The 131066-nt window shown below is 40.7% G+C and overlaps 1 protein-coding gene across 2 annotated transcripts; it reads left to right on the top strand.

Moving 5' to 3' along the window:
• The first annotated feature begins 14707 nt into the window (after positions 1-14707).
• sema6a (sema domain, transmembrane domain (TM), and cytoplasmic domain, (semaphorin) 6A) lies at positions 14708-112715 on the top strand. Of its 2 annotated transcripts, XM_063897542.1 has the most exons (19): positions 14708-15071; positions 54904-55078; positions 55885-56002; positions 66802-66862; positions 68156-68218; positions 68643-68744; positions 75514-75604; positions 76907-77026; positions 77527-77615; positions 79695-79912; positions 81530-81661; positions 83674-83829; positions 86097-86270; positions 87936-88076; positions 88196-88273; positions 93169-93227; positions 94039-94059; positions 97828-98007; positions 108391-112715. In XM_063897542.1, the coding sequence occupies exons 2-19, from the start codon at positions 54979-54981 to the stop codon at positions 109545-109547; spliced, it is 3060 nt and encodes a 1019-aa protein (XP_063753612.1). In that variant the 5' UTR covers positions 14708-15071; positions 54904-54978; the 3' UTR covers positions 109548-112715. The 2 variants fall into 2 exon arrangements, with proteins under 2 accessions (XP_063753612.1, XP_063753613.1); XM_063897543.1 differs by lacking the exon at positions 97828-98007.
• Positions 112716-131066: the final 18351 nt, after the last annotated feature.

The following is a 131066-nucleotide window of genomic DNA, read 5'->3' as shown; positions in this document are numbered from 1 at the left end:
ATAAGTTAACATGTCTATATTTGGGAAATAGTTCTTCTTAACAAATGACCTTGTTAAACTTGACACAAAGTCTGTGATAAACATCACAATTTGTTTTATCCGAGCATTAGCTTAAATTAAAGTAATCCATAGATTATGATTTTTGTCTATTTAAGAGTTGTAGAAACTCAGGTCAATGATGACAACAGGCCAGCAATTCCAAAACTTGTAATGTTCATGGGAATTTATATCCAACACGACATGAGGACAAAATAAAGGAACAAAACTGATTCATTACCAACGATAATAAAAACGTTATTTTGGACTTTGGAGTTGGGACACATTCTGTGTCAATTCTTGACGAGAAAGAAACAAACGCAACCTATTCACAGTTGTCAAGATGAGCGACCGCCAAACTCAGATCTGTGGACAAGCATACATTTATTTACAAATAGATTGAAACCAATATTTCACCGTAAACTAAGCAAACAACATCAATCCTATATACGAAATCATGGTAACACACAGGTTGTAGAATATCTGGTTTATTGCATAGACTGTTTTTATAAATGTTTATTGTCATGGTCTGAGATGAAGGACAGAGGTCTGTGAACTTCTTGCAGTGTGCTGAATGACCACAGGGTGTCCCTCTTGCTCAATACACTGTAACCCTGTTCACATTGACGCAATGAAAGAAATTGACTAGCATTCCTGCTGTCATTATCTGATGTTCTTTGTTAAATGTATTTGTTTGTAGTACTGTATATCTAAACACATTTTTTCTTTACTTCTCAAATGCAAGTATGTTTAAATATTTCACATTATTACCATTTTGGTCGAAAAATAACACGATGGATGACTATTATTAGGTTGACTAAAAGAGGTAAGACCTGCAAATATGGCAACATTCTTTAAAATATGACATTTATTAAACACAGAATAAACACAGCACCAGCTATAATCTTTTATATTTTTCACAACATTTAGCTTGCAGCATGATTTTTAATTTCTTCTTTTCTGCATATTCCACCCAAGCCTTACTGTACAACCAATGGGCAAAACACTGTTGAATGTGGAAATGAATGAGGATGGGGGAAGGGGGGTTAGAGGCTTCAAACTCAATTAAAGTATGTGGAGATAAAAGGGACTGGCGGTCTTCATGAATAAATAAAATGGCTGACATGATGGTGACACTAGGGAAGGTAGGCGACATTTAATGTCATGTCAGTTGGATAGTGGTGATGATAAAACTGTTGTTTTCATAGTCAAGAAGTAGGTCACAGCATTAAAGATTTATTATAAATTGTTAATGCTTTTCAGATTTTACACACATATACAGCACATGACCACTGGATTACCACAGGTCTATTTGGGCTGGATGTAAATACTGACCATTGACTATATAATTTTTTTTTTAACACTGGATTGTACAGTACACACATACACACACATACAGACAATGTCCATATATAACCATCTCAGTGTTCCACCAGTCGATTTGACTTTGAGCACATTCAACCAGAAAATAAAAGATAATTATTTCATAGACAAACTCTTGTCCACTGTGTAAAGGATATTGCTGTTCAGTGTGATGTGGAATTTTCAGAGTATCTGTAAGAGTCCTTTGCCAGCAACATATTCTTTTTGCAGAGATCCAACAACAAAGAATACAACTATATTATGGTATCTGAAACTGGAATATTAAAATTGTAGGTTTAGTTTAGAACCCCCTTTTGTCAAAAACTATAAATGAAACACAGGCTGATACTGAAATACTGACTTCCGTATAGTGTTGTGTTGATAAAGAGTTGTCAGTTGTGTGAATGCATTCTCAGCCTCAGCTTATTTTTAAAGTCTGGGGCAGAAAGAAAGCTAAAAGTTAGAAGAGGCCCTACAAATATATTCTCTGCACATTTCCCAAAATACATTTGGCAGCATCCCTACAAGAGCCTACAATCCCACCATACTGTTAAAATTCCGGTGTATACAATTACCACAGTCCATGTTATGGTTGTTAAAACACTTATCTTCTACCTCCAATAATTTAGCAACTAACATAGATACATATTTATGCTATCTGCTCTCAACTAACAATAACATCAATGATCTTTCACATGCTTCACTTTATTCTTACTACTACAAGTATTGTATTTGATGACACTCACTCGGAAAATATGCTATCCCAATTCAATCCTCTCAAATGCAATCTGGCCTTAATTTCTTTAAATTGCTATTATCTTTATACAATCGATGTCTATCTATTGTTGTCCATGCATCTGTTATTTTCTTTTATCTCTTTAAATGGGGGGGGGGGGGGGGGGGGGAGAGAACAGTAAACTACTTGCTCTTTATATTCACAAGCTTCCAGATTTTGTTGTGCAAAATGGTTGTATTTTTAACTAATAAGGGGGGGATAAAAAATAGTTAAGGCTTAAAATAGAAAGGGCATTTTTTTTGCATCATGTCTAAAATGTAAACATGAGACACAAGAGGGCAGTATTGATACATATTTAAATGAAATAAGCTTGGGCGTGATGTTCTCACTGTCAAGGTGATGTAATTTAACCTTAAGACAAAACACACACATGACTGCTGCACATTCGTTTGTTATATTTGAAATAGGCCTATTGCTAGTACTGAACACAATCTGGTTAAAATAACCAAAACCACTGGCCTCAGTTTTAACAATGATGTTACACTTATTTTCAAATTACACATAAATCTTGATGGTAAAGTTTGTGTCTCGCTCCAGATAATATGAACCGAGGCCCAGCTACTTTGGAAGGTTGATTCAGTCCTTTCTAATGCATAATCCATGAGCTTTTATTTTTCCCTTGAAATGTGAGTTGTGTCTTTGAAGTGTTTTGTGGTATTATTATACAGTGGTTTGACGAATAATAATGTTGATGTCTTGTATGAGCTGTAATTACTGGATCTAGAGGTAGGAGGGCAATGCCAAAATGGGCTTGAAGTTACAGTGTGGCCTTGCTTTGAAGTTTGGTGGGTGGGAGGGTGGGGGGGAACAGAGTGAAGCTGCCTAGCTTCACTCTGACCACGGGAGGGACGTGAGTAACTAACCATAATGAAGCATAATGGCAAATAAAACAAATGTTCTTTTGAAGGGACTCCCCATTTAACATTTGGCTTTTGTAATCACAAAATGAAAATAAATCTCAGGGTAATTACGAGTATCCTTTAAACACTCATCAAATGATAAGCTTTCATTGTGGTATTTTTGTGTGCAAAAGTGAACTTGGGATAGAGGGATAATGGGCTTTGTTTGCACTCAGTAAACCAAACCAGCTGCACTGCACTGCGTAGTAGTGTTTCTGAGAGTACACTCTGGCAGATTTTCTGTTTTTGGGATCTACCTGCTTCTCCTCATCTGCACTATGATTTCAACACTGGCCTACATTTCTGCGTAATACAGTGACCTGAGTAAATGTCTCCTTGGCTGTGAATGTTTTTGAACCAACTGGACGTGTGTTTCCGTCTGTGTGTTTTTGAATGTCAGCATGTGTGAAGGCCTGCGTATACTGGCACCTGAATCCATCCAAACTGAATATTTGTGCGTCACTACACAAGGTCTGTATGAGTGTATCTTCTGTGTGTTTGTGTTGCTCTTGAGCCTCATCCTGCAGAGGTGACTGTGAAATGATGGGAACAGACATTACGGTCGGAGGAAGAGGGGTGAACAGGCACGCAGGCGGCAGGATATCCCATCACATTAGGGTTGCTGCTGCGCCCACTTCCTTCATCTCTTCCCAGGAAGAGGTCAGCAGAGGTCAAGCAGGCTCCTCCCTCTGTCATTATCCTTCCATCACCTGCTGTCCTCTCTCTGTGCTGACAACAGAACTTTCTCCAGTCTCTTCAACCTTTACTCCTGGAAGCAGCTTTTGCTCTTTATGATCACCCACCCCTTTTCTTTTTCCTCTTGTCTGCCTTTATGATTTTCACATCTTTTTTTCTCCATCTGTTCACCAGTTCTCTTTCCTTTCATAGCCTTTTATTTGTCTCTTTTTGCTCTTTTGATAGCCCTACATCACTCTAAATTTCCCTCTGTCATTTTCTGTTACATATTCAGAAACTCTGGGGTCCCTCTTTCTGTTCAGATTTCTTTTGTTGAGTCTGCAGCTGATCTCTAAAATGCAACAGGGATACTGAACACCCGCTGCTGCTTTCACAGACAGACTGGAAACTGAACCAAATTTTGTCAGGGGAGGATCTCTGGTGAGTTTTTAGTAAGGGGAAAGGGGACTAGCTGTGTGTTGGGAGCCTAGGAGGCCAGCCTAATGTGTGTCAGAAATACAGCTCAAATCTGGGGCAAGTGGCAATGCAATATAGATGTTATGTCATCATGAATATTACATGATAGACAACAATGTGCTGTGTTGGAATAACGTATGGTATTGACTGAACTCAGTCTGATCATTTGATGTTTCTATATTCTCTGTCAAGCAAATTTTAAGTTAAATCTTTAAGCCATCATAGCAAAACACGACCGCTGCTTTGAAATAGAGCAAACTTCATTCAGTTCATGTATTAAACAAAAGTTCAATATTCTAGCATCATTTTTTATACTTTAAGCAAAAGCTGTATCAGTAAGTATCTCACTCAAAATAGGAAATTAGTGAGTTGTTTTTTCAGATTTAAAATGAACAATGTTGTTTTATACGGCAGATCTCTCCTTGTTCTGAGCAAGATATATGGTTCACTCATATTTTTCAAGATATATTTTGACTTTGTTTGAGCTAAGGTCTCTTCATCATCAGATGCTTTGGCATCATTCTTTGTCTGGCTGCTTCCATCTATCTGTGGGAGCTAGCTTAATGAGGAGACAGGAATATTTTTCCTTGTTTTAAGCATAGATCACAAAGAAGAAGTCCAGAAGCCATGTCTCTCAAACAACACACATCTGAAAACAAATCGGATCAGTGTACAGACACTAGATAAAAAAAACTATTAATGCAGAAATAGTTTCTGTCTGTTCTAAACTAGACTCAGATATAAGTGCTGTCCAAATTCAGAACAAGTGAAAGGGTTTAAAGTTTTTGATTAAGTTACTTTCACCTTCACTTAAATCATCCATTATTTAGGTGTCATATTTCAAAACAAATTTTCAGGCATTGAGCTAAAATGAAGAATCACGTGGGGATTTGTGTGGAAACACCAAACTGTCCATGTTTTTAACCTCATTAAATGATCTGTTAGTAGTAAAAATGCAATCTTGTGTTTAATGTCTACGACAGATTGTTGAGCTATGGCTGTTGCATATACCTGTAATGGGTCTGCTTGGGCCATTATCCTCGATGATATCTGGTTATTATGCCTGTCTGATTTATATTGCCTCTGTCGACCCTCACCCTCAGTGACCTACATTCACTTTCATTTCACCCATTAATCATTTAGCAATTCAAAGCAAAGGTCTGTGTGTAGAGGAATGCAGAGGGCTTGATCATGATGGCATTAATTATCCAATGACAGCAGAAAAAAACTGCCCAATATTATTTACGTACAGGTGCTGTCATTGATGTGCTGTGGATTAAAGAAATTATTAGAGATATAAGAGATTCATTCACGATCGCCTTCGACAAGTTTAGTAAGCTAGCTGTCTACAATAGTTGCATGCAACACTGTGGTTTTTAAGGTTAAAGGTCAATTTGTGAAAAGGATTAAACCTCCTGTAAAATGGACTCTCATCCATTCAACCCCAATCATCCAAAGAAAACCAGTATGTAGAGATGATGCAACAAAAACAACCACTGAACACTCCAAAGAAAGAAATATTGTGTAGAAATTAGGTGATGAAAAATAAGGCAGAGATGTATGAGATGTACACATGTGGACACGCAGATTGCAAGAGTGGAGGAAATACAAAGAAATGTCCTGGACTGAAAAATAGATGAGCACTACGGGTGTGTAAGAAGAGGCTGGATTACTTATTCAGTAGGAAGTGTGTGTAGTGTACAAGTCATTAAATCAACTACTTATGTAGCCCGCCCAGGTGAACTTCAGGCTGGAGCTCAGGGAGAGAATTGAAATGCCTGGGTCAAATCTGGATCTGGATTTGGATCTGGATCAACCAGCTGAGAGGAAGATGGGAATAATAATATGCAATGTCAGGGGAACATCTGCTTCCACTTTGTATGCCATTGTAGGTTTCTCGAGCTATGCCGTGCTCCGCAGCATCATTTCCTCATAAAATCAATTCCACTCAACACCTGATATGCATTCGCAGATGCAACAAGGTAAGGAAGGTACACTGTGTTTCATTGGTGTGTACACAAATATTTTGCTTTCTCATGCAGCCAGAGTAAGGAGATATGGGCCAGCATAATGGCCTCTGCAAAAATGTGTTATAGAATTACGGACTGGGCATCCGCCCCACCATACATCAAAAATACACATGTTGTTGCATTGGCTTATTCCTAATAGTTCCTAACTTGGATTTGCATTTTGGCAGAGATCAGATTTATGTGAATATATGGATGAAGCTGAACTCAGGAGTACGTTGGAGCAAGGACTGGTCTGCCCTGTAGTCTCCGCAGTTGGTCTGTCTCGGGACTGTGACTGGGCTGCTTGAATGTGAGAACCGTGCCTTCAGGATCAGGGCCAAGAACAAATCATGAACAGTACCAAACAATTTTAAATGATATATGACATCAACATGCCAACTTTCCAAGTTTCTTTAAAAAGAGGCCTTTTTCAACAGGTTGTTAATGTTATTGTGGTGCATTAACTACTGCATGTAATTCAAAGATATTTCATCATGTACACAATGCACACATACCATTTACATCAAGGGATCCACTGGTGTTCAGTTGATTCTGTATTGTCAGCATCCAACTGGGAAGCAAACAACAACCCATCATGATTTTACATCCTTAAATCTTTATTGTTATTATTATAAATATTCTTCTCTCTTTATGCACTATTTTATTTATCTTATTTGCACCATGTATGTTGAGTTGTTGGAGGAGCATGGGCTATAAGATTTTCATTGCCAACATATACGTTGTATATGCTGTGCATATGACCAATAACACCTTGAAACCTTGATTGTTAAGGTTCAAGCTAGCAGGAGTCATGAGTGGGTTCTTAAAAAGAGGGTATTATTTACCTACAATTGAAACAAGTGATTTAAAAACAATGAAAGGTGTTTTGGGTCGGATTAAAGAGGTCAACTAAACTGAAAGGGGATACTTAAAGTGAAACAGTAACAGGTTTTTCGCAAAAATAAAAACAAATCTGATAAAACGTCTATTAGTGTAAATATCATAACAACTACGTAAAATCAATGCACCAACAAACAATATAGTCTTAAGAAATGAACCCAACTTTAAAGTAGCAATCCCCCCTATGATTTGGGGCACTTTGTACATTCTGATAAGCCACCCACTTCCTGTACATAAGTGCTCTGATTTCAGTGGCACAACTTTTGCACCAGCATGACAAGATGTCCATCCAGCAACACCATTGGCGAGCAGCAGGACCATCAGCATAGGTAACTCAAAGTAATATAAATTAGAACTACTTCAAACTAATTTATGTAAAGGCAATCTGAAGTGTGACTGTAAATAGTGATGGCCAGATTGGGCTTCATAAACACTTTGAAGCTTTTTGGCTAATTGTTAGCTTAGTTTTAAAGTGCCCACAAAAGCACCTGTTGGTCAAAGCCTGTATAACAGACAGACATATCACAGATAATCTCATCTTCAACAATGAGATCTTTGATAGAGGCTGCTGTGTTCTGTGCCAGTAAAGACTTGGGAGTAATGACTGTCAACAATGACTCAACATCTATACTGTACAGAAGTTGACTAATTATGTGCATTACAACTAAGACCCATGCTCTTCTCTGAGTACTGTATAATGGATGACAAATCAATTATATTGTTTATCTGTTATAGTATAGATATGTACTGTATCTGCTGTGCATAAGGGGAACAGGTCAGACTCAATGACAAGAAAATCTACTATTGTGTTAAAACTATTGAGAAAAAAAAAGGTGTGTGGCAGGACGGCTTCTGACATTTACATCAGCTGTGTGTGACGGCATGTGCAGCCATTACAAGATGGATTCAGACGTTCATATTGTATATGACCTACATATGAGGTGCAATCAGAAGAATATATGAATCATTTTTAGTCAAAACATTCAAAAACAAACCAAAATCAGACAGAGACACTTCACACATTAAATTTGAATTATTTTTCATTAGAACAATAAAGATGAATCCAGAAATGCTGCCAGTTGTCTGACCCAGTTTTATCAAGCCAAACCCTCAGTGGTTTCCCATCTTCACATCTCTATGTGAAATTGATGCAAACAACCCCTCTCTTTAGACTTAATCAGCACCATGATGTCCATGTGAGGTAGATGAGTGAAGGGAGATGACACCGGTTCACTTGCACAAGCACTCAGCCCCCCACACACACATATACACTTACACACACACTTAAAAACAGACTTGCACACATTGAGTCCCATCTGAGATTCTATAGACTATGCTCTCTAACTGTCACTCTTAGTTACAGACCTATCATGCAGAAGTGCTGACTTATTCATGGCTTTCATGCAAACCTGGGTGCACAGTGGAAACTGAAGCTGGCTGGGGCGAGGCCCAGCAGGCGTGTGCGTTTGCGTGTGTGTTTGTGTGTGTGTGTGTGTGTGTGTGTGTGTGTGTGTGTGTGTGTGTGTGTGTGTGTGTGTGTGTGTGTGTGTGTGTGTGTGTGTGTGTGTGTGTGTGTGTGTGTGTGTGTGTGTGTGTGTGTGTGCGCTCTGCTCTGCTTACTGTACTTTACTCAGCCATGCTTAATTTCATTTTGCCATTACAGGCCAAACACACACTCAGTATATACTGTGTATGCCTTGGGCTTACTCTGAGTCAATTTCTAATAAGGCAATTAATATATTTGGCAACACATTAATGATACGATAGAAATACTGCTTTTGCAGGGAGTAAGTAAAGATGCATTTTATCTCATTATGTTCTCATATAACAGCACATCCACTGATAGATGCAGAGAACATGGCCTCCGGATAATGGCACCTCAGTCGGTTTGGAAATGCCTAGATAGTCAAATTAAGCATGACACTGTTGGTGGCCAACATGCAGCAGTATATAGCAGCATTCACTTAATGCCAGCAGGATAATTATAGTTAATAAAGATAAAAAATCATTAAAATGTTAAATGAACAATAAAACATGCACAAACACCAAGGGTTGCATATATGTTGCAATCATTTGTGGTGAAAAAAAGTGAAAAGCTGATGTTTTGGCTGTATGAAAGTTAGCAGCAATCAATAATCTCTGAACACAAATCAGTTATCAAAAACCCATTTGCCTCCAGCAGCAGTACAGTAGAACTTGTAGAGTGTATGAAGTAAAACAAAATCATTCTAATAGAATTTTCCTGGAGACCAATTAAAATGGTGTGAAAATGATGTTCGCTAGTTTGATGGTGCTAAAAAGTCTCTTCCTGTGACACTGGGTGATTCTTATTTCCTGTGATTCTTACTATTGTCTATTAATCATCATAATATATAACCACCAAAACTGCGTACTTGTACTGGATATGCGTGTGTGGGTGAAGGATCTTTACAACACTGAATTCATAACTAGGGCATCTGACTGTCACTCTCTACAGGGTTCTCTTGTGATATATTCCAAGCTCCACAACTGCTATTACTGTAAACTGTGTATACATACATGCATGTGTGTGTTAATGTGAGTGACATCTCCGTCCCCTGAGATAACTAATGATCAGTTTTCAACAGTCCAGGGGGAAACAGGATCTCGGTTTCTTTTTCATCTTTATTTTTTGGTGTTTGTAGATTTATGTCGGAACTGTAATGCATGTTCTGTTGAACATTGCTCTTCACTTATCCACGAAAATCTACAGATATATACATAGCATAACTTGGTTGGTGCATTTTGTATTGGGTCTGTCATCAGCTGCTATATCTTTTACCCTGTGTTGTGGTTTTGGCTTTGGTTGCTGTAATACAGTAGTTATTTCCAAATTGTTGCCCATGTGCTAATTGTGTGTACACACCAGTGAAAACTATCTTAAATTCTTCTTTTCTGTTTTAACACTGTTTGAACTTCTAATGCAGACTGTAAGATTTTTGGACTGAATAGAGTTCCCTTTTATAAGTTGCTAAAGCACAGCTCGGACACCTGTGTACACCGTTTAGAAAAATGTCAAACAGTGGACGGCTGTGGCAAGCACTTTTCGAAGAGTTTTAAACTTTAAGACTGCAATGCTAATACATTATGTACGGTTAATGTTTTCATTTTACTCTCTTATAGTAAATCACATTGACTTGGTAATATACCTCAAACAGCATATTTGCGTAGTAATTTCTCTAAAATATCTATAAAACACTTTTTAAACCAGACTACATTTGCATCCTGGGAAAACTTCCCCATAAGAAGAAAACAAATAAACTAAACTACTAACGATACGTACTTCAATGATTCCCATATGGCAAATATCAGCTCATTCTTCATAACAGAAGTTTTGTAACCTTGTGATTGTACACTACTAAATTTGGTTCTTCGATTATTAGCTGACTAGCTTAACTATATATTTGTGTGGTTTTACCTCCCAAGAAGTCAGATATTGTCTACTTAGTGTCATTTTGCATCTCAACAGTTGGGTTGTTGTAACTGTGCAGCTGTGTTTTTATCACAGGCTTTTCTTTTGGTTAATTAGGGTAGTGATATTCACAGTACAGACATTTTTTCTAGGTCATAACGTAGATTGTATGTATAAAAATATACAAAAGTTTACAAAAAACATTTCTGTTATGTAAGAAAAAACAAGTTTACTTAAAATCTGAGTGCACTTTCAACAAGCTATATATTTTTTTACTGAATTTGGGCTTCACTCTACTTTACCTGTTCCAAAATAACCACCTGGCATGATAACAGTGCTTCTGATACTTTAATATAACAACTTCATCCCTCTTATAGTCCTAGGAGGTGCTCAGGACTCACAGTGTTCAAGCCTGGTCAATGTTTTAAAAAATCACAGTATCACTTTCAAGCTTGTGGCTTTACCACAGTTCCACTTCATACTTGTAATCCCCATGTTCCTGTCTGTTTTCAGCACAATCCACAAGATCAATTATGCAATGACAGAAACAGCAGAATACAGTCTATACTGCTGTCGTGCTCCCAGAAGTCACATATGGAAGAATTTAGCAATCAGCAGTATCTTAGCCGCAATTTCTAGACGTAACCACATGTTTACTCTTCTCCACTTTACACCCTTTGAGAACAGTAAACAGGCTGATGTGCCCATTTAAGTACCAAGAGGAAAGGTAGCAGACAGATTCAGTGATTGGCCTGCAAGGCAGTTACTACTGTAAATGGTCTCTGTTCCCCTCAGCTGTCTGTATGATCCACAGGTGAGCAGCAGCCATAAGGACTCTGGCAGCATTACTGGGGGCAGTTTTAACAAATGATGCTCCTCCTGTGAGTCAGCTGTATTTCCCAAAGCTCAGCCAATACATGTCATCGTGAGAAAGATACTGTAGACTGACTGTGGGTGTGTTATTTCTAGTATATTGTGAACTAGTGTGTCTATATGTGTTTGACTGTCTCCTAAGTATGCACATACATGTTCAATATTAGGAAAAAAACTGTTTGTACTCTACTACCTTTCCACATGTCAGCATGTGTATGTATGAAACAGCATGGACTGTGAGTCTCTTTTGTATCACAACAGCATTGTCATAACCAATGTGGTGAAGGTGGAAAGTAATTATTTATATTTACGCTGTACCTTACTATCTTTTTCGACATACCTCTACTTTATCTCAGTACTTCATTTAATGATACTGAATACTTTCACTTAAGGAAAAAATAATCTAATCGATGTTTGAGCCCCAAATAAATAAATTAGCCAACATTTCACATAAAATCAAAGCATAGAGAAAATGTGTACTTTCTTATTATTTTAAGAAAATTCCACTGAATGTACAATACTATTTCATTCAGTATGCATTTACTTACTGTAAGGCTTCTGATACTTTCACTTATGTAAAGGAAATCTGGATTCTTCTATAACTGGTGTGGTGTGACAGCTTTCCATGGACAGGGAGAGGAGGTGTGAAGTGTCAGAGACACAGGAAATTGATGCATGCTGTTACAAAGTTTTAAAAGCCGTGCGTTTAAAGGCGGGCACAGTTCCTTTAGTAGCTTCCCAGGCCAACATAAGGCTGTAAATAGGAAATTATTTTGGCCAGTAAAATGAAAGAAACATTTCTGTGATGCTGAAAAGTAATGTTTAGATCAAGTTTCAGGGAGCTGGAGGGAAAAGGAGGTCTAAGTATGGAGTTTGGCAGCAGGTACCTGCAGAACTGCCTCTGTGTGCCTAATGTCTCTCCTGGTCGTGGTGGCGATGGTTTCTGTATTTCTCTATTGAAACCGCTGCCTCTCCTCCACACACAGAGACCTAATGCGCCTGGGACAACTTTAGCAAGATAAGCAGGATAAGCTCTGACACGAGCATATTTCCAGAGTTCAAACTAACTGGTGTGTATCTTGACATTATTGAGCTCGAATTATATCCTGCCCGCCTCCTACACTTAGCAACACTTCCACTTCAAAGTGTGTGTGAGAGTGCGAGAGAGCGAGTGAAATATAGAGAGAGGCAGATTAAAGAGTTGGTGTGTGAAATACACAAGGTTTGTTCTGTATGTAACCTGCTTTTGTTTGTAACATTTGCATTGATGTTAGCAGATCAAAAAACTTTTTTCAAATTTGGTTTAGTGTATAGTATCTATAATGATTCACCTGCATGTGTCATCAGTGCACAGTAAACATGCACTCAAACACATCTCTAAAACAGAATTTGAATGAACTCCAACAAGCCTGCTTTACATTATAGTGTCAAATGAGATGTATTATATATGAATGCACTGTGCAGGCACTTCATTATGGTTCAATTGCATCATTGTAAATAAGTTTTGCTTTAAAAGCAAATTAAATGATATCAGATGAGGAAAGGATTGGCAGGCATGAGCGCATTAGTTTACATCAAAGAACAACCGTATAGTGTTTGGCATTGGGCCTGTGGAGGCAGCACTGTACGGTGCTGGTACAGTAACAAGATGGCAATAGTGCCTGACAGGCCACTATTCAGGACTATTCAGTAACACAATTACACAATTACACAATTACACACACACACAGACACACACACACAGACACACACACACAGACACACACACACACACACACACATACACACACACACATACACACACACACACACACACAGACACACACACACACACACACACACACACACACACACACACACACACACACACACACACACACACACACACACACTCTATCTTTGTCCTCCTGGAACTTGTTTGTATGTATATATATATATATACACTGTATGTCTAGATGTCCACACAATTATGTTTGTGCTGTAATATAATGTGGGTTGGCGTGTTTAAGGACATTTGCAAGTAGGATTGTTTGTGGTTAGTTGCAGGCTTGAACTTTTCAATCTAACAAATTGAGGTTGATTTTTTCTTGGTTTAAGGCTAAAGAAGAGGCGTGTGTGTGCGTGTGTCTGTGTGTGGGAGAGCGATTGTGAGAGAGGGTGAAACATTTTGACTATACTCTATGTCAGGGGTGTCCAAACTACGGCCCGGGGGCCAAATGCGGCCCGCAGGCCATTTTGAATCGTCCCTCTGCAAATTCTAAAAGTATAATGAAATATGGCCCACAAATTAAACTTTTGCTTGTCTTATATTGTACTACTCAAGTATATATGTTAACATATATTACACAGTATTCAGGTGTTAATGAGCCCAATTTTCAAATAAATTTAGTCATTTAAAATGTAAAACATTTTCTAACAAATCTGAGTTGATAAAAAAACCAGTAACTTATTTCTATAATAAGCTTGAAATTTAACCTTCATATTTACTCTTATTATCAGCAATCTGAGGCTTCTGTTTTAAGGAATGAGCTACCAACAAAATAAATGAAACCCTAAAGAGAGATGGGATATGGGCTGTTTTTTCCTTAAAGCAAGTAGCCTATTGCGCATTATTCACCTACATTTGATTTGTTTTGCTAACTTATAACTTAACTTATGAGGCGATATTCACCTCTATAAGTGGCCCAGCGCTCCGTATATCTTTCTGTATGTGGCCCTCGCTGAAGAAAGTTTGGACACCCCTGCTCTATGTGGAGCCTCCATCCCTAACATCAGATTGTAGCCTAAATGTACCAGGAGTCTAAGCAAAATAAGTTTCCATCAAGAAATAAAGAGCAGCCCAGAGAGCAGAAAGCTTTGGCTTTGAACCTGATCACATTCCGATTTGCATCACCTGTCACTGTATCATTATTGTGTCTTTAAAATCATCATTGACAGTTTGCATGACACAGACCAACTGACCCAGCCTGCATGTCTTCTAAACAGCACTTAATCTTATTTGGATTTCAAATGTACCTCTACACATTTGGCTTTTTTTCATTCCGTGTCGAAACTATAATTAGCTCCCAGGCTTTCTCCTTCTCAAACGCACATTCTTATGAAATGCCGCTGCTTAAAAATAGAAATACAGTTGTCCATTACTGGCACCCATTGACACAATACCTCCCGTTCCAGAGACGTAGCTCCTCCCTGTGTATGTGTGAGTGTGTATGTGTGTGTATGTAGCGGGTGGGTGACAGCTGGGCTCGCAGCGCTCCGCTCCAGTCTGGTAAGAAGCTTCATCTCCAAATAGGATGACCGTCGGCTTTTGTGGAGGGGACTGCTTTCAGCGCCGTAGATAGTTCTGGGACACCCGTTTTGTTCAGTTTACGAGCGAGGAGTTTGAAATCCGAAACGTTGTTTTTTCTCTCTAGTGTGGATTTCCGATGGATATTCCGATTTGAAGAGGTGTGATTTGAGAGCGGCATGTAACAAAAAGAAGCGCATGAGAAAAGTAGCGCTCGTATTGTTATTCTGACCGAGCACCGTCTGAACCGCGTTGAGAGCCATAACTCATGGATTACTAAAATATATACATATAAAAACTCCGAGGCATATACATTCATGAGCTGAAGGTAAGATTTCTTTGTTTATTTCAAACTTTTGGTGCGCTTATGCCCGTACCAGTGCTTCTCCAGCCCCGGAGGCTTGGTTTCTGAGCAGCCAGGCTGCCGTGCGACAAGTGCACACGCTTCACATGGTTACTTATTTATTAATTTAGGGTGGTTTTGCGTATTTATATAGGTTTGTTAAAGTTCTGAGAAAAATACAAAGTGCCTTATTTTCAAATTAAATGAGAACTGCGATGATTTTCTTCAAGGTAAATCCCTCTGCCGATACAAACAGACCACATGTTCGTGCGTAATCCCTTTTATGCTGTTTAGCCATACGGAATAAAGAAGTGCCAGCCTCAAAAAGAGCTATTGCGGATCACATTGTGTCAAAACCTTTAAACTATCATTCCGGCAAATAAGAAATGTGCTTGTGGGAACTTGCAGGACTGGGACCGACTGTTTTTACTCTTGCCTCCGTCTGACATGCTGTTTTTCATCTTCGTTGAGTCCAAAGATTTCAGCCACAAAACTTCCATCTGTAGATAAAATGGAAAATAAAAACTCTAGTATTTATATGTGCCTAAAACATACCCATGTTTTGTTGTGAAAACGCTCAAACACTAAAGCGATTTGTCCGTTATTACAATGCTTGATGGGCTTTTCATTTGCCATTTCTTTCACATTAATCGAAATGACAATTTGAGCAGCAATTTACATGTACAGTACACTCATTTGCAATCATACTTTCTGTTTTCATTCTTTCTGTAAAACTAATCAGAGATTTCATGTGAATTAATAAGTCATTTCCAAAGCACATTTTATTTGTTGTGAATTGATTCGAGTTTTTCTGTCTGTGCTTCTCATACACAAACAAGCAAACGTTCACACATAGTGGCTAGGGTGTATTCATTGAATTCAAGCTACCAGGAGGTTGAGTGGACAGTGTTACTCTGGTCCAAAAGATCAATCAAATGTTTGTAATTCTGAGGAGGAGACAAAAATTACACTGGTCTCAGAAGTGGATTTGCCATTAAATGAAGTGCTGCCTGCTGCAAATTATTTTTTTAACAAGCCGAGAGAGGAGATAGAGGCCTCACAAACCACATCCAGCAGCCTGACTGCCAACACCCAGTCACCCCCAGTGGTTCTCCTCTCCTCTCCTCTCCTCTCCTCTCTCTCCTCTCCTCTCCTCTCCCAGTATGAAAGATCCCCCAAGTCACAGGGAAAAGATGGAAAAAGGATTCAGCAAATCTAAATGTAGGTTATAGATTATCAAGTGTGTAAGGGCATGATATTAATGGGGGAATCTAAGGAGTATTGAATGCTCACAGCAAAATATGCCTTTTGTCAGAAGATTGTTCGCTCCTAGTGTTTTGATTTTAGTATTGGCCTATAAAAAAAGGAAAAAATGGAAAGATTTCATGCCATCACTGAGAAGAAAGGGTCTTGTTTTTTTAATCTTTTTTTCCCCCTGAAATCATTGAAAATATTTGGTACTTGTGTGTGGAATGTTTTTTTTAATCTGCGACCTTATGTTTTTTCCAACTCATGCTGAGTATCACACATTGATATTGAATGTGAAATAGCAGAATGTTTCTATAACATTCGCCTCAAGGCATTCAAATGTCCTGAAGGCATTTTGCCTGAGATGTTGCGCAGGCTGTATATCCTCCCATACTGTTTCGTAAAGGCTACAACGCCACACAATAGTGCTAATCCTGCTATAAACACAGTATACATTGACATGTTATGGTGCTGATACATGAGTTACAGCATGATTACCTTTGTCACAGCAGCTTGCCTGTTCTCCTCCTGGAGAAGCAGAATAGAGCTGAGCGACCAGAGTTGTTGCTTGTATTTGGAGCAATGCTCCGTGGAGCATTTGATCCGCAGATCCCCTAACAATAGCAATGGGGATGGCATTGTGTGTGACTGATTTTGGATTTGTCACACTGTATGTGTGGGAGAGAGAGAGCATGAGAGGGAGAGTTAGTATTTACCTTTGCCAGTTAAGGGCAGATGCAGTCTGAAAACATTAGGTTTGAATAATTGATAAATGGCTTTCCTCCTGTTCGAATGAATTGCCCCTCCATTATATGAGACCGGTCAGCTGCTGTTAACCATTGATCTTCATTCAGACAGTGTCAATAGCCAGCGTTCAATAGTGCGTCTATTTATGCATATTTTATATATCCATGTTTTATTGATGCACATCCTTGGTGTGTCTGCTGGTGTTTTAAAAAAACAAAAACATTAGAGGGAGAGAAAGCATCAAACCCCACTACCTCATCTTGATGTGATTTATTGATGTTTAACTTATTTCCAGATCCTATACATTTTTTAGTTGCAGAGGCAACAGTTACACTATACGCTAATCAAACCAAGTCATAGAGTATTTAAAAAAAAAGGTAAATCATGATTGCGTGTTTATAGTTTTTAGCACATTTTGTGTGTTTATTTTTGATGACGCTGTCCATCAGAGACGTTACATGCTCACTTTTAGCTGCGCTCCTTTGCCTATCTTTTTAGATTTAATCTGGTTGGTCAGAAGGTAAAAAAATAAATACGAATATATTTTAACAAGCCATAACAAAATCCACAACTCCCACTCTGTATAAATATTCACTTAAGCTTTTGCTGCTCCACCTCTCTTTTTTTCGAATTGCCCTGACCTACTGAAGTTGAACTCATTATTCAATAAATGCCTTTCATTTTAATCAAAAAAATACACTGAATTATATTTTAAAGGATGAGAGGAGATGGCACACCTCCATCTATATTTCCATGCATCTTCTTTGTTTGTGCATTTGAGACAGCAGATATTCGCTCACTACCTGCCATCCTTTCTAGTTAAGTTGGAACATATCGCCCCTGGTTTATGTGAGATGATTAATGGTATTCACTATACTATAGAGACCTAACACATCTCCCTGTGCAGTATGGTCCAGTGTGCTCTATTCACGGCATGGCGCATTGAAAATGTAATCACTCGCTAATCACTTGCTTCAGCATGTTGCTCTAGCTCCAGTCAGTTTTTCACACACACATGCAAGGATACATGGCCTTCCACTTTCTAAGTTTCATTGTGTTGTTTGAACTGTTTGCTTTCCATACTTAGGCTTAACCCTTTCCTCTCCCTATAAATGGCTCTGCAATGCATCCATTGAAATAACCATCTATGTGTAAAACACTCATCATACTCAATACATTAGCATAATTGATTGAGCGGATTGTATATGCCAAAAAAGCCAGCAGCATGAAGGACCAGGCCAAGGCTTTTTTCGGCCGGGTGTTGCAAGTCAGTGGTAGAATTGGCAGTGTCTTTAGTGTTTTTGGCTGTTAGTCCTTGGCAAAGCTTTGTTGTTGGAAATTAAGTGAATTAGAAAGTTATGGCTAGCCCATCTAGGAGAAAATTGCTAAGGAGCCAAACTTGACCACACACATGCCAAATGAAAACAAAACCAACATTTAAAATCTGCATATAACACCAGGTTTCTCTTCATGGAAATGTTTTATCTGAAATGCTCAGAACATGCGACATTAACACGCACTAATACCTTTGTCAGAGCTGAGTTTGATCGCCTGTCATTACTCAAATGGGATGGAGATGAAATGCATTTGCAGGGATAATCCAAAAGCAGCAGGGCTTTGTGTGATTGCCTGGGAGATGGATGAATGACTGTAGTACAAGACTTGGCCTTGAAAAGAGCCAAGTCTTGTATTACAGACCAGATGATGCATATTATGGTACACAGCATTAAAATATGATGTCGTAGTTCCTGTCCTGCTGTTGTGCCTTTACAGGTGAGAGCAGCCAGCTGTGAGTCACAAAGGGAGCCACAGTATTTAAAGTCTCATTAGGGCCACATCCGCTGCTGAGGCTGTGATTATTTCTGTGGTTAGTTTGCTTGTTGGAAGCCAATAAGGAGGTGTGTGTAATGAGTGTGTTAAGAATCAGATAAAAACCATCTTATTTTGCTTTTTTAGTGTTAACTCTGCCGATGTGCCTCTGTGCGGTGTGTAAGTCAGACCCTCACCCGTTTTCTGTGTGTATATTACCACTAAGCACAGAGGGTGGTGAGTGTGTGTACTGTATTTGTGTACTCTCTGTGACTCTGCGTGCATGTTTGCGTGGCGTTGTTGGAGTGCATCTGTCCCTCCTCCCCAGGCCCCAGCGATTGGCACTGCATCTCTCATCTATTAATCATAGAGAGCGCTTGCTATCTCATTCCGTTGCCATAGTTTCAGGACCTGAGACAGTGTTGGGGTGCATGGCTGCCTGGAGAGTGGAGAAGTGAGAGGAAGAGGACAGAAGAGGAAGGAAGAGAGAAAGGAAAGGAAATAAGTGGGGATGCAGAGTGAAGGAGGAAACGATATACGGTGTAACAAGAAAAAAGCAAAAATAATTGAAATGGAGAAAATGAGGAAGAAAAGTGACTGAAAGAGCAATAACAGGCTAACACACCAAGCAGGTCCTCACACTGGAAATGAGTGTGCTTGAAGAACCAAAATGGATTCCATTTTTATCCCAGCAGTGAACCCTCTGTCTCCTTCTGTGCGTGCTTCTTTTTAGTCTCTCTCTCTCTCACACACACACACACGCTCACACACACACACACACACACACACACACACACACACACACACACACACACACACACACACACACACACACACACACACACACACACACACACTCGCTCTCTCTCTGTGCTCCCTCCTAAAGAGAGTAGAAGAATATTTTTCACAGTATGCATCATCTTGTGAATAACTGCATGCTCGTAGGGCTGGTGCATCTCCAGTGTGTTACAGTACATTGAGCGGCTGTTATTTCACCTTGCTGTACAATGGAAAAGCCTTCCACTGAGCTGAGATGGAAGATGGGCCAGAGCCCCCTGTTTCATGCTCAGTTGGATGTGTTGATGGTAAATCATGCTGAATTCATGTGTTATTCAATGACTGATAGAGACGGATATAAACCACTATGGAAATTTCCAAGGCAGGGAATACCTCTTGCTATCAAGCCTGGTCTCTCTGTATTTATCTGCCTGTCTCTCTCTCTCTCTCTTTTTTCCTTGTCCTGTCCTGTCTTCTATCTCTCTACTTTCCTCCACATAAGGATTGTTCCCACCCTCCGTGCTGGCGGAATACTCAACATGAGCTGTTACTTTCAGAGAAGTGCTTGTTGTTTTGGCTGTAGGCTTTGTACCTCCCGTATGACCTCATAATCTCATTTGGGTCTTTTAATGGCTAACCATGCACTAATGTGGTGGTTGTACAATCGCGTTGTCTCATCACATCATAGCTTGCTTGTGAGCATTTACAATGGGAGCTTTTTAAGATCGGTCTGAACTGTAATCATGGGATTTTCCTCACACAACATAATTTCTCTTAAATGCAGCTACACAATCACACATTAACTCATTCACATACATACAAAAGACACATGTAAGTAAACACAGATTTAGACACCAGGTCAGATTCTTTGTTGTCAGAGGAATAAAATAAACAAAGCCTGTCATTGTTGCAGTGGTGCACAGTGAGTGCCAATGGGCCGTAACCAAATGTACCTGATTGTACACTTTTTAATTCCCCCTTTGCTATGTATGAACTTTCTGCAGGGGAATTACCATTATTGGACAGAGAGATAAAGGAGGAAGTGATCGGCTGCCATTGCTTTCTGTGCTGATGGCGGTGGGGTGCTTTCTGTGCCTTTGAAGTGATGGGATTGCAGGTGACATTATAGCGGTCGCATTCTCAGGTGTAGCAGGTGAATTAATCCAGGTGGGGGATGAGGTAAAGGTGTGTGTGTGTGTCTGTGTGTGCAGATCCGGCGTGTTAATGCTCCTGAGTATCTGTGGAAGCAGGCATGCATGGCTATGTGTGTGGACGTGCCTTTGTGTGTGTGTGCATCAGTCATCAAAGCAGAGGAAAGCCAGTGTGTAAGGTGATCTGTATGCTCATGGCAGAGCAGCAGTCATACTCTCCCAGAGGCTATAAGCCTTGCTGAATGTGGAACAAGCAGCTTCTTCTTCCACAGATACAATGCTGGTTTCCATGCGCTGGCCAAAAATGGCTAGACAGATTAAGCTTATTATCCATGTTTCTTTTTTTAAAATTAAAATCTAAGATCTTTTAACAGTGATATAGATTCACATAGACTGATATTGCTTTCTATGTTGTGATGCAAACCTTTCTCTGCTGGCTATAAAATCTGGCAGAACGAGCTCAGCTCAAACAAGCATTGAGTAATATCCTAGACAGCAAGTTATTTGTAACAACCATCCCTGACTCATCTGACACACTGATGATGATGATTGATTGCGTGTAATGGGCCCTGGGTGATTATTAATTATTTCCAGGTGACTGCTAAATCTACAATGACATGTAGTTATTCTGACAAATAAACATGAAAAGTAATATGGGAAACTTTCATAGTCATGTGAGGGCAATCAAAACAACTTAGACAGCAAGTTGTGGATATTATATCTGAAACGTCTCACAATCAACATTATTTTAGTTTATATTTGCAGTGTTTCTTACAGCAAAAATACAGACTACATGCGTTTCTTCCAGGTATGCCTCAAACCTTGTTAAGAAATCAGTCTTCTCCTGGTCACAGTGGCTGGCAGACTACAAGTAATTCCCCTGAGGGTCCTCTATTTCACAATCCAATCAGCCCCAACTCGGAACAATATTACCTCTGTGTGTGTGTACATTTATTACATAGCTAATGAACAAATTGCAGCCATGTGGCACAGGCTGGTGGCGTGGCTAGTGAAAAAAAGAAACACACGTAGTCTCATGCACACTCTCTAGTCCCCTACCCCGTTCCCTCTTTTACCACAATACACACACATGCACACACACACGCCCGACCACAAGGCCCCCAGTGTTCTTGGCCTGTCTGTCCATCGGCTCATGCGGAGCACTGGGCTGGGAGTACTTATCATCACTCTGCTGAGTGGAGGCCTCACAAAGGCCCACTCAGACTGCACACACACACACACACACACACACACACACACACACACACACACACACACACACACACACACACACACACACACACACACACACACACACACACACACACACACACACACACACACACAGTAGAGGGAGACTTCTCAGTATAGCCAGGGCTGCAAGATTGATTAAATGTATAAAAAAAAGTCATAATCTGTTAAACAATAAAATGTAATGCAAAAGTGTAAAAATCTCATTATATAGTTTTTCAAGATTATTGGCTAAATTGTTTTGCTGGCACGAGTAACTTCCTGGAGCAGTCTTTGGGAAGTTACTGTTTCCTTGAACGAACAGCTCATAAAACCACAAGGTGTTTTTTACAGGTTAAACAAATAAGCTATAAAGTGGTCCTTTGGGGGTGCTGCTAGGCAGATTTTGTTACTTATGCACTGAGCCAGACTCGCAATTTCCCTTGTTTCGAGTCTTGGTGCTAAGTTAACCGGCGACTGACTGTAATGTTATATCTGCAATACTGAAATGAGAGTGGTATCCATCTTATAAACAATCTCCAAACAAGAAATCCAATATGTATGTTAACAAAATAATGACAAACGATTTATTTTTTGCCATTTTGGGAGAAGGACGGGCTAAAAAAACAGCATACAGTGATGTTAAAATCCAAGCAGACAAAGCAGACAGATATCCAGGGGTCACAGGGAATGGAGGAAAGCACAAACTCACAGAGGTAACTGGGATATTTAAGTTGACAGGTAGACAGGAAGCCAACCTGTCAGAGAGAGTAATAGGAAGAGGCTGGATGGTTAGCGAAGAAAGGAGGCAGTGAGATTTTAGTGCAAAGGAACTCAACACATTTCCTTTTCAAAATGTATTCTTGTGAAATAAATAATATTTCACCTCACCCCCATCTATGCCCCTTTAATCTGGACAAAAGGTGCTCTGTATGTGGGCAGGTAATCAGGCAAGCAGGTTGATAGGCAGGAAGACCGACAAGCTGTGAAGCCAGAAAAGGGAAGTTGTGCCTTGCATGATAATGTATTCATTCATCCCCCACTCTGATAATGTTCACAGCATGCTTGGCTTGATTCATTCATCTCAGTCTACTGGGGGCCTTTTTACGTTATTTGTTAAAGAACCTCTTTGCTTTTCTAAACCTGTTAAGGCTTGATTTGTGCGCTGACTGGATTATTCAGGAGGTGATTGCTTCTGGGTTTGTTAAGGTGTGTGCATGTTTTTGAGCCGGTGTCTTATTTGTGTATGTATACACTCTTGATGCATAAATTGGCGTGTGTGGAGACTGAGAATTCTGCAATGAGGCCTATTTTGATCTCTGAGTAGTTTGGTTTGATTGGGCAGTGCAGCAGCTGCAGACTGAAACGTTGTCTTTTGATCTACATCCTCAACTAATCTGGGACTGTCTCATCTGTTTCACTGAAAAGTTATCCTTATTTGTTTCTTGCGGGATCTGCTTAATTTCCTCCAAAGAACCATCAAATCCTCCAATTATTGATTGCGGAATTATACAGCAATTGAACCCTTGATTATTTAATTTGGTTTATAGTCTGAGTTAGGAGACATGGCTATGCGCCCAGCTCCTCTGAGGAGAGTTTGATGAGTCAAAACTGGCCTGACATCATCAAAGAGAATTTTTCAGTTTTTGGAAGTAATTATTAGATTGTGTGTTTAAGTCCTATTTGTATAAAGGCTTTCAACTGCTGCTCTCATCTGTTAGAAAGGTAGGAAAAACAGAAGAAAGCCAATTCATTAGTCAGCCCCTCTTCAGTTTCGTTCCTCTTACTTTAGTGCGTGTTTGTGTCAGAGAACATGTGAGCTAACACTGGGTGCATGACATCTAGTAATGCTAGCTAGTATAGTAATGCTAGCCTGGTAACTAGATAGGAACACATGACGGCAGGTGAGGCTATCTAGAACCACTTTCCACTAATGATTTAGGTGTAGATGCCTCAAAGGGAATAGCTTCTCTTTAACTTCGCACAAGCATTTTTCTGCCTTAAAGTAACATTTCTTATTTATTTTAACATTTGCATTCATATCAGAAGATTGGAGTGCTTAAAAAAACCTTTTTTAATTCCGCCTCAGTTCTTAGAGTGTTGCTTTTGCCTTGTTTTTGTCACATGGCTCCAATACCTGGTCTCCATCTTGAGTTTAAACTGCAAAGTTACAGTATGTTACATCACTTCAAATAACAAAAAAAGAAACCAGACAGCAAGGGAAGGAGGTGGGATGAGTCTTTGGAGGTGTAGCTCTGACCTAGATAAGACTGGGAGTTTGGAGTGCTGAGTTAAACCTGGGGTGTACGACTATCGTTGTCATTCAGACTGTATCTGAATTTTATCACCATCCCTCCCTTTTGTGGTGGATTGCATGTCTGTTGGGTCCTGTGAGGTTCACTCATCCAGTGTCAGCTGAATTCCCCCAAGCTGACTGTTTGATTGTTGCAGACTCTATCTAGAACAAACAGTTTTCATGCAGCCAGCTGATAAGATGGGACAGAGTGGTGTGTTCTCACTGGCGCCGCTGCAGCACTCTTTTGTATCACACTTTAACAGGTGAAGGACTTAGCAATGGATGACCCAGACTTTGTAAATGAACAGTCATAGATAGCACTCCTCAGACAAAAATATTTGCTGTCTTTAAACACTGTGAAGAATGACAATTTGGTTACAAATAATTAGATAACTTGTGTACATTTCGAATGACATTCACACATGTCTACACAGTTGTGTAGACTCATACGCACACAAGCATGCACAAAACCACATTAACACATAAACTCAATAAAGCAGGACCTACATCCAATAACCCTGTGACAGCTGAGCAATTAACTGACATGTTTGAAATATATCCCATAGTAGAATTTAGTACATAGCTGGGATTCAACCTTTTTACCGCTACTGTGGTTTTATACGCTTCTAGTTGTACATAACAACTATATTGCATACACTTTTTGTGGCACTTGTAGCCTCGACAAAGAATGAAAAAAGCTGATTTTAAAAATAATGTAGGAGCCATTTTAGCATCACATACAGTACAAGCATGTTATTACAATTTCAGTCATAATTCCCCATGTTTTAATATTTGTGATATGCTGATTAGAGGGCAGAAAACGGTAGGGTTTCAGCTATTTTCATTTCCACTTTACACCAGCGCCTCCTGTTCAGGGTAATTGTCTGTACGAAGCAGCTTACATGGCCTCAATTACCTTGGGAGGCTGTATTCCTTACCTCCACCACTTGCATAATAAGGCGTGACTTTCTATGTGAGTGCTCTCATTGCCTGTCCCACCCCGGAGGCAGTCACTTAGTTATTCCTTCATCACGGTGATTTCCATGCTTGTAACACTGGGGTAATTATTATAGTAAATACTGCCTTAGCTGTGACTACAGCACCAACTGAATGGCTAGGGTGAGCATGGAGGAGAAGGCATTTAATTGATTGATTATTAGTTGCATTCCTCTGCAAATGATTGGAGTCTGTCTCACATGACAAAGGAAGAGTGGCACTATTTTTATCCAAAGCACCTTACTGGATAGCAGCAGAGTGGATTTTTAAGTTGTATCAGTGTGAACTAGTTAACATATTGTTGTAGTGTGCAAACTTTAAAATGTAGTGGAATGAAGTGCCAGTGCTTCAGTCAATTTAGGATAATAGGAACAAAGTCTCCCATTTTGTTCTGACCAAGCAATTTCTCAACCTCTTTTCATCTTTAATTCTTTGTGTCACTATATTGAGATTAAATAAAGATTGTGGTCAGGGGAGGTATCGATTTTAGTGGCTAGAAGGGTAGCTGATTCTCAGGAGCTTTTTATAGCAATTAGCAATAGTTATTCATTCCTTGAGATGCATTGCTTTACAGCTAAGGAGGGTGTAGGACCTCATACTGGTATTGTAATCAATGGTAGAATGTATAACGTATTTTTGTAAGTGTCTTTCCTCTTCTCACGAATGACCTCTGTCTTCCTCTTTTACACCAAAGGGCTTCCATCATGAGTTCAGCCCATGGCTCACATGAGCTTTAATATGGTCATCATATGATGTGTAGCAATAAAACCATTGCAGGAAGGTTAGTCACAGGAACAGCTCGCCTACTACAGTAGGTCTGCCATATGCCTCACGTAAACAAAGCTAAAAGGAGATATTATTCACAGCGGGATGTAATGAGTAGCTGAATGCAGAGGAAAGGGGGAGTCCTAACAAGTGAGTAGGCTTTGGTTACCCTTTTAACTGATAGCTATCTCTCAAACGGACAGACAGAGGAGTGCACCTGCACTGCAGCCATTTGTATAAGAGGACAAACAGTGTATTTTATTACCTGGCGGATGATGAAACTTTATCCACCTTTGAGGAGGTTTTATGTTGAAGATTAATGAACAAATATGTGTGAGAGATAAGAAGCTTTAGTCAGGGGTTTATGGCATTGTGACGGTTAGCTGGACATTCTAGATGATGTGCACCCATACATACATGAATAGGCGTACACACTCACCCAGGCATGCAGGCATGTGCACACAAGCAATGTATATATCATAGATATAGCTTCTCAATGTCACACATACATCCAGAGCTGTACAGCAGAACACTTAGCCTCAGGGTGGAGACATGCCATACTATGGGCTGTGCTGCGTATGTCCCTCTTTGGTATCTACTATCAGGGTTTTGGGCTGGGTTCTTTGTATCAAGTGTCCGTGGGTCGGACATGTGCTCGGAGTCGGATGTCTTTGTGGTCAGATGAAGATCTGATCCGTGAGAAGACTGATCTCTGACTCAGGTTTTCTTTGTTTTGTTGGCGTCAGGTTCCTGCTGGAGAACACAATTAAATAATGGAAGGTGGTCAAATTTGTGGATTAATCCTTTATGCAGTTAAATTGAATTAGTTTTAGAAATATGTAGATAAATTGAAAAATGTTAAATTGATTAATCAAGAAAAAAAAAGGTAGATCACACTAGCCAAAGTTGTGTTTATGACCATCAGCCAAACAACTTAGAGATTGTTCTGGCTGATGGTTTTTGGTACTAAAACTCCCAACAACTTACAGTAGCTTGAAGCACTAAAACAACTTATGGCACATAATATATGCTTCATGAAATAACACTTTGTCACACCATCTGTTGTTTTCCAATTTCTTTCAATTAGAATATATTTGGGAATTTGAGCATCAAAGTGCGGCCAAACTAAGAACACTGAGTCATGGTTTCTTACAGCATGACTCTTTCCTCAATTACACATTTTGGCCGTGCGGTGAAATGGCGTTTATCCCGCATTGTGATGTGATGAAAAGCCATGTCAAAGTGAGCGTAGGTAGATCTGATTGCAGGGTGTGTTTGAAACATAATATAGATCTGATTTTTTTTATGTTCAAAACGTGAAGAACATGATTCCCTGAAGTGGTGAATTGAGTGTTCAATCAAACCTATCTGATTGTGTCTCTGCCCAACCACCCTGCAGGCCGAGGATGTAAGCTATAGTGGTCGATCACAAAGAGTCATTCAACTAAACTTCCTCCCCTAAACAGATCAAATGTATAGATAAGACGAACAAACATGATATTTCCCCCATCTTTCTTTCAGTCGATAAAGATGTTCTTTTGATAAAAACAGACCCATTCTCCTAGCCTTTAAGGTATAGACAGGTGGAGGATGGTATCAGGTTGCAAGAAAAACGGATCTACCCGACTGCCGGGTGTTATTTCCAGATTAGTCACCTCAGGAAATATCTCTCACATTTACAATATGCCCTTGTGCACATGTAGATATTTTTACCAAGTAAGACAAGACAGGAACATTTAGAGATATTTCTGATGTGCTGTATTCATGAAAAATCTAAATTGGTCTTGTTCTTGTCTGTTAAACAAACACCTTGGCTCAGGCTACTTTCCCCAATTCTTATTTGTTTTATTCTATACAAAGCTTTTATCAGAACCACATCAATTCCTGTGCATACGAGGAGGATTCCTAGAAGAGGCCTGACCTCCACAGGGGCTTTCAGACAAGCAACATGAAAAGCTTTACTGAACAGAGTGCATTCTGTTGTAGTGATCAGCATGAATAACAAACATTTATTCCATAAACATGTTTGCAACAACTATTAAATAGAAGAAAGAGCAATGAGTGCCTGTTCTCTTTCTTAAAGATTTCAGTTGTTGACATAGTTTAAGATTTGAGTGTTTCTGTAAGGATGAGGCAGATGAGGAGGAGAAGAGAAATAGATCTGCTTTGTTGTAGGTTGGCCTCTCAAGTGCACAGTATGGTGCTCTTGTAGTTGAAAGTGTGTGCATGTATTTGTGAACATGTGTGCGAGTGTGTGTACATAAAAGTTTTTTTCTTTTCATGTATTTTCTCTGTGCTCATGCCCACCCCGCTGTGAGCTTGTGTGTACTTAGGTGTAGACCCCCTGTGAAGTAAATATTGCAGCGCTGGGAAAGCAGGGCCAGGCGCACCGGGCCAGAGCAGCAGAGGCAAACAGGGCACACAACCTGCACACAGACCCTTCTTTATACCCCATCAATAACACAGTTCCACGAAGGACAGCCTGAGGCCAAAGAAGGTCTGTCAAGGTAGTTCATTGTGCAGTAGGAAGTGGGTTGTTCATATGGTAATAGGTGCTGGAGCGGGTTCCTTCAAAGCTCGTTTGTTTTAGTGAAAGTTGTAGTCACTCATTGAGGGGGACTGGATGGAATGTGACAGGGTGCACTGCTGTTTAGTTACTGTAGCTTAATTGACCCTGAGAAAGACGAGTGAAGGCGGGTGAAGGAGGAGGAGGAGGAGAAGGGTTATAGCTAAAAGAAGTGGATGAAGAAGAGGTGGGAGGGAGCGGGATAAATGGACAGAACAGTGGGGGGGGCAAAAACCGAAAGAAGAAATTGAGAGAGACAGAAGGAAAGAAAGAGTAGAGGACGCTTCATTATGGTAGAAGCAGCTCTTCGCTGGAATCTGTTTATCTGTTCAGTCGACAGGAAAAGTCCTAGTGGTGAGCGCACAGCACAGAGAGATGGATTCCTCTGAAGTCTTTTCTGCTAATGAGCCAACTTGTCCAGAATCATCATCTTTCTAATTATTTACTTCATTTTTATTTATGGCTCCATTTATGCCTTTTCTATTTATTGCAATGCTGATCCGCTGTTTTCTTTTCTGGGTCAGGAAAAAGCTGAGTCTTGTCTTTTTTCATTAAGCTACATTATGATAACAGTCACAGGAGCATTGTGGATCAGCAGGGAAACATTTTGAAGGGTTTTATTTGAAATAGAAACTTCTACACCCTTGATGATTTTTTATGGCAATCACTCTGATACTTGTTGAAATATAACTCCAAACTTAAAATAGTAAACTAAAAAAATCTGAGGATCACCAAATGATAAGGACTATTCCTCTGGGAAACATGCAATAGGTCTTTTGGTAATGCATCAGTCTGGTAAAAGATGGATGGATGAAACAGATTGACATTGCCACCTTTTACAAATATTTTTAACTATCCAACTTGGTAACCAAGCCCAGTTTTACTGAACAAAATTTCTATGTATTGGTCTTAAGTTTTCCTATTCAATATCAAGTAAACTGTGTGTGTGTGTGTGTGTGTGTGTGTGTGTGTGTGTGTGTGTGTGTGTGTGTGTGTGTGTGTGTGGGTTGGCGTCTGCTCAAGCCATAACTAGGCAAGTCTAATCTGATAGATGTGATGGATGATGACAAAAAAGACACATACTCGCATACACACACCTTCACCTTGATCTTTTACACAAATGTTGCGCAAATCACCAGTCCAAAAGATCGCCATGGCTATATAAAGAGACAAAACAAGTTAAAAAGTCAGTCCCATTTTTGTATTTTCTCTATGAAATCTGTCTTTTGACTTTAGCCTTAGCCTGAGGTCACGATTTAATCAAAAATGTAGCGACCTCCACAGACCTTGGTCAGCCTCCCCATTATTTGGGTTAAAGCTAGCTGCAGTCGGTGGGGCTATTTTAAGGCTCCGGCTGCTGCTTGCCCTGTACTTTCTATATCTCTCAGTGGGAACAGGGAGTCATTGATCTATTGCCTAGCAGCCCACCTGCACTCCCCCCCTCCCCCTTTCAGCAGGAACCCACAAAGCATCTCTTCCCTGCAGCTTTCAACTTCATATGGCATACCAGTATAGAAAATCAGTTGAAATCGCTCCTCTTAAAAATAACTTTCAGTGTTCAGTAATATTCCACAGGTATGTGAACTGAAACAAATATAAAATGCTGCCAGACTCTCTACCCAAGCATTTAACACCCTGGCAATGCAGCACTACTACCGCTGATGCTAAAAAAAAAGAGCAAATGCACTTTTCTTTCAGAGGAGATTTTGTTCAGTTTCACTTTTACTGTACTGCTGCTGCTCAGAGGGGACCTTGTGGCTGTTTTTTAATGTAGTGATTTTTGGAGTGGATCTTTATACTGAAGAATGAATGAACATCTTATTTGGCTAAGCCTTTACAGAGGATATAAAGTTTCCATGGAAAATACATAGTGGAATTACTGCTGACTTCATACGTTGTAGGATAGATTTGGGATAATATCAGGTGTCAATCTAAATCTAATGCAGATGTTAACCAAATATATGTTAATACACAAACAAATGGTGCATTTTTATGCGTTTCCATCTACTACCTTTTGTGGGAATATTAGCTGTCAAGTTGGGTACCATAAACCGCTGCAGAAGATGATATTGTTAAAGAACTCAAGCCAAACCTCACAATGATGATTGAAAGGTTTAAAAAGTGATGTGAATATGGCATTTTTGGTTGTTCATTTAATAATTTGAGGAGTATTGCTACACAACATTACACTGTAATTGTTTGTGTCTTCAGTAGAAGGAAACTGATGCACCTATGATTTATTTGCTAATTTCCATTTATAACTTTGAATGTGTATTTGACCAAGTGTGAGGTCATTTTTCAGGCTTCGCCTGTTGGCTTTGCAGCAGGAGAAAGGATTGCTGCAAAAAACGTCCTCAAATATCCCACATCCATCTTCCTCTCTCTCGCTGTCCGGTTTTCTTTCTCACTTCATATCCCCTAAGCTCTCTGCTGATGGTCAGCCTAGGAGAGAGGTGAGATGAGAGAATGACATCCTGGAGTGTGTGTATATGTGTGTATTTGTATACAGTGAAGGTTAGTGCTGAATGTACATCTGATGAAGCTTCTTATATTTCTTATGAAAAGTTAATAAAATTTAACTAAAAAGAGACAAGGAGACATAATGTACGGGGGAGGGATTTGCTGCTGTAATAATGCAACTTTTGAGACATCTCGTCACTGTGACATGTGTTTTGGTTCACCAGCAAGCGATTGTTCATTCCCAAGTCCCTCCTGTGCCCACTCAATCACCACTCTAGTTTACATAGCCCGTCGTTCCGTCTGAGGTTCTGGCTGGGGACCCTCCTGCTATGTCTTTGTTTGTTTTGGTAATGGATTCCAAGTTGCTATTGTTATTTATGTCACTTGATGATTGATGGGAAAAACTCAGCTTCTCTTAGACCGCCCCCCCCTTCCCCTCCCAAAGCCGTCCTTGTATGCCTCTCAGGATGAACACACAGTGACCAGAACAAGTTCCATCCTTTTCTACTGACAAAGTAACTCACTGGCATCCGGATGCTCGCTTTTTTGGACCAGCGGGCCGTGCCTTTAAATCAAGAGGGAGACCTTTCTGAAAACAAGGTTGATTCTGTGTGGCTATGACAGTGCAGCCTCCAAAGGGAAGGTTGAGATTATATGCGTGGACAGTTTGGGGGTCCCTCTATTCATCGGCCATGTCACCCCATGGGGGAGGACTAATTGGTGGCCCCTAAGAGCCCCCTGTTTTGTCCCCTGTTCTCACAAAGGCGTCGGGGCGCGGTCGCGTAGAAGATGGGGGTGTAGGGAGGCAGCAGCGAGGACAGAGAGGAGCAGGTTTCCCATAGAATAGTTGGCCGGGATGAACTGGAGAGGGGCCTCGCCACTGGGTTGCAAGGGGACACGACACACTCATTCACTCACTCATTGACACACACACACACACACACACACACACACACACACACACACACACACACACACACACACACACACACACACAAACACACACACACACACAAACACACACACACACACACACACACACACACACACACACACACACACACACACACACACACACACATATACCCTCTCAGTGGGAGACTCTGGTGCCAGTTGCTGGCCTCTTCCTCTACAAATGATCCAAGGCTGACCCACATAGTCAGCCATGTGTGAGGCTTCCCTTTATCCCCAAGTCCAGTTGAAACATTGAGTTATGGGTGTTCTCTGGTGCTCCCTGCTTTCTCGGCTGGGACTGCACTGGGGCCCCATGTGGGCCGACATTGTTCACCCCGACCCAAGGACAATGAAGCTGTTGGCTTGGCAGAGAGAGAGAGAGAGACAGGGAAGGTGGGGTGGGGGGTAGGGGGTAGGGGTAGGGAGACAGAGAGAAAGAGATTGAGAAGGACAGGGTGAATAATTGAGAGAGGATGGGAATGGTACAGATAGAGAGATAACGAGGCATAGAAAGTGTTTGGGGTAAAAGACACGGAGAGAGATTACATCTTTGGTAACGGAGGTGGAAGAGATAAGAAACTTAGACGACAGAGGTGAAGGGAGAGTGGAAGATAGGCATGAGAGATAGAAAGAGTGAGGCACTAGGACATATGGTGAGACAGACAGGGAGCAAAGCGACTGGGCCACTATGACTAAGTATTGATCGCAGTGTGTGGTGGGTGTCTTCAGCTGTCAGAGCTGGATCCAGAGCGAGGTCGTTAGTGTCTGCGTGCATGAAGGCCTAAGCATTAGTGGCTCTTTAACAAACTCTGTATTGATTGGGACTTAGAGGAAGACCTACATGTATACGATGGGATAGTGTCCTGTATGTAATTAGCACCATTGCTCTGATAGCGACATTTTGCAGGATTTAAGGGCTGGAGGAAATAGGGAAACCATTACTTCCAATATGAAAGATTCTTTAAAGTAAAACCTTCATTTCATAATTTCTCCCCCAGCAGGTTTTATGAGGCTTTTAACCTATCTGCTCCCACCAATATTTAATATAGATTCAGGCATTTTATGCGGTTAAAAGCAGTTGATGAAGCTGATACTAATAGTTTATCTTAAAGGCATAAAGAGGATAAATCAGGGAATGGGACCTACAGTAAGACTGTATCATGGGTCATTTAACACATTCTCATTCTCTCCCCACTTCCATCGTTTCTCCCGTCTTTTTCTACCATGATTAGTGACTCGCCCCGCTCTCAAAGACAGCAATATAATTGACAAATTACTTTAGCAAGTGATTGTAGTGATGATGATTACTGAGAAAAAGCAGCTAGCTGAAGTACATATGCAATTAAAAAGTGCATTTGTTCAGACTTATATGTTGCAGGAATTGTTGTTGTTACACAGCTTCTGACAGGATATTACACTATTGCTCCTGTGATTTGAAAATAATCATGTAAAAATCATGCAGGGAGGGAGTTGTCTATTGCATGTTAAGGGCCCTTACACACATATCCAATCAATAACTGAATAAGAGGTTTACATTACCCTATGCAAACAAAATCATCAGTCAGTCTTTTCCTTGAAGTCCCTCTGAGCTATTTTTTTTTGACGTTTTGCAGCATTTGTGTCCACAGTTAAAGATGAAAGATGGTGCAGAATGATATGATAAAAGCTTCCTGGCTACCACAACAATCTAACAGGCAGCTGATGCATGTCAGCTGTCATGTTTTAGGTATATCTGCAAAGATCAAACTCTTGTTCATGTGGGACAACAAAGACTTTGTGGAAGTGTTTGGTGGCATCTTTAGAATGTGTTTCCTATCAAAGGCTTTGTTGCAGTTAATTGTTTCTAGCAATGTGAAATGTATAGATCTTATTATATTCTCAGCTCACACTCCTACTTACACTTACTTGACTTTTTCTTTTTAAAACAAAGGATTGCTTGGTTCTGGCTCAGTGTGTTGGTGTGTGGGTCGCCATTGATGAACATATGCATTATCCAGCACACACCACACCAAACCAGTAGCATGTCATCAAAAGCTTAGACTGAAGCGCTGTGTGCACGCAGCACGTTCGCTTCTGGAACCCATTTTAGTGTGGGGTAAAACCACATGAAAAGTCTGGCCCTATCCTTCCGCACAGACCCCCATCCCTCCATTTTATTTGTATCCCTGCCTGCTTCCCTCCATTGCTGTTGGAAGATTAGACAACTTTACTGGATCTGATAATCAGAGATGTCAACCACAGATGAAAATGCCCAGGCAAATTAATTTTGATAGCTCCCAAGAAGAGGGGGACATGTGCAGGCCATTATTCCTTTTCCTCAAAGACAGCTGCTGCCTCTGGATCTCAGGACTCCCTGAAAGTCTGTGGCATAAATGGAAGGTAATTACCATATCAGAGATCAAGACTCTAGGCTCTGACACCACTTTTTCAATTACTCAGAGAAGGTTGTTAAGATGCAAATTCAACAAAATGGCTGAAACCCCCAGAGAGGGATATAGTTTCACACCCAAAGCTGCTTCTTGGGTTTCTTAGCTCATCACATTTTGACAGACAAAGAGAGAGAAGGGATGGGTGGGGTGCATACTACCTATGTACAATTCATTTGCTTTGTTAGTGTGGCAACCAAACATTTCATTTGAGCATAAACATCCTCAATTCAAGATTTCTTGCAGTGTACCTTAATTTTTAAGCACACAAAATCCCCTCATTCAACCTTCATTCACTTCAAATTTTGTGATGATATTGAGCATAGAATTTGAAATCGTAAATCAGCTCTTTTTTTTTATTGACCTTTAATCGTTGTTCACGACAAAGGCATGTTCATCAAATATAAGTCACATTTTAATTCCATTTTCTTAATAAATCTAATATTTGGCCAGTGAGTGTTTAATGGCCACTGGGTATGAAATCACCTCATTCAAATTTAATCTGTAGGTTTGTTTTCAAAGTTCTAATATTTAGTTTCCTTAGATGATACCCAGTCATGCAGATGAATTATGCAGGAGCAATGTACTAAACATTACTTAGCTGGCCATAGTTATGCAAATGTGGGATTCTGCCTTCAGCACAACCTCAGAGGAAATATTTAGAGGGTATGTAAGGGAAGCTGTTCAAGAAATTATACACACAATACATGTATTCATGGTTACCATGCGCAAGAGTGAAAAAAAAATGTGTGCATTAGCGGACACAAGATAACAAGACAGATACTCTTGCTACCATCATTGCCATCCTAAAAAGCCCAGCGCTCATGCTTCTGTGAAACTTAAAAGATATGAATAGTATGAACAATGAAACTGGCATTACTTGTGTTTCTGCCCTTAAGTGATTTTACATTTCCCAAGAGTTAAATAAGAGAAAGAAATCACAGCTATTTATGAAGTGTCAAACATATCTTCATAAAATATGACTTGACATATGTTGTTTATTATGACTCTCTGTGGAATTAATGGGACTAGATGTAATGGGAGTAAAAAGACAAGGACAGACCCAGAGGGAACCAGTAGAAACAGCCTCTGAAAGATGTGGAAGAGCGGTCCTGTCGGAGTGGCGCTGCCAGGAACGCTGGGAACACAGTGTATGTGCATGTGTGTGTATATGCGTGAGTTTGTGTGTGTGAGTGAGTGAGTGAGTGAGTGAGTGTGTGTGTGTGTGTGTGTGTGTGTGTGTGTGTGTGTGTGTGTGTGTGTGTGTGTGTGTGTGTGTGTGTGTGTGTGTGTGTGTGTGTGTGTGTGTGTGTGTGTGTGTGTGTGTGTGTGTGTGTGATTGTGTGAGTGCGTGTGTTGAGTGAGTTTGCCAGGGCCTGGAGGAGGAAAGTCTCTCGCTGAGGTCATGCCATCTAGGCCTCCACACTGGGGCCCACCCTGCCTGGCAGCCACACGCAAATGAACGCACACACACACACACACACACACACACACACACACACACACACACACACACACACACACACACACACACACACACACACACACACACACACACACACACACACACACACACACACACAGATATAAAGACTTAAGGAGATTCTGCTCCTCTGTGGTATGAATGGATGTCTGTTAACTCTGTGTTGCCCTCATCATGATGGCCTCATTATGATGGAGCTGAATTGTGTGGGTATGTGTTTGTATAGTTGGCGAGTGAGAAACAGTAAGGGAGAGGTAGACGGTGACAACGAAATAAAGGCCTTCATGTCCGTTCATGTGTTGAATGCTCATTTAGTGTGTGTGTGTGTGTGTGTGTGTGTGTGTGTGTGTGTTTCAGTGTGTGTTTGAGTTTGTGTGTGTGTTTAATGGTGTGGCCATGGTCCTGGGGTGTTCCTATGTATTGGAGTGCTGGAGTGTATCAACAGGATGTTTCTTGTCAGTGAACACTTAATGTGGGATGTCTTCATACCAGGATGGAAGAGGACTCCTACAGTTTTTAGTCAAGCACTGAGGGGCTTATGTAATAATTCATCAGGAGTACATATTATGCACATATACATAAAGTTTGCCGACTTTCCATTGTTAGTGCTGTTCCCAATATTTCCCTTGACAATCTATACACAGAACTCATGCATAATGCAGTTTGCACAAGAGGACTAGTTTGCTGTGTGAGGAGGAGAGCAAGAGACGAAAGTACGAGACTCCATAGTGAATTATTAGAGCATTCGATGTTGTTTACACATTCGTACACATTCAGAAAGAAAAGGCAAGAGAAATGATTTGGATATTACTTTTTGACTTCTCCCTTGCCGCTCTCCGGCTTTCATGCTGCTTCTTAGAGTTAATAAAAACACTTTGGTTGTAAGGGGAGGGGGTTTATTTGCATTTCCATGTCATGCTTTTCCGTGCCAGTCTTTGTTTTGCGTTAAGAAAACATGAGTGTATCCTGTGTGTAGCGCCCTCTCTTGCCTCACCACTGCTTCTCCCCACACTGGTCTAACACTTATCTCATTACTCCCTTGTGTAGATTATTTGTGGCGCCTCCTTACCTCACCCCTTTTTATTCCCCACAGATTCACAAGAAACCCTCATACTTACACCCCATTCAGTGCTTCCTAAGGCCCTACTTTCTCCTCTCTCAAGTAGTGTCACCCCCTCGCTCCCCTGTATCCCATGTGTACACTCCCTTTTTTTTCCATCACCAAATTGGTGCCTCTCCTCATGGATGGAGCCCCCACAGCTCTTTTTCACTCATCGGTAACATCGCGGCAGCATAATAACTGTGAACCGGCAGTCCTCCCTGTGCACTCAGTGTTTCATCATGGCCTTGGCTCGGCTCCATGCACAGGCCATTCTGATTGTTGCCGGAGTCGCTCTCAGTGAGCTTATGTCGGCCTCCTACTTGATTAGAAGAAAAGAAAGAATGAGCACATGAGAAGGGAGAGTGAGTAGAGAAAGATAAAGCTAGAGCAACAGACTTGTTTGCTCAGGGAAGAGTGCACTAGAGAGAGAGAGAGACACAGAGAGAGAGAGAGAGAGATAGAGAGAGAGACAATTAGAAAAAGTTTGAGAGCGCTGGCTGGTCTGCACAGCTAGCTGGCAATAGACGTCACCTTTGCTTTAAAATAGTTAATCTGCTCCTGGAGGGACAATGACTGCTTTAAGTCCCTCTCCCTCTCTCTCTTTTAAGTCCCTCCCATGAGCTAAACCCCTTTGAGGCACATTGCTCGGATTAGCTTGTGTTGTTGTTGCATCTTCTCAGCTCTATAGCACCAGCTTTAGATGCAAATGCAGCAGTTATATACTGGGAAATCAGTGCATATAAGGGTAAAATGATTATCTGTGTGTCGAGAGTGGTGATAATCTTATGGTTTATACAGTGTTCACACAAAGAATACAAATAAATTGGGTGATGGTAAAGCTACTGGCAAAAAATGCATTTATAATGCATATATGTGGATGTGCAGAACCAGAGCTCTTCAAACAATTTGTATTCGGTGTTGAAAATAAAAGTATTTGCTACTTGCTCAGTAAAGTTCTCTCTTTACAATTTTCAGGTTCTTTCCCTCAGACTGTATCCAGGGTCTCAGGGTCATTGTACCCTGATCCATCTAAAAATGTGAGATCTTACAGTAGTTCCTCAGCACTGTGGAGTTCACTTTACTGCTTGTGCTGTTGTTATATCATCGAAAGACAAGGAAATTAACTAAATCTTGTACAGTGCTTTTAGATTACCCTGTCCATTTGAATTAATGTAATGCACTGTTTGCATTAAATTGATATGGTCACACACTTAGAATCAGAAGTAAATATGCTGTATAGGTACTGTTCAAATCATCTAGTACACAACTTTGAGGTTATATGTATATACTACTAATATATTTTCCAATTGTTGTTTTTTAACAGCAAGGTCATTGCTGGCTGGATTATGTTTCCCTGGCAACCAAAATGCAACTGATAGGGTGGCGTTCAGGGTAGGTTTTGTAAGCAGTTTTACATGAGGGCAGTGAATCCGATTAAAGTCAGTATGGACCTTTTGTTAATGTGAGAATAAACAAAGTTAGCTCGTTTTGTTAACAGAAAACCGATTTTAAAACAAATGTGCTGTAAGTATTTAAACATAACTCTAGAAGACAGGGTTGGGGCCATCACACCAAACCATATAAATCAAAATTGTACTAAAGCACAATACTGAAGTAAATGTGTGAACACCACTGTATAGTTGGCCCATTTAATATTAAACTGTGGTTCTCTAGTGCGACTAAACGTCAGAAAAAAAATAATTCCACAATGACGCACAGTTTTTCCATGTTCATGTGATAAAGGTCTCTCCTTTTACCTTGTATTTTATTGTTCCCACCTCCATTGAGTTAGCTGTGTATCCCTGTGGCTTGCTCTGCGGCTATATGGCACGAGGGGATTAGCTGCTGCCTGATGGTGTTTTGTCTTGTCCACCAGCCGAACCCCTCAGCAGGCCAACAGACCCAAAGGAGGGAACGGTGAAGCTATAGTCCAGCAGTCCTGAAGGGCCATTTGACTTCACAGAGACAGTTTTGACAACACTTCAATTGTCAGCTTCAGTCTTTTGACAGATGTAGAAATGGTGTCAAAGGGCAAAACAGATGTCCATTTGCAGGCATTCCTGTGTGTTCTGGACTGTTTCCGCACAAATGGTTGGGAATTACCATGACATAAAAAAATGCGCCTTTGTATGTTGCTCTACCCCCAAAACTGAAAGTACTTTGAACAATATTTAAGGGTTAATTCAACTACTTATGACTGCCGAATAGCTATAAAAAAACATACTATTCTGGGCCACTTACAAATATTTAGATGTGCAGTGTCTGAGGTTGATATTATTTTCTGTTTATTATACTTTCTATGTTCTGGACTAGTGGGGATATATTAAGGGCTTATTGATTTAGAAATGAATGAAATACTTGAGATGAGACAACAACCTCTTAGTTATATTGCCAATTAACCCATAGTTGTATTATCTCTCTTTTACAGACTTAGTTACTACAGAGATTTAATGTAAGCTAGTAATCCGCAAAACCTCCTTTCACAGTGAGACTAGATGCTGCGGAAGATCTGCACTGCTGCACTTCAGCTCATAAGTATATTACACATAGGCAGTGTTTGCTTTTACAGTTATGCTCTTGAGTTTTGGTTCCATAGAAAAGCAGCAGCTTCAGAAGTACTTAAAACAAAATTGACACATTTTTTTTTATGATTCCTTAGTTTGTTAAAGCCCATTTCACATAGGCAGTCTAATAGATTCGGCAGGAGTATTTTCTGTAAGCCAGCTTGATCAGGGTATTGAGCCTTAGCATTGTCTGACAAGATAGCTCCTTTGCATTGTTTTCCGTTTAAAAATTGCATGTCAGAGGAATTAAATCCACAAACGGTTAAATGGTTTAGGTTACCGGATGAGCAATTTGATCCTCTTATGTCTTTAGGAACCTAACTCTGTCAGTAAAGCACAGATTCCAATGTTGTACAATGCTGCCGTTCAGGCTTTCACTGTGATTGTGTGCAGATGCGTGTGTATTTGTGCCATTGCTTCGGGCCCTGTCCTTGGATTAAAGATGGTGGTGTTGCTGGTGCTAATGGTCTGGATGGAATAATAACTGGATGAAAGAAGGGTGGGGGGGTTGGATGGAAGGGAGGGGCATATTACCCCAGGGACTTCAAAAGAAGGAAAAGGACGACATTACCTATCGGCCCTTTTTCTCTCCAAGGCCGGTGTGACAGCAGCTGAGGCCTACTTAAGGTTGCTGCCTTTTAGCTGAGTGGATATTTGAACCCAGAACAACCCTCTCTCTCTTCTACTCCCTTTTCCTCCCTTCTGTTCCTTCTCCTCCTCCCTCCTTCATTTAGTGTCTTCAATTCCATTAAGTTGATTTACATTATTCAGACAAACTCATTAATCACATTTCACCCTGGATATAATGTGCTTGTCAATCTGAACCCTGGCGAAGGTGAGTGGAACGAAGTGGAAAGTAAAGAAAAAGACCGATTGTGGTAAAAAAGGAAGAAGTCAGATGGATCAGATTGCCAGTTCACCCTGATTACCAGATTACATAGGAAAGCCAGACCTGTGTTTATCTCAAGAACCAGATGGACATGAGAGAGATAGAGAAACACAGAGATAGGAGGCGAGAGGTAAAGACAGAGATGGTTCAGAAATGAGAATAGAGAGAGAAACTAGAAACCAACAGTGGAAGAGGAAGAGAGAGATGTAGAGTCTGTGAAGGCTCCAGCCACAGTCTTTCACTTGATGATGATGAATTACTTTGACAGAGACAATCAGGATGAAATGTTAATGCAAGTGTGCCAGAGGATGCAGTCACAGCCAGACTAAGTCGTCCTATGGGGAAATGAGAAGGTTAGTTAGAGCTCTCTCTCTCTCTCTCCCTCCCTCTCCCTCACTCTCTCTCTCACACACACACACACACACACACACACACACACACACACACACACACACACACACACACACACACACACACACACACACACACACACACACACATCCACACTCAAGTGCACACATGCTTGCCAAGATATAGAGTCATGCAACAAATCACTGAGGAAATGGAAGTTATATTTCCTGGCTGTTTGTTCATGTATATACATTGCCGCAGTGAGGGATGAAATGTATAAAATGCCACTGCTCCTCTGACCTTTGTACACAGAGTAAGTGTGTGTATGTCTGAACAGTGTTTGCTTCTTGTATTCACACTGTGTACCACAGGCTGCGTGGGCTGCTGGGCTCGCCAACAAATCCATACTTCACAATCCCAGGATACTGTCGCAAAACAATTGAGAACTTTTGGACACTCACATCTTTTGTGCACTGCTTTCTTTTATTCTATCTTTTTCTAATGATGGTAGTCTGTGGGCGGTAGCCAAGTGTACAAAGAAATGATTACTACATGCCTGCTTCATCTTCCACAAACCAATCAATAGTGGAGATGGGTGGAAATATCTAACTATTAGATGAATTGCTATAAAATTAGGTACAAACACTCATGTTCCATCCTGTGACTGGTTGTGTGTTTGAGCGCAATGGCTCAATAAGCCATGAAGTTCAGTACATATATACAATAAAACAAGCAATCATCAGTCATCTATGCAAGAATGTACTGAACAATAAAGGTGTACTGATTCTGCTTGGGTTCATGAATCAATATTTTGTGGCTTTCAGTCATTTGGGTTTGAGAAAAAGTAGATTTTCTTTTATCCCTTTTGAAATACCAATCACCACTTCATCACTGAATTACCAGATATGGTAGATGTGGCTGCTCAACCAAAAAAAGCTATGTTTTCTTCTCTCTCTTAAATGAAACCGTTCTCTTGCACATTTCAGCAACCTTTCCCCAACTTCTCTTTAAACTCCCCCTTCAGATCTTTCCATAAACTGTGCGAGCGTATAATTAAGAGAAGCCGGCTTAAATCATTTTAATACCTGATGTACTGTAGTTTTGTTGACTGGCAGCCAGACAGGCAGAGAGAGCCTGAGACAGACTAAGATAAAGAGGCAGGCAGACAGGGAAATAGATTATTTTTCTTCGTGGTTATGATTGAAAGGAAGCAGTAATCTTGGCATTAGCTTAACATTACAGCGAGTGGGCTTGACAGGCTCCGGTTTCCCTCTGTGTATCTGCTGTGGGAGCTGCAGGTAAGCACACGCCCACCATCTGACCGGCCGACTGTAACACAACACCTGCAAGGGCAAGCACATAGCCACATGCTGGATCTCACAACAGCCCGTCACTGCGGTCGCTTTCCTTAGTCTCTTCACACTCCATCCTTCATTATCACTCAGACTGCAAACAATAGGTCAGGGCTGAGGTTCTCGCCACACTCCGTCTGGCTCTCTTTGCTTTTTATTTTCCCCTCCTCCGCCCTTATTCTGACAGGAAGTCGTAACTGCAGATCTTTAGATGTGGCCTGAGTGGGGTAACGGAAGCGATTAGAGGGTTACAAGGTTAAAGATGAAAGCCAGAGGAATTTAGTTTTTTTAGCAGAAGCCTTGTCTGTGTGTGGTATATTCTTTCGCTATGTCTGCTGGCAAGTGGCTGAAAAAGAGACGTTTTTTCCCCCAAAAATAAAAAAATTATCAGGATTTGTTAGCGTGAAATGGGAGGCTGTTAAAGCTTTTATCACTTGAGAGGAACAACACTTAGTGAGTTATGGTGTGAAATTTTTGTTAAGATAAGAAAGAATAATTGTATCCTTTACCTTCCATATAGCAAGTTTTCAGCAATTATGCAAAATTATTATAAACAGTTAACGGTATTTTTTCTTGCAGTTTACTTCACATTTGCACTCTACTGATTATTAAAATGCAACATGTTATTTAGTTTATGCTTTGAATGTATTATAATGTATCTGTTGTTTATTCTTTACTGAACATACTTTACTGTTGTCAAATTCTTAGATTGTGTAACCTAACCTGATTTTATCATAACAAGGTTGATTTAAATGTAACCATATGGTTAAAATGTGTTATCCAATGACTGATGATTACAGTTAGTCTGCATTAAGCAGTAATCTTTGTTTTTCAGGACCCAGAAACATCAAGTATAGTGGGCAATTTAGGTTTTCTTCCTTTGTGTAGCAGTGAAAGTTATAAGCATTAACCACAACAAATGGAGCCCTTTCATTTGTGACCTCTTCCTCGAAAGTTAACCTGGTTGTGCCTGGTCTGGTCCAGCTCAACTCATATTTGAGACCCCCACAAGGGAAATTTACAGTCATGATGTATAGCCCTATTACTGAATTAATGCTACATTTCCATTAGAAAAATCGCATGACACAGTTAATATAAGAAGTCAGCAATCACAAAGATGCTGTGACACAGCATGGAAAAGAACTTATCGGGGAACCGTCATCTGCTCTTTGCTGAAAATTGTGACGAGAGGAAGAGACCGAGACTGCAAGTGTACATGTGGCTGTGGAGTGGAAGAACTAAGCTAGAGAAATGCTGAGAACAATCTTGTAGCTTGTAAAAGTCCCACTTGATATACATTTCAACTCAAATGTCAATTAGGTTGTACATATTATAACGTTTATGAAATTCAAAGGAGGTGATTTGGATGTAATTTCATACTGTTCTCCACCAGAATGTGATTTTGAAGTCTCTGAAGTAGAACCAGTGTTCATTGAAACCGTACACTGTAATTACAGCATAATTGCATATGAGAAACATGAGAGTCTCAACAGCTGTTAAACAAAGACAAGGTCAGGTCCTCTTGGTTTTCACCTCATATTTTGCTTTAAATCATATATCTGTCGCTCTTTATTTTTTCTCTTTTAAAAGCGATTCTTATGTCAAGTCTAGGAACCCAACATTTTTCAGTTTTAAAATGACCTCCCTTAGGAAAACAACATGTAGTTTTACTTGTCACACACTGTTACATTTACAATTAGCATGTGTACTATTCACCCATGCTCCCAAACCAACCAAGCGTTTAAAGTGCTATGGGTACTTGCATTACCATTACATCACTTACAGTAGGCAACAACTAGGCAAACATCAGGAGGATTATAGTTATTTTCCCTATGCCGATAACATGAAGTTTTTCTTGATTCACTTTTATCCTGAGGCTTTCTTTCACACTGCTGTATAATATGAACTGTTGGTGCTGCAGAGCGGCTTCTCTGTATTGATTTTGTGGTCTCATTATAAAGAATACACCTCTCTTGTGGCACCAGTATTCGTACAGCTTATTACATAAACCAGCGTCAGAGTTTATTAACGCATGCTCTAGTACCAGTCATGCAAATTACTTCTTTGACATTTAAAAAAAACCCATCATGTCCTATTTATAACTTGTTGCAATATTAATTGTTGTCAAACAAGCTTGCATGTGACCCATAGTGCTGTATGCACAGCAGCCCTAAACACATCTTGAGTTAACTGAGGTTAACTAATAATCCAGCCCCATGTACGTACACACCTAAAAGGATTTTGTTTGAAGGATCATAGTTAAGTGATATTGGATAATTAGCCTACACCACTAAGTAGGCTTTGTAGTTAATTCCTTCAACATATTGCGTATATATTTCATTTATTATTTAGGGCTGTTCCTTGGAAATGGCGTGATTGTTATACAAATCACAGCAAAGTAAAGGATATACATGGTTTTACTTTTAATAGATGCACAGATTAATGAAGTATAAAATATCATTTTTCTGCAACCTAGGGAAATACATTTTACTCATTGTGTTATTTAACACAGATAGCAAGAAAGGATTTAAATTAGTATTTTTACCATTAAAGCTGGCCTCAGGTTGTCAATGAGATGGGACTTGACTCTTCTTTTTTGTTGTTGCCGTCAGACGTCTCTTACAGCGAGCTAGCAACAGACATGCTTGTCAACATCATTGTGGGTTAGGTGACACAACTGGTCTAATTGCCCTGATTGGCTTGGCTTTAATCAGGTTTAGAGACAGAGACTTCGGTTTCCTGGAAGATTACATGCTTATATGTCTTTGAAAGCATCCTTTTCAAAATGTCTTACTTCTACTTCTACTTGTATTTCTTACTTCTTCTCATTTATCCACATGGTTTCTCCTGCAGTGTAATTTATTGGCAGTTAAACCAGTCTTCAAATCATATTTTCCATGTTGATCACTGTGGTTCCTGCATTGCCTCAGATTGTGACATAACAGTAATGGTAATGACAGTCAACACTCTGATGCAGGCTTTACAACATTGTGTAATACTTATTTATTCCATACATTTTGTTTTGCACATTACCAGGGTGTCTCAATGATCTGCCTGTCTGAGCATTGTCATCTCGTTCATTAGTTTAGAGCTGGATGCTACATCTCTCCTACAATATGGTCCGTGGAGATAACAACATTCAGAGAAATTCATTCCGTACATTGGCAATACAACGGCTACTGTGGAGCAATGTGTTGTCAGTCAGTCACTGTGGCCTCGTGCAGCAGCAAGATTGAATGTCCTGATTCATAATGCTATTGGATATGATGCACTAACAGAAAACAAGATACTCTGTTATCAGTATCACAACATCAAGAGCCAACACAGAATGTAATTGTGTTAAGTTTATTCTGTCCTCCATTATAAATATATATTTTCTGTCATAGAGGGAAGTGACGAGAAACAGAGTCGGTGGGATGAGTTTTTATTCCATTGAAAAGATGTATGTGGTATTTAGTTGCAGGGAGGGCAGTGGGGCAAAGAGAAGGAGGGAAAAAATGTAATGAACAGAGAAGGGTATAAGGAGCAGAGACAGACAATACGAGAGAGAGAGAGAGAGAGAGAGAGAGAGAGAGAGAGAGAGAGAGAGAGAGAGCATAAGAGAGAGCATAAGAGATTGTGTGCTACTGGCGGGCTCTGCTCTCCCTAACCGGGGGCCAGCACCTAAATAGAGATCAGCATCATGCTTAGTCAGATCTGATAGGACGGTTGCTGTGGAACCGAAGGCCACCATCCAGTTATCAGCGATGACGCAGGCTAAGTCACTTAGCATAATGGAACCTGCATCAAATGAAAAGCAAAATGCCATTAACAGAACTGAAATTATTTCTGTAATTGTGAAACAGCAAATGAAAAGATGCTACAGTTGCAGACTTTATGAATGAAACAGATGCATGTCTTGTGTTAACGAGCATCATTATTTATGAGGTTGTATGGCATTTCTATGGCTGACTTTTACTTTTTTGTTTGGTCTCAAGGACATTTAACTAATGACAAGCTGATGTTCTCAGTTTGCTCCTTGCTTTCACTGCTAATCGTGCAGTCCCCGAAAATTCACGATTGATGGATTGTTAAAAAGTGTCACAGTTCAACAGTGTGAAGCTTTCTGAACAGCAACAGAACGAGAATTGCAATAGGAAGACATTGAGGCAGAGATACAGATTGAATCACACCTTGTAGAACTCTGAAGCATGCCTGTTATGAAGAAGCAGGAGGCTGTGAGATGTGAAATCTGCACTAGATGGATACCACGACATAAAGGCATCACACCTCTTCTTTGGTTCCCTGCAGGCCACCCAGTCACATCCTGTGTCTGCTTTTCCAGTTAAGTTGCAAAGAGAGGGAAAGAACACAACAAAAACAGCTGTATAAGAAATGCAGTGAACATACAGTATATAGTCTTGCCATTGCAAACTACGTACTTGGAGGGAATTTAGACTTCTTTCCCAGATGTCTTGACATTTCTCTCAGTGAGTCGTACCGCAGCACAAGGTTAAACACAGGCGCTATTTTTCCATCAAGGTCTCTTTCAAAGAACAGAATAAATGTAGTTTACACAGACTGATGCACATGATTTCCATGTATTCATAAAAAGGCCTAAATGCCATATTGATTATAAATTTATAGCTACTTAGTCAAGGTCCAGCAAGGATAAAAAAATTGCCTTCGAATCTCCTTGAGCATGTTATATCCATATAATAAAAACCACTTAGTGAGCCGCTGTTGAATATTGACTTTGAGACTTTTCTCATTTACAGTCGGGGTCTGTCAAGTAAAAGGTTTTGTAACTATTACTACCTCTTGAGCCAGACAGCTATTGTTTTATTGATTGCGCAATCTCTTTAATATATGGGAAAACTACCCCAGGAACACAGTTTCCCTCAGCTATTTCTGCTATACTCCTCTAAATACCCAATCTAATTTCTGCTATGACTCAAAGTACTTACTGTATGCATGAATTGCTGCAAGTCTATCAAGCTTTTCCCTCTTCCTGTTAGCGAGGCAGTTTTTTCCCTTTCTAGAAATGACATAAAAAATCATTTTAGGTCTCATGCATTTTGGATTTGGAAATACTTAACCAGAGACTCACAAAAATGAATCCCCTGTTATTTTTCTCTCAGCTGATGGCTTAGCTGATGTTTACTGAGGACAAGAGCCTGAGGGAGGATGTGTTTAACCCCCTTCAAGACTTATCCGCCCCTGCATTTAGTTCCTCCTGTATTGGACACACGTTTTTAACAATATTTTCATTTATTTTTAACCCCAGGCAGCCTAATTTAAAGCAATACTTGACACACAAACATTACAGGCTGGGAGTCCTAGGTTTGTATCATGACTAAGCTTAGAAGGCATGACGCAGTATTGCCTGCAGGAGCCCTGCAGTTGGCCTCCGTAAAGTGAGTTTCCAAGTAAAATGTGCATTACGCCGTTTGACAGTTTCAACACCCCCATCGCTGCTCCACAGGGCGCTGAGCTTCAGTCATTCCACCATTTCTCTCTCTGTGGAGTTAATGTGGCATTTAGCTCAGTGACATTCTGCCATTTTTCACTGCTATTTCTTCTCTGCTGCACCTCAGGAAAAACACAGAGTCTCAGTTTGTCTCCTCCAGCACCCCCTGCTCTTTTGACCAGAGTCAAACTCAACACTAGAGGATGATCTTTAAGCATCAGGACCAGCTCCTCAAGGGATTGACAAAAGTGTGGCCTTATGTTAGGAGGTATATTAAGAGAAAAAGGAGTACACAGGGCGATGTCAAAAAGAGGCAGGCAGAGTACGCATCAGACCAAAGGGATAATTGGATCAAAAGAGAGACAGAGGCCATGTGCTACCAAGCATATCGTTATCAGCAGCAATTTTCTCTGCCTTGCCCACACTGCTCTGTATCAGCTGCGTCCAGGTTGATTAAGTTGCCCCGCTTATATCATCGCCAACGATGATTGACAGGCCTGAAAAGGTTCTGATATTTAAATGAGTAACCTCGTTTTTTGGGGTCAATCTCTTAAGCACCAGTTGTGTGTGTGTGTGTGTGTGTGTGTGTATGACGTTGTTAGGCTTTGTGTTGTGTGTATGTGTGGTTGAATGTGTGTCACAGAGTGTGGGCTTGTTTTGATTCATAAATGCTTTTTTCAGACAAAGCAAATGAGCACCTTTATTTCTTTGCTGCCAACCTCGAGGAGATAAAGAGAAGGGAAAATAGACTAAGGAGGATGAAAAGAATAAAGAACAGGAGTGACGATGATAATACCATAACAAATGTTTTTATTCGTCTTAAGAGGTAGTGACGGAACATTGTGCACAAATGGCTATGTGGGCCAGATAGTCTATTGCCGTGCTAGCAGCTCTGTAAGGCTGTACTTAGACATAGCATTGCTTTCAGCTAAATGCTAACATCAGCATGCTAATATGCTCACGGTAATAATCCATATGCTGGTATTTGACCTCATCAATGCACTAGATAAACCAATATGTTTTTGACAAATATAACTCCATGAAACATCATTTTTGTCAGGTTCTAAACCTCTAAAGAGATTTACCCGAGTCATTTTGGGAGCTCATCACAGCCTAAAAAGTGCATGACCTACTTTTAAAAACAATTTAGTTAGTTGTAAGTAGTTATCTCATCTCATCTTTCTCCTCGGTTGACTTCTGCTAGTGGCAGGGTTGTTGTGATGTCAGTTTACGTTGGATCATTCCCAGAAAGCGAAAACCCATGAACCTCCCCTCCTCTTCCCGTCTCTGCTATCTTTTCCTTTCCTTTTAGGTTTTTTTTATGCTGCTCTTGTTTTATTTCCTGTGCTTTTTTTTGTTTTTAATTTCCTTTCCTTTACTCTATCGAACACTTATACCTCTTTTTTGTATATTGTAATTTGCTACAAACTGTGTCCTCAATACACTCTTAAAAGGATATCCATTGCTTTGCAACAGATAATAGTTTTTAATGATTAAAAGGCGCAGATGCATGTCCAGCCCTAATAGCTTTTAGATCAGAGGCAGAATTATAAAGATAGCAGCTTATCTCCAGTCACTGAATCTCTTTGTTAGGTTGCTGTTCTTCCTATTTGGCGCTTTTCCGCTGTTCTCTCGCTGTTCTTCTGTCCCTCATTCCCTCTTTTCTTTTTGAGTCGTCTTTGGCCTGCCTCCAGAATCAATCCGTCACCTCTTTAAAAGGAGACGTTTTTGCATTTGGGCTTCTGTTTCAAAAAAGGGCCTACAGCGACAGGGTGCCTCATTCATGTCCACCTCATTGTCTTTTAATAATCAAACCATGATGGATCACCTCCATACAGATATCAATTTAAAAGCATAATCTAAGGGATGAAAAATAAAGGAGGAAAAGGAAAACACCAGCATGCTTTTTGAAAGTTCAAGGACTAATTGTGGGAGTCTGAATGCCAAAGTCTGTGTCTGTATTTGTGTGCTTATATTGGATGCTAGTTGGCTGTTGTTTTAAAAAAGAATGGCTGGTTCCTCCCTCTGGCTCCTCTCCTCTTATCATGGCCTCCTGGGTTCAGGCAGACAGCTCCTCCTGTCTTTTCTGTCTGATTTATCAGGCCAGGGCTGACAAGTGTAAACACCTGCCAGTGTATCCACCCTATTTGGGAGCCCTAGATGGTTGGATGTGTTCCATTTTTTGTGCACCCCATACTTTGGATCAATGTATTTTTCATACCTGGCTGTCTTTCTTACCTACCCAATCTACTCATACTTTTTCACCTCATTCAAAACCCCATTTCCTCTAGCCTGCCTGTGAACAGGGGATTCTATGGGCAGTGGTCTAAAGCTCTGTTACGTTAGGCAATATGGTATTTATGTGTGAATTGTAAAAGAAGTGTTCACTTTAAGTGTGGTCTGGTATTCTGGGTGTCGTGTTCACACTTATGTGTAAGGTCTGTTTCTGCTCTGTAACACCGGGAAATTGTCACACAGCAGAAACCTCTAAAGTCCCTGGAAATCCCCTGCTGTCATTTATCCACCTGTAAAATCATATATTTATTTTTGAAAAAACTATTTATTAATTGTCCAAAGAAACTAGTTCTACTGCAAAATACTTTTTACCAAATAAATAAGAGTTTTGACTTTGATGTCTATTAATTATCAGGGTTAATTATCAGAGGAACAGGGACCAACATGGTTAAACCAAACATGATATTACTACACACAATTCTTGAATGGATGCAAAACCACAATCACACTTTATGGTACTCCACTTGCATCACCGATTACAAAATTCCAATTAAAAATACAAATCCTTCTTTCATGTGGGACTGGCCACAACTACAGACACATAGCAGCGTGTTGCCCGTAAGCTACCCCTTCTCTCTCGGCATTCCTGTCATCTGTAAACCCTTCAGCACCAATCTGCGGACATTACCCAGACTGCCAAATATAAACACAAGCCTGCTGCGCTCGTATGAAAGCTGTCAGACAGCCTTTATGAGAGTCTGCTACTACCTTCATATTGAACACTTCCTCCAGACTTCATTATAATCAAAAACCCATGTGACAAAAGACAAGTCTCTTTTAATCTCAGTAATCAAAATGACATGCTCTTAAAACATCATGTTCACTGATGCACATTTTGATAATGTGACATGCAACACAGCAACAACCTACATTCTGTCCTTAACCAACAGGTCAGCTATCCCATACATGTAAAGCCACTTATACATGGCAGATATTCCGAATATGTGATAAGTACTTAAAGTACAGACTGATGGACATGAAGCAAGCAGTGAGAAATACAAACAGTAAACACAAATTAGATCGTACAATTTGTTTGTAATCACCCTCCAGAATAACACAAAAAGTATATTCAGCATTATCAGTTTCTCCGGTTTTACTATGTATATATGTCTTTGAGTTAAATGTTTATTTTTTATTGTATTCTATAAACTACAAACAACATTTCTCTGTGTTGGAATTCAACACTATGGCTGCCATACAAACAATTGGAGTGGTCTCTTAATATTTTCTGGAGCTTTATGTATTAAAATTAAGTTGCAGATAATACTGGCTCTACGATAATGTGAAAGGCGGCCTAAATGACCATGTATAAACATACTTTTTTATGCCGCAAACAATACTAAGCTATTTAAATGATAATTCGCAGCCAGTTTGCCATAATTAATAGGTGCCGCACAGTGATTTGACACATTCAGTAGGCTGCTCTGAAGTCCATCATCAACAGGTCTGCTCTGATGTAATTAAATGGTGGTCTCTCACTTCATTGCGCTCTCTGATGTTTTGCACAGTGGGGGCCTTTAGGAAATGAATGGCTGGGACTTTCTCAAGATGAACTAGTTCTGTGAATGTGTGTGTATGTTGGGAAAATCTTCCCAACTAAGCTTGATTATTTGTGTTTTCTGTTAGTTTGTGCACTTAACTAGACTGCCACACTGAATGTGGGTAACATTTCCTTCCTTTTCCTCACCTGAAGCTCAGTAGGGCTGACCTTGTGATTCTAATATACGTGTGTTATTGTGTGTATGTTTAAGTTCCACGCACCCGTAGCTAACATGTTGATGCCACAGCAAAAAATAACATCATTAGGCCTGATAATGTGTTTATTGTTCAAGTTAATGCTGTTCTAGGCAATTGCCCCCATGGGGGTGCTCTGTCTGGGTAGAGAAAGTCTGTGTCAGTCTGTGTGTGTCTTTGATTATTTTGCTGATTTGAGTTGTATGAATTAAATTTGCTAATATAGCTATAGTTTATTTGTTTTTATTTATTTATTATTTTCATGGTCTTAGCTGAGTGCACAAGGATACGAAGTGACTGGGGAGTGTGTTTGAGTCTAAATGTGTGCATGTGTGTAGTAATTCATAAGATGGCGTGGGTATGTAGAGAGATTCTGGGGGGTCCTTGTGTTTTTATTACCTGCTGGTGGCCTCCTGCCAGCAACCGGGTTGATTAACACTCCTTTCTCTGCTTAACACACATGCAAAAACACACTAATGCACAAATACACACACAAGCTTCTATTATTGAAAGAGTGCAGGAAGTGTAAGGGAATGGCATCTAAGGCTCTTAAAATGTTATCTATTAAAATCCCGAGGAGGAGGCACAGTACTCTTTATGTCGTTTCTTTGGTTGCTTTTCAATGAGAGCTTACTAGAGAGGAAATCCAGAAACCTCCACACACACTTCCACCTGCGCAACTGTGGTTCAGTGGTTGTAGGTAATTCATTATTGCAGTTTTGACGCATGATCTGGATCTGAAGCCTCCATTTCTGGATCCTAATGTTCTCAGATTGTCTGTTTGTCTACAGTGTTGAGCAAAAAACGTATTTTTTTAATGAAGATTTAAAACACACAAACCGTCACACTAACACAAGGAAGCTATTTGCTCTCCCACAAAAAGAGCGTAGTTCGGTAAAGACAGACTGCGTTTCGCTCCCTCCTGTTACCCATGTGGGGCAGCTGGTAACAAAAGAGCAACTGGAAGGCTTCTAAGTTTCCCTTAAGTCTTTTTGGGCTACATTTATTTAGTATTTCACAGGAGGCAGCATGAGATGGTTTGGCTAACAGCTTTTAGCCTTGTATTACACCCCATTGACATAGATGGAGGATGTGCCTTGCCTTCAGCAGCCAACAATTCTCCGCACAAGATCAATGTCTGGAGTATGATGAATCCCATGAGATTCATTAGAATGATACTACAGCATCTACAATCACATTAATAAGCAACTATTATAGCTTCACATTTGATTGTGACATAATATTAAAAATATATTTACTGAATTATTTCCATTTATTGGGCTCTGGTACAGATCACATCTTGTGTTCTTGCTCATTGAAACCACCATCCATCATTCACTGTGTTAGCTCCGTGAGAGGTAACCTCTCTGCCTCCTGCCACTTCCTGGTCATCAATCAGTCAATTACTGGAGACTTCCGGATTAAGGTTCAGGAGAAAAACTAATTTCAGTCCAGAGGTTTACTGTACCGTGAAGAGAGAAGACAAAGACAGCTTTTTGTTTACGATTTGTAGAAAAATTGAATGCACTGCGCAAGTGTAGCTCTGTCAAACTTCACTTTATGATAAAGGTGAGGGTGAGGGGAAATCCATTTTTGTATTTTTCTCTTCATTAAATATAGAGTGTGGTACAGAAAAAACAGGGTAAGGATAAGAGGAGTAGGCCATTGAATGAGAAAGGAGGGAGGAGAACGGATTGTGAGATCAAGGTCGTACCCAGGCTTTAGTATTGGTATTCTCCTCAGTGTTAAAGTGATTCTCCCTGTGAATAGTGTTTTCATTCCTCCCCTGAATGAGATTCACAGGAGCATAGAAAGAGCGAGAGAGAGAGAGTGTGAGAGAGAGAGAGAGAGAGAGAGGGTTTTTCGGTCGACAAGGCCCCCCCTTAGTCCCCCCCCTCGGACATACATAGCGAATGAAAATACAGAGTGGGATAAACAACTTTTATCAGACAGAATCAAATAAAATCGACTATTTTATTCAATTCTTCATCCCTGATGCATCCCTTACTCTATCTTCCCGGCAAAATCTCACCCCTGCAGCTTCAACTGTGGAAAAAACCAAGGGCTTTATGTAAATTAAATGCTTTATTCTTGATTAGATTACAGACGCAATAATTGTCTTGGATGATTTATGGGTGTAATTTGTTGCCACAAACTGCAGGAGAGAAAAACTCAGTTGCCATGGTTTGTGCAATAAAGACATTACATCAACAGAATTTAATGCATCTGTTATACAATTCACTTCAGCTGGTTTACATACATAACATAAGGAAATTTGATTGTTGAGGACATTCCGTTTTCTTGGAATTCAACGGTACATACTCTTCCTGGTGTTTTTCCCTGGAAACAGGCAGTCATCATGCTTACTGAGTGACAATAGGGAGTCAACACTTGGCATGTTGGCCTAAGTGCAACGAAAAATGATTTGAAGAGGAGAGTAAGGAAAGTAAAAGCATGCAGGTGGTTCTTTAACCAAACCTGTGGTGAATTGAGGAGCTTAATAGCTATTCCGATGTGATGGTAGTCATCGGACTCTAGGAGTTATGATGTTGGATCACTACCCTTGTAGGTGACATTTGTGAAATGAGGTACTTGCCAAACCAGCCAACCCATCTCCAGGTACTGCCGATACTTTTACAGTTGGCTAATCTCAAAAAGAGCTCACCCACTTCACTAAGACCCTGTCACACACAGAGATAGAGAGAGAGGGAGAGAGAGAGAGAGAGAGAGAGAGAGAGAGGCACAGAGATTTTCTCTGCCTGACATCGATCTATGACGCATATTACCACCATAATCCAATTAATTCTGTTTCGCTTGCAACACGGCTCACTTGAGTCATCAAAAATGCATATATAAATATATCTCTGACAGATTGCAATGGGTTGTGCAAAATGCACAAACAGCTTATTCAGGTGAACTTGAAATTGTTTGGCTAACTACTTTCTTTTTCTGCCTCCTCTCGCTTTCCCTCCTCGTGCTTCTGTGTTTCTTTGTTTCATACAAAGAATGCAGAAACCGCAGAGGAAAAGTAATTGAGGAGGCAGTCAGGTGAAAACAGATTTGTTTGAAAAAGTTTGTTTTTTCTGTCTATTTTTTCCTCCTGTCTTCCCCCCATATATTTCCTTCATCCCTCTCTATCTCCTCCCTCATCACTTCTTACTCTCTTTTTGCAGGCTGAGGTAAATCTTTAGCACCAGCAGAGGACCAGCAGCAGCAACAGCAGCAGCAGCAGCAGTGTTGGTGCGACCATGAGGTCAGAGGCCTTGTTACTCTACTTCACGCTACTGCAAATAGCCGGGGCGGGCTTCCCTGAAGACAGCGAGCCTATTAGCATCTCACACGGCAACTGTAAGTATATACACCTTCCTTTCTTTCTTGCACACTGTCCCTCCTCTCATTATGAGTCCTCCCTTAATCTCTCCCTGCACTCTGTTCCCTATCCTCTTTGTCTTCCCCTTTGCAAATCCCCCTTCTCAGTGTCTCTCTCTCGTTTTATCCGTTTGCTCTGCCACATCCCTCTCAACCCTTGCTTCCTCTGCAACCCCCACCTCCCTCTTTACTGAATGCACTTTGGAGGCATGGAGTGTAATTTGGCGCCCAAGGATAGGCCCTCTACACACTCTAAAATGAAGGACTTAAAGCAGCATTTGAAACGGAGCCCACCCTACATCAAAGGATAATCCGTTATTTTTCTGTTGGGCTTCTAATGCTGTGTGTGATAATGTAAATACTGTTGCAGGCTACAAAGACATGGTCATTGTTCCTCTCTGGTTGTATATTTGTGTCATCCTCCATCCTGCCCCGTCCTGCTCTCTTTGGACCTAAAGCTGCACCTTACACTGCTGGCCAGGAGAACAGAAAGAGAGGCCAGCCAGCCTCACATAGACCCGCTCCTCTATCAGAGTGTTTTTTTCAAACCAAGTGCTTTCATCTAGAGCCACTAGCAATAGCAAAATTGTATGGTACAGTGCAGCACAGTTTTAGTCTACAATTTATGGTCACAAGAGGAGCTCAAACAACAACTGTGGCGGCGTTTCAAGACACATGGGTTGACATTTGACCTAAAGTAATTGATAAAAAAAAATGCTTTATTACTACAATTACTGTTATAAATGTTACACCCACAGAGATTAATTTATGTCATCTCCTTTCAGACACAAAACAGTATCCGGCGTTTGTTGGCCACAAACCTGGCAGGAACAACACGCAGCGGCACAAACTGGATATCCAGCTCATCATGATCATGAACAGGACGTTATACATTGCTGCCAGGTACGTGATAAGAGCTTTTTGTTCAGATTTTTGTGTTTATCAAATAGAAAATTATGTTTCTATTTCACACATAGAAACAGAAAGTAAGAGAAGACAAATTTGACTACTTTTCTTTATGAAATATAAATGCCGGCTACTGTATATTAGGATGAATGAATGATGGATCATTTTTCATCTACTGTTGCCATTTTTAACTTGTTTTAACTTCATAATGGTTGAGTGCTATGAGATGCACAGCAATTAGGTTAGCATACTTAACTTTGGAGCCCTGTGGTGCTGTTCTCTTTCAAAGTTCTGGTCTCATGAGGGACTAATTCAGAGCAAAATGCTGAGACTTTAAAGCACTTTGCAGTCTGGACTTTTTCTTTCATTACCTCTTTGTAGTTTTCTATTTTGGGCCTGCCTTCTGCCAAAACCCCTTTTACCTTGTACTATGTCCCTGCAGACCTGTGGCGTGTTTTTTTTTTAACACCTAGGCAGACGTACACACTCACACAAACACAAACACACACACTTATACGGATAAAAACAACATCTGCAGAAAAGACGACTTCATGTTATCCATATTTATGCTCTAAATACAGCATTTAGACAACGTTATTGCTCATTTTATGTTGTCGATAAACAGTAATACAGGAATAATACTGGCATTTTTCCTCTTCATTTGTTGGCAGCCAAGTTGCCCTCGCAAATCGATTCTAAAAAAACAGTTTGGTCCTCTGCCTGTCTGTCTCTTTACCCACTTGTTTGTCATCTACCTTTATTGGTTTATGTCTATCCGTCAATGTGTTTTTCACCTGCATGTCTTTAATTTTGTGTGACTCATCTTTCAAAGACAATAAAGCTCAATCACACATTCAGGAGACATGGAGCAAACCAATATTGATTTTGTGTTCTCTCTTGTCATTATTATTTTATGTTCATGTTGCTTCACCTTATGCAGAGTGAGCAATCTGTTAACAAAGGTTCATGTCCAAAGTTTCAACAGGCAAGTTTACCTTCAATGTTCCAGCAGCATTGAAACTCCCTTAATAAAATGGATCCTTATGTGGTTATTCTGTGTAGTTCATGGCTAATTGAGTGGCAAGCTTGATTGGATACTGTTAAAAGCCACAATAGGGGTCTTCCTTTGTTTTCCTCCAAAGCATGTAAAATTAAGTGGCTGAGGGAGGTGGCTGCTTTAAGTGGCAGAGCTATTTAACATATCTGTGGTCATTAAGAGGAGGTGTGTGGAAAAGGAAACAGGCCGAAAGAGAGAGTGTGTGTGTGTGTGTGTGTGTGTGTGTGTGTGTGTGTGTGTGTGTGTGTGTGTGTGTGTGTGTGTTTGTGTGTGTTTGTCGAGGCGCCAAAGACTTTGGTCTGCCTGTCGCCCATGGGGTTTCAGGGGCCTGAGGGAAATGAGGCAGAGGGTTTATTGGACTTCTGTGTGAGTGTGTAAGTGTGAGTGAGGAGGAGGGTGTGTATAGCCCAGTTGAGTATGCTGACCAGTTGTTGCAGGGATTTCAAAGTAATTTCTAGTGTGTGATATGTGGCTGTAAGTGTGCATATGGTGGTAGTTTTGGGATAACATGTGTCAGTGTGCTTGTTGGCCTGGGCACTACAGCCTGTGATTGTGCCTGCAGTGAGTTGTGTGCGTATGTGCGTGTGTGTGCATGTGTGAGGTCACCTGGAGCATTAGTCCCACATATTTTCTTAAAGCGGACTGGAATTCTGACACATGGCCCGAGGTATTTGACCCCCTGAATAACTGGAATGGCTTCCTCAGATTAGACCGGGCCGGATGACCGCCATTGATCCTGACATAGAGAAGAATGTTTGAGTCGATAACATGGCCACACAAATGACGGCCAGTGCATAAAGATCCATGGTCACTAACAGGATATCAATAAAGACATGTTAAAAATGAATGACAATCAGTTCAAGGCAAAGAGCAGAGACTATCACCACTACAGAAATCAATGTGAAAGTGAGCCAATAGTCAACACAGCAAGTCATGAGTCATGAAACAACTAACAATGCGGCAGGCAAAAAAACTAGGCAACATCAATAGCTGCTTTCACGATGGTTGTCAAGTTAAATGACTTTTTTATTCTGAGGCCAGCATCAAACAGCCTTGCCATCATGCCTCTAGACCAGTGAGCCTCTCTTTTTGGTGTGCAGCAGCTTGCAGATGGCTACTGTGAACACAGTCCAAAGCTCAACACTGTTTCAGGCTGTTTTTTGAATGGCTGCTCAGTGTATTAAATCTCTTTGGCTCCTGTGTTGGTGCTGGCAATAGAATCAGAAGATTTTAAAGCTGTGAGATGCATACAAACATAGCAACTGAGGAAATTGTAAATAGCCAAAAGTGGCTTAATCCATAGAGGGAAAGAGGCATGTCATTAGCAACAGAGAAACTCAGCAACAGATGAAGTGATTGATAAATCATCCTCGAGTTTGAGCCTTGAATAAAATGCATTGGTTTAGCCGAATCAGACGCTCTTTTTGCTGTCCTTTTCAGGCATTATATGTGGGCAGTTATTGAAGAAAATGGTTAATAAGGTCAGGGCTTTTCCAATGTGTGTAAATTATTATTAGCCCTCAAACTCATAAACATTGAACGGTTATTATGAATTTAGTTCATGACTTTTTTGTCCCTTAATATTCTGAATCTTATTCCATGACTCAGTTTCCATCACGTGCGTTATCTAGAAGGGCAGTACACACTGATACAATACCAGACAGATGTCTCTTCATATGCAGGCCATCAAAAACCAAGTTTTGTTTTTCAATTTCAAGAAGACAGCCATTGGACTGAGTATAGTGTTCATTTCTTTAACTTTCATCAAATAGCTGCTCTTAAAAAATGAGGGACGCATAATAAGTCCCTCTTAAAGTCACTCTCTGTAATGATGCAGTTGCACACTGAGAAAATAGATGTGAATTACAGCAAGAGGGTTTTGTTTGTGAAGTTGTTGATGAGCGTGTGATTCAACCTTGTACCAAGTTGGCCTATGTGCAGCTGCAGTTTCACACATTTTTATGGTAGCAAGCAATCAGCTGTATATTATCAAGGATAAACTGAGACATGATGTATTAAAGAATGGGTAATGAACATAAAAAAACATCCCAGCCCATGGCTTTATGTGTCTGCTGTCATGTTTTGGTCTTTAGCAGCAGAGTCACGTTCAGTAAAAGCAATAAACAGTTTTTGATTCGGCTGTGAGAGATGGACACAGGAGGATTCCTATCGCAGCAGTCTATATTTCATGGTCAGGATACACTATGTACAGCATAACTCATCACAGGGTAGTGGGAGATTTATCCTTTTGATCACTAAAAATATCTGTGCCAGGGTGTGAACATGAATATGGGTGTGCAGGTGTACAGCTGTAGCCAGAGCAGGCCATGTCATGTAACGCTGTGTGTGTGTGTGTTTAATCAATAGATTGATTGATGCCACAAGCCATGTAGCTGTATTTCAGACTTTAACCCAACTTTAATCTTCATTCTAACATATGAAGCTCATAGCTGTCAGTACTAAAGATGCCAGCACTAACCCGTGTGTGTGTTCTTCTACCTTTGTGGAAACTATTTCTAGTTTCAGAGCAAGGCATTTTTTTTGTAAGAATTCCTTCATCTGAAAAGGTCAACATTTCAGCAGCATTTGTAATATAAAGAAAAACTAACTATATTGTGAGATCCATGTGTTCCAGCTTATGGCCTTTATCATGCTATCTAAACATAGCATTGTGAAGAACGGTTAAATAAGATGGGATTTGATGTTCTTTAACTAAAGTGTGTCTACTTATATAGTTTGAGACACTGTCTCTACCAGTTAGCCGAGCATGGCAGTTATCAAAGTTAATGTTGAAAAAGTGTTGAGTAGTCAGATGATGCGACAGGATCAAACAAGCCTACATCTTTGTCTGATTATCTAAACCATTAAATTTGGAAGTGAAGCCAAAAGTGAGCAATATCAAAATGTTGTAATACTGTCCTGTCATCTAAAAGAATAGTGTATGTGCACCTGGATTGCAACAGTTTAAAAGTGAGCAAGGAAGTAAGTAGGTTTGTAATCTATGATGGATGTTCAACGGTTTCAAACATAATTATTTGACTGCCTGACTTCTTTATCACCAAAGTCAATAAGTTCCAAGATTGCAGCAACCTAATGTTAAGTCATGGATAGAAATTATGAAAACTGCAGAAACCCAACTTTTTCTTTGTGAGGGTTAGGACATGAGGTGAAGAGAATAGAATAAGACAGACACTCCATACATAGTTATGTGTGTGTGTGTGTGTGTGTGTGTGTGTGTGTGTGTGTGTGTGTGTGTGTGTGTGTGTGTGTGTGTGTGTGTGTGTGTGTATGTGTGTGTGTGTGTGTGTGTGTGTGTGTGTGTGTGTGTGTGTGTGTGTGTGTGTGTGTGTGTGTGTGTGTGCGCGCACGTGTGTGAGTGTCTGTGCGTGTGAGAGAATTTGTCACTGTATAGCGAGCATGCCACTGGTCTCTCCACATGCAGGGCATAGTCACCATTCCTGGTCCTCAGTAGGCTTTCACCATGGTAACACCAACCATACTCTGTTTACACCCTCTGTGAGGCTGGGAAGCATGGGAACCAGAGAGGGTGTGTATGTGTGTGTGGGGGGGGGGCAGTGAGAAATGGAGGGCAGGGAAGCTGTTTTAGAGTGTACGGAACCCAAATTTGAGGTTGGCGTTAACACTCACACAGAGACACAAACAATAAACAAAGGCACACACATGCACACTCAAACATCGAGATTACGTTCTCTCGGGCGAGTCCTCTGCAACAGTCGTGCCTCTGTGGCCGCAGCTCTTCCCTGTCGGGTCTCTTTGGGTCTCGCAGGCGGAGGCCACTAGAGTCTCCATTATTGTAGCTGCACCAAATCCTGTTAAAACCCACTAATGACTGGGATTACACGGTTGCCTCCTCTCCCTCTCTGCGCAGCACCAGCGGCATCCAGCCACGTCCACACTCTGAAATAAAGTTTGTTGCTCCAGCTGTCATAATAACCTGAATTACAAATTGGAAGAAGTTTCCATTCAAAATGTGACTCTGAAGATTTGTAAAATACTACATTTTTCTGAAAATGTTCACATAATGGTTATCCACCTAAAATACACAGTGCCTGCCAATAGTAATGTATGTTCTCCCAGTTCATTCATTTATTTCATTTTTTCCCGTAATTTATACACTGGAGAGTAATTTTATACAGCTGTTATTCTACTTTATATATTGTTTACGCAATACAGGTGCACATATAACGCTTTGTAGCCCAATGTCAAAGCAATGCAAATTAAAATGTTAAGTTGTCAGTCAATTGAAAATCTGTTCTAAATATCGAGATATTTGGATATAGTGAGGGTACGGTGGGAATCTATCACTTCTGGTTACTATGTATTAAAATGTAGAAATATTACTTAAGGGCATGCTCTCTTAGTTTGTGTGCACGTCATTCATTTATTGGCACAATTTAAGTTATTGGAAAGTACATTACTAACATTAGAGTGAAAATTACTTATCCCCTTACTTACTGGGATCTTTTGCAAAAAGCTAAAAGATTTAAAGCATATTTTGAGACTACTGGATATATTTCAATCAATAAATGTAAAATTAACCACATCTTTATGCCGTTAGTTTGCATGGCTGCCTAACTGCGTTAAGTGTGCAGGCTCAAAACTTTCGCCTCACCCTACTGACCCAGCCACACACATGCATACACTCATATGCACACACTCACAAGAGGGGATGTGCAGAGAATGTAGAAAACCATAATGAGAATCTCAACCTTCGAAAAGAACAACCTGCCTCAACCTGGGGGTGAGTGAACCCTGGCTTGTTGTATTTCATGCCATCACATCAGCGAGGGCCTCTCCGTGCCCTTAGCCTATTCAGAACCTCAGCAACTCGCCTCACTGCCCTGAGGTGCCTGCTGGAGTCCCCGATTCACTCCCATCCACTTTGTTAAGGGGATTTGAACCAGGGGATGCAAAGACAATGTACAATGGACCCTCCTCCCTCACCAATGATCCAGTTATGAAGAGAGAAGAAAAATGAGAGAAGAGGGTGATGTGACAGAAAAGGGGTGGGAGGTGGAGAGGAGGTCGGACGTGCAGGCATTTAGTTTGTGGAAAGAGGGGTGGTGGCAAAAGGTGCGGGGCGCATGCTAATCGGGTTCCGCTCTTTTCTGCTAAAGGAGTGCAACATAGTTTGACAAAGGGCCTGCAGATGGACACAGCTGGCCCTCAGTTACCCCAGAAGAAATGCGCTGTTATGAAAACGACATTCTTCCCCACAAAGCCTCTGTGTTCTCATGGTTACGTAGGGCTCCATGTCGGACGGAGACCCCTGTTTGCCACACTATCTCACACTCTTGCCCATGCTCACTTGGTCTACTGTCTTATCTTGATCATTCAGCTCTTTCTGTGTCTGTTGTCATCCTTTTACAGTGACTCCACATTTGTGTCTAAGAAGATATTCGCATACCTTCCATCCTACTCACACATTTCTGTCACTGAATTTCGGGAAATTCAAAGCCCCCGACAAGTGATTCACATTGAAAACTAATGTTCTGCACTTGTTGGTTGTCAAAGGCTTTTGTTATTTCGTTTTCCTAACTGTCAAACAGTGTTTTATAATTCATAGCACAGCCACAAAACAGTAGACCCTTATTCTTTGTGTAAAAGCTGATTGAGTCATAGGTTACACTTGAGGGTGAGAAAAACATGGGAATGCGAACGACATGCAGCAAAACATCTTGGTTTGATTTCCGTAAAGAACGTCTCTTGTTCACAGTAGCGAAGGACAGACCTGTTTCCACTAGACAAATTCAGTCTGCACTGTAAATTTCTGAGTCTGAGATCCATTTAAACCGATTAGATTTGGGTCATGTGGTTGGCAGAGATCTGAGGTTTTTTGTCTCCCCAGGGGAGTGCTGGAGATTTGTAGAGGTGCAGGGGAAGAGATCTAATGTCCCTCGCAAATTAACGTCCATAAATCTGCTTAAAAGTCAAAGAAAGGGACATCCTTATCACCGTTTAGCTTTTCTGAGAATCATAACATCTTTAGGCCTTCTTCAGTATCAAAGTAATCCAGTGATGGTTGTTTTACCATCCATAGGTTCAAAAAACCCTGGCAGAGAGTCATCATGAAGTTTAAATTGTCTCAAGGCTGCAGACAGTCTGAAATATGGTGGGGAAAGTGGTTCAACACTCAAAAGAAAATATGAAAGTAAGAAATGCATTAGATAAAGGAATTTACACTTATGGTACAAAGGAAAATTGTAAGTTAAGTTAGAGTAAAAGTATTTTTGCATTTTTTGCTATGATTTATAAAAAAACATAGGAATTCACCTGATCTCAAATGATCAGAACACTTCATTTTCATAAATTAAGTAAAATATTAATTTGCACATCTGTAATAAAAATGAATGTTTCTACAGAAAACAAATAATCTTATTTGCTCTGAACTGCATTCAGGTTGCAACTTTTAGCTACAGTCTTGCTCCAACAGAAGGGCAGCGTGAACTCGGCCAGTTGTTAGTCTGAACTATTCTTAGTGGGCATGAACTGTCTTGAAATCTGACCTCGGCTTAAGGCCTCTAGGTCAGTAGGCTGTCAGTCTGCTTTAGGCTTTGAACAGTCATAACAAGAAAATGTCAGATACTTTTAAAGATACTGGTATACTATTCATAATCATATATTTTTAAACAAAATTCCAACAAAAAAGGTATCCTGTTGCAGCTTCTCTGTGAGGATTGTAGATTGAATATTATTATTATAATATTATTTTTGATTTATTGTTTAACCATTTGGTATTTATAATGTTAAAAACATTATAAAGACCAAATGGTTAAACAATAAATCAAAAATAATCATCAGCAGATTAATCAGTAAACAAAATGGTTGTTGTTTTCAGCAATGGTGTTGATATCCAATAACTCCAATTATTATTATTATTTTATTATATACATTTTTTTAATGGAAATTCTTTGAGTAAGTATGTCACATGTCAGATTATACTTCATGACAATAATTTAACTTTGCCAGAAATGTAATTCAATCCATTGTTGGCTGTGATGTGTCTTGTATTTCAAGCAGATTAGCAACTCTGCAAGGTGATTTCCATAGGTCAATAGATAAACGGAAACCAGTGGCTGTCTGGAAGGTAGAAAATCGATTTTAAAATGTCAGGTTTGCTTTTGAAAATTGTCTGCAATGATGTTAACTTAATTGGAGTTGTAGTTAATGGTTTACAACATACAATGCCACCTTTGTAGACTCTTGAATACCCTTCCTTTGCTCACTCACTATCTTTTTTCACTGTGAAGTTATATAGATGTGAGTCACACACCAGAAGGGAGTAAGTATGTGGTAATATGAGTTCAGGTGCAGTGGTGAAGAGGGGAAAGGGTCCATGTGTGTGTTTGTGTGAGCATGTTGGAGTAAAAGGAGGAGGGGGGTCTCCTTGCACATGTCTGTGTTTAGAGAGCTGGTGTTGACACAGACACAGCCACTCCATTGTCCTTCTCCATCTCTAGTCAGGATGTTTGAGGGACGCCTCATCGCTTGGCTCCCTCTAATCTCAGCTGGAACCCAAAGGCGTGCGGCTGGAAGCCCTCAGCCCTCGAGGTCACTGTCGGCACTGTGACAATGAGAGGAGAGGAGAGGAGAGGAGAGGAGAGGAGAGGCACAAGAAAGGGGAAGGTTACTGTCGAAAATTATGGCGCAGTCAATTACAGATTACTCATGAGCTGCTTCAAAATTGCAGGCTGTAAAATAACCCAAGGGATTACACTAAAGCCGCAAAGTAATCCTCTGATTTAATAGCGTGTGATTAAGTTTTGTCTTTTTAATATAAAGTTCGAATTTTAATAATAAGATATAACTGAAGTTCGATTAGCGAGTTTGAGAACTTTAGGAGACATAGCTGAAGTCTAAATCATCCATCACCCCTATCCGACATCACCTTTCTTTTCCATTTAAAATGTTTCTTCCTCACTGTCTTATCTTGGTTCATTTTTAGATTTTATCTTTGACAAATTACAGCTGTAATTTAAATAATCCAATGTACTGTTTCGTCACACGATACTGTATGCATCCTGTTACCCTGGCAACAAGGTGAACAAAAACAGTAAAACACAAAGGGGCCCTTCAGGAACCCCAGAAATTCAATCCACATCAATCTGCCCGAGAAATGAAATGGTACTGGTACCAGAGAGCCTAAATAAAAAACATTTTGGCCTGAATCTTTTGTATTTTAGTCACAGCAGACTGCACAGTGACAGTCAGCATCTGGCATTTGGGCATGGCATGCGTCTCAGTGACCCAAAGGTGACCTCCTTTTCTTTTCTCCTTTCATGGCTAAATATTACATGAAACAGTGTTTAATTTTAATGGGTTTAAAGAAAATGATTTTTTCAAAGCATGTTATGTTAAGGCAAAAACTGCTTTTTTAAAGGAGTCACAATCCTGTGCTCTGTAATAACAAATGGATATTTTCATTTATGAATTAAGTTGATAGGTTGCTTTTGTTATACTCTGAGTAGATGATTCCAATATTGAATGTATGGTCATCTACATATATGTTTTAAATATTCATATTAGTTACATATGGTATTTTGTACTTCATCATTTTCATACTTACTTGTCAGTGTAGAAATTAAAAGGAAGGAGCAATGAAGAAAAACAAAGTAAACATTGTACTGAGATTTAGCCTGTGGCCTTACCGGAGAAGCATCTCTGTTTTCTTAATCTCAACTGCTCTCAAAGATTAATTATTCAATGTAAGCGTTGTGGCTGATAATGTACAGTAGACTGTGTTTTATCTTCGAGGAGATGGCGTTGGCCCCCAGGAAAGCGATATAAGTGGATTCATTTCAAGATGCCTGTTCCTCCAAAGACTTTATTAGATTTAGTTAATGAGAGAGCAAGGCAGGCAGACTGGCTGGGCGCAGGTTGGGGAGCTGGAACGTAATTAAGCCTTGAGTCTGACGATGCCACTGTTACAGACTTTGATTAAAAACGCGTTCAACAGCTAATCTCCAACAAATTAAAGCAGTTACATCATTTGGCATGGTCACCTTTGTTTCTCAAACGAGGTAAATCCCCCTTTCTTACTGTATTTTCCGCTGACACCTTCTGCCCCACAACAGCACCCTCCCTCTCCCTGTCTGCACCCTAATTCTCCACAGTAAGTAGGTGTAGCTTCACGCCGGGTCCAGCCGGTCCGTCTGTCTGAGATGTAGTTAACCCTTGTGGGCTTTATGTCTTCCATATGCCCTGCTGGGGCCTATATGGCAGAACGCTGTAATACAGGAGAAGTCTGTATGTTTCCAGGCCAGCACACACAAGTCTTCTTGTCTGAGCTATAATGAGTGTTAGTATAGATTTCCTGTGGCTCTAACACTAGGCTTAATTGACCTGAACAGCTCTGAGTGACTTGGCACCTCCCGTCTCAACCTTCCCCTCCTCCCCAGCCCCCCTCAAGACCTTTCTCTGGGACAAAGAGGCTTTTGTCCTGGGGCCTGCGCCACAACGCTCTAAACCTTTGTTGACTGTTTCTGTCTGACAGAGCAAATAGCTCTGGCCTCCTTTTGTTTATTGTCATTTTTTGAAGTTTGAACAAAGTTTATACAAAGCCCCTATTTCTGATGTTGTCCGCTGCCTGCAGGGGGAAAACATGGAAGAAGAAAAATGGGTTTATTGTTTGTTGAATTTTTTGACTGTCTGCTGCTGTCTGACTCTTATCTTTTCATCTCTCTCCCTCCTTCTCTTGCCCTCCCTCACTCACTCGCAGGGATCACATATACACGGTGGACACAGACACTGCCAACAGTGATGAGATCTTTTTCAGCAAGGTGAGTGAGACGTCTGTCTCTTTGAGGAAGTGTTGTTCTCAGTGTGTCGTGGTTGACAACGTAACCCTAATAACCTGGATCTGGAGCGCCACACTGTTTTTGTTTGCACGTGGGTGTATATGTGTGCCTGCCAGAAGACTTACTCACCCACTCACCGGTGCCATGCTGGCCATTCTGACCCTGATAAGAAGATTATTCAATCAATCAGCTCACAAACCTCCTGCGTCATCCACGCTCTTCATTGGGACAGTGGAAGATCTGATGGGCGTGTAACGGAAGCTGAAAGGAAGTGAGGGAGGAGGGGAGGAACATGAGGTTGAAAAGGACAAAAAAGGGCAGGATGAGATTAATTGCAGTAGGGCGAGAAAGACAAGATGGATGCAGAGAGGAAGTAGATCCCATTGTATATATTCAGATTATTCATAAAGCGCTTCATATTTACATAGACCCTCGAATGTAATAACCCCCTATCCATTCCATCCCAAACACTCCTCACTGCCATCATTTGCCTTTAAAATAATGTATGCAAACAGGATTCAAACAAGGCCATTTTCTTGTATACAGCAACCCGCTATCCCTCCACCTCATTCACTTCAATGTCAAAGCCCGCCGAGTGGGTCTTAATGAGAGCAGGCTGCACATGAAAGGCCAATAGGAAACGTGCAGATTGATTGATGACCGAGGGTCTTTAATCAGTGGCCGAGCCCCCAACATGTTGTACAACAGTGGCGGGTAGGCAGCGGTCTGAACCATCAGATCAGAGCTGCCCCTCAGGCAGCACTGAGGGGGAGTGGGAAGTAGTGAATGTATGTGGTTGTATATGAGATATAACTTAGCATTGAATGATAGGTGTGTGTGACAGGGAAAGAGTTTTTGTTTGTTTGTGTGTTTGTAGTTAACCGGCAGGTAATTGCTAGAGCTGACCTACAAACCAAGGCAGTGTGTGTGTGTGTGTGTGTGTGTGTGTGTGTGTACAAGGATAGACAGCCTATCAATCAACAGAAATGAGCTCTGAGGCGGGATCTGTCCTTCTGATCCGGGGTCAGTATTGTATTTCTTCTGACCTGGCAGAGAATTAGAAGTTCAAGGAGGTAAACTGATCTCCAATCAGCGCTTAGAATAAAGTTCACCCAAGAGCAGGTGGCTCATTAGGGAAATCAATGATGGAAAATCTCAGATGATGATTATTGATCACAGTATAGATTGGTTATTGAGCTCTGTAATGTATTTTTTCTCTTGTTTGCCCTCTCCTTCTTTTGTACTCTCCTTTCCTTATATCTTTGTTTTTTCTAGAAAATGACATGGAAGTCCAGACAGGCTGATGTGGACACTTGCAGAATGAAAGGGAAACACAAGGTAAAGAAAAAACACGCATTGTCAAACACACAGACATTGAAACCTATGTGCTTTCACCCTTCAACTTCAGTTATAGAACAATTGTCACCCTCTTTGTCTCCACACACTTCCTCACACAATATATGATGCACACTGTAACAGATGTTATTTCTCTCAGTCCCTCTGTTTCTTTCTTTATCTCACACACACACACACACACACACACACACGCTCAGACACATTAACAGTCACAGAGAGCCTGCAGGTGCAATGACGCTATTCATGCAGTTCATATAACTAAGTATATCAGTGAGAATCTTCACATCATTGCAGTTTAATTGTTTTCCGTCTAGAGTTACTGTACCTTGTAACAAAGCTGAGAAAATCAACTAATGTGTGGACGTCTTTTCTCCTCCCTCTCTCTCCTGGCCTGCGCTCCCTGAAGGACGAGTGTCACAATTTCATTAAAGTCCTCCTGCAGCAAAATGAGGACACCTTGTTTGTTTGTGGAACTAATGCTTTCAACCCATCCTGCCGAACCTACAAGGTAAGAATGAACATGCATTTACACACAAACACCACACTTGCACACAAACACACATACATAGATGTGAATAGCTGTTTGGTGCTTTTCCCCCTTTTCTGACCTCAACGATGGCATTTGTAATCAATACTTCTCTCACACTTCTCCTTCTCTTTTTATTTTCTCTAACTTCAAACGCTTAGGGGTCACACTCAGGGATATTTTCCACATGCAACCCTTACCACGCCGGAGTTACAGGGGGTGGTTGAGCTATGAAGTGATGGACATAGATGGATGACTTTAACAACTCAGCAGGCCCTCCTCCTATGTCTTTATCTCCAGGTGTACTTTGACACGCTCGATTTAAAAGCGGAGAATCTACCTTCTTGCATACACACACACACTCGCTCACACACACACACACACACACACACACACACACACACACACACACACACACACACACACACACACACACACCCACACACACACACACACACACACACACACACACACACACATACACACACACACACACACACACACACACACACACACACACACACACACACACACACACACACACACACACACACACACACACACACACACACACACACTGTGAAGGCAAAGTCCAGAAACCTGACTCAACCTTCCTCTGTAAACAGACATTTGCCTGGACGTATTCATGAAGGCATGTCTTCAAGAAAAGCAAAAACAGCTTTTCGAGAAGAGTTTTAATGACCTCCGTTCAAGAAAAGAGAGCAGCTAGATGTCAAAATTATCTTAGAAAAAATAGAGGTGGAAAGAAAAAATAGACCTGGAAAGAATAAGAAGGATAGGCATTCAGGAACGTGGGTAAAAAACATTAAACAAAACATTATAAATATTTTAAGGCAAACAGGCAAACACAAGGACAAACATAAAAGCAGTCCGGCTGTCTTCCAACAGCTTCTGAAAATATCCATTTTACTTCCTTTAATGTTTGTTTGATGAGGACAAACACAATATACATTGAGAACTGCACTGCAATTATCCAATGCAATGAACCATTGTACATTCATGGCAATAAATTCCAATGTCCATTCCTAGAATGATCTTCTTAAAAAACAAATCAAAACATGTTGACAGAATATAACGTTATTACATTTAGTTTTGATCTTCTTGGCCTAGTTAACATACAGACACATGAACAATCACCATCCCTCCATTCCCAATGACAACATGATTGTTTGGACATTACATGTGTTTTAAATGTACTGTTTTCCTATGGCTTGAAAAATGGTCATCGTTTCCTTGGCAGCGATTTTCTAAGTTTGAATACCTCTGCAAGCTACAGGAGGTGGATTGACCTGGTGACAGGACAGAAAAACATACCACTGGAAAGAAATAGCTTTGTTTAATTGTTAACTACCTACATTTTACCAGACTTAAAGGCACATACAGTATATGCTTGAAATATGTTCAAATCTAACCAAAGTGAAGGAACATTTGGTTTTATCATCATTGTCACTTCATTCAAGTATCCGGAGTGGTACAATTGTAGAGTAGCTGTGAGCTGTCTTTCAGAGCAATCAGATATGAACATCGTTCAGGCATGAAAGAAGATTAGACAGACAATAAAAGACAATAGGAAAGACAGGAGGACCATTACTCAGCGGAGATGTCCTGAAGGATGTTACTGTTGTTTTGAGAGGATGTGATGTAATGGTCACAGCGCAATGAGATGTTATCTAGGTGGCTGTGGGGAAAACTCTTCTGCTTGGGTTCACTAGCTCTGTTTACCAGAGAAACAAGACACCTCTGCTCCGTTGCCTTTGTGATTCGGCATGCTAAGCACACAGAGTGGACATCATTCAATTCACTGGCTTTTCCTGCAGGGAAAGTGGATTTTTTGTCTGAGCATTTATCAGGCGTGGTTAGCTCTAACAACCCCTCCAGTTATGGCTTCAAGGTTTGTGTTTTAGCTGTTACTGAGATGTTACTGCTGCGAGTGAGGTTGAGATAGGGAAGTGTTGTAAAACACAGTGAGGCTTGATAAAATGGTCATGCAAACACACATTTTATGGCCTGTGAAAACATAAAATCAATGCATACTGTTCACACAATGGTTAATGTTTAAATAAAAGATTTAGACCATTTATGGAAAGTGACACATCTGTCCATATTAGTTTGAGAAAATTAAGCTGTTTTATTCAACAACAAAAAATTATTCATGAGAGGCCTGTTTCAAATATTGCATATTTTATTGAGACAATTTTGCTTGCAACTGCTCTTTCCATTAAGAAATAGTACCACTTAATATACTGTGAAGGTTGAATAAAATTGCCATTTAAGTCTGGAAATAATGCCATGCCTAATTTAAGACTAATTATGATTACTTTAAAATTAGATGTTTATGGCATTCAAAATGTTATAATGTAAAAATTACCTCTGATTACTTGCACACAAACTCCCAAATGCACATAATAAATGCCTGGGCGCATATGTAGGTAAGAAAAAACAGAAGTATGTTTGCACCCATACGAACACTGACAACTGTGCAAACAAGCAGAGATACAACACACACATTTTACAAAATCATCACAGAGACACATTCTACTGCGGGCAAGCTGGCAGGCTCTCTGGGCAGATACCAGGACTTTGATGGCGTACTGGGCTCATCCACTCTGCCTGGTCAAAAGTGTGTGTGTGTGTGTGTGTGTGTGTGTGTGTGTGTGTGTGTGTGTGTGTGTGTGTGTGTGTGTGTGTGTGTATGTATGTTTTTGTGTATGTGTTTGTTTGTGGTTAAATCCACCTTGGCCACAGTTTGCCTCTCCATCTCCCTGGTGTGACAGCGCTGAAAAGAGCTTCTGTTTCGGGGCCAGCCTCATCCCACATTAATCAACAACACTGCAAGGGCGAGTAGGAGGGAAGGAGGGGGAGACAGAGGGGGCAGCTACACCACACGATGTCCTCTGATCTAACACCTTTCCTGCCTGGTTACCTTTTTATTTTTACAAACCTACCAATATTCTTTTTCCATAGCTGTTGTTATTTGCTCCTCACTTTCTGTTGCTACTATAAACACAAACACACACATGCATACACAGAAAAACACGGGCAGACACCTTGGCAGCAATGCCACAGTCCTCTCCCTGGGCACCACAGAGCACCAAACTATTCCGCTATTCATCCTCCCTCCCTCCCTACTGCCCTCATCCCTTTCTCCTCCTCTCCTGCCAGCCTTAATTCCTCCCCCCCCTCTATTGCTCCCACCACTTCACCATCTTCCCCTCTGTTGCTTTCTCCCTCTGTCACTCCCTTGCTGTGTCGTAATAATAAACACCCCATCCAGCTGGGCTGATTGGAGTCAGTTTCATCGCTGTTGCCGGGCGAAGCGGGGGGAATCTGTGGGGAATCTGTGGGGAGGTTGGAGGCAGTGGATCCCAGGTGATACATCATCTACTTGATACAAGTGGACCTATTTGTACTAGGAAATTCCATCTGTGCATTTGAAATATGATTGATGCACACTGAGGGGTTTAGGGTAATCACCAGGGGGACAGCAACACATGCCGTTCTTTACTACAGCTATTTCAGAAGATGTATATACTGTTACAAAGAATGACAATAACATAAAGTTTAAAAGATAATTCATTGGTTAATCCATTTATTTTCATTCTTGTACAATTTGTTTTCTCCAATATAGTTCCAAAAAATCCAATAATTTGGAAGTTAAGGGTCAAATAAATGTTGTACGTAAAATAACGTATTTCTTTTTACAGCTGCAAAGACTTCACTTCATTGCTCCCGTGAAAAAGTAGTCAGGAAATGGTTCATCTTCCAAAGAATTGGGCCGAGTATTAATCTCCTAGGGAGATGTGCACTCGTTTGGTTTTCACATCCACTCTTGGCCCAGGTGTGAACTTGTGTAGTTGACCTTTATCGAGGGAAAAAGTTGTGCAGGTGGAAATATGGGTTGCATATAAAGAAATGGGTGGGGATTCAACTGAGCCAACTGTAGAATACAAACCTGAAATCTATCATAGTACCATGATTTATTTTTTTAAATCAAGATTTTCTTTGATCCTGTAATATGATTTACCTGTCAGTGGCTGCCCTTTCTGACACAAACAATTGTTACAAAATCATCAATAACAATATGTCTTTGGATGCATTTTGCATTTTATCATCCTTACCCATGAGAATAACAAGGAAACAGATTCAAGCAAACAAGTAAAAAGTGGGACACGGGCTCAGTCAACGCTTAATTTTTCCGGAGTATGTTTTCACAAAAACTTCAGCAATGATAAATAAGGCCCCAAAAAAGAGTCCTCATAGAAACAACAAAAGCAGAACGTGTCCCTCACCCCAAGTGCCGAAGCCGATGCTGAACCAATTACTACTCTCCTGATGGGCATGTTTTGGAACTACATTATGTTTGTCTAATTAATTAGCATATAGCCTATGGAAAACACTATTGAGCTGTTGTAGTAATTAATTCATCTAGATACACAGCACCCCGAGCCAAGGTTACGGTACATTTGTCTGCTAAGCTACAATAGATCCCTGCAGAATAGTGTGTTTTAAAGGCAGTACTGATGAAGTGTAACAGCACTACAGTTCATTTCCCATTACTTTGAGTTGTGCTTCTACAAAGCTGAAGCACTTCTTGCTTTTCTGCAGCCAGTAGAGTTGACAGCATAATAAGGTTTGCCTGGTAAACAAGGTTAAAAAAAATCCCATCTGGCTGTTTAAACATCACATTTATTTATGGTAATGTTAAAGATGTTGTGTTTTACCTTGGCTGATTTATGGGTTGCTATTGGCCATTTTTCAAATATTTGATATTGCTTTTGACAAGGCTAACACCATGCAAGTAAATACTTGGCTGTTGTTTGGCGAGTTGACAGGAGATGGGAGTTTTGTGTGTATCTGCGGCGTGGCTGGGAGTGTCTTCCTCTGTTCAGAAGGCAGGAATAGATTGGTGACAGCCAACCAAGCCCAGTAGACAGAGGTCAGTGCCTCGGTGAAATCAACTTAGGAGAAAGGAGGTGGGGGTAGTAGCGTGAGAGATATGCGAGTGTGTATTGGTATGTCAGAAGAGGAGGGACTGTTTGTGTTAGGTAGCTGATAAAGAAGCTGCTGATGATTCTAGCTAAACCCAGTCCCCCCCGCTGCTCTGTACACCCAGACGCTCTGATTCACTGTATGCACCTGACCTTCAGCCTCCATATCCCTTATGATTTTCACAAGCTAATCTATAACTACAGTTTTCTCTGTTTAATGACTATACACATCATTAGACCAGCGTGCCTCCATGTATTTTCCTCCTATAATTTCTTAAGAAACAGAAGGAATGAGAAATCGAGAAATGTGCTTTTGCTGGTGGTTCTGTGTTTGTTGTAAAAGGTCACTTGTAATTTTCTCTGCCAAATCAGCCTCAACAATTTCTCTGGCAGGCTTTTCCAGCACTGCACTAGAGTTTGTGTGACCTTTTTAGTGGGCAGATGATAACCGTTTCCGCCGAGACAAGAATAGAAAACAAAATGACCTGTTTAGAAACCAGAAAGGGCGGCGTAAGCAGTTTGCAGCCTTGGCAAGCTTCGCTCGTCTTTGTCAGGAGAGAAGGAAAAGTGAGGAAGCAGGGAAGTCAAGTAGGAGAGAGATATAGACAGAGATAGAGAAGAGAAATGACCATGTGTTGTAAACTGAGTAGGTAAACAGTGTGTTCAGTAATCTTCTGTGACAGACTCTGGCCAGCTCAGTCAGGCTTTTCTTCTCTCCTCTCTTCTGTGTGTGGCTTTTTTATTTCTCTCTGGCCTTTACACGGGGTACGAGAGCGTCCTAAGGCATGCTGGGGAAAACAAGCCAAACCATGGTTGGATAATAGTGACCTTTCACCCACATCTGATCTGCCGCCATGCCCTGAAATCGCACTGTACCAAAACTGGGCTCTAAACAAGAAAATCTTGTTTAAATTCCAATTCACAAAGATCATCCCACTAAGACCAAACTGCTCCAGTAGCGCTTGCTAAACAATGGACAAGGCCTCAAAACAGCTAATGAAATGGGAATAGTTAGTGACTGAATACCACAGTTAACTGTAGATTTGGAGAAACTGCACTCAAGTGCTAAGAAAATACTTTGTACATTGTGTATGTGTGAACTCTAACCCCCGAAAATATAGGAACAAGTCTTACCAAACAAAAAGCTCCCAGCAAAAGCCAAAGTTGAGGCTGAAAATGATAAAATAATGACTGCCGTACAATATACTATTTAAAAACTGTGGTTTAGTAAAAAATTCTCACGTTCCCTGCTCAGGGCCATGTGCTCACCCATTTTTACTCTGCCCATTTAATTTGTCTTCACAGCAGAAGCACAAACTTCAGAAATGGGGGCAGGGGAAAGCACAGCAGTATATGAGTTTAAAGATCTATCTTGAGGGTTATTAAAAATACTTTTTCATTCCTGTATAGTTGAAGAACAAAGGATGGCAGGAGAAAAGCAAATCCACATCCACCCATACTGTGGAACAGTTTGCTCTGGAAAATGTCAGTTTTTGTTAATCTCACTTAGACACAGGTTCCCAGATACTTCCAGATAGACTGCTCTGACAGCTCTCAGAAAAACACCAAAGGTTTTTAGGAAAGGTCAGAGTTAGACGGACACATCCCTCCTTTAGATTCTTTCTCTTCATCTGGGAACCAACATTTCCTGTCTTAAGTTGTATTCCAAGTATATTGTGTAGTTTGACAACACCGCATTGTCTTGACCTGTTGTTGACCTTTCACCTCCTTTGTGACCCTAGCTCGACACCCTGGAGGCTCTGGGAGAGGAGATCAGTGGGATGGCACGCTGCCCATATGACGCCAAGCACGCCAATGTTGCCCTCTTTGCTGGTAAGATTAAATGCATCCATACAAGTCAAATAACAATAAGTTTATCTGGGAATCTTTGAAGTCCTTGATTATGTTTTTCAATGTGTTTTTGAAGTCCTTTCCTGTCACTTAATGTGGGAGTTTCCTTGAGGTGTATCTATGATAGTAGTTCTACTGAATGACTGCCATGAGGCAAACACATGAATCTAATGTTTCTCCTCTCTGCACTTATTAAACATTGGAACATGTTGGCGCTAGATGGGAAACTTGAATCGAGGGGATTAGTTGTGGTTGTAATAAATATTGTTTTTAATACCCTACAATTTATTCTAAAAGTATGATAGGCAAACCAAGTTACATGCATTTGAGCAAATCAACGACCTGGAGACCACATTTGATCTGCATCAAGAATTCAAAGCTTTTTAGAAGCTTTTGGAAACATGTCGGTAGTACTCTGGTAACAGCAGATATGGAATCATCTTTCTCCTGGTTCTGCTGCACTTTTCTTTCGTCTTCTTTCTCTCTCGTTTACTTGCACAAAATGCACAAGATCTAAAATAAGTTCCAAACGGATGGGACAAGAATGAGTCAGCTTTCTGTTGCCGTGGTGAGATTCTTCTGATGCAACGCAGGCTGCTAAAGACATTCAGTCCCATTCGTATTTGCTGTGAACCGATTTATGGCGGTATTGATGAGCTGTCCATGCCCGTTTAAAGCCTAGGAGGAGAGTGAACGCCTAGCTTGACCAGTTAATGCGTAGCAGAGCTGCTTGGAAGGAGCTGGAAGCATTGAGTAATCAAGAGGGTTCCTCTGACTGCTATCCTTTCAATTATGTAGTTTGAGTTTCCACTGTGGTTATAGCCAAGGCAGGCTGAGGTCATGCTGGTCGTGGATTGTGTTTGTGGAGCATGTGTGTGTATGTGCGTGCCTATAACTGTGGGTTTCTGTTGGACTCTGAGACAATGTGTGAATGCAAGGCTTCATTGTTTGTGTGTGCTTTTGACATGTGTTTGCAAGACTGAGCAAATACAAATGTGCAACATGTTTAAGTGTGTGTACAGCCTCGTCCTTGTCCATCAGAGAGTCTCTTTGGTTTGTATGATTCATTCATTGTCCAGGTCTTAGCCATTTGAAATGTTTGTGTATCCAGCCACAGAGAGCAAGAATCTCTAAGTGGCTTTATGTGTTTTTCTTTCTTACTAAACTTAACTCTCTATCCCTTTATCCTCTTTCTTTATGACTTTCTCTTTCATTCACACTTCATTCTTCTGCCCTCTATATCTCCATCTTTTCCTCTTATTGCTCTTTGTGTTCCCTCTCCAGATGGCAGGCTGTACTCGGCCACCGTAACAGACTTTCTAGCAATCGATTCGGTCATCTATCGTAGCCTGGGAGACAGTCCGACTCTGCGCACTGTCAAACACGACTCCAAATGGCTGAAAGGTGAGTAAGGGACACATAAACAAAGTCCCTCGGGTTGGATAGCAACAAGCTGAATGACAAGCTAGAAAACAGACTTTTGTTTTGATATGCATGCTTGACCATGTGTTTGTGATTTATGATTTGTGTGTCTCGGTGTATGAATCTAGGTATGAAGAGCAGGAGCACTTATGCTAATTGTGCTCGCTCTGTCTGACACTGTCATTTTGCCAGCCTGCAGTGGTAGTTGATGTAGCCAGGAAATTGCTCTGCCCTGGGGAGAAACAAGCACAAGTCCAGCCTGTCAAAACTCAATAGAGAGATCCCTCTTTTCTTGCATGCAAATTGATGCGCTGATATGATGGATGATAGATAGAGGCACTCAAGGCTCACAGTTGGTGCTTTTCTGCATAATATGACAGATATTCTGCCTGTTTACTGTGAAATATGGTGTCAGAATTGGTTTGTCACAGTGAAAACGTCTCTTTGTCACACATTGAATTTATATATTTTTCCCCCTGCAGAGCCATACTTTGTCCAGGCCGTCGATTACGGGGACTTCATCTACTTCTTCTACCGGGAAATTGCTATGGAGTACAACACAATGGGAAAGGTAAGCACAGGCACTATTCTTTTGCTATTGTTTGAAATGTAATCAGAAGTGACTTCCTATTTACTGAGAGAACCAGGAAGTGCCTGAGGAAACTAACAGGATGTGGGTGTATCACATAAGTGGAAGAAGGCTTTCACAAGCTGAAATGTGGCCAAACATTTTTCAGATACAGATTACAGATAAGCACTGGTCAGGATGCAGGCCTAAAATAGATCTAAAGAAAAAAAATGTGGATGTCTGCAGATCCCTTTTTGAAGTCTAATTATAACGCTTAAATTGCACAGCCGCGTCCGTTGGGCGAAGCTCCCATTTGACCTATCATCTCAAAGTTTCCCGAGAGGAATATGACCCAAGAGTCTGTGAGAAATGAGACGGATCAGCAAAGGAAAGGTTGAGAAAAAAACAGGCTTCCTCAGGCGTTACAGTTACTGTGACATTCTTCTATTAATCTTCACAATGCAGTTCTGGACCCTGCTCTGAGAGAGTTAATTTGGATATCAGGTATGAGAAAATCCACTATGGACATGAATTACTCAATACATATTCTTCTGAATAAATTATAGAACCACACAAGTGAGGGTGAGAAAGAGAGAGGACAAGAACAGAGCAGAGGTAACGAGAAACACAGCAATAATGGATTCACTGCCAGAAGTGACAGGCATGTGTTATACAGAGCATGAATACAGATCAGGCCTCTCAATCTGCTGGGTGTTTTGAAAGCCATGTCAGTATAATTATGCATGTGGTTGTAGAACTGATGGTGCAGAGAGCAATTTAACATTTAGTGAATGATATCTCTCCATTATTATTTGCTCAAGTTTTTATGTTGAATTGTTATTAGGAAAGCGCAGAAGGACAGCTATGTAATATCATTAACAAGTGATGAAATTAGCAAGCCTTCACTGAAGTATTTGTTCAGTGTGTGAGATCTGTTTATTTGTACTTTGTGTGTGTGTGTTTGTGTGAGAACATGAACTGGTATATGTAAAGCTGAACATTTTCCACATTCATCCTGACAGTCTTGCCTGTTTTGTGTAATACATGTTCTGGTATCTAAGCGCTCTATAATCCCACAGTGATCAGGCCCATGTAAGCGTGTGTGTTTGACAGCGTGAGTGAAAAAAAAAGGGTTTTTTTGCACTTTTCTAGAACATTTTTGCATTGGTTGCAAGGGTGAGGGTGTGTTTATGTGTGGTCTGCAGCCATGTGTGTAGAGATCTGGTTTAAATGTATGTTCGCTCTCATTCGCACTGTTTACTTTACGGCACAATTTCAGGTCAGGGTTAGATTTATTGTTGTTAAGTATAGTGTGGCAAACACTAATTACAATACTGACTGTGTGATCATACAGCAAAGATGTAATTACACCATAGCTCCTATTTGAAGCTGTATACTTTTACATTTTCTGTTGCCAGGTGCTGACTCTTTAACAGCATATCAAACACACTAATTTACTCTTCTGTGTCTTTAATTTGCTATAAAGTGATGAAATGTTGGATTAAGACACTGTGGTTTTTCTCAGGGAGTGTTGACGACCAAACATCACAATATGTTCTGCTGGGAATTAAATGAAAGATTTAAAGTGATCTCCTCTTTAACCCTTCAAAGTCTGTCTGTCTTTCTGGGGTATTAAAACTGCACAATTATTGGTCAATCTTTTTTTATAATTTACCTTAAGGACTGTCACTGTAGGCAACTTTTTAGTTTCAACATAAAAAATATCTGGTGATATGGAGTTTCGAAAGCAGTGAGCTCACCAGATCCCAGTAGTCCATTTGGCATCTCTGCTTGAGGCTTACAGTCATCACCAGCATAAGACATTGCTGGTGGTTAATTTGCATTGCTGGTAATGTAGGCTCCAGGCTTTGACATTAAATAAAAACTGCATGGAATAAAGAAGACGATCTCTGTAGTGCTAATTTTGAAAACGTTTCTTTACTGTTCATCTTGAATCCAATTAGCTTTTCATGGACTGCTAAACAGTTATTACAAGAAACTGAAGACGTGACATAGGTGACTGTTGCTATATAACACATAGCTTTTAAAACGTAACATTTCAACTGTGTGTGTCTACATCAGGTGGTCTTTCCTCGAGTAGCCAGGGTCTGCAAGAACGACCGAGGCGGCTCGCCCCGTGTCCTGGAGAAGCAGTGGACCTCATTTCTCAAGTCTCGCATGAACTGCTCGATCCCCGGCGATTCCCATTTCTACTTCAACATCCTGCAGGCTGTGACAGAAGTCATCCACATCAACGGCAGGGACATAGTCATGGCAACCTTCTCTACACCTTACAACAGGTACAAAAAACATAATAAGGAATTGATAAATCTACAAAGACGCGTTACTGAACCTTTAGAAATGTGAGCAGACATGACAGTTGGAAGTGATTTTTTGCTTCAGATCTCACACACTTTCCACAAATTAACACGATTATCTTTATCGCTTTGAAATGCTTTTAAAATGCCTTGAATTTATCATCATTATGACAGTCTGACCTTTGTTAATGCCCTGCTGTGCCTCTCAGCAACATGTCATTCCTGAGACTATGGTTCAATATCTGACATCTTCTGTCTTCTTATTTTCCATTTTTACAATTCAGAGCTGCGTTCATATTCATAGGCAGGGGTAGTTGTTATCTAAATTGAAAATTACCACAAAGCCATTGTTTGGCTGATAGCTACCCACATATTGTAATTTTCCATTTTATGGCTGCTTCTGAGCAGATAAGACAATTGCTTGTGACAATGCAATTGAGCATGGTTAATGGACATTAAACCTGATGAAGCAAAGCTGCTGAAAATGTCTATAAGCGCCGGTTTAGGTCCTTGCATTAATTTTCTATTTCATATTCAGGGGGTGAAATAAGAGGGAGGACATTCAGACTATAGGAAGCACTCAGCGTTTGTCATTTAATTGTCTATTTGGCTGTGTTGCTGCCTGACCCACTCACTTGCTCACTGAATGGCTCGCTACCATCTATCTGCTGTTAGTAGCTCGATATAAACAGATGTAGGATTGTCTAACTTTGGGTATTTACTGTAATTTGGTAGCTTAGCCAAGAATTAACCACTCTGACCTTGCTCTCTATAATACTGCCCTTGTGTAATTTGTCTCCCTGACGTCGACATAATTTTAACTCATGACTTAACAGCCTGAACATCTAGCCAGCTGAGAGAGATTTCTCTTTTATAAAAATAAAGAATAAATAGTTTCAATTCTAATTTATGAGAACAGATGCATGAAAAACAGAAAAGTGACTAAGCAATCTGTTATGCATTGAATCCACACAGGCGGAAATAAGCCAGTGGCTCCGCTACCATCACAAGAGGGGTGTTTTTCCCCTTAAATGAAAGGCAATAATAAGATAATCCGTCTATATTTCTTGCCCAACAGTGGACTTGTGATGAACTTTAATGCCTTGAGGCTTTTGGGGAAACCCAGTCTTGGAGGGATGATGGAATGTGTGTCCTCATTTAGGCTTGGCAGCGCAGACACTGACGCTCATAGAAATGCAATAACACTAGAGTCCAAGATATGTACTGACATAAAAGCATTCATATTGTAATCAATACAGTAAAGCCATTATTCACTACTAGAAATATAAAATGTAACCAATGCTATTAAATTAAATGAAGGGTCTTTCTGAATAAGTGATGGAAAATAACTTGACACCTCTTTTTCTTTTTTTTTCTGGCTTAACCTCTACAACATTACAAACTTGACTGTATCACCCAGTGTAAACATGCAACAGCTAAAATGAGCCATCCTCGAAGGATTTAACCCCTCTAAAAGGAATTTAAATTCATTTTTCTGTCACTAGGTGATAGTTGAAATTTGGCAAGGTGTTTATTTGATATGTTCACTTGAGAGGATTTTTTATGTGAGTTTTATTTTCCTTTTGTGTGTCTGTGCAGTATTCCAGGCTCTGCTGTGTGCGCCTATGACATGGCTGAGGTGGCCAACACCTTCACAGGGCGTTTTAAAGAGCAGAAATCCTCAGACTCCACCTGGACGCCTTTTCCTGAAGACAAGGTTCCCAAGCCAAGGTACAACAGCAGTTAACTACCTACAGCAACACACACACACACACACACACACACACACACACACACACACACACACACACACACACACAAACACACACACACACACACACACACACACACACACACACACACACACACACACACACACAACACACACACACACACACATACACACACACACACACACACACACACATACACACACACACACACACACATTGTGAATATTCCTTCCTGTCTTCTCACTCTTGGCTCACACACACAGGCCCACAAGCACATGCAGCCACCTACACACACACATACATGTACATGGCTACCTTATCGGTGTATTAGACTTGTTGAATTAAGCCATGTTAATATTAACACATGTCAAACTCCCGTTGCGTCATTTTTCAATACAGCCATACATTTTTCACCAAGAGATTCCACATTGTAAGTCACATTGCGTGACACCCACACACTGAATGTACAGATATCACCTCTTTTACCAGTTGCACCTCTGGACCAGTTACCTCACGTCTCCTCACACGCAGCTGCATCAAAGAAGGGCTTCGTATCAACAAATGAAGCATGGGATCATTTTACAGATGGTTGGCTAATTCCACAAATGCACTAGCCTGATCAATCTCCCATCTATTGCCCGTTAATTAACACCCTAAGAGCTGCTCTACTCTCCTCCAGAAAAGAAAAAAACGGATTTACTACAAAGATGTGGGGCATGATAATTGTTGGTACCGTGTGTGTGTGTGTTCCCATATGGCTGAGGAGGTGGTTCCTCCCAAAAGAGAGCCTGTGTAGTACTCTGTGCATTCATTACTGTTTATGTGCGTGTTCCCTCAATTAGCATGTAATTACCTGTTTATGTTCAACAAGGTCAGACGCTGCAAAGATCCGATATAGCCACTGTTTTTTCGGCAGAGATTGATGTGATTGATTTATTTCTTATACTCTGGTGCGATCAGACCTTTTATCTGCAGGCAACAGACGGAGGGTTGTAACAATGCCACCTAGGTCTGGCCCCGCAACAGACTGTTCTTCCATGTGTTAGACTCTCATACTGAATCATTTGCAGATTTTTGTATTAAAGAGATGTCTGTTACTGTTCTGCTCTCCATATGTCTGCTGACATGAATGTAGCTACATCAAGGAAAAATGGAATAGCACTAAGTGTTACTGCTTTTTTTTTCACTGTGACAAATGGTTCTGCAAATGCAGGCCCTTAAATTAACAATAACAGTTTGGAAGTTAATTGCATTGATTCAACACAACTCATAAGTCAAGGGGGATGTTAAATCTTTTTTTGAGGAAAAGAGCATTTGCAGGTTTGCATGTTTTTATACTAACCCAAGCTACATGTTCATAGGAATGCTCAGAGTGGCTGCTTTATCCTTTTATAAACATGCCTGCATGACTACTTCAAAAACTGTGTTTTGTTGGGGGATGAATACATTTGAATTTATATTTTTCTTGAGTATACACATGTATTTTTTAGGTTAACCTGAGTTCTTACATTCAGTGGTCAGCTGGCTAATATTTCTAGGTCCTGGTGTGGATTATGTGGTTTGGCAGCATATCACAGACTACGCAGTAAAGAGGTTTTTACAAGACCTCAGAGGTGAGATGCCTGCAAAGAGGATATGCTATCAAAAGCAGCTTCTCTTTAACAAGCAACTCACCAACTCCCTGTAAAAGAATCAGAAAGATAGATGCCTTCGTGCTTTACAGAGTCCAGAGGAAAGAAGACATATTGTGTCCTTTTCCAGAGAAAGAAGACATCTTATGTCTTATCTGACCAAAGCCTCTTTGCATGAAAGTTTGGTAATTTAAAGTGCACTCTCTTGATTCTAAGCAGGTAAAACTCTCCTATTGGAGCTCAGGCTGTGAGAGATTTCCCCTGGAGTTAATGTAGCGATTTTTTCTTTGATGATCATTCGTCCTTCTACTCAATATTGTCCCTTTTACCCCAAATCCCTCCTTCTCATAACTTTCTTCTTTCTCCTGTTCATTTTCAGGCCCGGTAATTGTGCAGGCACTCCATCCATGGAGAGGTACAAGGTATCCAATGAGTTCCCCGATGACACACTCAACTTCATCAAAATGCATCCTCTGATGGACGAGGCTGTGCCCTCCATTGCCAACAGGCCCTGGTTCCTTAAGACAATGGTTCGGTAAGTGTTACACACTCCAAAGATCATTGTCATCAAAGGTCTATGAGCCTCTTCAGCCCAGGACAATAATTACGTGAAGTGCAGCTTTGAGAGTCAAGCTCATTAAAACACTGTGGTACTCCACCATTAACCAGCCGCTGACCTATTTTCGCTGGAGCAGAAGAAGCACTGATCTTCATGTTACTATCTCTCTCCCTAGTTGGCTGCATAGTGATGTGATCAGGATGGGGTAAACTTTATCAATTCTTGGTTATGTTTCAAATTGAATTTTTAATACAAGCACTTATTTTAAACTATGTTCAGTCTTTGTAACAAATTGCCTTTTTGAATCCTCAGAGAATATTTGAAAGAGAGCATACTGGAGTGAAAGGTTTTTTTTTGTTCTGTGGTTGGCTTTTCTCCTGAGTTTCTGGAGTTGAGCCCATTTCCCAAAAAGCCAGTGCACTGTGGCTGATGCCGTTTGATCATAAAGGTCTGTCTGGCTTTTTGCTACACTACACAGAGACATTTCAGCCAGCCTCTGTGGGAATACAACAGCACACTGCCATTCCATCGGCAAGGCAAAACTAGCTGACAGAGCATTTGGTAAAAAATAAAAGAATCTAGCTTTAAATTAGACCTGGTTCTGAACTACAGCTACTGAAGATTTGAGGTTAGAAAGGGTTGCCATGCCTTTGACAGGCCTCAGTGGTGATAACATCCCTAAAAAGATGAGCTACATAAAGACTTCTTCGTAGGTTTTGCAAATAATTTGCATGGTATCACATCTTGCTGCTACTTTGCTGAGGTCTGACCTACATACTGCGCTGCCTTAGTCAGAATAGGAACAGCTTTCATCAAGGTTATCCCTACAACGCTCTCTGTTCATTAGTGCACTATATCATAAAACCATGTTGTAAATAACACATTGTTTCTGTCTTTACATAATCAGCAATTATACTACTTCATTTGATTCGAAATTACATCATGATGAGCAGAGCCTGGCATGCAAGTCAGAAGCACTAGTTAGAACCCTTACATAAACTGAAAAACCTTATGAAGGCATACAGGGCTGGAAGAGGAGTAAGGACTTTTATGACATGTGTCACTGTCCTGTCACACTGTAAAACCATTCTTGAGCTGAAGTCAACTGGAAACAAAATCAGTAATAGGCTTTGATCCTTGTTTCACCCTAGAGAGAACACCCCAATATCCTGCAAGAGCTTTTGCTGCAAATTTGAAAAAGCATTTCTGTCCTGCGACATGCTGTGCTGAGGCAGAAACCTCAGCTGGCTGGGCACAATGAATCCTCCTCTTGAGATTTTTATTATCCTGAATGGGAAAGACAGTGAATGTCTTCGTCCTTGAGATTGCATTATTTTTGCTGAGATCAAATCCCATTTACACAGTCCTTGGAGCTTTTGTTATACTTGAATAGATCAAAACCACAATAGCCCTCTAGATTGCTGTTATTTTTGATTGGATAAAGTCAGTGATATAGAACATTTTAAGAGATATTTAAAGACAATAAAATGGGATATGGGTTACGAAGATGTGTTGTGTTTTTTTCATATTTCTTTAAATCAAATAAATAGATTTCACAATAAGCTCCCATCTATAATCGTTTGATCCCATCTCCTTCAATTAAAACATCATAAAATCAAGCATTTAATTGCAACTAGTTGAGATAAAGATACCAGCATTTGTTATTCAATGAAATCAGATGGATGAATTAAACAGCCTCAAGAGATATTTCTTAAAACTTGTTCTTGTTATCTGATCACAAACAACACCCACACGCACAATATGGCTCAGCTCCTAACAGGTGTCTGATTGCTAACTTGAATGTGCTTGATTTTTTATAGAGATAATGAAATTAAAATGGAGTTTCATCCACCTGGTGCTGAGACCAAACTGTGTGATCATCAGCTGTCAATTAGAAAATGAAATAGCGCTTACAACTGTTGTGTGTTGCTTTTGTATTTTATTTATTTTAGGGACAACCTCATATGCCGAGTGGCAATGTGATTGAGTTTACATAACAATCCATTATTGAGATTATAAAGATTGTGTAATCTCCTGCTGTTTCTCCTTTTATTTCTTAGACTGACACGAATAAATGTTTTTAATGCAATTTTAATCCCACTTGTTTTTGAATGTGACCCAGTAGAAATCCCACTGAGGTACAGCTCATAGGTTTTTCATCACCATCTGTAGCTCCTCTAATTGGAAAACTGTCTGACCAATTGACTGATTGACATATTTCACTTTATATTCCTTTTATCCAGGTATCGTCTTACTCGCATTGTGGTGGACAATGAGGCGGGTCCCTATAGGAACCACACAGTGGTCTTCCTGGGATCTGAGAAAGGTATCATCGTCAAGTTCCTGGCCAACATGAACAGTGGCATCCTGAACGATAGCCTGTTTCTGGAGGAGCTCAATGTCTACAACCCTGACAAGTATGTAGATCTGGTTTGTGTGTGTGTGTGTGTGTGTGTGTGTGTGTGTGTGTGTGTGTGTGTGTGTGTGTGTGTGTGTGTGTGAGATGGATGGATAGAAACAAGGAACACGTGGATACAGTTGCTACAAACAAAGGAAGAAGTGTGTGTTATAGAGACAGCATGTGTGTGATTTGGTTTCCAACCATCTACAGAGAACCCACTAACCCACCAGCTCCATCAGCACCAGTCAGTTCCCCTGACCCAAGCTATACAGTGAAGCCAGACAGCCAGATGGCTACTCTATCATTTAAAAGAGTTTTATCAGGTTACACTCTGCCCAACCACAGCTACTAAATTAAAGACATGGACCCTAAGGCCCTGGATAACGTAGCGCTGTGGTTCCCAACCTCAGCGAGCCCAGATCCTCCAAAAATGTTGGCTGATTAAAGGAAACACACACACGCTCTCTCACACATACCGAGGTCGGTGTTTGTCTTTAGAGCCAGCCTGGGATCTCTAGCTAATACATTACGCGGCTGTTGGTGCATTATGAATGTGTTCATGAGTGTGTGTTAGGAGGGTACTGTGGTGTTAGCTAGTTAAGCATTGTTGTGTATTTGGAGTTAAAGTGAATAAGGAAAAATCAACTACAGAATGATCCTGTCAAAGCAAATATTTAATAAAGAGGTAATAGATGATTGGCAGCACCAACAGAAGAGGGAGGCCCTGAGAGGAGAGATGGAAAGAAGCACAGTGGAGAGTTTGTTATTGTGTTGGACAGCTGAGTAGAAGAAGGGAAGGAGAGCAGGGACTTAACGGGAGGGCTTTCAAGGTTACCAGTGTTTGTTATCCAACATGCTGGAGCCATGTGACGAACCGTATGTAGGGGATGAAGGGCAGACCAGCCTTCTCTCCTCTCCTATCGCTGTGTCTCCTTCATGCCTCCTTCCTGCTTCCCCTGTTTCTGTGTCTTTGGCTGGGGCCGAACATTCGTAGGCTGCTGGCCATCTGGCTTTAGTCGCATACTGTAAGTGACTTTTCCCGCCTGCTTCCCTGTCTGCCTGCCCGATTGTCGTGCATTACCCAGTGTAGATGGACTCTAAGCCCTAATTGAGAGCGTTAATGCAGGACTAGAGCACTGCGAATGGCAGATTAAATCCCAGGAGCTGTATGGCGGGATGGAGAGAGGAATGGATGGAGAGAAGGGATAGAAAGCTTGACACGCCCAGAGGGATTAGAGTATGTGCTCCTGGGGGGCGAGTAGACAAAGAAAGACTAGCGGGGATGGAGGAATGGCAAAATGGGGGTGGAGGGGGCGACATTTGTGTGAGTGGGTTTTACAGTTAAGTGCATTGCTGACTGCTCACAGTGTCCATCTGTCTGTTGATCTTTTGTATCTGTATCACCCTTTTCTTTATCCCTCTTTATCTACCACTCTGTGTTCTCGAGTCCAGCATTATCTCTGTTCTCACTGACCTCGCATTTTGTCTCTCTGCCATATCTTAATCTTCCCATTTTCTCTCTTTAAATGAACTATTACAATCTCTTTTAATGGCCTCTCACTTCTCTCCTCACTAACTTTTAGTTTTACAAGACTTTCTCCATAAATAACCAGATAGTTGAAAGAGAGGCATACTAATCTAGTTTTATCCTCTTTAATGTCTTGTTTTTTCTCTTTTCTAGGTGCAGTATAGATGGCGTGGACGATAAGCGAATCATTGGCATGCAGATAGACAGTAAGATTCACGCTTTGTGGGTCGCTTTCACCTCCTGCGTTGTTAAAGTGCCGCTGTCGCGCTGTGATAGACACGGAAGATGCAAGAAGTAAGTTTGACGCCTGCAAAAGAAATTGTTGATTCACAAAAAGACAAATAGTTTTGACAGCATTATTCCAGCATTACAATAACATAAGGGCTGATGGTGTGTGTTTTTGTCACATTCAGGTCTTGTATAGCCTCCAGAGACCCGTACTGTGGTTGGGTGTCAGAAGGTGCCTGCAAACAGGTGGTTGGCGACATCAAGTAAGTAACATTTCAGATAGCTATAATATCAATATATAGCTTTTGATTCATTTATGTCACACGTGTTTTGATGGATTTAAAATATTTAAAATTAATGACAGATGTATTCCATTAAGCTGCCCTATTGAGTTTTTAAAAAACTAAGTTTCTGTAATTGAAACTGTTGGCCACAACATTAAGCTGAAGTATGGCTTTATTCAGGAGACCAGAGAGACAAATGTTAATGTTAATTTAGAGTATATAAAAATACTTCAGGAAACAGTTCCTTTTAACATTATAAACTTAAGTCATTAAGGACTTAATTAAATTTGAGATATTGTCACTTTTAGAGTATATTTTCCTTTTCAACAAGTCTGAATTCATGGAGTAAGATTTTCCATTTAAAAGGACTGACACACATGTGCTTTCTAAACCACTTTGTTTTTCCAAGTACCCTACCTTCTCTGATATGTCTGGTGGCATTTCCCTCTCGATTTGTCATGTCTGTGATCTTTCTAATTTAATGGTGTGCAAGTGCAATTTCCTTCAGTTGAAAGGGCTATTGGAAGAAGGAATGGAAGGAAAGTGTTGTTTGCCCCAAGCTCGGGACGTCTACTCAGGGCCGGGGAACGCTGTATGGTCACAGTAACTATAATTTGTGGCTGTAGTTATGACACAGAACCAGATTATGCTTCTGAACAAACAGCATATGGAGTTTTGTGGTGGGAAAAAAGATTTTACAGATGAAGTCATAACAAAAGGACCAATGCTCCAGTGGCTATTTGACGTTGAATGAATTTGATCCCCCTGCTGCAAAATGATTGGTCTGGCACGGCAATTCACCAAATGCCCACACAAGTACACACAAAGTTTGTCCTCGAAAAACACACGGAGAACTATCCTATTATTATTCCATAAATCTGCAGTTGTTGTTCTGATTGAGGTTCCACTTTGGAGCTGAAGCCAACACAGAGGTATTAAAAGGGCAAATGACCTCCATCCTTTACTGTACAATATTTCTGAGTGAGAGAGCGGGGGATTAGGCCCGGTAGGATCGGTTGCTCCATGGTGAGCTGTTCAAAGCTTTTTCCAGGCTTGACAGAAGGACGGATGAACAAGAGTTAGAGGCTTTTTTTTGTTAAATAACAAGGTTTGCTCGTACAAACAGGTCCCTGAAGGGAGGAAAGTTCTCTTTCTTAACTTCAGTCTTTCTTTCTTCTTGTTTTCTCTTCCCCATTAAGATAAAAAGCCTGTTGCCGCATCTCTTTCTGTGTCCTTGTCTGTCTATGTTTCCACCTTACAGCAATCTATCTATGTTCTTACCTGCCCATTCTTGTCTGTAGGTCTATTTTAGGTCTCCCTTTTTGTATCTTTCTTTTGGCATTTTCTTTCTCTCCTGCATGCCTCCCCTCCTTTCTTTTTCCATCTGGCCTCAGCGCAAGCATGCCAGCTTTCCCATGTCGAGTAATGCTGCTCATATCTACTGCCCATATACAGCTTGCACTCTGGTCTCTTACAATATGGTCCCCAGTGTCCCCCCTGTTCATGCATGTTAACGCTTTATATTCTTTATGGTTGCCATTATATAAACTGGGTACATTCAAGTTTCACTGACAATTAATCAGCATATTATTAAATATTTGTTAATTATTCCATCCAATGACACAGCCCTGACTGTTCTCTGGATCAGAGGTGGGGTCTTACATTGATTAAATCTGCCCAGATACTGACTTATTTCCTGGTGAAACCCTGATTAATGGAGTATGAGCATGCAGGTATTCCATTTTAAATTCAAATGAATGGGCAGCTTTCGAGGAAGCATTATGCATATAGGTACTTTGCACTGTATGTACAGAATATTAGCTCCCTGGTCCCCCATACACTTCTGATATGAATAATTAATAATAATTTGCCTGACCTGCATTTCAGCAACTATGTCCCTTCAGTGCAACCACTCATCTCACATAATAATCACATCTGATGCAAGATTATATAAAATGTGGCTTCAGGTTGCCTCCAGTTATGTACAGTGCAGTTTGAATCAGATTTAAATATGCATCATGCAGTTGCAATGGGATCATAACCTTGAGCTGAACCGCCTGTAGTGTCATCTTGATCTCATTGCACTTCTGTTGCTATAATGCAGCCGCAAGGGGACCTGAACCCTTTACCCGAGGATCATGCTATTCACTTTCATATATGCCAAGTCGTGCCCAGACACTGCATCCGTAGTGTGACTGCTCATTGTTAATTCATCTCGAGACCAATGGGATTTAAACCTTGTAATCTTCATCTAAACATAGTCTCACCATAGTTTGTAATGTAATTATCGACCATGAAAACCATGACCCCAAGGTTGCCAGTTTTTTGGTGTTGTCGAAGAGGCCGAACAGAATTTCATGGCAGGGTTGTAGAGCAGGAAAATCCAGCAGATACCAAGAGTTCTTGGACAGCATTTGTGCTTTGACAGGTATAATTGTGCAAATCTGCATCTACTTTTGATTATGACGGTGATAAGCAAACTGATAAACAGATTAAATGTACTCCCAAGATATGAAAAAAAGGATGTCAGTGTTGTTGTTTGTGCGGCTGGTTGTGCAGTTGCTTTTGTAGGGAAATTACTTATCAACCAGGGAAAATGTACCATATCCTTTCCAATTACCTTCTGTGAAACTGGAGGAAAAGATGAACAGCAAATTAATGCATTATACTGTGTAAATATAAATATACTTGAAAAGTGACTACAATTTGCAAACCTTAAAGCAGAAATTAAATTGTATTTCCCTCCTAAAATAACCTGTCCTTGACAGGTTCACAGTTCCAATTCTGATCATGGGATAAGGGGTGGGCAATGCTGTTTTGGAAAATCATTCTTCTTCATGCTATAATTGTGACCAGTGGAGGGTGAGGAAGATGAGAGGCGGGTGGACAAGAGGAGGAGGAGGACTAGCGAAGGGGGAGTTGAGGAGGACTGTGAAAAGCTGTCATGCGTGACTGTGATCCTGGTTGACAGTTGGTCCGCTCTGTTTCACAGATCTCCTTACTGCTTGCTTGGTGGTCTTTCAGGAAGAAAACAGGTCTCTGTGCAGATTGCATCAGAAAATAACATCTCCGAAACTCTCTCCCTCTGTGTCATATGATGGCTCTCAAGCCTGGTTACCCCTCACTGCCCTGGTCTTTGCCCATGTGATCGGGACTACAGCCTCTTATTTCTACTACATACCTACAGTATATGATGTCAAATACTGAGAAGCAGAGGAAAGAATTAAACACTTACGGATTTTTTCTATAGAAACAAGTTTGTTATTAAACATTTCTTCTGTCATTTTGTGAAATCTGCATAGTTGCTTTCTTGCAAAGATAAATCCCATGTTCGTGTCTGTACAGAACATTGAATATATACATAAATCTGAAGCTGGTAAGAGCAGCAGGTTAGCTTAACTTAGCATAGCAACTTGAAACAAGGGTGAACAGCTTGCCTGACTCCGTCCAATGTTAACAAATCAACAGCAGCAGCACAGTCATTAATATGTTATATCTTACTTGTTGAATTCTACGGGACCTGACTATTTCTTGGCCAGGACCAGTACATTCCTGGAGTCACTGCTGGTTGCCTGGTAACTGCTGAGAGCCACATAGTCTAGCACATAACCATAAAAAAAAGAAAAATTGTTGTTACATTTGTTTTCATACAAGTCAAACAAACAAAAAATTATGCTTGATTGTGAAAATACTTATTGGATAGATTCCCACTTTTTCCAGTTTTTATGTTAAAGGTCCCCTATTATGCAAAATGCACTTTTTTATGTCTTTTATAGATAAATATGTGTCCCCAGTTTTTAAGGAGACTGACAAAGTGTCAGAAAATACAAGCTTCTCTCTTTTCCTCCTTACCCTCATCACTAAAAAAGGGGGTACAAACGAGCTGGTCCAGATTGGCTTCGGTTATGACGTCATATCGGAAATGTGGGCCGGCTTTACATTGCACTCCTGGCAATGTCCCGCCCACGTGACACGTCCCAACCTATCGTTCGCAATATACAGTCGCGAGCTGAATTCCCTCCGCAGCAAATCTGTGTGTCTGTGTGTTCAGCAGGAGGGACTTAGAGTTGTTGTACTCTGAGATTCCCTTGGAATGAAGAGTGCATTACAAATTAAATATATTATTATTATTATTATTATTATTATATATAATACATATAATGTCACTGTTCTAGTGGTAAACACTGAGAAGTGTTTCAGAAATAATGCTGGATGTGGTTTGGAACATAATCTGGGGTTAAATCACGGGGCGTGGCCAGCTTCAGCTCAGCTCAGATTTAAAGCGACAGTCACAGAATCAGCACTTCAGGAACAGGGCTGAAATAGAGGGGTATGAGGCATGCTACAATGGGTGATCTATTTGGTATTTTGAGCAAAACACTTCACAGACATGTTTTGTATAGATATTGCCCTACAATATATTGTTGAAATATAGTATGATAGGAGACCTTTAAGTCAAGCTAACTGGCTGCTGATGTTAGCTTCATATTTATCACACAAACGAGCAATCTCATCTAACCCTCGGCAAGGAAGTAATTAAGCATTTCCTAAAGTGATTTTAATACAGTCAAATAAATCTATTTATATCAACACTTCTGGCAAAGAGTCCTGTGCCAGCTATGTATTTACTAGCCTCCCAGCATTCTTCCTAACCACTGATTTTAGGCCTCCAGGGTAACTGCAAGGTGTTCTTTGATTTTGTTCCAGTATAGCGCTTTCTGCAGCCTACACTGTGTGCAAGCATACGCTGTGTTGTTGGGTGTTTTTGTAGTAAGCTTTCCTGTAGCTTTTTAACTTTGTTAGGTGTGGCGAGCCTGCCTGGCCTGGCCTGGCCTGTTTTCCACTGCTGACCATGATGTCTCTGTTCCCCGCAGATCAGCCTTTGAGCAGGACGTGGAGCATGGTAACACAGATGGCCTGGGAGACTGCCAAAGTAAGCAGGCCCTCTTCACTCTTATCTTTCCTTCCCTTTTCTATACCCCCCTACTATTCCTCTCTTCCCTGTTAAATCAGTCTCCCTCTTCTCTCGGCCTTCCGTTTCCTTCTTCGCTGCTGTCACCTTTTTCTCCCCCGTCTGTTCCTGTTCTCACAATCCTCTCTTTCAGCCTCTTCCATCCATCTGTCCCTTTTTGCTCTCACCCTCCTCTGTCTTTCCCCGCTGTTTCTCTGGTCCCCCGGTCAATAAAGTGTTGTGTCCACTTGGGCAAAGACTGGATTCCTTCTTACAATTTACTGCGTAAACATAACACAAATATTCAGCAAAACAAAGTCACAGGGCTCATTTAGAAACACAGAACAAGTCAGCCTCACAAGTCACAAAGACCTCGTTTACTCTACGTTGTATATTTGATTATGGTCACTATAACCATTTAGATTTATCAAATGTTATTTGTTATATATTTGATACTCAGTTGCTCAGTTTGAAGGAGAGAACTTTAAAAAAGATGTGACCTTCAATCACTTATCTTTCTCCATTCCATCTCAATTTCGACTGTTTACCTAGAGTAAATAAAGGTGGTGCATTTTTCCATCCATTTCATCATTATGTTTAGTCAAGGGAAGCCAGTGTTCATTACCTGAAGAAGCTATAGATCAAGTCTGATTTAAAGTTTGGTGAATATCGATTCAGCCAGTCGATTCTGAGTTACTTTAGAAGTCATGGCTTTTGATCATGTTAAAGCATAAGCTCTCTTTACTGCAAGCAATAACACGTTTCCCCTCTTTTCTTTTTCTTCTTCTTACAGACACCTTTGTGGCGCTGAACGGTAAGTATCCTGCATATATTGTAGAGGCAATCAAATAAAAGACAGGAGCTGCATTTCATCTCCCCTAACTCTTTAACTTCAGCCACACCTCTTCATCTAGTCAATCAATCTTACCCTCTCAAGGAAATGAAAACTCCTCCCACATGTGTAAAGACGGGTTATTAATGACTCATGGTTTTAACTGAATTCATTTCGTTCCTGTTTTTGATAGACGTTCCCTCCAGTTACGAAGGTAATGAAACATTTAAGCACAGTCGTTCAATTCCACTCCTCATAGTGTTTGCCCTTATCCAGCCCCTTTGGTGTTTAGTTCAAAGCACGACGAATTACAATCTGAAATGTAGAATTACAAATATTTCTGTAATAATGATAATGCTAAATCTATTAGGTCTATTAGAACCTCCTTTTTCTTCTTGTTCCAGCTTCCCGCTCCTTTTTTTCCCCTGTGCAATATCATCGATTAGCCCTGACCTTTGCTTCGCTAATTGGATGGTCTGGTAGTTGGAGGTTTAAAGCCTTGATTTAGAAGAAATGCCTCTGTGTGCACACTAAGCATGACATGTGTAGAGAGAGAGAGAGAGAGAGAGAGAGAGAGAGAGAGAGAGAGAGAGAGAGAGAGAGAGAGAGAGAGAGAGAGAGAGAGAGAGAGAGAGAGATTAAACTGGCCTATTTATAGTCAAGAAATATCAGATATTTAGCCAACTATGACCAAGCATATGCGGCCGGCACAGATTCGTTGCTAAAAAGGCTAGCTAATACACGTACATATATATGCACACATACTTCCTAAAAAGCACAGTGACACAGTGTCATCACTCAAGTATGTCTTTTCCAGAGCACCCACACACACCCACCTTTTTTTTTTAATCTAACAGGAAAGCAAACTAGTTTGGTGAATCTCTCTTACTCTCACACACACCTGTGACTTGGAGCTGCCATATAGAAACAGTCAGATCCATACAGAATTACAAGAATAGCTATTTTAAAGTTCTCCCCCCTGTGGTTGTACCCCCACTGTGATTCTACCTAACCTTTTTGGATGTCCAGGGTCAGAGAAAAATTGAACAAAAGTATCTGGATTGGTATGTACCCCTGTAGTGCTGAACGTGCTCCCAAAGGCTTGGCTGTGTGTTTCCAGGCGCACACAAACACACGCAGACAACACCCAGTTTACAACCTCCCAAACAAAGTCTCCGCCGATGCACCAGCCCCTCCATCTATCTGTCAATGGTTGATATGGATTTGAAGATAAATAAATGCCCCCTGTACATTCTCCTCGTCTCTACTTCAGACTAGACATCCTCTCCTCCCTTTTAATCTGTAGAAAGAGAGGGATGTGCATCCGTCGGCAGTTTAGGGCTTTTTTTTTTTCTGATCCGCGGAGGAGCTCTGAGGCTCCGAGCGCTCTCTCTATGTGTGTCATCTGCCTGAATTGCACTTCCCCTGGCGGTTGGGGAATGAATTATAAAATAGGCCTGTCACACTAATCTCTCAGCCTTGGGCCAATAGTTAAATAAATCATTTTAATGATTGCCACGCCAAACGGAGGAGGAGGAGGCTCTGGGTGGTGTGGGGGTCTGTTGAGCGTAGTCTACCAGCAGTATTAACGTTAGCCCCCTGAAATACTCTTCTCCCTCTTCAAACACAAGCATAAACACATATTGAAAAGGCACTTGCACATCTGCAAACACACACTGCTGTCACCTCCTCCGTGGATAGAGCATATCAAATTGGGAATTGGGGGTTGAGCTCCAAAGAGGCGGTTGATAAAAGTGTTGTCACTCTTCATCTAGGGGGATTTTATTCCTTTAACGTGTGGCTTTAATACATTATGTTAAATACAGTTTGTAGCTTGTGTAAAATGGTGCAGGGTGGCTTAAGTGTTAGCATGTGGGATGGGAATGTGATTAGCATGGTTCAAAAATAAATAGTCAGACAAAGCTTATGCACAACTCTGCTTATGAAAGAAAATGAGGGGAAAAAAGAAGATGTGGAAAAAAACACATTGTCTGAGCGTCATGCAGTGACAGGCGGGGATGTGATAGGTATGATCCATCATCCACGGATGAAAGAGTACTTTGTTGCAATTGTCACTTTAAGTAGTTAGATCACCTAAAGTTTCCACAGAGAGACATCCTGTGTGTGCTATGCTTGTTACAGTATCATCATCAGTGTAACTTCCTGGCTGTGTTATTAGACCCTCTGCACCTGTTGGCTGGTGTTTCATTTAGCCATTAAGAAATGTAATTACAGGGAGGAGTCAAATCAGAGAAAATTCATTAAATGTTAATGACATCTTTCTAAGGATTGATCTAGCCATGTTGCTGAGGGCCTTGCTAAATAAAGATTACTGGCTGTGCGGATATTAAACGTTCTGGAGATCTTTAGTTAAAAACAGGGAAAAATGAGAATATGTGGAAAATATGACAGCACAGAGAGGAAGGAAGAGAAGGTAGGTAATGTGAAGCTGAGACAAGTAGACAGTAGAGATAATAAAGGAAGGGATCAGAGGGAGATAATTGTTTTCATTTCCAAAAAATTGCATAATTATCTCTCAACAATTATATGTATAGAGTAAAAAAACACACAAATTAATCCATGACACAAAGAAAATGTCAGGATTCAGGTTTCAAGAACTTCAATTAAATGTCATATGACAAAGAAAAAAGCAGAACATTTTACAGCTGGGGAATGTAAACCAGACAATATTTGGCATTTCAACTTGAAAAAAGATAAAGAAATCTTTGATTGATCAAAATAGTCACATTTAAAGGAACAATGGGTAGGATTTGTTGGTTGCGGTTTTGCGTCCCTGTATTTGCATTTTTCCAGTGCTTGATCCTCTTCGGATGCGTGTCTGTAATCTGGCGACAGTTTTTTTTTGTAATAGATTTCTTCACTCAGGAATGCCCAGAACAGCAAGAAGAGAAAAATACATACTGAGAACACAATGCTGTAATATATACATCACCACAGTCTTTAGTGAGTCTAGGGTTTTGCCTTTGTTTCTTTGGACAATTTGTATCAGCTTTAACAAAAACATGAGCGTATGTTATATATCTGTATATATCAAAACAAACTGAAACAGCTACATAATTGATTGGGAAAGTTACATTTAAAGTAACAGAAAGATTGGGAAATGAGGTGGGGATTCAGAGCTTTACCGTTGGAGAAAAGTTACAGACAGACTTCTTTAAAAAAGGAGCGTTGTAAAGAAAGTTTGTCTCTTGTCCTTCAGAGGTAGGCACCCTATGGTGAATTTGGAGCAATGTGATTGTACCCTGCACTGCTCTGACAGGCCCAGCAGAGCTTTGACATGTCAGTCAGAGCAGGAGGGAAGAGAGTGAGTCAGGCAGAGTGCGACAGAAAAAAAGAAAGGACACATCTATCCTAAGAAACACACACACACACACACACACACACACACACATTTGCTAATGAGTTGCCCAGGGTCACCAAGGAAAAACACTGTGTTGCCTCACACAGCCCAGCAGCTGTCCTTATGTGTGTTTGCGCATGACGTGTCAATGTAAGCTTCAAAGTAGGAATATGTGTATATGTGTGTGTGTGTGTGTGTGTGTGTGAGTGTGTGTGTGTGTGTGTGTGTGTGTGTGTGTGTGTGTGTGTGTGTGTGTGTGTGTGTGTGTGTGTGTGTGTGTGTGTGTGTGTGTGTGTGTGTGTGTGCCCCCCTGCTGGCCTGTGCTCACATGCACTGAAGCCTGTCCCTTTCTGCCTCGAGCCTTAGTTAACCTGTGTTGTGTCCGGCAGGCCACCATCACCGCCACCATCCTCACACCCTCTCACTGCCCACCTCGGCCCTACCCGAGGCCGCCGAGGTCCCACTGGGGCGGGGCCGCATGGTTGAGCGGAAGGACCCCCCCATGAGCTCAGACAAAGGGGAGGACCCCTACGTAGCCGTGCCCTCTCAGACTCAGCCAGAAACCAATGGTAAGCCTTGGAACACAACAGTGAGCAGTCAAGTTGATCCATTGTCACCTGTGGCAAGGGAGGGGAGGGGGGGGTTGTGTAATTGAGATTTACGGCTGTCTACTGCTTCCAGCTGACGAGGTGTAGAGATTGTGGATCACTTTCTCTCTAGGGGACAAATTGCCTCATACTGTGAATGTAAACCCCCCACAGAAACGTACGCAAACACACCTACGTGCTACATGCATATGCAGCAGACACTCACCAGATTCTGCCCTCATTACGACACACGGGCACACACACACAGATGCAGACCCTGTAGGATGGATTTATTATCCATGGACCTTAATGTCCCACAGGAGATGTAATATCCAGACCATAACACTGTGAAAAGGAAAATGGCAATGTATTTATTTCCTGAGAAGATGGCCCGGGCTCCGGCTCTGTCATGCTTTGCGACATAGTGACATGACATTGAATGTCCTTTTCTCCTCTGTTAACAACCGGCTTAATGCTGTACCGCCTCAAGGACGACTCACTGGATAAATGAGACAGGAGAGAAGGAGAGGAGATGAGTAGGAAAACACACATAAAAGAGGGAAATTAAAAAAGGTCACTGCCTTGCTGCTCATCTATGTTTGTCTTTTAATAAAACAGATAGACCTTTTACTGATCCCAATTAAACATTCAACATGTACTTGCTACATTTCAGTTCATACTATTAGAGGTAGCACCAGCATGGCCTTAAGGTAATAATAATGGTGATATAATGACCTTTTCTAGACATACAGTAAACAGACAGCAAAAAAACTGCAGCTCATGAGCTAAGATTAAAATATTTGTGTCTATATAGTTTCTATACAAATCTAGGCAGCAGTTTATCTTTACAGTTCAAACTAGTTTGTGCCTTGCATTATATGCATGTCAAAGTGCCAAGCATCCGATTTTCCAAGAGATATTTACTCATAGATTTTTAACACAACAAGAAGGTAATTCAACATTACTTACAGCTTGTAGAATGTGTTTTCAGAATGTTGCAAAAAAAAACCTTCTAGCCCTCTGAATTAAGAATAAAAACATTTGTCTCTTTTACCATAAAAAAAGCTTTTGCAACGGGTCAAATATTTTTATAGCTAGATGGTGAGACGGGTCTTACAGGTGTTGTTGCCACCTAAATTGAATGTAATTCATGAGAGGCACAAAGCAAAACTAGCCTAAAACATACCATATCTCAAAATGACGTTCACTAAAAAAAGGTGGATGTCTCAACACAGGGTCCCCTGTCTGCAGACTGAACAGAGAAGGTGTCTGCAGTGAATGTCAGCTGGAAGCAGGAAGGCACCAGTGGGTAGATCCAAGCACAATGGTGGCAGAGACTTCACACAGTATGCGTACAGCCAGCATCACAACATGCTGTCGCTCCCCCTGTTGCCTTTACCTGAGCAGAAGTAATATTTCTTGAGCCTCTTGAGCAAAAGGGAGGAATGATATACTTATAAGTATCACACTGAGTAAAAGCTGAAAAAGCTCAAATAATGTTTTATTTTGGGGGGTATGTGGGCATTCCAAGCTCAGGTAAATGCAACAGGGCTTCACATTTCAAAACAATGCTTCCTGCTGTTTTTGTTCTGTATGATCATTATCATTATGATTTCTACAAGACACTTTTGCAGCTTGTTTCAGTATTTATCAGTTCTATTTCAATTTCAGCTCAATGTTCTTTATGTCTTTTTCTTTTTCTATTTTTCAGCTCTAATGAAATTTGTTTGATTTTCTTGTGTTTCTTGTGAGCAGTTCTTGATATTTTGCATGGCTTCAAATAAGACTGTGTGCTTTTTTTGGTGCTATTTATACATTTGCCTTTTTCCTGCCTTTGATTGCTTTGATGGTATTAAGCACAGTTTTGCCTTCATGCAGCTTAATGCTTTTCAGCATGGCAAATTGAGCACCACAGTCAACAGTATTCATTTCCCGCTCCACCCATCCTGCCTTCCCTTCCTTCCTGTCGCCCTCAGTTATATTGGCTTCAGGTGTCAACTGTACTGTAAAAACTTAGCAAACTGCCTATGTGAAAGTTAAACTGGAATCAATATATGAGAAATGATTTTGGAGACAGAAACTAAGTGAATAGCACATTTTCCCTGCATTTCAATGTAGTAGAGATGAAGTCATGCAGCCTATTATAAAGAAGGAATATGGGATAGACATTTAACAATACCATCAATCTCTGAGAATTAGTTAAAAAACATTTATGCTTGACTGAAAATGTATTGGCTCATAGGCAGAGTCGTTTGCAAGCTTGTTTGTGATTAAAAAAGAAATTACAATTACTCCAAAACTTTTTCATTTGCAGATGAGACATTGTGGAATCTTATCTGCTAATGAATATGACAGTGCTGCCAATATGTATTAGCTCGGCACCACCAGAGTAATTAGAAATGCTGCAAAGTGATGAGAATTCACACACTGATGATATTTAGCACCCAGCACCATCATTATCCCAAATTCCAGTGGGACCATCGCGGTTGCCATGTGGCCGCTTGTGTTTCGCAGTACATTTGAGCTTGGTGTCTGTCTGTCTGCCTGTCTGTCTGAGCCTAATCTGTCTCTGTTATATTTTCCGGCACCCCTGTCACCCTACCATAAACCTATCCCCTTTGCCTCCTATTGCTTATATCCTGCTCCCCTGAAAGCCCGAACCCTGCTACTGTCCACCATCTGCTGCCATTGTGATCAGTCTCCCTTCCACAGGACCTCTCATCTGACTGGGGTGGCATGTTCCAAGGCTATACCTTACCTGGTGCAAATTAATTCCTGAAACCAATTTATGGAACCTCCTCCCCCCCCCCCCCCTCCTGCCTCTATCTGTCTCTTTTCTTCTTCCATCTCTGCACCTCCTCCTCCACCATCTCTCCCCATGTTGTCTGTCTCTTCTCCAACTGGAGCCATATCTCTTCCCCTGTCTGCAGGAATGAATCCTTGCCCTGCTCCCCCCTCTAGCTCTCCCTCCTCTTTCTACCTCTCTCTCACTGTCAGGCTCAACCCACCCCCCCCCATATTCAACCTCCCCCAAGCCGACCTGTAGCCACCGCTGTGTTGCTCCAATTTATGGGTTCATTACAGCAGCTATCCAGGGTAGGAGGAGATGGGCGAGGTGGAAGAAAAGAGGGATGGAGAGAGACAACAGGGGAAGAGAGACATTGGAAATGAGGGAGGGGAGAGGGCCAGAGAGTAAAGGGACACACATGATAAAGATTTATTAAACATAACAAGACAATAATTTAGCAGTGTAGGCTATAAGGGATGGAGCAAAGAGATAGGAGGGGGGCAAACTGAAAGGAAGAATCCAAGGAGCGAGATGGAAGAATGGGGATCAAGAGAGGAAATAAGATGTAGTGAGATATTGAAGCTGAACACAGTGAACAACAATGTTTCTTTCAATCCCTCTCATTCATTTGTTGTCAGACTAGGCGACAGTTGTATCCCTGAACAGTCTATGTTCTTGATTTTATTTTTATCCAATGACCTTTACTAATCTCAGCTGAAAGGATGTGTGGAGCAAACCTATCTCATCAAGATAATGTAAAAAAATGCTTACAAATGTTGATACTTTTGCTAAATGGTACCTGTTGTGGTTAAATATTGAAAACGTTGGTAGTGACTTGATGCATGAGACAGGATGTGTTACTTGATTAAAATGTAACCAAAACCACAGTCTTTGCCTGACTCTAACCAAAGTGCTTTTGTTGTTCAGAACTCAGGATCTTGAACATCACTCTGTGGTGTCAAGGCCCTGCATTTTTTAAGCCTATAATACACCCCGATCAACCCCCAGCTACTTGTGGTATTTTTATGTAACACTTCCTGAACTAGGAAAAACATTGCGTGTGAGCAGAGTGCAGCTTACTGTGTAGTGTTTCACCACAGTCTAATTGGGAAGCCAATGTATTATTAAATAAAGGTAGATTATTGGAGACAAGATTGTATGCTGAGATGGTTTCTAATACTTTTTAGGATTTACAGGAGGTGCATTCACAAGTGTCAATTGAGAGAACATGAGTCAGTGTTTACATCTCAATAGACAGAAACATCATTTATTAGTTGAAATCTTAGGAACCATAATAGTTTTTCCAACCTCATGTTTCCAAAACATGGCGATTTGGTGATATCGCTCTGCCATTTGACAAAAGCATTTGTACTTTACTGAGAGAGATGATTTACCTTCATGGATTTCATGATTATATCGACTGTCTGACAGCTGCTTTGCAAGGGTTATTTTCAGCTCTGACACCTGTGAGTTAAAGTGAGGCTGTTATGATAGAGGGAGAGTATGACCCTGCTCACACAGGGATGATGTGCTATTTTTTAATATCAAAAAGCCATGATAACCTCTGCATTTCATTTCAGCTCACTTTCTAGAAGACATTTGATGGGAAATGTCACCATTGTTATAGGGGATGCCATGTTGGTCTGAAATGTTACTTATAGTTATAGAGGAAAACTGTCCAATACGTCCAAAACTAGCAGAGAAATTGCTTTTTTCTTACAGTCAAATTCTGGACAGTGATGAACAGCATGAATATAATACACACAATGAATTTGCCTTCCATGCCTCAAATACATGCCTCTAAAAAAAAGCATGAACCTAGCTTTTCTCGCAAATTCGCAAATGAAGTTAGGCCTGTACTGTTGAAAAACCTGAAATACTCAACTTGTGTATTTTGTAAGGGTTTGTTGTCTAACCACAGATTTATCCCCATTTTAGCTCTGTTAACTTAACCAAAACAAGCAACTAGTGCCAGCGGGATCAGAATGAATGTGTTTAGTAGCCTATTCTCTTATGTGAAGTGAGTGTAAAACCATCACATATTACCTTACAGCTTTATTTATTCCACCATTATTGAAAAAGAAAAAGCCAAAAGAAGGATTTCTTAGTTGTCTGATTATGGAGACCTCTCCTTTAAAATCTTTGTCCTTTTAAGACAAAGATTACAAGACAAGATTAGATTAACTTTGCTCAGTGTCAGACGATGCATATGGCAGGGGACGTTCTTTCAAGAGCCTTTAAGAGAAAATGTGTTGGATAATTTAATGATAGTAGTTTCATATGTCCTTGCACGGGGAAAAAATGGATTTAGAGTAATCCTATAAAAAAAAAGGATGACAGGATTTAGGTTAAAGTTGTTGAGGTGGTCCTATAAGACAAGGGGTAATACATTTTATGAAATGGAAAAAATGTAAGTAAGGTTTTAGTCAAATAATCCTATAAATCATATTCCTGTCTTTATAACACCTTCATTAGTATCTTAACAGCAGGATTTGTTTCTTACTGGCCAAAGATTGTGATTAATTATTCACAGCTCTTTGTGAATCATAATAGAAACAGTGGACTGGATGTTGTCCCGGTGTTACGCACTTCCCTGACTGACGTCAAGCTATAAGCCATAATTTCCTGCACTGATTAGCTTATTGTTCTCTCTGGCTGCTATTGTTTTCCCCACAAATATTCGGCTTACTTTTCCATTTGAATGTGTTTTTATTCTCTTTAGTAAGAAGTATTGCTGGTTTAAACAAAATATTTTCTTTGTCTTTTTGGCCATGTGAGACTGAATATTATATATTATATTATATATATTATATCACAGCAGCTATTCCTTTTGTGCTTTTGAAGCTTGTCTAACCCATATTCAGCTGTCATTATTCTGCTTTGAACGGAATGTAAATGTTCATGTTCATGATGTCCATGAGTGAGCTGCTCATCAAGTAGATACAAGCTGAGGCTTTGTTCTCTGGAGGGATTACGCAAGCCCGTTTGTTACTAAAACATTTATGAATGATTATCTATGCCGGCATTTATAACTGGCTGAATTACAAAACAAAGTCACCCATAGAAGTCAGAAACTTGCAACACATTTTCAGCCGCCACAGTATGATAAAAGTCACGTTAGCTCGAGGTTACACTATAGAAAAAGAATTGAATGAAAAACCACCATTGTTTTAATTATAATGTATCATTTTATCACAGTATCAACTAATGCTACCAGTGAGCTGCTGTCTTAAATATGTCTACATGTGAAATACAGGAATAATTGGATTAATTGTTTTAGCTGCGTCAATCATGCTGGGCAGCGTTTTTCAACAAGTCAATCACCCATTAATACAAACAGTGCTGATGTCGATTTGAGGCATCTAGCAACTGATGATGAATGTTCCCAGGGACGTGTAATTCAGGTTGATTTCCATGGAGTATTAAATACTACAGTTTGCATGCGCGGTGGTGGATAGGTTAGTACATCTGTGTTAATACCTGAGGTGCAGAATGATATAATTAGGGCTTTAATTATATCTTTACAGGCTCATCAGTATGCTGTTCACTGACTCTTGATTGTTTGATGAATGCTTTAAGATTGAATGACACCATTAATGCAAGTGCCTCTCGAGCGTAAACAGATACTAGACTTAATGGGATAATATCCTAACTGGGGATTAAATATAATTTAATGAATTGCTGTCATCATCTAAACAGCAATGTCCTTTTTAAAAGATGTCAACAACCAAGTCCCTGAAAGCATATAGGAAGTTTCCTTAACTCTCACTGCAATAGAGTAAAAGTAAGGAAGGCAGGAACATATTCTTCTCCTCCCTTCATATTTCTTTCTACTCCATTGGTTGTCAAGGTCCACTGTTCTTCCTTTCAACAAGTGACACGTCAGTGTGAGCAGTTAAGTCTGATTAAGATTTTTATCATTCTTAAGACAGTGTCTTTGTGTAATGGCCTGTTGTCAGAGGTTAGGGCCCTCTCTGTAACCTCTCTGTGATGTTTAACTACCTTTGAAGTTTCCCCAACACCAACACAAAGAAAAGCCCTGTGGGCTCAAGTCAGTTGGTGCTTCTGAAGAGATTAAACTCTGTGGAGGGGAGTTTATGTGTGTCGGACTGAGGGAGGGCATTCAAAGGCTCTAGTCACAGTAGATTATAATGTTTCTGATTCAAAAGTAAGTGTTGCAGACCCAGGCTGTTTTGACAGCGAGACATATATTTAGTATCTGAGATATGTGTTTAATATCTAAATGTTGAGGCCCTAAGCAAAAAATCAAATCAATTCAAACGTTGAGAAAAGTCTCGAAGTACAAGAAGGCTTGCGAGACATTATGGGGCGAGGCATGAGTTGAAACCAGCAGATTATAAATCACTGTTTAGCCAAAACTTTAACAGGATGGCTCGCAAGCAAACAAATATGGGTGTTTTAGCAACAATTTGATAGTTCTGAAGGTCACATTGTGAAAGTTTTTCCAAGATCATATACAGGCTTAAATTTAACGTGGCAGCTACCTTTATTCAAAACCGCGAAGTCCTTTGAATTGACAGAGATGGCTCCCTTGTCCTCTTTGGCTTCTCTTATTCTCTTTGATGTAAGGATGAGAAACAATTCCTCACATAAAAGATGGAAGTCTTCAAAGTGTTCGCCTTTTTTTTCTTTTGTGTTTTACCCAAGGCCCTGGGCTAAGTATTCTCTAGAAGTGTGGGACAGACATGATTGATGGATGGAAGGGAAGAAAAAGTGAGAAAAAGAAATGAACGTTTGCAGTTTTCTTTTAAGACACAGAAAGAAAGAACCATGCAGAGTTGGTAAAAAAATGGGGCTACCTCAGCTCCAACACCTCAGAAGACAAAGATCTAGCTCCACAGCTCACCTCCTTAACCAGAATGGACACCCGCTTGGCTTTGCACCCTCCATCTTTGTTATTCAAAGTGAAATTCAAATCCCCGGTCGAAGAAAGTTAACCTTCAGCAGCAATAAATTCGCTGTCATGAAAATCCATAACAGTTTTGACTTGCTCTTTCTGCATGTAAGCACGATAGACAGAGATGGATGAATGTATTTATATTTAACAAGGATTATGGAAAAAAGAAAGATTTGCCAAAGTATTTGTTTATGCTTGCACTTTCATTTTCTTAAGCAAATGGTTTTTGAAGATTTTCAGGGCTCCTCACCTCAAGTCAAGTGAAGCTGTATTCTTTTTCCCTTTTCCTTCTCTGTTCAACAAAACGCTTAACCCAGCAGCTCTCAAACGCTCACCATTGTCGTTTCTGCCAAAGGCTGAAAACTCACAAAGACCACAAGGTTATGATCACAGGCTTCCCAGTTTCCACTGAATACAACACTTGCCATATGGAAGCTGAACAGTGTGAAAGAAACAAGAAGAAAGTCAAAAAAGTGATTCATTGTTTTGTAAAAGCGAAAAGTAGCAGAAAGAGGGGAAACAAAGAAAGGTAGCAACGAGAAAAAGTGTCTCTCTCATTCTCAGAAGTTACTTTATGCAATGGGAGGCAGATGTATCATCAGCCATTTGGTCATATGAGTCCACAGCATAACACATGTCAACCCTTAATGCTTCACTGCAGATAGCACTCAGCACTTCTCACACTATCTGCACAGACCTTGATAAGAAACGATTTTGAGACATTTTTAAACCGTTTGTTTAACACTAAATGAATTACGGCTGAGCTGCATGTTGTCAGCACTCTATTAAAGAGAAAAGTGAAGCTTTGTTTGTACAATAAATGAGGAATGATCTGAGCAAAATTAGGTGCTTTTTTTTATCCAGGTTGAGCCTTAAATTCAATCAGAGTCTCAGTGCTTTAGTTCAGCGAGGAAAACGTGATTTAAGTCATGTCTTTGGTCTAATGAAGTATGACTGCAGCGAGCGAGGATTATGGATGTTAGTTTAAGAGAGTCTGGATTTCAGTTCCATGAGAACAGATTAACATGTTGTCTCTGTGTCTGTGTTATGTCTTGCTGAGGAGAAAGAAGATATTCTCCTAGTGCGTCCTTGGTTACACAGACGAGTTAAAAAGCCTAAACAAGATTACCCAGCATTGTACAGAATTATTGCAGCTAACACAAACATTTTGTGGCAATTTTCTAAGCAAATTGATTGTGAAGCTGAAACTAAGTAGAATAGTACTTTTTAGTAATGTTTCCTTACTTTCATTTGAGCGTACACAGCAAAAACACTTGCCCTGTTGAGAAAATAGGACATTAAACAGGAAAGTTATACAAACATTAGTTAATGTTTTTGTTTTTTTACACCTTTGGGCAAAATCCCTAGAAAATTATTTCTGTCATGCAAATCATATTTTTCACAAAATGCTTATTTTAAATCATATTTAAGTACTTAAATTCCATTAACTCATATGAATAACGGTTTATTAGTTATTCAATCTGGACTGACAGAAATCTGTTTTGCTTTTTATAGCTTTCAAGTTTTTATAACCTCAAGACAAAAGCAGCATGCAAATAGAATTTTAAAAACAATCCACAAATTGTCGCTGCATAGTGAATAACATATAATGTGAATACAATTCACATGTGTCACCCAGTCACGAAATCAAGAGCAGCAGTGCACTGTAGGAGCTTTTTACATGATAGAGCCCACCTGCCTAATCCTCTGTCTGTGGTAACTGATCTGTGTTGGCCACAGGTCATGTGTGAATGCATTATAAATCTCTCTGCATGAGACTGGTGTGTTAACCCAAGGAACAGAGTGCTGCATTAGATGTCCACATTCATCAACAGGCTGGAAGTTATCATCTGTGAGCATGTGTGTGTGTGTGTGTGTGTGTGTGTGTGTGTGTGTGTGGGAGGTGCATGCGTCCACACTTGTGTGTATGTGTGCTGATTGTTGTTGACCCCATTTCATCATGCGCAACCTGCTGCTTCCACTCTCCCAACGCTAGAATACTTGATAGCTTCTTTTATTGAATTCTTTTTTTATTTGGCCGTATCGCATCGCTTCTTTCTCAGCCTTTGAATGTGACGCTTTCACAGGACTCTGATGACACAGCTCATTGGATTGAGCGGCTAATCAGATGCTTTTAATGTATTCTCTGTGATTCATGAGATTGGATCCAAGATTTATGAAAAGTCTCCCATTTGCATCAATGAAAAGAAAGGGTTTGGGTATTTCAGGCGCCTTTATCTGCACTCATATCATTTTTCATTTCAGCAGAGGGTTTTATCTAGGATTTAAAATGTGAATCATAATCATCCCTCCAAAACATGTTTTCAGCTGAAGATTGGATTTCCAGAAAAAATATTGAATGTTGCTACTTCAAGCTCCCATTTGTGCTCGTTCTGAAAAGGTGTTCCTTATGATGGGATAAATCCATCTTCATTTGCATGTTTTTCATTAAATGATTCAAACCTCTAATCTTTTTATCCAGAAAATGTCTTTTGATTATTGTAATTCAATATCTTTTTCTATTTTGGTTAGTCTAATAAGCATTTTTTCCCTACAGCATCTTTCTTAGAAGTTCCCACAACACACAGCAGCAGCATCAGTATAATCTCTCCTTCTTTTGGTCTGTCAGTCTGAATGTCATCTCCACGTCTCTCTGCAGGTGTGATCCGTGAAAGCTACCAGAAGGGCCGTGACCAGCTAATTCCTGTGACATTGTTGGCCATCGCTGTCATCCTAGCCTTTGCCATGGGCGCAATCTTCTCTGGAATCATTGTTTACTGTGTCTGTGACCACCGACGGCGAGACGTAGACCTGACAGGCCGCAAGGAAAAGGACAGCCACCATCTCCACTCCCGCCGGGGCTCCATGAACAGTGTGACCAAGCTGACGGGTCTGTTCGAGACACAGGTCAAAGACGGTCGCCCCGAGGCAATCCTCACCCCTTTGATGCACAACGGGAGACTGACTCCAAATGGAAAGATGCTGATAAAAGCTGACCAGCACCACTTGGACCTTTCCGCTCTGCCAACGCCTGAATCCACCCCCATGCAGCCACGTCGGAAGCCCAGCCGGGGTAGCCGGGAGTGGGAGAGGAACCAAAACCTCATCAACGCCTGTACCAAGGATATGCAAACGATGGGCTCCCCGGTTATCTCAGACCTACCGCTGAGGGCCTCACCGGGACACATCCCCAGCGTGGTAGTCCTGCCTCTGCCACAGCATCAGCACCAGCTCCAGCCTCACCTGCAGCAGCACCAGCATTCCTACCAGCACGAGTATGTGGAGCAGCCCCACCATAGTGATCTCAGCATGGGCCACGGTGTCATGGACGACCAGGGGGCCACGCTGGAGTACAAGACAGTCAAAAGTACCTGTCACAATGTTAACATGGTGGATGCAGATGGGATGCTACCGCCACGTGTGCCCCAACGAGAGGCCTCTCTCACTGTCCCTCCGGCCGTCCCACAGATGGGCAAACGCCTGGAGGTCCACTCATCAGTCTACGGGCTCCGGAAAGGATCAGCATCCAGCGCTTCTGGATCGTCTGTCCTCAAGAAGCATAACACCAACTCATCTAACTCCTCCCATTTGGCGAGACATCACAGCTTCAACCGCGTGGAGACGCCGCCCCCTGCCCCTCAGAGGGTGGACTCCATACAAATGACAGCACATGGCATATCTCTGTCACGGCACCCTGGAATGAGCTCCTATGGTTCACTGCCTCGAACGGGCTTCAAATATCTCAAGCCTGATGTCCCCCCCAAACCCTCCGTAGTCTCACTCTCGACAAAAGTCAAGTCCAGTGACTGCACATAGTCAGCTAGTTAGCGAGCCAGTCCAACCTGATCGGACAGTAGTGAACGTTTTCTTTCTGAAAGAGAGAAAAAACAGGGAAAACTGTACAACTTGCATCTTCTTTTAGTGTTTTTTGTTTTTGGTGTACAGTACAGTGAAAAATGCAAAACAGTTTTTTAAGAAATACTTTCTTTTTTTTATAAATATGTAAATATTATACAAATGGTTGTCGTCATTTGTTGCCGTCATGGAGCTCATGCTCTGGCTGTCTCCCAGTTACACTGTTAACACACATGGGAACATGTGCTACTGAAACAGAAGATGATGCTTGTCGTGAATATTTCATCCCTGTAGCATTCAAGACGGTGGCTCTCTTGTTTGTTGTGTCTTTTGCCACCGGGACCTGACTTAATATCACAGTGGTAAGAAAGCACACAAGAAGACAGCATGGGGGGGTTTGGAGATGAATCGTTGTACAGTACCTTGAGGACTGGGGAATCTGCGCGAGCAAGCACTCAGAGACACTGAGCTCGGACTGTAAGGACAGACAGCTTTTCTGCGTTCTTTCAGAAGCTGTGAAAAAGCCTCTCAGTGTTACAGCAATCAAGTCCTGCCTGGGTTTGCCTGAAAGCCTGGGCCAGAGGAATCCTCTACTGTACCGATTACTAAATAACACATGACTGTTAATACTAATAGCTTGTTGTATTTATTTTTATCAAGTGCTTTTGAAAAAAGACTTTCTAGGTCTCAGAGCGAGAGCGAGGACAGAGAAAAGATCTTTAATATGAATTAATCAAGTGTGAGGAAAAACGTATTTAAAGTCATTAAACTGGAGCCCTTAGAACTTTCTTGATGACTAAAGGTCCACAAGGTCTTACTGTGCGCTCAGTGGGGCCTGCAGCTTGAGATATATGTGACCTCTGTGAAGAGGAGGAGGAAATATTTATTTAAAACTGTGCCAGACATGGACTTTTACCTTTATGGATCAGAATATCCATTGTTTTAGACCAATCATAAAAAAGACTTCCTGAATCTCACCTCTTTCACAATGAGCATCCCTTCCTTATCAGCACTGTGGTTATGTGTAAGTCAGTAACATTTGTCCTCATTGGTTGCTGGCTTACCGGTGTTATCAAAGCTCACTGTTGCATGTTTCAAATACAACAGAAGCAGCTGAAGCAACAGTACGAGCATCTGTATACACACATACAAAATGGAAGCTGTATCTGACGCTGCTAGCAAATGGGGAACATATCGTCTTTACTAGCAGCGCCACGCAGATAAGCAGGTAAAAGAAATCAACATAAACATCTGTATTGCCTGCTTCTTTTTCCACATGTAAATTTGTGCCTTACACCCTAAAGTAGTGACAATGTTTTCTTTAATAGCTGTTAACTTTGTCTCCTTGTAGTATTTTTTTATTTTTCTTACGTCATGATATTTCCCTGGTTTGATAAAAATGCAATTAAAGAATGTAGGTGTTATTGTTGTAATTCTGGTCCCTAGACATTACACACTTACAGTCGAGAGGGAAGAGAGGAAGGATTTCCTTTCGTCTTTCACTCTTTCTTACACACACACACACACACACACACGTACATACACATTCACATTCACACACACATATCTTTGTGGTTCATTTCTGATTGTGCCATTAATGCGCTTAAAGCAACCCTTTATGTTGTGCTGGCAGTGTCCATGAAGACGTTGTGAGTGTTTTTGATTTTATATTTTATACAATTTAAAAGTCCTGGTATTTGTTTTTACTTTTCGTTGCTGTCTGTTGGTTTGGAGTAATGGTCGATTGACTGATTAACCGAACAATTAACATGTGTTACTTGAGAAGGCCAGTGTATGGGTATCTTGCTGGTGCACTGCAATAATAAAGCAACACTAGCAAACGCACAGTGTGTGATACACATAAGCCCCCAATGTACTACACAGTTCTAGGCTTCTTGTGTACATCGTAACACTCAGTTGTTAGGCAGTTGCAAAAACAGGCTGGTTCCTGTGAGGAAAGTTGAGATTTTAAAAAACAATATAAAGAAAATATAAAAAATTGACCTAGTTTAACCCCTTTTTGTAAGAAAAAATGAGGAAGTTAAGTTTTTATTTTGTTTCTTTAACTCTCCCTACGAACGGCTGAAAGTTTGACTAATCTGACCTTTTTCTGCTTTTTACTTGAGGATTTGCATTGATCACCCCCAACACTTAAATCAATGGAGCACTCCCTTAGTGTTGTATGTGTAGATAGGTAAAAGTTTACTCGATATCAAGCAATTTTCTGTTTTTCAATGGAGGAAAGCCAACTATGTCTCAATCCACAGCTAATGTGAGGAAGAACGTGTGGGATCTGTGACCTTACTAACGTGTACATAGACTCTTGCAGGGTTCATTTGCTAATGACGGGGTCATGGGTAAGAGATTAGATCAAACAAACTCAGAGTAGGGCACCCTTTCAGGAACATAGTTCGGGGGAAATTGAGACATTCATCCCAATACCTAAACCTGTGATCTTCAAAGTGCAAATGACGCAAGATTAGTGTGAAGGGGTTTTCATTTCTCCAGAAAACCACTCCATTGTAGCTGGTTACTGGGCTCTACAAGGCCCTATTTACACCCTCCAGTGTGCTGTAGAGTGCATGACCCAGCAACTTTCCCAAGCCTGGTATATTGCTGATCTACAACTAAATATTTCTTGTCTTGAAATTTTCAGTTGTAGCAGCTTTCGCCTCTGAGAATTGCCATGTCTACACAGTATGTGAACATAAAAATCAAGGCCTGTCTAGGTCAGGAGGTTAAATGTCCACATCCTGTTTAGACAAGTAAATGTAGCTGTGGCTGCATTTCTGTAACATCATGCGTTTGATGTCAGTGGGGTTTGAAGACTTTAAAGACTGGACTGGGTTTGACTGTGAAGGCTGCTGTGGACAGTGAGGTTCTTTGGTGTGTGCCTTTTTTGTCTTTCACCCTTGTTATAATACACTGCTATTAGATGCAAATCAACTCTCTTCTCAACTTCTCAATCTTTGTAAGCTTGTAAGATATTGTGATGTCACAAAGTTTTTTGCCCTACTCTCTCCACTACCTTAACATCTGATTCACAGCTTAATGTATGTTGTAAAGAAAAAACTCTTTAATTTAATGCAAAATGTAATAAAAAAATAAAAATAAAATTCTTGTCATGAAGACTGTGACATGTCCTTGATTTCTTCCATGTGTTTCTCTGCCTGTGGTGGTTGTCTTTATAATAAGAACATCTTCATTGTTAAACTTTGTAAAACACTCTTCAGGGAAAACCAAGCCAAAGTTGTGCACACGATTTAAAGGTTGTTTTGACTTTAGAATCATTTATAAAAAAATCATTGTACAGTTGTGACCTCAAGTAAACTATTCTTCTCTGCTTGTATAACATCCACCAACCCCTTGAGATCCAAACAACTTTTCTTCAAAACAAAATTCCACTTCAGTAACAAAGCACGTATAAATGGATGAAAGTACTTACAAACTGAAGTGAATATGAATTCCTTAACTTCATTTCAAATAAGGGAAAAAAAACAAGACTAGGTTAGGACTAGAGGGAAGAGGCCTCTATGGTATTATTGATCCTTTCAGTTAAATGAAGCAAACCATTTGATAGAGATTGGATGCAGCACTCTGTTGGCACACTGATACAGGAATCACCTTTTAAAGTACTATACGTAATTTTCCAAAGAGGCATTAGGGAAATTGTAGAGAGGATTGGGGGTGATCCATTAAATCCAATATAGAAAATCAATTTACTATTCTGAACTTAATTGCAAGACAAAGGAGGGATTCAAAGAAGCGGATGATTGCCTATTTTAAGTTAAATGTTCAAGTTAACGACCAACAGTTTGATAACAAGATTGCCACTTTATTCAAGATTCAAGATTCAAGATTCAAGAAGCTTTATTTATCCCGAGGGAAATTGAGGTGCAACAGTTCCATACAAAGAAGGAAGGAGAAATATACACTCAATACAACTAAATAAACTAATATGAGGTGATATGTCAAACTGTATGTGTTTACAACTTTCCACCGCCCCCAAGTTCATATCAGCTAATAATAGCCCAATGTGGCTGTCAAGTTACTAACAGATGGATTAATTTATGCCTCTTGAGTCATCTCAATTACAAGCTCTGAAAATACTGTACTAATAAACTTGCCTTGTCTCCATTGAGCTATGGGTTATAACAAAACACAACAGAGGATATAACAATACATGTAAAGTTTGTCATCGGTTGGAAACTATTTGAATATAGAGTTATACTACAATGACGGGGCATAAATGTCTGTCTTACATTTTAAACTTTTTACTGGACATTTCTGGTTACAGATCTTAGAAACTATTGTTATCAACATCAGAGCATAAGTGCTGACTAACACAGAGCAGAACGGCTCTTTATGAAATGAAGTTCTGCATGTGTGAATGTTAACACATCCTTGGTATCATTTTGTCATGAGATAGCTTTGGCGGGTAGTTTGACACTGGCGCCTTTTATCCAAGAGTTGAGTCATACGTTACAAGCGTCAGACATGCATGAACAGATCATATAACCAGGATGTGGTGCAGCTAATGAGGCCTGTCGCTGCCTTCTCAATGCTGTATTGTGCATTCTCCTTTCAGGCACCCGTGTGTTGTTGTGCAACTCAGAGATCAAGATTCAGATATTCAATACCAAATCTCTGCCAACATAACAAGAGCACAGTCATATCAGGTGTTGACTAGGGTGAGCGGGTATTATCACACAGTCAATCAGAGTGCAGCTTTGTGACCTCAAAAGTCGGCAAGAAAGGGTTCAAACAGGTAGATCCTATTTATTTGTGTGTGGTGTCGGGGGAGGAATTGATAAGAACAACATGTCAAAGTCAGGACAGATATAGCTTTGAAACAAATGCAAGTAATACAACGCATGCACCGCAATCTGTGTCAATACTAATGTATTATAAACCACCACGCTTATGTAACTGAGTGGTTATAATATTTAGTTTAAAAGCATCCATATTTGCTTTCACACGGGTCCTTAAATTTGTGTCAATTTGCTGTAATTGGGTAAGTGTATAGAGGGGTAAAGATATTTAGAAGCTTAAATGTTTGGTTGGAAAAACTGTCATCAGTTCATCGATGCATTCTACAGCAGGTAAATAAATACTATTCGTGTTGATTGATGTTTTTACTAGTTTAATATTAATGTATGATATGATGGAATATGCAATTCCTATCTAGTATTAAATATAAATATACATTTTGAATAGTGTATGGTCACAATGTGTGTTTCTTTAGCCTGCTGTGTTGGTTGTGAGTGGGACAATAGTAAAGGCTAGTTTTATCTAGAACTGAATCAATCAACCATCAATTACATTTCGGAAATGTGTGTTCATTTATCTTTCTAACTTTAGGACATATCTGTGCTCTTCCGTTTCATAGTGTGATTATAATACATGGGTGTGGCAACCCCCAACCTTGGATCAATCATCTAATAGAGCTGAAATCCTGTTAAAAGCAATTACCCAATTACAATCGTACATCTGTTATAGGTTGCCTATGTTTGTGTTTGCCTTGTGTATTTGTCCATTTTGACTTGAGGAGGACAGTGCACAACATTAACATTACACCCATGTTGTGAATTATTATTTGAATCCAATAGTAAAATTGACATGATTATATTGTTTAGTTTAAAAACAGTTAGGAGAAAAGTATTTACATTATTTACAGTAGATATTTGGAGAATGTTACTTCCTGATGGTAAAATTATTAGTTTGAATGTGATAATGTGAGACCTTTATTTTGATGAACAGGAAGTAATGTGTAATGTGTATTCGTTGTATGAAGGATTCCAGAGATGAAGTCGCAAGTCGCAACCTGCCTTAGTTTAAATAAATACTACTTCTTTGTAATACTGTAATAGTGCATTTGGAAGTAAAGTTCCGTTCAAAGAAAACGTTTGATCATCATTAGAAGCTTAAAACTACACAACATTTTGGTGCCGAAACCAGGGAAATTGAAGATTGAATTGACTGTGTCGAAGTTGGAAGCTAACGCTAGCTACATTGGCAGCAGAGATGGCCGAGCGTTTTGAACGGATGAAGAAGAAGAGAAAGACGGTACGCACATCTACAACGAAGTTGTTGAATCGCTTAGATGAGGAGGTGATCAATGAGGTGCCCGACTGTGATAAACTTCGTGAAATGCTGTCAGTATTGTCGACCAAGGAAGATATTTTAATGGACTTAAACAAAGGCATTGAAGATGAAACGTCGACAGACGACCTTGAGACGGAGATTGCTAGTACTCAGGAATACCAGGACCGCATTACCACGCTGAAGGTTCGTGCCACGAGGCTCATTCAGCCTGCACGTGATAACGTGAGTGTGCGGGTGAGCAATGCAAGTTCGAACTCCGTGAGACCAGTGAGTAGACAGACTGTTAAACTACCGAAGCTGGTGATAGAGAAATACAGTGGAGAAATTAGCCAGTGGCAAGAATTCTGGTCTCAGTATGAAACGGCTATTCATGAGAATGATGCACTGTGTAAGAGGGAGAAATTTACCTATCTGAGATCCTATTTGACTGGAGCAGCAGCAAGAGCTGTTGCAGGGCTTACTTTGAATGATAGCAATTATGACGCTGCAGTTGAATTGCTCCGCAATCGTTTTGGAAGGAAAGACATTGTAATTAGTGCACACATGTCCAAACTACTGAGCTTAACCCCTGTGAAAAGGTCATCAGATGTTGCAGCACTCAGGCACCTGTACGACGAATGTGAAATACAGATTCGCAGTCTAGAGTCCATGGGAGTTCACAGTGACACATATGGCTGCCTGCTATGTCCAGTACTGCTCCAGCTTCTGCCGGAAGACATAGCACTAGTCTACACGCGCAAGTCAGACCCCAATGACGAATGGAAGGTGCCAGAGCTCATCCAGTTCCTGCAAAAAGAGGTCCAAAGCAGAGAGAGAGCACTTCAGCTTACCAGACCAGGTAACATTCAAAGAGACATTCCACCAAGTAATAAACCATTCAGTAGGCCAGCACCCCCTTATGAAAACAAACCTAAAAAATGGAACGTGCCCTCAGCTACTGCGTTGCACACAGCAAGTAATGCACCACAGATCTGCATATATTGTGACAGTGCTAACCATAAACCAGAACATTGTACTGAGAATTCTGTGTCTACTCGCAAAGAAAAATTAAGAAAGCTTGGAAGATGCTACGTGTGCCTTGGCCCAAAACACATAGCAAAATTCTGCAAAGTTAAAGGTGTTTCATGCCCTCTGTGTGGTCGCAGACATCACCAGTCAGTTTGTGAGCAAGGTGAAGCAAAGGCAGATGTGGACAGTGGCAGCACAGAGGCTGTTGTGTCCTCTGTGTCCAGCACAGCGAAACAGAAAGCTAATTCACAGAACACAGTGTTGCTCCAGACAGTGAAAGCATGGACAGAGGGCCCAGCAGGGAGAAAAATCGTACGCTGTCTGTTAGATGGAGGCAGCCAGAGAAGCTTCATTCATGAGGGTGTGGTGAAAGCCTTAAGATTACCAGTGGTAAGACAAGAAACGCTGCATCTACACACCTTTGGATCTACAGCTCATGTGAAGGCACAGCGTAACATTGTGAAGGTCTCTCTGGAAAATGTGTGGAACACACAGCAAAGGATTGAGATTGAAGCTGTGGAAACCCCTCAAGTGTGCTCGGCAGTGATAAAGGTCCCCAGTGAACCCATCCAAGAGGAGCTCAGGAGAAAAGGTCTGCAGCTTGCTGATTTTCCACTGGACGGCCCTGATGACCCAGAACTGTCGATGCTCATAGGGGCAGACTATTACTGGAAAGTGGTGTCAGGCAAAGTCCAGAGAATAACAGAATCACTAGTGGCCGTAGAAAGCAGCTTCGGGTGGGCTTTGCAGGGGCCAGTTTCAACATCCAGTGTAACTGATGCTACTTGTATGCACATCAGCCTAGAAGAGGACACACAGATCTCAAAACAGCTACATGCCTTTTGGGAGGTGGAGTCACTGGGCATTGTTAATGAGAAGGCCCAGAGTGCAGTGGAAACTGACGCTCTACAGAACTTTGAACAGACTGTGACACACAAAGATGACCGCTACCAAGTTGAGTTACCATGGCGACCTGACAAACCGACACTCCCAGACAACTTCCGAGTGGCTAAAGGACGGTTCGAAGGCCTCAAGAGGAGACTCAAAATGGATGCAACCCTGTACTCAAGGTACAATGATGTCATACAGGATTATCTGCAGCAAGGCATCTGTGAGGATGTACCTGAGGATGTGTCAGCGGCAGAGCAGCCAGAGGCTGTGAGATACTACATGCCACATCATGCTGTTCTTCGAGAAGATAAGGTAACAACTAAACTGAGAATTGTATTTGATGCATCATCACATGAGGAAGGTTGCCCCTCCCTAAATGACTGTTTACTGACCGGGCCAAACCTTAATCCAAACCTGTTAGATGTGCTAATCAAATTCAGATTACATGAGATAGCCTTTACTGCAGACATTACCAAGGCTTTCCTGCAGATAGCTCTAGCAGAGAAGGACAAAGATGCTGTTAGGTTCCTGTGGCTACATGGACCTCTGACCAAAGATGCTGAAGGTGAGCTGCGGATTATGAGGATGAGTAGAGTAGTTTTCGGAGTGTCGCCCAGCCCATTCCTGTTAGCTGCCACCATAAGAAACCACATCAAGCAGTATGACAGTGAGCAGCCCAGGGCAGTGGAGGCACTGAGAGAGTCTCTCTACGTGGATGATCTGATCTACAGCTCAAGTAATGTGAATGAAGCCCTTTCAGTTTCCTCAACAGCAAAGGAGATCCTGTCCCATGCCGGCATGAACCTGTGCAAATGGGTAACCAACTCACCACATCTGAGAGCCAAGTGGGCAGAGAGTGGAGTGGAGCACGCGACAGAAACAGACACCTGTGGAAATGTGCTGAAAGTGTTGGGGTTAGTATGGAGATCAGAGAAAGATGAGTTTGTGTTTGATTTAAAGGGACTGTTGAACATTTTAAAGGGCAAAGAGAACACAAAGAGAAGTGTGCTACAGACATCAGCTCGTATCTTTGACCCTATTGGTTTCCTTACTCCATTCACCATACGGGTAAAGTGCCTGTTTCAAGAGCTGTGGGAGAGGGGAATCAGTTGGGATGAACAGTTGCCCACAGATTTGGCTGAAAAATGGAATCAGTGGTGTGCGGAGCTGCCGAAGCTACACCTTCTAGCCATTCCGAGATGGTACCACATTGACATTCAGCCAAACTCACAGACACTGAAACTGCACGTCTTCTGCGACGCCAGTGAGAAGGCATACGGTGCTGTTGCCTATCTACAAGGACCGAACAAGGAAGGGGAGATTGTGACAAGTTTTGTGGCATCCAAGGCAAAGGTAGCCCCATTAAAGAAATTGACTTTACCACGCTTAGAGCTTATGGGTGCACTGATTGGAGCAAGGTTAGGAAATAATCTTCTCAAGCCTCTGAACATGGAGAAAAATCAGCTGAGTATGAGAACAGATTCGATGATTGTTTTCCATTGGATACGCAGTGCAGCACAAAAATGGAAGCCGTTTGTGTCAAACCGAGTGACTGAGATACAAGGTCTCACCAATCCAGAACAGTGGTCTCACTGCCAGGGTAAAACCAATCCAGCTGATTTACCCACCAGAGGCCAGAGCGTCGAGAACCTCATCCAAAGCCGGCTGTGGTGGAGCGGCCCTCCGTCACTATCACCAACTGATGAGGCAGAGAACATTGATGAGGACCGTGTTGCGGATGAGGTGAGCACTGAGCTCAGATCCAAGTTCCAGACAGCAGTACAGCTCGCTAGCACTGAACAAGTTGAACCACTGTTAGACTTACACAAGTACAGCAGGTTAAAGACAGTGTTAAGAATAACTGCATGGGTGAAAAGGTTCATAGCTAATGCCCGCTCCAGTCTGAAAACGCAGGGAGAGCTAACTTCTGAGGAGCTCACTGCAGCAGAAGTGTACTGGGTGAAGATGACACAAGAGCAGAGCTTCAGCCAAGAAATTTGTCAGCTGACATCAGGTCAAGACATCAAGAGAGATTCGAAAATCAGAGACTTGAAACCATTCTTGGATAAAAATGGCCTTGTCAGTGTAGGAGGCAGGTTACAGCACTCTAACTTTAGTTACAGAGAACAACACCCATATGTGCTACCAACGAATCACAGATACTCTGAGCTACTAGTTCAGCAATGCCATGAGAGAGTGATGCATTCTGGGGTAAGAGATACTCTTGTTCAAATGCGGGAAAGATACTGGGTTTTAAAGGGGAGACAGCTAGTGAAGCGGGTGGTGTCACATTGTTACATCTGTAGGAGGTTAAAGGTGAAACCAGCTCAGCAAATAACAGCTCCATTACCCAGAGACAGAGTCACAGAATCCCCACCTTTTGAAGTAGTTGGGATAGATTTTGCAGGTCCACTGTATGTAAAGTCTAGTGGACAGCCTAAGAAGGCATACATTGCACTCTTCACTTGTGCTGTCACTAGGGCAGTGCATTTGGAGTTAGTCACAGACCAGACCACTGAAAACTTTCTTTTAGCTTTAAGGAGATTTATTGCAAGACGAGGGCTGTGTAAAGTTATTTACTCGGACAATGCCAAAACATTCAAAAGAGCAGACCAAGATCTCAAAGAACTGTGGAAGTCATTCAGGGGATCAGAGCTCACAGAGTTTTTCACAGATAAGGGGATCACCTGGAAGTTCATTGCTGAGAGAGCTGCATGGTGGGGCGGCTTTTGGGAGAGACTTGTAAGATCTGTTAAAACATGCCTAAAGAAGATCCTGGGGAAAGCTTCATTAAGTTTTGAGGAGCTTACAACCATGCTTGCCGAGGTAGAGGCTGTGCTGAACTCCAGGCCCCTCTCTTATGTACATGAGGATGTTTCAGAGCCCCAGCCACTCACACCGGCTCATTTCCTGGTTGGAAAAAGACTAACTTCTCTACCCCCAAAGACTATGCTTCCACCATCTCAGGCGACAAATGTGAGCAGAGAGGACATGGGAAGGAGATGGAAGTACCGTCAAAGACTCTTGACCAGCCTTTGGAACAGCTGGCGAAAAGACTACTTGATGGACTTGAAATCAGCTCACAAGTGTGAGACACCTACACCCACTGTGCTGAAGGTGGGAGATGTCATCCTGATCGGAGAAGACAATGCACCCCGGCAGACCTGGAAAATAGGCAGAATAACAGAACTGTTTCCAGGAAGAGATGGACTCATTCGTTCCTGTACTGTTCGTACTTCTACGGGCAGTGTGTTAAGAAGACCTGTTCAGCTGATATATCCTTTGGAGATTAATTAAGTGGACTGAATAGTAATGAACAATTGTTCATTGGGCGGGAATGTTGTGAATTATTATTTGAATCCAATAGTAAAATTGACATGATTATATTGTTTAGTTTAAAAACAGTTAGGAGAAAAGTATTTACATTATTTACAGTAGATATTTGGAGAATGTTACTTCCTGATGGTAAAATTATTAGTTTGAATGTGATAATGTGAGACCTTTATTTTGATGAACAGGAAGTAATGTGTAATGTGTATTCGTTGTATGAAGGATTCCAGAGATGAAGTCGCAAGTCGCAACCTGCCTTAGTTTAAATAAATACTACTTCTTTGTAATACTGTAATAGTGCATTTGGAAGTAAAGTTCCGTTCAAAGAAAACGTTTGATCATCATTAGAAGCTTAAAACTACACAACAACCCAGCACTGACTTAACAACTACAGATTTATTTATCATGTTGTTTTCTTAGTTTCATTAAAATATTTTTTAAATGACTGTTGTGGTATCTTCCTCTTCAACATGTCACTGAGCCTTAACTGTGATAGCTATCATTTAAATGTCAACCCATTAGCCAGTTTGTCAGATGTCTTTTAAAAAATGTTTACATTCTGTGTACTCCCATGTATGTGTGTTGATTTATTACACGGCAGTTTGACTCAACTACACGTAGGAGTGCTAGAGAGTGAGAAACCAGTCGAAGGATGAAGGATCACTTGTTGTTCACTGTGCCAGTACACTCTAATTTAGTGCAAATTCCAGAAGTACATCCAAAAGTGGACAGCTGTAATGATGGGTGCTATTGTGGCTTTACACATTAACACCTTAATGCATTGAGAAGTAAGTATTGTCTGAGTTGCTCTTTGATTAGCAGTTGCTTGTAGAAACACCATATGCTGCAAATTTTTCCAGTGAAGATCAGTAGCCTTCACTCTGGCTCATGACCCGAGATTTTGACCCATCTATCCGAGGGCTTGTTGTCTCTTTCCATGCCAGCGACAGCTACAGAGGGCACCCTGCCAGACTTTCAACAACACCCTCAGACCAGCTAACCAGTGAGCCATCCATTAGACCCTGCAGCCAGCCTTTAAGTAAACCATGCATTCCCTGCCCCCACCAGTCCTGTTCAACTCTAATCCACCCTGGCCGAGGGCCGGCAGTGCTCATTTCGAGTGCCCTGCAATCTGTGGTCACAACAAGCTTAGCCATGCGCTAATCCTCCCATCCAGCAATTATTATCCCCGCACTGATAGTGATACCAAGGCTGTTGTTAATGGCACATATCCTAGGGTTTTTTTATGATTGTCTTTGCCCAAAAACATTCCCTGCAGCCACGACACAGACACAAAAGCACAACGGATAAACCAACAGAAAATAGATAATTATCTGCCTTGTCAAAAGAAAATCTGCATAGATTTAAATAAAGTGAAAATACAGGACACACATGTGAGCTCACACACTCTAGAACACAGAGTAATGGGTCCCCTGTGAATTAATATGGCACTCAATGAGTCATTAATGGAGGTCAATAGGCCCCTTAATGGTCGTTCTCCATGTTGGTTAGTTTGTCATTAATGTGTCATGGGATAAGTACATGAGCCTCATAGTGGAGTCTGTCTGTCTGTTTTACAAGATTGTGTGTGAGTGAGTGTTTATGTTACTCTGCCTGTTTGACAGTGCAGTGTGCAGGGTAATACTGTATAGTATGTCTAAAAATTTGAAAAACGTAATGGTAAAGTTATGTCAAAAAACAGTGAAAAAGTCATAGTATGGTATGTCGAAAAAATGAAAAAAGGTAACAGTTTAGTATGTCGTAAAGAAAAGGTAAAGAAGGTAAGATATTTGATATTTCTTTGGCAGTTATCAAGTACTCAAGTAGAAGTGGATACAGTGTTGGAGACACCCCCAAAAATGTAAATACTATGTATTAGAAGTTGTAATTCCATCGTTTGGCCACTACAAAACATTTGATCTAATGCTTGCCGTTCTTCGTTGGGGCTTGGTGCTGACAGGCATAGCAACAGTAACTAAGTGGGGCTGGGCTTGGTAAGGGTCGACGGGGGACTCTGGACTCCTGACGTCACTATTTCTATATTTTTAAAGCCTGAGTCAAACAGTGTGTCTGTGAGGTTTTTTTCTCATTGTGTTGTGGTGTGTGTGTATGTTCACCCTTTACATGAATGCCTCTAATCCCTTACTTTTAGGACATAACATCTTCCTGGGGACATGCATAGCTTATTGTAGCTCTAAACCCGCCCCGAAAGACTGCTTTCCACATTGAACTAGAAAAGAATAGAATAAAAACTGGATTACATCTGTTCAGCATTATTACTTTGTTGAGTATTATAATGGTGTACAATACAAAACATTTATTGAATCTGAATATCATGATCTAAAAAAATATATTTACATTTTTGGTCATAAAGCATGACATCTCTACCCTGCTGAAGATCTTTGTGGTTAAACAGCCTGCAACAATCTGTCTTGTGCACTCGACAATATCTGCTCCACTTCATATTAAGATAATTAGGTCTTGCAGTAATCTGGACGTGGGCCAAAATTCATTGCAGAACAGACATTATTGCCTTGCTGAAACATAAAAGCACACTGGAGACATGTTATCCTTGTAGGAAGCACATTAACACATACCAAGGAGCTGCACTAAATGTACCTTAAAGGCATTTAGGTGACCTTGTTTGGAAGTGGAGAGCCCTTAAAGGGTGTAAACAATGAAATAGGCCTCCATGCTGCTGCTGCTATTGAGTCATGAAGGCTTGCAGTCACAGTGCAAATACTAATGTAAAATTCTATAAGGCTAAAATGGAGAAAGGGACTTAAATACGATCGTTTTCTAGATAAACTGAGCACAGCTAAGCACATTACACACAGTACAATGCAGCCAGTTATTGTGTATTTGTACCTTTGTGTAAATTTCTAAGAAATATCCTAAACAGACATATAAAGACCTTCACAAACAATTGAAATGTATGTCACTTCTAATATTCCATTAGCAAAAAAAATGCATTTGTTCCTTGAACTTTAAACCAATCCATTAAATTGTCCAGGTCATGTGAGCGTTCATTGAACATTGAATTGTTGGGGTGATAACAACATTTTCTTGTATCATTTCCAGCGCACAAAAGCATGCATCATTCAGCTCAAGCTTCTCAGAACTCGTGAAGAATCCAGCAGATGATTCTCAGCAAAGATTCACAGGAATGAGACCGAGAGTAACTGTCTCTCACGCTTTGAAGAAGCCTTGGGCTGTGAAGAAGCAGCAAGGGGAGTATACCTCTGAGACGTCTGATGGCAGAGAAAAAAAGCCAAGCGTTGTTCTACTGTTATAAATCCTGTGCTGCACACATGAACGAATGAGCAGGGGAGAAATTGGGAGAAGGAATAAGGGCAAGATGGTGTAAATTTGGAGCACAAAGGGCTTAAGGGGGCACTGTGCATGCATCCCTCTGGCCCTGCTCACACATACAGTACAGTATGCACGGGGCTTAAGAGGAGGCTGAGGAGAATGATTGGCGAGGGGATCAAAACAAAGCCCCTGGGTGATGTTTGAGGGGAGCTCAGGAATTGGGATGGAAGCTTGCTCCTCATCTGCTGGTCACATGCACATTCAGTCATGCACACACTCACACAAAAATTCAAAAACTCTAAGACCATAATGACCATAAGAGAAGGAAAGATAACCCAAAAATGACACACACCACCAAGAGAGAAAAGTCAAACTCATGTACATTCATGCACACTCACACACTCACAGCATAAGGCTCTAACTGGCTAATATTGCCCTGAGTGCAAGGATAATCCTGTGAAACTGTGTTTGTGTGGAGAAACTTACTTTCAGTGGCCAGGAGAAAACACCCTTGGAAAGTTGAGGGATGATGCCAATCAACTTCACACAACAGAAATCTGTGACCTGGTTTCTCACTGCCTCTTTGAGAGGAGACACATCCAATTTCCTTGGTTTCAGGGCATTCCAACATTTTCTGTAAACACGACGGCTATTTTCATAGTCACAGTTCAAAACTTGGCCTGATCAGAAAACCATAAGGGTATATAGTGTGGAACAAATAGAGTATGTGAGTTGAATTTGCAAAAGTCCTAAGTGTGATGTATCTTCCCTTCAACAGCGTAGGTGCAGCGAGTAGAAGGAAAATGTGGTGATAATTTACAAAGAACCAAAGAATCTGAATTTATGGCAGTGCCGCTCCCATTAATGGTGTCATCATGTGAGGAGCCCAGAGTCACAACTGGGGTGACAATGTAATAAATTATACATTTCATGTGATTTATAATTTAGCATATGTTGTTAATTTTGCAAAGGACAGAAAGTGAGTTTCAGTATAAACAACTCCCTCCCAAATTGAAATCTCCAGCAGTGTTCTTTGCTGTGAGCTTCTTGAGTAAAAGTGAATACAGAACTGATTTTGAACAAATGACAGTAACTTTACATGAAGAATTTGTATTTAAAATTGAATTTGGATTTTTATCTCTCTTTAGAACGTCTCTGAGCCTTCACAAAAGAAGATTTGAGCTTATGTGTCAACATCACATACAAGTTATCAGCTTCCTTTGAGAACAGATTATATTATATAATATAGAATATTTGTATTAATGTTTTAATATATCCCCTCACATGAAGTAATCTCTGATAGTTAAACTTCCACTACAGTCCTTGACCCTGAACTAAGAGTCCCTGCAGTCATTAAGACATGAGAGGAAGAGGTCAGAAGTGTAGTGGGGTGAGAGTCTCACCTCCCTCCCTCCCTCTCTCCCTCCCTCCCTCCCTGCCTCTCAGGCCACGGTGACAGGGGACAGGAGTGAAAACATGCCAGTGTGAAAGCTGCCACACAGTTGTTAATTTGCTGACAGGGTTTTATCTATTTTCTCTGAACAAGGGAATAGACTTTGTCATCTTGTTTTGCTTCTCCACCCTCTAATGTAACATCTTCCTTCACTTAACAGAGCTGTTGTTTTATGCTTCGGCTGGATTCATTTTCATCCTGTCATTTTATTTATTTCAGAAAATTGCCCATTGTATATTTGCTGTGCACAGACCTTTCACTGCTGTTGCCTTCACCGTTGCATCGTGGATTTTTTTTTCTCCAAAAGCCATTTGATTAACACAAGCATGGAAAATTAATGAGCATGCCATCAGCCACAGAGATTCATGGAGATTCATGAATGTTTACTTTTTACTCCTCTCCCTAAGTGACGGTCGTTCCGGAGAGGAGACAGTAATGAATGGATGAGATCGAAATGTAAGTAAAAAAAACTAAAACATAATATTTGGCTTACAAAGTGGTTTCCGCAAAACTTCCATTATGTTTAAGACCATTTAAGGACAGTCATTTTAAGTAGACAAATAAAATCCCCCAACAAAAGGTAAATGTAGTCATTACTTTTGAAATTGTAAACAGGCACCTGACCTGACGCTTTAGCAGGTCTGTGAGGCTGCACTTTTGGCACAGTGATGCTTTGAGCTAAACACAAATGACAGCATGCTAACATAAACGAATGATGATGCACACATGTTGATGTTCGGCAGGTGTAACATTCAACGTCTTATTATAGCCAATATGCATGCAAAATAATGCTAATTAGCACTCAACCCAAAGTGCATCTGAGGCTGACGGGAATGTTAGTTTTGTAGCTGATTGATACAAAACCAAATTAATGGATTAACAAAAATGTTAACCTCACAAACATACTATAGACTGGTTAAAGAATGACCAAGGCTATTGCACTCAATCTTGGGAAACATGAAAACAAATTCATGGCATTGCTGAAAAGAATCATCAAAAACAACAAGGGACAACCCCATGCTGGCAGTAAAGAATAAGGTTTACCAAAGTCATTAAGTGTTATCCTCCCGGGATCAAGGACATCTACAATTTGTATTACTAAAAATAGTACAAGACATTTTTGGACCAAAGTGATGGAACTGCCAATGGGAAAAGCCCTCCCTATAGACATTCTGCCAGTCTAAAACTACTTTCCTTTATTTTCCGCTGTTCAGTGATGACCAAATTAAAAAGATATATCAATTCAAAGTCATAGAGAAAGAAGCATCTGAATGAATATCACTTGTGATTACAAAAAATGGACCCACATTAGAAAATGAAAACATGGCAACATCCTATTAAAGATAACCATCAACCATCCATTTCACATGCTGGTCATTCAACAAGGACCCTGACTGTGAAGACATGGTGCCTGATGGCTGCTGATAACTGTTGTCATGGGGGATTGTTTGGGCTTGTCAGACACAAAAGCAGGAAACATATCTTGTCTGGTGAGTGAGATTGCGCTTCTCTTTCATCAGCTCTACCCTGAGAACAAGAACATCTAAGTGGGATCACAGAGGCAAGTGTAAGCATGTTTTACAATGCATATGCCCACAATAGTGGAGTGTGTCGGGTCACCCTGCAAAGAGAAGCATGTTTTTCTGGATTATTGGTTGAGTGGAAATCATTAGTCCTGTGGTCATTTCAGATACCTTACAAGCTTGAAGAGAAAAACTGTCTGACCTCAAGAAATCTGAAAACTGCTGTCCAAGGAGATTTTCCTGAAGTGAAGACTTGGTGTGACAATCATTTCTCTGTCTCCATATTTACCTATCGAAGACACAAAAAGGAAAGCCTTGACACTGAGATGGGACAAGATGTAGGAAGTGCATGCGAAAATCTACAGCATAGGCAGGTGGGATAGATTTGAAATACTTTGCATATCATGTAGTTTGCTTGTGATGTAGCCAGATGTACAATGTCACTCTTGGTGCAAATGAAAACATCCATACAATTTTCAGCAAGAATGGACCAAAAAGGTTGAATTGTTTTCACTTTACATTAGAGCAATGTGTCCTCAGCAGCACATATTTTTCATTTCAATTAGAGCTAATGGAAGAGGCAAGCAGTCCACCGGCTTTGTGTATTAAAACAGGAAGAAAAAGATCATAGTATGTGGGAAGAACGGATGCTTGTGTAACATCTTTGGCTCTGACACAGTTGAGCAGAGTCAGCCTCGGACTGACGACCAAGGTTGAAACACGCCCACGTGACGGAGAGTAGTGGAGAGGTCACCTCATGTTATTTACTCAAATAATCTTAAGGTGAAAATCTGCGGAAGATGTGTGTACTAATGAAGATAGATGTAATATATTAGCAGAATACAATAACATATGTTAGGTACTGTAAATAGGGAAGGCTATAAAAGTGCATCATTGGGATAAATTATGCAGATTAACCAGGCTCAGTAATCTGCTAAGAAAATACTGTGTGCACATAAACAAAATGATGTGTTAGAATACAAAATGATTGTCTCCACATTCCAAGTTATTGATGCCTTAAAATATGACACACTCATCATTGTATATTCTTTTTAAGTATATGTGCATATGAGACAGTTTTAGTGTGTCACTCAGCTGTTTTCTTGAAGCTGAGGCCTGTGTAAGCACTTCCCTTCTGCCAGATGAGCCACCTCCCATATCTTCACACTCACAGCCTCTGTGTGGTATCAGCAAAGCATTCAGTGAGTGTATGCAGGCGTGGCTGTGTGTAGTGGTGGCTGTCGTCCTAAACTGCACTTCTGATATAAAAAAGGCCTATATTACGGAGCCACAGATGTGGCCACTGAAAGCAGTCTCTCTACTCCCCAGAGAAATAGTTGTAGAAAATCCTGCAGAGTATTCTGCCGCACTAAGAAATGTGAGAAGAAGCTGCTAAGCAGCTGATAGCAGGTGTAGAGAGGGTAAAGGGAGGGTATAGAGAGACCCATTTAACAACAAATTATAACCTGCCCATTATAAGTAAAACTTTAATAATGACTCATTTTTTTACACATCTTCCCTAAAAAAGCCCTAAGTGATCTGGATTAGAGGATTACAAGGGGATTTAAAAGCTAATCCAAAACCACAATTATTCCACATTAAGATTGGGTAAAAACAGTTGTTGTGTAGAAGTATAAGAGTGGAGTTACTGAACAAAAGGAAACATTTAGAGCTGTTTGCAAATGTTACGTTTTATTTTTTCACTGTACTTGCCATCATCAGAGGCAGGAAGAGGTATAAAAGCCAACGTGATATCTGATTTGTAGGTTGCGTTTTGATACACACTGCAGGTTTGCAGTCATTTTATTGCACAATTGTTTGTGTCTTAAACTCTTCAGTATGTACTTTAAAGGGCCCATGGGGACAGGCAACACACACTTCCTTAGGCTATACAGGATGTGGTACATTGGTTCATGGTCTACATGTCACTATAAAAATAGACATTGAGTTAATAAACAGACTGGATGTGCCACAGGCATAAACTGACTGTTAGTTAGCACTTCAACACATCACTTGTACATTATCCTGCATTACTATCTAGTAAAGAAAGCTATAATTAGACTAAAAATATTGACGTACTGGATGTGTTCTTTATACTGGGTTTCAAGGTCAAAATGAAATTTATTGTCAGTACATGAAACACTATAGGACATTCAGATGTGTCGAAAGGCATGTGCCATAACTCCCTCATCTAAAAATAAGATCATGTATATTCAACAGCACTGTGTGTCATTTAAAGTGCTTCTGCTTTATTTTAAATGTATCATTTTGGTGTTTTCACATATTGTCTTACATGTAGTTTGCTTCTGACTCTTTCAATGTAATTTAAAAGGGAAATTTTACCATGATGAGTTAGATGTTTGAGTTTGTGAACAACAACGTTGTCATGCATGTTGTTAATACTCAAAACTGTCAGGTCCTTTTTAGTGTTTGTCTGCATTTGTAATTAGATAGCAATACATTCAAATGATATACTGTTTTACAAAACCTTTCAATCCTTGAGGTTTAGATACATTTTTCAGGGTCTTATGGATATATTGCTACTATAGCACTATATACTGAATATACAGAATGAAAAGCACATTTCCAATTAGAACAAATCACAAGTTAGGTATTCTGATTCTGATAACAACTAGGCTGTGTGTGTGTGTGTGTGTGTGTGTGTGTGTGTGTGTGTGTGTGTGTGTGTGTGTGTGTGTGTGTGTGTGTGTGTGTGTGTGTGTGTGTGTGTGTGTGTGTGTGTGTGTGTGTGTGTTTGTGTGTGTATGTGTTTGTGTGTGTGTGTGTGTGTGTGTGTGTGTGTGTCACTCTGTCTGAGCTGGCTCGGTGTCCTCTGCTCTCATATCTAGGATGAAGAGCTGTGTACCATCCATCAGCTGTGACTTACAGCCTGGCGGTTGGTCAAGGTCACACACACACACACACACACACACACACACACACACACACACACACACACACACACACACACACACACACACACACACACACACACACACACACTGTCCTTGCATGTACATCCTCATGACACATACAGCACTTCTGAACATCCCTGAATCCTTACATGGCAAAACCGAACATGTGTCAAATCTAATTCACTTATTAAGTTACGAGAATCTAAATCATGCAAATTTAAGTTGTAGGAAAACACCACTGGGATGTCCCACTGGCATTTATGTACACCCCAGTAACATCAAAGGTCATGGGTTTAAATGTGGGTAATGATTCATTTCCTTCCCTGTTTACCATGTGTGCTCTCTTTCTCCACCATGTTGTGTAACAAAGCATAAAAACAGCTGTCGAAAACTAGACGAATGTGTCGTACTTTGACACATAGAACTACTCATAGCTGCACACTTTTTTGTGTTATGAGTATGTTCACTATATATTACTTATTCTGGAGTATTACCAAGAGCAATCACTTTCAAGTGGACCCTAAACATCGAGAAATCTCAATTGGAATTGCATTAAATTTAAACTATGACATGGTTGAACATATTTTGCCATCGGTCTGAACAATTAATTTACCTTTTGCAGCTGAGGCTTTGTTAGGAGGTTGGCTAATTTCTGCTATCCAGGCCTCTGCAGGGACACTGAGCCAGAGCAGGACTGGCCATCTGGAGAGAGTTTTTTGTGAGGCTGGTCAAATAGTCGGGCAGTGGTGCATTCACAAACACTGATATGAAATAAACCCAAAATGTTTCAGGCTGCTGGGTAGTGGAGCTTTAAGCCTCCCCTAAAGAGTCCAGCATAGTTTGTAGCACCTTTTAAAGATTTATGAATGAACATTTCAACTTTCCAGCATCAAAAAATGAACATTTTCTCTAAAGGAATGAAAAAAAGAGGGAACAACACTTT

This window comes from Eleginops maclovinus, chromosome 12, assembly GCF_036324505.1.
Source record: "Eleginops maclovinus isolate JMC-PN-2008 ecotype Puerto Natales chromosome 12, JC_Emac_rtc_rv5, whole genome shotgun sequence".
Classification (NCBI taxonomy): Eukaryota; Metazoa; Chordata; class Actinopteri; order Perciformes; family Eleginopidae; genus Eleginops; species Eleginops maclovinus.
This window is presented reverse-complemented; position numbering and strand designations above follow the sequence as displayed.

Bases quoted from the DNA above. Each gene is read 5' to 3' on its own strand.
- sema6a (XM_063897542.1), top strand. From the start codon at position 54,979: ATGAGGTCAGAGGCCTTGTTACTCTACTTCACGCTACTGCAAATAGCC. The intron at 66,863-68,155 runs GTGAGTGAGACG...TGTTTTTTCTAG, and splicing joins ATGAGATCTTTTTCAGCAAG to AAAATGACATGGAAGTCCAG. The intron at 77,027-77,526 runs GTGAGTAAGGGA...TTCCCCCTGCAG, and splicing joins CGACTCCAAATGGCTGAAAG to AGCCATACTTTGTCCAGGCC.